General features: G+C 35.0%; 1 pseudogene; it reads right to left on the bottom strand.

Moving 5' to 3' along the window:
* Nucleotides 1–68846: 68846 nt before the first annotated feature.
* LOC124077884 (serine/threonine-protein phosphatase PP1-beta catalytic subunit-like) lies at nucleotides 68847–121476 on the bottom strand (annotated as a pseudogene).
* Nucleotides 121477–121896: the final 420 nt, after the last annotated feature.

Raw genomic sequence — 121896 nt, forward strand, 5'->3', positions numbered from 1 at the left:
GATGCCACATTCTTCTTACCAACACATTTGCAGGTAAGAAAGAAATATTAAAAAAAATTAGGCTAGGCTAAAACTGGCATCATGAATTTAAATAAAAAACAAATCTAAACTCCTCTGAGTGTATTACAAGTTTTAATTCAATGAAAAATTTGAAAATATTTAATTTTTAAATATGCAGAATATTCTTTTTTTGTTTCTGATACATGCCTTTTGCTTCCATTTAAAACTAATAGAACACTAAAGTATAATTTTACTTCTCAAACTATTTTATTTGATCTAAGTTTTTAGTTAGAGGAAGTTGATTTGCTATTTTCAATAAGATGTGCTATAAAAATGGCTGAAATAGACTTTTTATGTTTTGAGTTTTAAATTGCAGGTATCAGAAAGACATCATATTGTATTTTTCTTTGAAGGTTATATAATCTTAACATCTCTTTACTTATCATGAACATTAGGTTTAAAAGCATAGTCTATGAAAACAGCTCCCTGTAGGAATTGTAACTTCTATGTCTTCCATGTTTTTAGAACTTTCTTAAGGACACAGGAACATGATTTTAGGTATCTACTAAGAATAAAAAGATTTCTACATTCATAATTCAGGACTTCCCTCAAAATTTTGCCTACACTATTTATGTAATTATATTGCTTATTTTTTTTCTTTATCTGTGCCTAGGCATATACTTCTTATTTCTATAAGCACCAACATATTAATTGTCAACTGGTTGAGTTACAAAAATTTAAACATAAAGGATTCACTCCAACTGACCAAATATTTTAACTCAGTTTGTTAGTATAGATTCAGCTTTAGTTAAGAGAGAACTAGGGGAAGGTTACAGAGAATTTTATTAATAAATATGTGGGAAAACAATTTTTTTAATATTTATTTTTTAATTGTAGTTGGACACAGTACCTTTATTTTATTTATATTTTTATGTGGTACTGAGGATCAAACCCAAGGCCTTGCATGTGCTAGGCAAGCGCTCTACTGCTGAGCTATAACCCCAGCCCTGGGAGAACAATTCTTTAAGCAGGCTAATACTATAAGAAAAATAAAAAATATAAAAGGCAGAATTTAAACAGAATCTAAATAACTGAAATAATATTTTTTTATATTAAATGTATATTTACTGGAAAATATGGTTGAATGTGTAAAGAGGGTAATACATTATGGCCTAATTTATGTGACAAATGATAATAAAAGAAATCACCAATCATCATTAATAGTGAAATAAAGTTTTATTTTTTTCTTTGTTTATAGTATACAATGCAGCATAAGCATTAATAATACTTAGATGATCCTATATTTAATACTAAAGTGAAGGCCAGTAAGAATATATTTTGGCAAATCAGTTAATAATTTCTAATGGGTTAAAATAACTAAATGATCTAGTTTTTTTTTTTCATTTTCATTTTTAATGATGATGCTGTCTGTGATAAATTGTAAACATAATAGCTCCCTTCTCCCTTGCCACCCCATCACAGAATTGTATATTATTTATTCAAAATACAGAAAAGTATTATATATTCATTTTCATTACATAAATTGCTATCAGTGTTCAATTTTTAATAGACTTATGTTATATGCATATACTTATAAAAATGTGTTTCTTATCCAAAAAACCACTTGGAATTAAGATCTACATTGAAAGAATATGTATTTTTAAGCTGTTGAGGGATTTTTTGTTTAAATATGACACATTAATTTAAAGAAGACAAGAGTTAGCATCCTCTTATGTTATAACATTTTTGTTTTATTTTTCTCAAAAAGTAAAAGCAGCTTTAATTCTATTATTGGAAGAAAATGCACATATATGCATTGACCAAAGAATCATTGTCTATTTATTTTTATTTTAAATGTCTTTATTTTAATTAGGTATATATGACAGCAGAATGCATTCTGATTCATTGTACACAATTGCAGCACAACTTTTCATTTCTATGATTGTATACAATGTAGCATCACACCATATGTGTAGTCATACATGTACCTAGGGTAATAATGTCCATCACATTCTACCATCTTTCCTGCCCCCCTACACTCTCTCCTTTCCTCCCTCCCCCTTGCCCAATCAGAGTTCATCCATTTATTCCATGCCCACCCCACCCATTATGGATCAGTATCCACTTATCAGAGAAAACATTTGGTCTTTGGTTTTGGGGGACTGGCTTACTTCACTTAGCATGATATTCTCCAACGCAATCCATTTACCTGCGAATGTCATGATTTTATTCTCTTTTAATGCTGAGTAATATTCCATTGTGTATATATACCACATTTTCTTTATCCATTCATTTATTGAAGAGCATCTAGGTTGGTTCCACAGTTTAGCTATTGTGAATTGAGCTGCTATAAACATTTATATGGCTATGTCCCTGTAGTATGCTATTTTTAAGTCCTTTGGGTATAGACAATGGAGTGTGATAGTTGGGTCAAGTGGTAGTTCCATTCTAAGTTTTCAAAGGAATCTCCATTCTGCTTTTCATATTGGTTGCACAAATTTGCAGGCCACCAGAAATGTATGGGTGTGTCTATTCCTCCACATCCTTGCCAACACTTATTGTGTTTGTATTCTTAATAGCTGACTGGGGTGAGATAAAAATCTTAGAGTAGTTTTGATTTGAATTTCTTTGATTACTAGAGTTATTGAACATTTCCATGTATTTTTTGACTGATTATATATCTTCTTCTGAGAAGTGCCTGTTCAGCTCCTTAGCCCATTTATTGGGTTGGTTGTTTTTTTTGTTTGTTTGTTTGGTTTTTTTGTGTTTTTATATATCCTGGAGATTAGTGCTCTATCTGATGTGCATGTGTCAAAAATTTGCTCTCTCTTCACCTCATTGATTGTTTCTTTTGCTGAGAAGAAATTTTTAGTTTGAGTCCATCCCATTTATTAATTCTTGATTTTATTTCTTGTGCTTTAGGACTCTTGTAAAGGAAGTTGGGGCCTATTCCAACATGATGAAGATTTGGGCCTTTTTTACCTCATTAGGTGCAGAGTCTCTGGTCTAATTCCTGGGTCCTTGGTCCACTTTGAGTTAAGTTTGGTGTATGGTGAGAGATAGGAGATTAGTTTCATTTTGCTGCATATGGACTTATAGTTTTCCCATCACCATTTGTTAAAGAGGCTATCTTTTCTCCTATGTATGTTTTTGGTGCTGTTGTCTGGTATGAAATAACTGTATTTATGTCGGTTTGTTTCTGTCTATTTTGTACCATGCTGTTTTTGTTACTGTTGCTCATTAGTATAGATTAAGGTCTGGTATTGTGATACCTCCTGCTTCACTCTTCTTGCCAAGGATTGCTTTGGCTATTCTGGTTCTCTTATTTTTCAAAATGAATTTCATGATTGAATCTGTATAGTACTTTTATTAGTATGGCCATTTTGACAATATTAATTTTGCCTATCCAATAGCATGGGAGAGCTTTCTATCTTCTAAGGTCTTCAGTTTCTTCCTTTAGTGTTCTGTACTTTTCACTGTACAGGTCTTTCACCTCTTTTGTTGATTCCCAAGGTTTTTTTGTTTGTTTGTTTGTTTGTTTTTTGGGTTTTTTTTTTGAGGCAATTGTGAATGGGCTAGTTTTTCTAAATTCTCTTTAAGAGGACTCATCACTGATGTATAAAAATCCATTTGATTTATGAGTATTAATTTTATATCCTGCTACTTTGCTGAAGTTATTTATTGATTCTAGAAGTTTTCTGGTGGAGTTTTTTGGATCCTCTAAGTACAGAATCATGTTATCAGAAAATAATGATACTTTGAGTTCTTCTTTTCCTATTTGTATCCCTTTAATTTGTTTTGTCTAGTTGGTCTGGCTAGGGTTTCAAGGACTATGTTGAATAAAACTTGTGAAAGAGGGCATCCAAGTCTTGTTAAAGTTTGTAAAGGGAATGCTTATAAATTTTCTTCATTTCGAATGATGTTGGCCTTGGGTTTAGCATAGATAGCTTTTACAATGTTACTATTTCTAGTTTTTCTTGTGTTTTGAACATGAAAGGGTGCTATATTTTGTCAAATGCATTCTCTGCATCAATTGGTATATGATGCTTATCTTTAAGCCTATTGATATAATGAATTATATTTTATTTCCATATGTTAAACAACCTTCCATCCCTGGAGTGAACCCCCAATTGTTCATATTGCACTATTTTAAAAATATATTTTTGTATGCAATTTGCCAGAATTTTATTGAGAATTTTTGCATCAATATTCATCAGGGATATTGTCTAAAGTTCTATTTCCTTGTATGTTTCTCTGCCTGGTTTTAGTATCAGATTATAATTCTGGTAGTGTAGTTAAAGAAAATAGAGATTTCTCCTACTTCAGAAAATTCTCTTCATCTTGAGACCAAATGAGCAAGTGTGAAGGCAAAGAGGAAGGAAGCATTAAATGTGAGAGCTAGGTCATTTTAGACAGCAGAAAATTCTTTTCTACATCTCCTTTCTACCATGCCATATGAGTGATATGTTTTGAAGAGTCAAAGCCAAGGTGGTATCCAATAAAAGAGCACAGAAAAAGTTGTTTAAATTACTTTTAGGTCTTGACCTTATGAGAAATGAGCCAAGAGGTGATGTATTTAAGGTAATGAGTGAGGAAAAAACATCCTAGTTTTTCAGGTAAGATGATTTGTAGTCATCTGGATACATAATCCTAGTATGATATTTCAGCAGCTGCAGATGCTGTATAGTTCACTGTGGCCTTAATGAATAAATGCCTTAAGGTTGAAAAGTAATTGTTGCAGCAATGTATATCATCTAATATTCAAAAAGCCTTAGTATGTTAGTCAGCTTTTCTGTTACTGCAACAAAATTGCTGAAATCATCAACTTAGAAGGAAGAAAGTTTATTTTGGTTCATAATTTCAAAGATTTCTGTTCCTTGTTGCTTGGTTCCTTTACCTTTGGGCCTGTGGAAAGGTAGTAAATTATACAAAATTACATGGTGAAATGGTGGAATGGTAGCCCAGAGTTTAAGAGGGAACCAGAAAGGAGCAGGGCTCCTAATCTCCCCTTCAAGAACACACCCCCAATTACCTAACTTCCTTCTGCTAGGCCCTACCTCCTAAAAGTTCCACCACTTCCCCAAAAGTGCCACAGACTAGGGACCAAATCTTAAACATGGGCTTTTGGGGAAATAGTTTAGATGTAAACTATAGTACTCAGAATAGCTTCTCAGGGTTACCTATCTTCTCTTACCTTAAGTGATTATAGTTGTTGACAGTATCCTATTAATACTTGATTTAAATTATAGTTAAAGTAATAAGTAAGCAACACATAGCTCTCAAGAATAGTATAGTAAAGTGGAAATTATAGGCACATTTTATCCATTTTTATGTCCCTTCATTTAAATAAATATTTCATTTCTAATTGGAATTCAAGATGTAATATTATTTAGTAGAAATTTAGAAAGTTTATCTCTCTTCTTAGATTTTTGAGAATATAGTCACAAAGGAGATCCAGACTAACATTAATAGCTCTAAAAAGGTTGAAAGTATAATCATTCATTCAAAATAATTTCAAATTCCATGTCAAATAATCATTTTTTTTTGTTTTATTAGACATTTCTCCTTAGTATATATGGTTATGCAATTTAAATTTGCATTTATATGTATACAATTTTATATTACACTATACACTTGTACTTAATATATAGAGGCTATATTTGAAATAAATAATGTTTTCTGTGATTTTTTAGTGTATATATGCCATCTGATATACTTTATCTTTACTGAATAAAATTTTGTTATGATTCAATATGATAATATAGAATTTTGTGTTATACTATATTCATATAAATGCTGTAATTAACAGTTATTAAATTAACCTAATCAATAAATAGGCAAAGCTTGGAAAGCAGTCTCAAAATCTGTTCTATTCTTTGAATCATGTGTTTTTCTTACATACTGATTGAATTTACCAGATAATTTCTAAATCATCGCTTTAGAATATGTGTCTTGTAAGTCAACTTTCTTATTGTATCTTATAAATATTAAATGTAACAAAAACAGTTTCTTTGTGAGTTAATTGAAATTAGTTTTACCTTAAAATTCTCAACATTTTCTTCTGATTCTTAGAAACTTAAATTTTTCAATGATATTGTTTGTTTTTCTCAAGGATAACTTATTTTTAAGGACTCCAATATTATTTTTGATAAAAGAAGTCATCTGCAACTGTGAGTCAGCAATGATAAAAATAAATGACCAAATGAATATACAACAAAGAGAGAAATTCTGTGTCTGAGAATTCCAAATGACTGTGTAGGTACTCCTCCTTCAAGGAAGTGCAATGTGGTTTTCTACTCCTTGGGCATGGGCTTTCTTCCAAAAAAATGAAGGTGGGACAAAGAATAACTTAACAGGAGAGAAACTCAAAAAATGCTCTCTCAGGGGATCAAGGTTAAACTCAGGGGTGATGTTGATAGCACATATTCTTGACATGATATGATCAGGATGGCACCTGACCTCTGCAGTCTTCTTCCCTAAAATGTGTAAACATAATAAGAAAAAAAAATCCTCTGAGGAAAATTGTATAAAATTCCTGACCAGTAATCCTCAAAACTGTCAGTCATTAAAAAGAAGAAGTCTGAGAAACTGTCACAACCAAGAGGAGACTAGATTACCTAGAATACCTAGATTACAGAATACCTAGATTCGAAGGGGCCAAATATTTATTAAAGATATAATATAATCAAACTGCTATATACAGGTGATCTAATTTCTGTTAGAAATAGAAATTTTTCTAGAACAGGGGAAGAACATTAGATCAACACTAAGGAAATCTGATGTGGTATGATCTTTCATTCATTGAAAAGATCCATTCGTTAGTCAATTTCTTCTTTGGGGACATAAAATTTGTTCCTAGACTATTTATAATGGTTTTTAAGGCATTAAGTTTAGTTCACCCTTGTGCTAGAACAGAGAAATTGACAACTCTTCTCAGTTAAAAGAAAATCTGTAACAAATATTAGTGCATTTTTCTATTTATTAATTTCATATGTCAAGCAAAATCAATCAAAATTCCATTTATAACACTGAATAAGAAGCATCAACTATCTTAATATTTTCTTAATGGGAGAAAAATAGAGTACAATAATATCTAAATTGAAAAAAGTACACTTATAATCATATTCTGCATGAAACTTAGAATATCTTACTTGGGATTCTGTACATGACATCTGCCTCAGAATGTCTATATTTGAAGATATGTCAAAATTATGTTTTTATGAAATCAAATGCAGTTTTAGAAATTGTAACTGCCATGATTGGAGACTACTAGGTTATATTTCCCTATGGGCAAACTTAGTAAATATGTAAGTTAGGGTTCTAACTTTGCTGTTATTTTCAAGCTTTAATGAGAAATTTGATTAAACTTGTTCAAGATGATGAGATAAATGAAAATGTACACAGCTTCAACGGTGCATCACTGGTGGTATCTTCCTAAGTAGAATACCATCTTCTGGGAGAAGCTCATGGCTGAAGCATAATTATTTTTATTCTCTGTAGACTGTAGTGCATACATTAGCAGACATATTCTCTGGTGAATGGCAGCATAATAGAGGAAGAGGACTCTGGAGAACCATATGGAAGGTCTGTGTTCCCATAGCAACCTGAGCATACATTGAAAGGATCTGTTTCCATGACTATCTTCCTCTACAGTGTAATGGACTCAGTAAAAAGAGTATATCTTGGTTTTTAATTTTCATTCTCTCCACAGTTATTAAAGGTAAACATTCTAATCTTAACTGATGTTGCATTTAGATGGGTGGATTCCTATATAATATATAAATCAAATCTGCTACTTAATGTCACTATGGCAGTAGAATTTTTGCATTTTCTAATTCATATAAATGAGATAATCTGTTTTAACAGTTTGAACTTGATTAGACACTAAGTAAATATCTGATTTCCTCTAATCTAGATGAGATCATGGAGTTATTTCAATATGATTTTGAGCATTGTCTTTTATTTCCACTACTTTTTAAAAATTAATTATTTTGCTCTTATTATCACCATTAGAATTAAATCTTAATTTAAAAGAAATGCCCCTATTCAGGACAACTGACAGACTAGATGGCTGAGAAGTATTTTAAATGACTGATGACTCAGTCTTGGGCGTAGAAGAAATACAGGTTATATTTCTTTACATGGTTTCAGGAAATGTAAATGAGTTAAGAAAATGCTTTTATTTTCTAAGGTTTTACAAGTTTTAGGACCTTTCTTGATTTTTTTCATTTATTTCTATTTGTAACAAATATAAGTGAGAGAGTAAAAATATGAGTACAGTATTGAAGTTATGTAGATAACCGTCATGGTTTAAATTAATATGAGCAAAATATGAAAGTTTTGTTGTTGTTGTTGATGTTTTGGCATTAGGGATTGAACTCAGAGGGGCTTTTACCACTCCACAATATTCCCAGCCCTTTTTATTTTATTTTTAAAATTTTGACACTGGGTCTTGCTAACTTGCTTAAAGTCTTGTTAAATTGCTGAGGCTGTCTTTGAATTTATGATTCTCCTGCTTCAGCCTCTGGAATTTCTGGGATTACAGGTGTGCATAACTGTCCCTGGCAAAAGACAGAATTTTTAATGTTCAGAAAATAAACTTTGAAATTTTCCAATATTTTATGAAGTATTGCTGTGCTGCTTAACTTAAAACATTTATAATTTATTTCTGAAGAAGGGGAGATAGAAAAGATCAGTTGTCATTCCAGCCAACAAGTTTTTGAACTACTGCTCAGCCTTCTTCCCTTAACATTACTCTTTAAGTATTTACTGACTTCTGTTAGACTTTCTCTGATATTATTGCTGGGCTCTAATGTTTCCAGGGCACACCATTCTAAGGAGTAGAAATATCACATTCAAATGTTCCCACAGAGAGACATTAAAATGTATTTTTTTTTTAACATTCTGTTGCATTATAATGTCCAAAGAAGACAATGTCTGGATTAAATTATTCTATTGACTGACATTTTGATAGCACTGCTTTAGAGCACTTATTTCTCACTTGGGATACAGAAATAGAATTATCTTTACTAGGATAATTTAAAAAAAAATCTTTATTTTTTTCACTCTAACTGAATTTAGTATGTAATCATGAGTGAAAGTAACTTAACACAGTATTGTTAGCAGGAATTATGATTTTTGTCACTATTGTAAATCAGATTTTCCATATTATATTGCAGTTGATACAAATATCTCAAAATATTGTATGTGTTTTATATTTTACCAATACTTTAAAAGAGTATTCTTTAGATTATTATCCAGACTTATTACTCAATGCCTTACTAAGGAATATATATATATATATATATATATATATATATATATATATATATAGAGAGAGAGAGAGAGAGAGAGAGAGAGAGAGAGAGTCACAAATGGGTTTTAAAACATTTTATAATTATATTTTAATGTTTTTTTTTGTAATCTTATTTATCTTGCTTTATGCACTTAAAAACCTCATTCTGAAGAAACAGCTTTATCAGATTGTGCTTTGAATAGTGACCAGAAGACATATAGGGAGATCATGATTCTAATATTTCAATTCAAGGATTCAAGCTACACAATATCACTATTGTATGAAAATATTAGGGACAAAATCTTTAAAATGTACTCATTCACAGTCATTTTCATGTGTGAAGAAGAGAGAGACCCAGGAGGTATGTGTATCTTTTTAAAATTTATGGAAAATAACTGGGGGAACATAACATTAGAGAAATATCTCATATCACAAATTTGTATAATCATCAAAGCTGATAAGAAATATAAAGTAAAAAAATGGAACAATACAGATGCATCCATAAAGGTGAATTCCTATATTAATAAAGTATAGGTAACTACTTTTTAACTGTGATGCAAAATACAAATGCAAAAAATATAGTAAATCTTACTTTGCTTCTGGCATCTGGGGGTTGGTCAAGCAAAGTCAAAAGACAAAGACAAATTGAAAGAATTTATTTTCCTGGTAGATCAAAGTAAAAGGTATTATATTAATAATATAAATTTGAAAATTTGATGGAAATGGTAAAAATTGCAGCAGAAATATAAGCAAAAACTGTGACATATAAAAATTGCCATCTCATTTCTCTATTCTTCCAAAGCCCTCAAATTTTCTCTCTCCTGAATCTAAAGCTCAGAGCATCATCCAGGGTTGTACCAGATGTTACTTGTCAATCAGAAAAAAACAAGAGGCCACACCTTGATCTTGACTAATATAAACTACTTTCACACACATATTTTTCTGAATCATTTGAGAGAATGGTGTAATGTGATATTCCATTCCAGTCCTAAATAGTTTACTACATATTTTTCAGATCAGAAAATTGTCATATCAAGAATATAACATTTAAACAATATATTTATATTAATTATAATTTAGTAATTGTTCCAATTACATCTTTATTAGCAAAATCAGAAATGTATTCCATGATCACATGCTATATATTAAAATTTAAATAACAAACATTATAGTGTTAAAGGTATAGCCTGTGGTTTCCAACTCAGTATAAAAAAATCAGCTTAAATTGAGAGAGAAAACAAAAAAAAGTGGGATTAGCAGAAAGAAGAAAATGAGGTGACAGAAATATATTCAAAATATTATTAACCAGACTCTAAGTGAAAATTATAACAAACCTAACTTAGAGTATAGAGATTATGTGATTGGGTTTTTGGAGACTATCCAGTTTTTCATGAGACACACAAATGAAACATCAAGAAGTAGTTAGATAAAGGATGGAAAAGGAAATAATAGCCTCATGGTGACAAAAATGAGCTAACATAACTATATCAGCACTAGGCAAAATAAACTTTAAGACAAAAAGAGTTGATAGTGAGGATCCAAGATGGTGGGCCATAGGAGGCAGCATTCTGTGTCGCTCTGTGACCCAGGTCTCAACTAGTGGGGATATTGCTTCTCTGCAAGTGGTAGAGGACCCCTCACAGCTGCTCCCATGCAGGAATCTTGGCCACTATACCCACAAAGGACTGTGGGCCTCAGCAGCAGAGCAGGACTCCCAATTCCCCCACTACTCGCCTTTGCAGGACTGGCTGGTACTTGAGCAGGACCACCACCTGATCACCCACCTGTACAAAATTTCATGACACCACTCCCATGCAAGATATCTGGCTGCTACCCATAGGCAAGAACTCCAGCTACCGTTCCTGTGTGGGACCCTATCTACCAACATGGGACTCCCTCAGTAGCCTTCATCTTGGGACTCTACAGCTATTGCCAAAGTCCCCTACATGCACTAGCCTGACTGTACCTGGGGACATTGCACAGGCTCTGAAGACAGCTGACAGCACAATACTGAATGCCACAGCGCTCATCTCTGAAAATATAGTCCAATGCTATCGCCTGACTCCCCCCACCAGACTGGACACCCCATTGATGAAAGCAGCGGCCTTCATCTTGGGGCACCTTCATCACCATCTTTAATTGGGGTAACTCCCAGTTTGGAACACTGGGTCACCAGGTGACCATAGTTTCTAATTCCCCCAACTCCTCAGTTACCACTAACCTGGCACAGTGACTGCACAATACAAAACAGCTCTCCTCTACAGGTGTGCAACCCTCAGAGTCCAACACACAAGACCTCCAGAGAGTGTCGCGACCCCCTCGCCAGCAAGGAAGACACGACACAGGATTCTTCTTTCAGCGGTTTATTCAGGCCTTAACTCTAGGTTTCTCTCAAGCGCTCTCTTTCCTCATGCCCCCACACACAGCCTAATAAAGGTTACTCAAGTCCAATCCAAAGCTGCCATGTGGGGTTTTCTCATAGGGTATTGAGGGACAGCGCGCCAATACTTCCTAATAAGGAGTTGTTTACCAAGATCCACAACGGAGACTGGCGCCATCTACTAATGGCGGCAACAGTCTACAAACACGGCTCACCACAGTTCCCCCTTGTTTCTTAAAAATTAATGCAGGCGAAAGTAGAGGTCCTATCCCACTGTGCAAACATGGCTGCAATGTATGGCTCAGTCCTAAGGAGGCGCCTTCCCTAGATCTGACACCATATCAGCCGACGCCTTTTTTTGTGGGACGGGGCGTGGACGTCAAACCCGTATGCAATAGGACATGCTTCCCTTGAGGTCCGGAGACCGGATCACTCAAGTGCAGTGCCTTGCCTCGCATCCTGCATCGTGATGATGGTGAAAATGAAAGGGGATTTTACAAGTAGCCTGTCAGTGACTATGAGGTTGGAAGTGGCAACACCATCTCTCAGCCCCTGAGAAAACGAAGGGTCCAAAGCATAAAGTGCAGCGCCAGTATGGAAGCCCACCTGCGTGCAATGGCAACAAGGCCTGCAGAGTGCATGGGCCTTTCATAACTGGGAAAGCAGGAAGAGGAGGGCATGCCAATCCCAGTGCAATGTCAAAGATAACTTGGGGTGCAATGGCCAAAACCCAGGAAATTATTGCTTAAGTTGCGCAAGCCAAACTTGTGGAGAGATACCATTCTCTAGGGCTGCAAAAGCCTGGACAATCATAGCCTTTTCTTGGCTATGGCGAGCTCTTAGGCGACAGAAAAGCCACAGACAAAGGACAACCCCAAAACAACACATCGCTCCAAAAATTCCTACTCCCACCCATTCCTTAAAGAAAGAAAAAGCAGAAGACATCCAATTCGTAAATTGGCCCAATGTCACAGGGTCCACACGAGTGTTGTTCAACATGGCAATTTGTCTCAGTTGGGTCTGGATCAACTTCTCTGCTTCCATGGACCAGTTTCCGGCCAGGTACTGTCCAATAATTTGAGAGGTATTCCTGGAATCATTAAATCTGAGAGATGTTATACATAGATGTGCACGATGATCAACACAACCCAAATGTACTAGGTCTGACAATTCCTCAGTCTGAGCTTGGAGGAGATCCACCCTTTGATTAACGGCCAAAATTCCTGATAAAATATGTTGATTGATTTTACTTTGAGACTCTAAAATGTTGGAAGTTTGTTGGATGACCTGATTAACCGTGGCCGCAGTCTGCACTTGATTAGCCATGGCCACTCCAGCAGTGACCGCTGCAGCAGCAGACACTGCAACCGCTGTCACAATAGCTGCCGTGATTCCAAAATCCCTACGGCTCCTGAGCACCTCAATAATAGGGAAGGAGTCCGGATCCGCAGTAACTGGAATCGGGACGAAAGTCGGGACCTTCATAACAACTGCCGTGTTCCAAGATCCATTCCAACACTCAGATAAGACACATGTACAATTAGAACAGTCAATCATTTCCGATCCTGTAGTATTGGTATCATTGGTCAAAAGGAACAGAAACGGAGAATGAAGGCAGACTGCTGCAGAGGGCAGTGTAGCATTGGACACCTGAGAATTGTATGAAATGTTTTTAAGCCTCCTACCATTACCAGTGTCCTGTACAGAGCCAGACACATTAAACAGCCAACTCTGGACTCCTTTCAATTGAGCCAGAGCAGAGACATCGGCTGTGGCCCCCTCTAACATAAATGCTCTCCAATCCAGATACTTTCCTGGAGAAACACAGGTGCGCACCAGGCTCGCCCAATCAGACGGAGTCATACAAAAGCGAGAAAGGCCCTCCACCTGGGTAAGTGTAAATGCAGCATCCACACCATAGGTTCGGACTGATTCAGCCAATGTCTTGACAATTTTAAAGTCAAGGGGTTCATGATATCGCCCCCGATTGGCATCTTGAAACACAGGGAATGCTAGACCCATGTCCGAATGAACCTTTCTCCATGTTTGTGCATGAAATGTCCTATTGGATCCTGGGTTAGGATAGGGTGGAGGGTCAGGAGGAATCTCCAAAGCATCCTTCCCCTCTTCCTCATATCCCACATCTGTCTTTGGGTACTTATGTTCTGTATAGACAGCCTTACGGGGATCACCTCGCCCTTTAGTTTCACCTTTTCCCCTTTTCTCTCTAGCTTGCCGTGATAGCAATTCCAATACTTCCTCATTGTCTGGACTACTGTCTTCCTCAAAGGCTTTCAATTCAGTCAAATCTGGATAAAGTCTAGTCTTTGGCTGACTTGAACGTTTATCATCTCTATCACTTCCCCCACTCTTAATACTTTCAGCTCCCTCGGACCTCTCCTCATGCAATTGTTCAAGAACCTCCTGTCCTTTGGTTAGGGCATCCTGACATCTACTGTCAGATAAACAACCCCTTACTAACTTCCATAAGGGAATCACCCCACCTTCGAGGGTCCCTTGTTCGTGTGCAAAATCTAAATCCCTGCCTAGTTTTTCCCAGCTGGGGGTCGTGAGACTGCCCGAGTAAGCAAACCACGGGGCCGCTAGATCTATTTGTTTTAAGAACATCTGCAAAGTACTCTGTTTAACTTATAAACCTTTAGATCGTAGCAGTCCATCCAGGGCTAACAGAATAGGGCTAGAAGCAGAGGCGCCCATGGCGTTAATGCAGAAAGCGAAAGCAAAGAAATAAAGCGAAAGTCAAAAAAATCCCCGCTCTCTCTGCTTACAGAGGAGCGACCCGCTAATTTTTCCACGGATTCCCACTTACCTGGGAACTTACCAGTGCACCACCCTGACCGCTGAAAGTTCTGGATCCTGGGATTGAGAGGTATTCGGTTCCCCGTACGGGCCACCAACTGTCGCGACCCCCTCGCCAGCAAGGAAGACACGACACAGGATTCTTTTTCAGCGGTTTATTCAGGCCTTAACTCTAGGTTTCTCTCAAGCGCTCTCATTCCTCACGCCCCCACACACAGCCTAATAAAGGTTACTCAAGTCCAATCCAAAGCTGCCATGTGGGGTTTTCTCATAGGGTATTGAGGGACAGCGCGCCAATACTTCCTAATAAGGAGTTGTTTACCAAGATCCACAACGGAGACCGGTGCCATCTTCTAATGGCGGCAACAGTCTACAAACACGGCTCACCACAAGAGAGAAAGGTTCCTGATTAGGAAATAGAAAGGGAGAGGGTGATACAGTTTAGAGACTAATTTAGAGACCAGGAACCTGAGGTCTTTAAGTGAGATTAGGAGATTAAGACCAGGCACCCACGTCACAGGAGTGGGCCCCAGAGGAGATCTGTGAGGTGCAGTCTCCTATCAGGGACTGGTGGGTGCCTTACTTCATTTCCAGGTGGCCTGCAACCAAGACCAATCCTCCCACCCTGGTAATGTTCACCATCCTGAGGGCAGAGATACCAGCTAACAACAGACAACCCCACCTATTGGATGAGAAGGGAAGCAGAAAAGATACTGATCTGCCAAACAAAGCAATCCGTTTTCTTCCTTTGAGTTTTTTTTTCTTTATTCTCACTCTTTATTCTCCCGCTCTCACATCCCCAACATATGTGAAATCAAATACTTTTCATGAATTAGGATATTGAGATGTGGGATGTCTGAATACCAAGCTCTGAAAGCTCTGAAAGCTCTGAAAGAAAATGAATGCCAGCCATGTACCTTATATCCAGCAAAATTAAGCTTTAGGCTTGAGGACAAAATAAAAGTCTTCCATGATAAACAAAAGTTAAAAGAATTTATAACTAGAAAGCCGGAACTACAGAATATCCTCAGCAAAATATTCCATGAGGAGGAAATGAAAAACAACAATGAAAATCAGCAAAGGGAGGCATTACACTAAAGAAAAAACTAATAAAAGGAGAAACCAAGTCAATTAAATACCCAAAATAAACAAATATGACCAGGAGTGCAAATCATGTCTCAATAAATAAACCTGAATGTTAATGGCCTAAACTCACCAATTAAAAGACATAGACTGGCAGATTGGATTGAAAAAAAAAAGATCCAACAATATGCTGCCTTCAAGAGATTCATCTCATAGGAAAAGACATCCACAAACTGAAGGTGAAAGGTTGGGAAAAAACAAACCACTCACATGAACTGCAAAAACAAGCAGGGGTTTCCATCCTCATATCAAATAAAGTAGACTTCGAGGCAAAGTTAATTCAAAGTAATAAAGAAGGACATTTCATACTGCTTAAGGGAATCAACCATTCATCAACAAGACATAACAATAATAAATACATATGCTCCAAAAAATGGAGCATCTATGTTCATCAAACAAACTCTTCACAAGTTCAAGTGTCAAATAGACTACAACACAATAACTCTGGGTGACTTTAACACATCTCTTTTACCTCTGGATAGATCTTCCAAATATAAGCTGAACAAAAATACTATAGAGGTAAATAATACAATCAATAGTTTAGACTTAACAGACATATATAGAATATTTCATCCATCAATGAGTGAATACACTTTCTTCTCAGCAGCACATGGATCCTTCTCTAAAATAGACCATATGTTATGCCACAAAGCCACTCTTAGCAAATACAAAAAAAGAGATACTACTCTGTGTTCTATCATATCATAATTGTATGAAATTAGAAATCAATGATAAAATAAAAATAGAAGCTATTCCAACACTTGGAGACAAAATAATATGCTTGTGAATGAACAATGGGTTGCAAAAGGCATCAAAGAGGATATTAAAATATTTTTAGAGGTAAATGAGAACACTGATACAACATATCAAAATATCTGGGACCCTATGAAGGCAATACTAAGAGGAAAGTTCATTGCATGGAGTTCATTTCTTAAAAGAACACAAAATCAACAAATAAATGACTTAATATGACATCTTAAAGTCCTAGAAAAAGACGAACAAATCAACACCCAAAGCAGTAGAAGACAGGGAATAATTAAAATGAGAGCTGAAATCAATGAAATTGAAACAAAACAATTGAAAAAATTGACAATACAAAAAATTGGTTCTTTGACAAAAAGAAATAAAATTGATAAACACTTAGCCATGCTAACAAAGAGGAGAGAAAAATTCAAATTACTAACATCCATGATAAAAAAGGGAATAGCATGATGGGCATTACAAAATACAGAAGATAATCAGAAATTATTTTGAAAATTTGTACTCCAATAAAATAGAAAATATTGAAGGCTTCAACAAATTTCTAGAATCTTATGACAATCAATCAACACACATGAAAAAATGTTCAACATCTCTAGTAATTAGAGAAATGGAAATCAAAACTACTTTTAAGATTTCATCTTACTCCAGTCAGCTATTAAGAATATAAACAACAATAAATGTTGGTGAGGATGTGGGCAAAAAGGCACACTCATACATTGCTGGTGGGACTGCAAATTAGTGCAACTAAAATGGAATGCAGTATGGCGATTCCTTGGAAAACTTGGAATGGAACCTCAATTTGACCTAGCTATCTCACTCCTCGATTTATACCCAAAGGGCTTAAAAATTGCATACTACAGGGACACAGCCACATCAATGTTTATAGCAGCACAATTCACAAGAGCTAAATTGTGGAACCAAACTAGATGCCCTTCAGTAGATGAATGAATTAAAAAATGTGGTATATATACACAATGGAATATTACTCAGCATTAAAATAGAATAAAATCATGACATTTGCAGGTAAATGGATAGAGTTGGAGAATATAATTCTAAGTAAGCCAATCCCCCCCAAAACAAATGTCCAGTGTTTTCTCTGATATGAGGATACTGATCCATAATGGGGATTGAGAGGAGCATGAGAAGAATGGAGGAACTTTAGGGTGAAGGGGAAGAGTGGGGAAGGGAGGGTGAAGGGCTGAAGGAAAGACAGTGGAATGAGGTAGAGGGACATCATTACTCCAAATACATGTATGAAGACACAAATGGTGTGACTCTACTTTGTGTAGAGCCAGAGACATGAAAAATTGTGCTCAACATGTGTACTATGCATTGAAATGCATTCTGCTGTCATATATAACAAATTAGGATAAATAAATAATTTTTTAAAAAAATGTTTATATCACAAGGAGCAAATATTTGGAAACAACATAAACTCTATTTGCATATAACTTAACGCTCAGTACAGTTCAAATTACACAGGAAACTTTAGCTATACATGCTTTAATATGATTTTCTCTGTCAGGGAAAATGTTGATCTTTAATGTAGTAATTTGGTGTTGTATCTGTGATCCTGATCTTCATTTTGAATGGTGCAGTTTTGATATATAATCTATGAATTTCATAAGGCTCAATGTAATAAAAAGTAGCTCAAAGTAGACAGACCAGATAAAGTGGCCAGACAATTCCAATCTTCTGAAAAAAATGTATTGAAAAATTGACATACGCTAAAAGCACCATAGTGAGACATCTTGTCTGACAGATTATGGGGAAGATTATAGTATTACACGTAAAGGATAAAGACATTCTGAAAAATGACAAAGGAATGTTTGGCATGAACTGCTGTCATCTTTAATGATTTAATGAATCATAATGCTTGACCATGTGTTAAAGACTTGGTTGCCAACCTTTGATATTACTGGGAGGTGATGGAACCTTTAGGACTTGGGGCCTAGGCAATAGAAGTGACATTGCTGGGGACATTCCCTTGAAGTAGATATTGAGACTCCTGTGTCTCCTTTCTGATTTTTTCCTTGGCTGAGCAACTTTGCTCTACCACATACTAGCCACTATGACATACAGGTCCCCAAACAAAGGGGTCAACAGACCATGTATTGAAACCTGCAAAAGTGTGAAGTAAAATAAATCTTTCCTCCATAAAAGCTGTTTATCTCAGTTATTTTGTCATAGTTATTTCAAGCTAATACCAACCATTGTTTCATATACTTAAGTAGAAAAGTACCAAGTCTACTTGACCAGGTGATTTTTAGATGTCACCATGGAAAGGATTCTACCATATAATTGTGTGAGTTTAGAGCAATAAAACCTATTATAGAATGTTAAATGATACCTTCTTTCAGAGTTCCAATTAATAAGGAGTTCCTCTGCTGATCTCACTTGGCCTGCTTTATTTTAAATGCACAAGAAACTATTTTTAATATCTTAATTTTACACTAATGTCTTTCATATAACTGATTTGGAGGTTATTTTTGATAGTAGAAACACTTAAATGACTGCAGGTCACCATGTAAATAGAAATCTCTTTTACTTTTCAGCACTACAGTGATTTTTGGTATAATGTTGCTAATTTAGGTTATGTTCAGTCTACTAAGGCAGCAGCAGTTTAAGTTATGTACATAGTAGACTCAGTAAACCTACTTACCCGAGCTCTTTCACACATTTTATTTAAATGTGTGACTGCCAGTTAATCTAAAATGTTAGTCTGTGTTTTCTTATAAAAAAAATTATGGATGCATTTCTCAAGAAGAATGTTATGAGATATACAGGATGTGCTCTTGCTATAATGAGTAAAATTTTGATCTTTGGAGAGAGTGTCATATTCAAAAAGAAGCTAATACTAAATATGAATTTTAATTAACATACTTCTGTATGGCTACCATTTTTTAAGATAGGTCTGATAAACTAGTGTGACTGTGTGGAATATTTAACTTTATTATACTTTCTCTTTATCTGTCTGACCAAATATAATCTGTACAAAATAGTAGTTAATATATCAAAAGGAAGAAAATTTTAATTAGCCTATTTTCAAACTTGAGAGTAGTTGTAGTAAAGAATGAGTGGAGGATTTAGCTACTGATAATAAACTTATACTAAATTTATAGATTATATATATGAAATGAATTAATGGTCTTGATTATATCATAAATTAGAATTTATAAATTTCATAACTAAATTCAAATAATATCTGAAGTAAATTATTGTAGTGTTTTTTTGTCATTTTTGGGGAGTGAAGAAATCTTGAAATATGGAAGTATGAAATAAAAATTATAATTAATTATCTGGGTTTAAACTACCTTTTCATAGAGGTGATCAAATGGTCTAGGGTTGATTCACATATAACTCCATCTTTTGTTCTCCTGAAAAATGATAGAATAATTACAGATGATGCCAACCACTACAAAATTTCCTCACTGCTTTTAAGGCAGTCACAATTGTCCTCAGAAACTCATTCAAAAGAACAAAATTCCCTATTTTTTAATCAATCGTAAATAGATTATACATGAAATGGTTCTTATTTTACTGATAATTAAGGTAAGTAATAGCATTCATATAGTAAAGTTTAGTTATTTTATGATAGACCTTCAAAAGAAAACAAAAACAAAGGTATTGGTATAACCTCTTTACCTAAAATAAGATTGTCAGATACAAATGTATAAGAGGTTAATATGTCCCTTTCTTCCTCTCACTCTTCCTATTTATAAATTTAAGGGGGGAAAATGGATGACTTGTAAAAGAAGAAAGTGTCAAAAGGTTATAAAACACTGCAGAGAAAATGTTTTTAATGAGTCTTCAAATACCCTGAAATGAGTAAAATCAGAAATAATGTCACCATAATAAAACCAGATAATGAAACCAGTGTTCAAGACAGATTTTCTAGTATTATTTCTACTTATCTGTACAGCATAATTAGCAGTAGGCAAGTTAGGTTGTAAACTGTGAGAAAAACAACATATTTTCCAACTCTGGCTCCTAGCTCTGCTTCAGGCAGCTGGGAATGTTTTCCAGAAATAGAAGATGGCTGTAACAAACAGTAAAATATAGGTGTCGAGAGCCACGATGATCTCTTTATCACATCTGTCATCACTCTACATACTGACAGATTTATCAGAATGCCAGTGGGTCTGAAGGCAATGTGTCACAATCTGTGGATTTGCCTCGTCCTGAAGAACTCATGGCTTCATTAGAAAACAAGGGAGGAACTTAAATAAAGAAAATTTGAAAATGAATTTATGTTCCCCAATAGCAGGGATTAAAATTTTGAATGTTGTGATAGATGTGTGGTTCAATAACACTAACTTATTTCTTCCTTTACCTACCTATTGCCCTTAAAAACATGATTCCTTAGTTTCTTATAAACCAGGAACACAGATGCTTGGCTCTTTGTATTTAATTGTTTTGATGATGTTGAAGATCTCAAAATCCAATGATTAAACTCACTGAAGGTTTTATTTTTTATTTGTCTTTTCTTATTAAGTCAGTCAGGAAAGTAAACCACTTGTCTACGTTGCTGAAGCCTAAGGTCTTAATCTGTCACATTGATTAATTACATGACTGTAAGTCTAAATAAAAATGTGTCAAAAAGGGCACTGGTAGAATTCAAAAAAACTGGGTTCCAATTCAGCTATTAGAAACTATGCCACTGTAAAGAGAATCATTATATCCCACCTCAGGATTTTGTTGTAAGATCAAGCAAAATAAATCCTTTTGTGGAATAGAAAATTATATTCATTTATTTGTGAAATACTAGCGAATGAAATGTGTATTATTAAGGAAACAAAATATTCCCAATGAAATGTATTGTTCAGAGTCAGGGCATTGGGGCTCTGGGCCTGGTAATATGTGTTTAATAAATTATAGTTGGGGGCTGGGGTTGTGGCTCAGGGTAGAGCACTCGCCTAGCATGTGCAAGACGCTGGGTTCAATCCTCAGCACCACATAAAAAAATAAATAAAATTATAATTGTATGCTGTGGTGGTTCATATGGGGTTGATTTCAATAAGGCTGCTTTTTTGAAGATATGCTAGTATCGTATTTCTTGTTTCTGGAAGTTCTACTGGTCTAACCTTGTATTAGTCATTTATCTTCTTTAGAATACTAATTTACTGCATAGGAGTAAAGAGATGATGATTATTGATTGCCATTCCAGTCTTACAATGGTCCAGCTCGTTCACCCTGCTCATTCTTCATGTTGAGATCTGGTAGGATGGGCACAGAAAGCATCTTCAGACTCTTCCTGTTGAATGTGACTAAGTGGAGCTGAGGTGGCTTCCTTGTCCTGTTATATCTTCACATTTGTAACAAAGTGCTCTCTATCTTGGTCATCAGAATTCTAACTGATCCTTGTTATTTGCCTGAATCTTACAGAGATTGGAGAGTAAAATTAATAAACTGACATATAAAAAACTTTCTTTTTCTTGTTTTCCCTGTTTTCATGAAAGATCTGCTGCAGAAACACATTCTGATGTTGTCACAGACACAGACATCAGTGATTCAAAATTCAGAACCACAGAAATCTTCCTGAAGGTAAAATCAAGAAAGATTCTAAGAAACAGCTATTCTGCATCTGAAACGACCATGATTTCTGAACTACCACAACTCTACTTCCTGTAAATAGTATTGTTCATGCTTTCTGTACTGCCTTGTAATTATAACACATTAAAGGAATTCATCTTACATTTTTTCCTAAACTCTTTTATTTTCAAACTTTTATTTTATGTTCACACACACACACACACACACACACACACTCAAACACACATACACATATACATAATTTTCACACACAATTTGGAAGATTAGCAGGCTGGAGACAAGGTGCTGGAAAGTGTTGAAGCTCAAGCGTGAAGCAGTCTGTTGTCATAATTCTCTCTTCTTCAGGATTCTTTTAAAGGCCTTCAATTGATTAAATGAGTCCCAGTCACATTATGGAGGACAATCTGCTTTGCTCAAAGTCCACTGATTAAAATGTTACTCTCATCTAAAAAATACTGTTCCAGAAACAGAATAATTGAATAAATATCTGGGTACTGTGGCCTAGCCAACTGATACATAAAATTAGCTGCTATCCAACTCTTCCTTCATTCCTCTTTATTGCTCTTAACCTCCCTTGGCTAAGTTGGACTTGCCACATAATGAATAAGAGCTTTTAAATGTTTATATTCAGTTTTCATTTCTTATAATAGTTCCAACAGATATTCTCCTGAATATTCTCTCCCTCCAGGTGCCTTTCAGGACTTTTAGTTCCAACATGTTTAAAATTAAAAAAAAACTTAAGGAATTATCTTTCCTTCCTTATCTATTCTTTTCTTTTATTAATGACAATATTATTCAATCTATAAACCTTAAAGTCATGTACAAATTCTCTCCCTTCATCCTTTTTCTCTATTGAAGTTCAAATTCACTCAATATTTATTAAATACCTTGCATCTATCAGATAATGTCTTAGGCAATGTAAACAAAATAGTTAAGAGGCAGACAGTAAGCAAATAATCCCCTGAATAATTTCAATTGTGGTAAACACTATTAAGGAAAAGTACAGATGCTAGAAGATTTTAAGGGCATCCTGTATTATGAGGCAGAGGGAGCATGTGCAAAGACCCTAGGACGGAACGCGAAGTGGGAAAAATGCCTGAGTACTAACTCTGAGTCAGAAGATTTTATCCTCACAATGATCTCTGATATAGATGTTATGATGCAGTTAGCATTTTAGGGGTTCAACAAATGTCTGTTACATAAAGAAATCAATCCTCATTCTAACTGAGGAAACTGAGATTCAGCAAGAAAGCCTGAGGAACTTAAATTTACCAAAGGTAAAGTGGTAGAGTAAGGATTATGTCCTCCCCAGGGGATTCAAAAGAGAGCCACTGCATCTACTTATTCCAGTACTGGCCCATCAGTATGTGAGAAAAAACTTCCAAATCTTGGTAAATCCTGGTAAAGCAGCATAAAATTTGTCCTGATTTTGCTACACCAGTAATGTGGTTTTTGTCAGTATTTAGTTTGCATGATCTTGATCACTTTGGAATATATTCACACTAAATAACCCTAGAGATTGATTAAAAGATTCAGTTTCTCTTCTGCTCTTAATTAGTCTCAGCATTCATTTCTTACTTTCTTTACTAAAAGCAATAATGCCTTTTTTAACCTTCCAAAATATTTGCTTTAATATCACACAAATGAAGTGATTATGAATTTCAGATTTGGCCTGATTTCAAAATTAACTTACTATATCTTCCCCCTCACCTCACCCTGCTTGCAGGAAGAAGCAATTCTTCCAATTTAGAATACAGTATCTCATAAAGATAGCATAACATTTATGTGCACTCCATGAAAATTTCTTTTACTTTGCAATGAATAAGCTTCACCCTAGGAAGAATTGGAATTGTTACAAGAAGAGTCATCTTGAAATTTAGAAATCTGTCATAGATTTTCAGTTTAAATATTCACTATGCTCAAATTGGTACAAAGTTAGTAATTTTAAAACAGATTACATAGCATTCTCTAGACATAAACATTCACTGGCAGGAGACCAGAAGGGTCTCCTTCTCTGAAGTGTGGCTGCTCCCCTATTCTGCACTGCAGCTTCACATCCCATAAAGCTGTCTTTGCCCAGTGCCTCAGTGATGTATTCAGCAGGCACCTCTCAGTGAGTTCTATGCAGGGGAGCTCTTTTCACCTTTTTCTTAGTTGTTGGGACATCAGTCACTTATAATTTTCCTTTTGTTTTACACTGGGGCTCTTTTACCACATTCTTTGATGAGCCTTTTCCTTACTAGTCCTCCAGGTTCTGGAATGTCTTAGATAGAAGCCATACTGATCCCTCTTCTGGAGCATCATGCTTTACCTAGGTGATCACATCATTACCACTACTTTAAATATCATCCATGCACCAAAAGCTTTCTGTCATTCTAGTTAAGATTTTTCTTCAGAACTTCAAGATTGTTCACTTTAAATATGTTTATTATATTTAAAATATAATTTCTTAGCCAAAAGGCTAAGAAATGATTCAATAGCCTCATTGATATTTATTTCCACTTCAATTTCTCTTAAGACCCTAAACATGTCTAATACTGAACTCCTAATTATCTTACCTCCAAACTTCCTCCTTTGATTGTCTTCCCAGTTCAATATAAAGTGCCAATGTCTATCTAGAAGACTAAATGTCATCCTTGATTTAGTTCTTTCCCTTCTAACAAGTCCTATTAATCTTATTTTCAAAATATAATACATATTTTTACTTTGTTTCAGAGATGCCACTCTTTTAAAAACTATCATCCCCTATTGCCTGGGCTCTTTTAGGAGCCTTTCAGCAGGTCTTGTTTTAATTTTGCCTTTATTGTTTCTCAGTGTAGGATCATTTAGAAATGCAGGTCACACTTAATGCCTTCCTTAATCCTCTTCATTTCACATAGAATAGAATCAGATGTTTCTATGGCTTCCAAGGTCCTATGCCACCCTGTCCTGGCTACCTCTCGTGTCATCTCATTATTCTATCTTCTTTGCTCACTATATTTCAATCCTACTGTCTATGCTTTTTGTTTTGTTTTGTTTTTTGTTTGTTTGTTTTGGTCTCCTCTAACATGCTGAAGTCATTTCTGTCTCATTTCTACTCCTATATTGTATGATCTTTCCAGAACTTTGGAATATTGTTATCATGGCTTCTGCCTAAAAAGCTCTTTCTTCATCTTCTTTCTTATAGTAGCTTATTTGTTGTTATTATTTTTCCTTTAGAAGATTCACTGAAATTTTCTTCTCAGGAAGATGTATCCATATTCCCCTACTTAACTGTTTTTTTTCCACTCCCAGCCATATTCACATATTAGTCTGTTTCATTCCTTCTCATTACTTGTTCCAATTTGAAATTGTTTTGCTCTTCATTGCTTTTCCCTTATAGTTTGTCTGTAAAATCACTGATGTTAAAGTTCTTAAGTTTTTTATTTCCTTTGTACCAAAATTTGCTAAAATGAATTTAGGTACATAATAAATAAATAAAAGATACTTAGATATGTTTGCATTGAATAAATGAATTAATATTAACTCTAAAATAAATATAGAAAAATCAGATTGTAATGTTCACTATCAATGAAGAAAATAACTAAGTTTTTTTCTAAAGGCAATAAGATTTTAAGCATGGAAACAGAATTCAAAATCTGTATTTTTTTTCTTGGTACTAGGGATTGAACCCAGGGGGTTCTTAACCACTGAGCCACATCTCAGCCCTTTTAAAATTTTATTTAGAGCCAGGGTCTTGCTGAGTTGCTTAGGGCCTTTCTCAATTGCTAAGGCTGGCTTTGAACTCAGGATCCTCCTGCCTCAACTTCCTGAGCTGCTGGGATTACAGGCATGAGCCACCACACCTGGCACAAAATTTGTATTTTTTAATTAGACATTTTATCCTTAGGGGGAATATATCATACTAATGATCAGGTTCTCTTCTTTTGGTCAGAGTAAAATTCAGAGGGACCCTCAATAGCATTTTAATAAAAATGTATGGACAAAACGGAACCCATGATTAAATATAACTATCATTAACTTATTATTTACTATGGACTAGACCATTTAAAGAAATAATGGCCAAGAATTTGCCAAAATTAATGACAGGTAGCAAGTCACAAATCTAGAAAGCTCAGAAAGCATCAAGAAGAATAAATACCAAAAAAAATTGACAGGAATTCTTATCATATTCAAATTGCAGAAACAAAGATTTAGAGAAATTGTGAAAGAAGCCAAAAGTTGGGAGTTCCCAACCACAAAGAAACAAGCATAAGAATTAGAGGAGACTGGTAAGGATATTGCTCAGTGGTAGCACATATGCCTGGTAGGCATGAAACCCTGGGTTCAATCCCCAGCACTACCAAAAATATAATAATAATAAAAAGGAGACTTCTTTGAGAAACCCATCTATATCAGTTTCTTGTGGTTACTATGACAAAGTACCACACACATGGACAGCTGAAAATAACAAATATTTATTCTGTCACAGTTCTGGAGGCTAGTAGTTTGAAGTCAAAATATGAAAAGGACCATGATTCCTCAGAAAGCAATCCTTGGGGTTTTTTGGTTTGTAGCTGCATCGCTTCAATATCTTCCTCCAGTAATACATGACTTTATTCCTCTGCATCTACATGTCTTCATATTACTCTCTTTATAAGGACATGGCTCATTGGATTTAGGGATGACTCTAATCCAGTATAAACTTATCTTTTCTTGATATGTCTGCAAAGACCCTATTTCCAAATAAAGTCATATTCTCAGGTACAGGGAATTAGGGCTTGAGGGAGAAGAATCATCTTTTGGGGAGATGCAATTTAACTTAGAGCCAATTCACCTTGCAAGCCAGAAGAGAGTAAAGTGTAATAATTTAATTGTTGAAAAAAAGTCACCAACCTAGAATAATCAACTTATATATTCAAGAAATTACCCTTTAAAAGTGAAAAGAGAAATAGACCTTCTCAAACAAAAAACTGGAAAGAAAAATTTTCCTACATAAATTGCTTAAAGAAGTTCTTCAGGGAGAAGGAAGATAAAAAATGTCAGGAAACCAAATCTACATAAAGGAGGGAAAAGTTCTGGGTAAGGAACAAGTGAAGGAAATTGAGATATTTTCTTTTGTTTTTAAAATCTTAATTCATCTAACAGATATGTCACAGCCAAGAGGAGCCTAAGGAAACACGATAAGTGAATGTTATCCTGCAAGATTTTAAGAAGAAAAAGGATATTGGATTAAACTTGGAGAAGTGAATTAAAATATGGACTTAGTTAATAATAATGTTTCTATTGGTTCATTAACTATAACATATATACCATAACAATATATAATGTTAAAATTAGGGGAATTTGGGTATGGTATATGTAGCAACTCCTTGTATTAACTTCACAATTTTTCTGTAAGTCTAGGACTAATTTAAATAGTGTATCTTCAAAAGTGTATTTCAGTTTTTTATTAACATCATGAAATATTTGTAATATAAAAATCACTATGAATGTCAATTTCCAATTCTTCTCTCTGAAACTTTTTAACTATATATTCAGCTTTACATTGTGTTCTTCAGCTTTTAAATTTTTTCTTTTATTTTCTCCATCTCTTTGATTTCATGTCCCATTATACCATTTATTAATTCTATTTTCAGTTATTTTTTATTATGCTTTTTAAATTGAATGTTAATATCAATATTCACATTTTTTCCTAGGAATTCAATTTATCCTATTTCAAAATCTGCCAGACCTGTTAAAAAACCTCTTATGTTTTGAATCTCATCTTTAAGTGATTTAAATGATTTTCTCATTTCTTCAAGTACTTTTATGCCCATTTTACTTTGTTTCTGATAATTCTTAATACCTGAATTCTTTGAGATGTCATTGTGTCTTTGTTGTATTTTCCTCATGGTTCATCATCTCCTGCGTGTTTTGCAAATAAGAGGACCTAATTCATTGACCTAGCTCAAGATTATTTCTCAAGAAAGTATTTAATTGTGCTTCAGTCAACTGCTCTGGAGCACTCCCACTTTGAGATCCTTTGAATTAATTGCCACTAAAAATGAACCTATTGTTAAAATTCGAACAGAGTCTCCCCCATTTCCAGCCCCCACCTCAAAACCAAAGCCCAGGAGGAAACTGAAGTTTTTTTGCTGCTTAATTTTCCCTGTGGATGGACATATTTCAAATTTCATCAGTTGTTGAGATTATAGCTCATAGGGTTTCCTACATTACTCTGGCTCAAATCACTGTTTCTTGTTTACTTACAAAGTTATGGTACTATTATCTCCTTCCTTCTGTTGAACATATAAAACATTCTTCTTATCCCTAATTTTACAGTTCTAGCTTAGAATTTCCAAATTCCATTCCTATTCCTTTGTTGTTATTTGCTTAAATTTTAATATGCATGCTTAAAGATATCTAATATTGATTAATGTTTATTCACATTAAAATAGCATAAGCATATTAGAACAGTATATTTTTTAATCTTTTCCTCCAGTCTTCCATATATTTTTATATAACATTTTAATTACTATCATTTCTCTTAAACTTTTAATTGAAATATAGTAGAGAAAAAAATAACTTTTCAAATTACAGAAATTTTATGAATTTTTTCCAAATGAACGCAGCTATGTTGTCAATACGAAGATTGAAAATACAATATTGCCAGTACACTAGAAGCCCTCTGTATAGTTTCTTAGACATTTCTTCTCAAAAGCAATCACTATTTTTGCCATTGATTAATTTGACTAAATTTTTATTTTGAATTTTATATAAGCAAAACAAATCAAATAATATATCCTTCTTTGTGTTTGCCATCTTTGATTGCATTGGGAGGTTTATTATATCATTGTATGTGTCGGTGGAGTTTTTCTTTTAAAATAAATTATTCCAATGCTTGGATACCCACATTTATTTTTCCAACTTAATATTAAGAGTTATTCAGGTGGTTTCCAGCTTTTAGCTGATACTAATAATGCTACAGTGAAAAAATATTATATGTCTTTGTTTGCATATGTGTTAGAGGAGAATTAATAGAATATGGGGAAGCATATGTTCAATTTAGAAGACATTGCCAAACAGTTTTCCAAAAGTGATTATTCCAATTTGCACTCTTACATAAAGTGTTTGTGAATATCAATTGCTCCACATCTTTGCCAATGTTTGGTATTGTCAGTCTTTTCATTTTAGCCGTAGTTAGGGTTTGGATGTGGTGTCTCCCAAAAGCTCACGGGTGAGACAATGCAAGAAGGTTCATAGAAATGATTGGGTTATCAGAACCTTAACAAGGTGGCACATGCCAGTAATCCCAGCAGCTTGGGAGGCTGAGACAGGAGAATCAGGAGTTCAAGGCCAGCCTCAGCAATGGTGAGGTATTAAGCAACTCAGTGAGATCCCTTCTCTAAATAAAATGCAAAATAGGGCTGGGGATGTGGCTTAGTGGTTGAGTACCCTGAGTTCAGTACCCAGTACTCCACTCAAAATAATAATAATTATTATTATTATTGATTTGTGGAAGTTGCATTATATCACTTGATGGGATTAATTAGTGATAACTGAAGGCAGGCAGCATGTGGCTGGAAGAGGTGGGGCATTGGGGGCACAGCTTTGGGGTGTATATTTGTATCTGGCAAGTGGAGACCTCTCTCTGCTCTCTAATCGTCATGTGATCTGTTTCTCTCCGCCACACTCTTCCACCATGATATACTGCCTCACTTTGAGCCCCAAGGAATGGAGCCAATGGAGCTGGCCTTTTATGAACTAGGACCTCTGAAATTGTAAGCACCTAAATAAACCTTTCCTCATCTACAATTGCTCTAGTCAAGTCCTTTAGTCATAGCAGTGAAAAAGCTGACTAAAACACCAATTATGGTGCTTGTATTTCATTGTGCTCTTAACTTGCACATCCCTGATGATGAATAACAAGGAGTAACTTTTCAAATGCTTATTGGTCATTTCTTTATTCCATTTTTAAAGTTCCTTTTCAAGCATTTTGCCTCTTTTAAGCACTGATTTGCTTTTAATTGTTGATTTATGGGCCAGACAAGGAATCCCAGCAGCTTGGGAGGCTGAGACAGGAGAATCATGAATTCAAAGCCAGCCTCAGCAATGGTGAGGCATTAAGCAACTCAGTTAGATCCTCTCTTTAAATAAAATACAAAATATGGCTGGGGATGTGGCTCAGTAGTTGAGTGCCCCTGAGTTCAGCACCCAGTATCCCCCCAAATAATAATAATGATAATTATTATTATTGATTTGTGAAAGTTGGATTAAATACTCTAGATTCAAGACCTTTTTTCAGATAAATAAAATACAAATGTATTCTCCAAGTCAGGGGCTAGCCCTTTTAGTCTCTTAACAGTATTTTTTCATAATTAACATATTGATTTCATAACATCTAATATATAATTTTGTCCTGTTTAAAAAATCTCTGCCTTTGCCAAAATTTTGAAGATAGTCTTATGTTGTTATCTTGTGATGATGGAATTATTTCACCTTTCATATTTAAGTACAGAATCCACCTGGGTGTGATTTTTGTGAAGGATCAACACAACTAGCAAATTTATTTCTTTTCCTGTAAGCATCCAATTAACCTGGCACTACTCTTATTTTTTGAAAAAAATCATCCTATTGCTCACTGACCTGCACTGCTAGTTTTCATAAACTTTCTATATGAATGTAAGTATGTTTCTGGACTTTCTCTTCTGTTCTATTGGTCTTTTGCCTATTCTCGAACTATTACCATAGTGCCTTAATTATTATAGCTTTAAAACACATTTTGATATCTTGTTTATCCTCTAACTTTGTTCTATGTGTTATGTAAGATGGTTTTGACTATATCCACCCATCTGCATTTTTACTTAAATTTTAAAGTTATTTTTCCAGTTAAAAAATTCATGCTAGGATTTTGATTGGAATCTTATTAAATTTACTGATCAGTGTGAGAAAACTTTACATCTTTTCAGAATTGACTTTTATAGTTCATAAATATGACCTATCCATCAATTTAACTAGGCCTTTAGAAGCATGAGATTGGGGTAGTCGTCGTCACATTCCATAAAACATCAACAGAATAAAAAAATTGGATTAACCCCAAGTAACTTAAATAATTTAAAAATAATCTAAAAATTGATTAACAATGGTAGTTATTTCCAAGTTTTGTTCTGTGGAGATGTGAAGTAGATGGCAGTTATAGTATATGAAGAAACCAGTGTGGTTATGCTATATGTAATTTTTCTTTATCATTCTGGACCTTTCCACTTTAACACGTGAGAGGTGTTAAAGTCTTAAGCCATGGAAACAGTATAAAGTTTTTTATTTTGAAATCCAGACAAATAAAAAAGAAAAATACAGAGAAACTAAAATGAGAGAAAAATTTAGTACTTAACATTTTGGACTGCTTGGTAGGAAAGACTACCCTCTATTAATAAAAGCCTCAGAGCTTGGCTACTTGTGAAGACAAATAGTCTTGTTTTTCTTAAGTACATAGTTATTTAAACAAGTTGTTCTCAAACTATTCCAAGAAGAGCTCTTATGGACCTTCATTTAAAGAATTAATGAGACTCTCTTGCAATGAAGAACATTCATTTATATAAACATTTGTTAAAAATCTATAAAGTATGATTCTTAGGTAGAAATTCAATAGCTTCTCCTATAGTTTTGTCTACACTATTAATTTGATTAACAATCAAGTTTCATAGTACATATCCCAGGTTTAATTAGCATAATTTTTTAAATTACTGTAGTTCAAAATAATGAGTTTTACTGTATTAAAAAAGGAATACTTTTTAAGTAAAAATAATCTCCATCTACAAAAATTGATGATACATAGATCTCTAAAAATGTGTTTTGGCAGAATGTTTATTAATGTTATAAGCTGTCCTGCTTGGGATGAACTTGAGATTTATAAATGCCAGCTATGCATACTCAGGCAAATCTTTCCTTCCAAGTGTATAAATATATTAATTCATTCATTTCATTCAATAAATATTGATACATTTTGGGGTGTCAGGCACTATTCTAGGTATAGGTGATACAGGAAGGACATAACAAATTGCAATCTAATGGGAACAGACAACAATGAGCAAGATAAATAAGGAAAGATAGTATGTTGAATGTCAAAAGGGGCCAAGGAGACAAGGTGAGAAAGGGCAATAGCAAGTATGTTTAGGGGTTAAAATTTAGAAAAGTCACTAGGAAAGTACTCACTAACAGGGCAACATTTGCATAAAAATGTAAAGGAAGTGAGAATGAGATGTGTTAATTCTTAGGGAAGAACATTCTAGCAGAGGAAACAAGTGCCAGGATCTTGAGAGAGGAGCTTGCTGGGAATTTAGACACATAAGCAGAGGAGGTTGAATGAAGGAAGAAACAATGAGTAACAAGATGAGAGAGAAACTGAAACACATCCAATAGGACTCAGTAGACCTTGTAAAGACATGGATTTTGTTCTCACAAATAGTTTTGAGGAACTATTGACATAGTTTGGCTGTCATTTTTTTAGTTTTAGAGGAATAACTATTATTGCTATGCTTAGAATAGACCAAAGGGGAACAACGGGAGAATGGGCAAGAGGAAGGCAAGAAAGTTCTGGTTATATTTTGATGGTAGTAGGACTTTGCTGATTGATTGGATGTGGGATGCAAGAGCAAAAGAGCATATAAGAATGATTGTAGTATTTTTAAATGAACTTTTAATTTTAGGAACATTTTATAAATATAGAAAAAATTATAAATATGACAGACTTTCCATATTCTTCATACTCAGTTTCCTCTATTGCTTAACATGGTACTATTAACATGGTGCATGTTATAATTAATGAACCAATATATATGTATTACTATTCATTAACACCCATATTTCATTCAGATTTTCTTAGTTTTTGACTAGTGTGTATTTTATGTGCCAGGATCTTTTCCAGGATGCCACATTATATTTAGTTGTCATTTTGCCTTAAATTCCTCTTGGATGTGACTGTTTCTCAGACTTTCCTTATTTTTCATTGTCTTGGAAGTGTCAGAGTATTAATCCCTTAGAGAATGTCCATCAGTTGGGATTGATTTGATGTTTTTCTTCTGGTTAGACAGGTTATGTGTTTTAGGGGAAAAATCAGAGGCACAGTGTAATTGTCATTACATAGAATCAAAAGTATACAATGAACATTAATATCACAGTTGACATTAATCTTGAACACCTGGCTAAGGTAGTGTTTGCGAAGTTTCACCACTCTCAGGTTACTTTTCCTCCTTTCCCTATTGCACTTTTTGGAAGGAAAGCCACAACATGCAGCCTATACTTAAAAAGTGAGGGGTCATATTCTGTGTTCTTAAGAGCAAATTATCTACATAAATTTTCAGTTTTATGAGATATTTGTCTCACATTTATTTAATAATTTTTATATCAGAATTAACTTATGATACTCATTGTATATTTTGCATTTATACTTACTACTATCGTATTTGTTGCTCAAATTGGTCAGGTTTTAGCCATCGGGGATTGCTTTGTTTGGACTCTGTGAAATTCTTTCTTTTCCTCTTTCTTCCTTTTCCTCCTCCTCCTCCTTCTTCTGGCACTACAAAAGGTGCTTTAGGCTTATCTTCCAGATAAGAATATATAGAATCATTCATTTCACTAATGAGCTCTAGTTCCCTTTACTAGAGAATATATTAGAAGCCAAGATTTATATGTTAGTTGTGCTCATTGCTATTGGGGTGGCACTGGTTCTAGCCCCTGTCAGACCAAGGAAATGTGTGTGCATGTCTGAGGGTATGTGTGTATTTGCATATATGTATAACTATTTCTCTATATTACTATCTGTATCTATATTAAGTCAAATATAAGTTCATACTAATGTCTCTACCTTGAAATTACCACATATAACATGGATCATTCTAATTGTATATTTTTGCTTGTCAGTTATTTCCTGCTCGAATAATTGGAACCCTGTCACACACCATCCACTGTCCATTTACTTAATTGTTAAAATACATTAAACTTTATGAGTAGTTTGAGCATTAATCCATACTGCTGTGATATGAAACTTCATTAACAAAGTACAATGATGACTTATATAGATTACTTTTTGCCTGTAATCTTATAAATTCTCCTCATTTTTTAAGTTACTTAGGTCCATACCTTCTGTCCCCATCTTTTCTGTGAGAGTCTTTCAAACATTTTTAATATAGCTAAATTTTTTTTTTTCCAAATTCCGCATTCTATCCTGGGATGCTATGACCTCTTAAATGTTTTGGTTTTTAACTTTGTTTAAACTAGCTTACGTTATAGTGCTGAAAAGTTGTACAATTCTGACAAATACCTAGTGTTAAATATCCACTGCAGCAGTAGCCTACAAAATAGCTAAAAGCCTGTTTTTTATCTGTTCAACTCAATGTTTCCTTCCATATGCTGGTAACTAACCACTTGATATAAATTCATGACGTTGAACTGCAGAATACAAATCTCTAAAATAATTCTCTTATTTACTGAAATTTATATTTAGAAATAAATAAATATATATAGAGAGAGGAAGAGTATGATTATTGTCCTGGTATGTATTTTTGCTTAAAAATTACCCAAAATCCAGTAACTTAAAACAGCAATAAATTTTTATCATTTTATTTCTTTCCAACAAATCTTCAATTTGAGCAAGGTTTAATGAGGAAGGCTTTTATCCATTCTTCTATTATATGATTTCATTTCATCCTTTTGGTGACTAGTTCACGTGCATAGAGATGTTATTCAGTGAAGTTGTTAGAACATGTGTCCAATGTTATAAACATTAATTGAGTACTTATTATGTGCAAAGTATTCTGCTACGCAATGTGACGAATATATTCAAAAAAGAAGACGGAGACAAAGATGTATATCTTGCCCCCAGGGAATTTATAAATATAGGACATGTTAATTTTGATGGAGATTTAGATGCTACAAGAAAGATAAAAATAGCAGTACTTCCCTTTCAGGTTACAATTTAGTATATGTGAGTCAGAATTGATATGGTGGATCCATTGTCAGAAACTCATGCATCTTCTATGAGTTGTATTCTTATGCCTAGAAACAAAATGTTTCACAAAGCCCACCACATTCTGGGCCACTGATTGCTACAAAGAAGAAGGGAATGCATTACTGTCTCTCTGGTTATGACATGGAATTGCTCACATCCCTTATGCTTACATTCTCTTGTGAAGATCTTTGAGGATACTGTGAATGGGGTAGTTTTCCTCATTTCCTTCTCAGAGGATTTGTCACTGATATACAGAAATGCCTTTGATTTATGGGTATTGATTTTATATCCTGCTACTTTGCTGAATTCATTTACTAGTTCTAGAAGTTTTCTGGTGGAGTTTCTTGGGTCTTCTAGGTATAGAATCATATCATCAGCAAATAGTGCTAGTTTAAGTTCTTCTTTTCCTATACTTATTCCTTTAATTTCTTTCATCTGTCTAATTGCTCTGGCCAGTGTTTCAAGAACTATGTTGAAGATAGGGTACTAATCTCTAGGGTATATAAAGAACTCAAGAAGCTAAGCACTGAAAAAATCAAAAAACCCATTCAATAAATGGGCCAAGGACCTGAATAGACACTTCTCAGAAGAGGATATACAAATCAATCAACAAATATATAAAAAAATGCTCATCATTTCTAGCAATCAGAGAAATGCAAAACAAAACTACTCTAAGATTTCATCTTACTCTAGTCAGAATGGCAGCTATTATGCATACAAACAACAAAAAGTGTTGGTGGGGAAAAAGGTACACTCAAACATTGCTGGTGGGACTGAAAATTGGTGCAGCCTATTTGGAAAACAGTATGGAGATTCCTTGGAAATCTGGTCATGGAACCACCATTTGACCCAGCTATCCGTCTCCTCAGCTTATACACAAAGGACTTAGAAACAGCATACTACAGGGACACAGCCACATCAAGTTTATAGCAGCACAATTCACAATAGCTAAACTGTGGAGCCAACCTAGATGTCCTTCAGTGGATGAATGGATAAAAAAAATATATGTGGCATTTATACACAATGAAATATTACTCAGCATTAAAAAAGAACAAAATCAGGGCATTTGCAGGTAAATGGATGGCTTTGGAGAAGATAATGCTAAGTGAAGTCAGCCAATCCCCCCAAAACAAATGTCAAATCTTTTCTCTGCTATACAGGGGGTGACTCATAGTGGGGTAGGGAGGGAGAACGTGAGAGGATTAGACTAATTCTAGATAGGGAAGAGGGGTGGGAGGGAAAGGGAGGGGGAAGGGGATTAGCAAGGATGGTGGAATGTGATGGTTTATCATTATACAAAGTAAATGTATGAAGACTTGAATTGGGTGTCAACATACCTTGTACACAAACAGAGATATGAAAAATTGTGGTAAATGTGTGTATTAAGAATTGTAATGCAAAAAAAAGTACATGTAAGTTTTTATAATTTTCTTTCTTTACAACAAATCTTCAATTTGAGAAAGGTTTAATGAGGAAGGCTTTTATCCATAATGGCATAAATTGGTGTGAACATACTTTATATACAGAGATACAAAACACTGTGCTCTATGTGTAATAAGGATTGTAATGCATTTGTTGTCGTGTATTTAAAAAATAATAAAATAAAATGAGATTTGTTGATGAGCATTGCTAAATGCATGACATATAATACATTAGTAATAAACATTAAATTGATTGTTTTCATAAGGCTTTAGATTTAATTCTAAATTTACTAAGTGTGTTGATTTTCTTTTAAAGAGAGTGACTTATATGACCTTATTTGAAGAAGTTACTCCTTGTTCAGGAGGGTGGCAAAGAGAAACAAATTGACTGTTATGAGTTGAGTTAGTTGTAGTGTTCTCAAAGAAGTTCTTTGGTTGTAAATCAAAAGAAAGACAAGTAAAAAGATTAAAAGAAAAGGAAAAGATGAAAGGAATTATAAACCAAGGTAAAGCAGATGATCAGAAGATAGATAAACCCAAAGTTGCCTATAAATAAGAATTTCTGGATGCTACATTTATTTTTCTATTTTCCACTATAATTTTGGGAAAAAACAGAAACTTATGAATGGTAAGTTATCTAGATATTTCTATTTTCTTTAAAATAGTAATTTTGAAAATATCAGTAGATAATACTACAAAATAAGTCTTGGTGAAATATCATATTCTAGTATACAGGAACACTGAAAAAGAAAAAGAATTATATAATTTTATCCTCTTGTTTCCAATAGTAAAGCACAAGCTTGATTTAAATACTATAGCTTTAACAACAAATTACTTTTGTCGCATTATTTGTGCATTAGTCAGCTTTCGTTGTTGTGACCAAAATTCCTGACAAAAACTTAGAGGAGAAAAGTTTTATTTTGGCTCCTGGTATCAGAGGTTCAGTCCCTGTGCAGCTGACCCTAGGTCTGAGGTAAGCAGAACATTATAATGGTGTGGCAAAGGAAAGATTTTCACTTCATGGCACCCTGGAAGCAGACAGAATGAGAGAGTGGAAGAACTGTAGGGGAGGTTAACCCTTCAAGGGCGCACCCTCAGTACCCTACCTGCTTCAGCCATGCAGTGAAAGGTTCTCTCCAATCTTCCTCACACCAGTCTTTCTCATGACTTCTTGGGGGCACATGGAACAAAGCTTTTCAGTGAATTCAAATTATTCTTGTTTCTGGGGTAGTATAACTCACAAACTCCCCACATTTGTTCTTTAAACATTTATTCAAATTTTAGTTTATATACTTTCATTTGCTTGTTGATAGCCCCTCTTTCTCCTATGCCCTGACATAGATGTATGTGTATTCTGTTTAAATTTCCAGGATTGTCAGTCTGTGGAATTCAGTTTCCTTGGTTGCCTAGAGACCTCAGCTCTCTGACAGGCTTTAGACAAGTTATGATTTGCTAAATTATCTCTTTCTCTAATTATTAATATAAAACAGCATTCTCTTGTGGTTTTCTGTTTCCTAATTCTCAGTGGAACTTGATCAATTTGATATATTCTTATTTACATATTATCTTAGTGAAGTGCAAGTACATTTTTTATTAATTTTATCTAGAATTTTAGTTAATTTTAAGGAAAGATCTTCAGGGATTTTGATAGAAGAGTTTTATGTTTAAATATGATCACTAAGCCTGTGCTACTCTCAGATTTGGGGCCCTCCTGCCCCAGCCTCCCAAATAGCCAGAATTACACTATTGCACCTGGCAGGACACATTTTTTAAAAATCAAATTAATAAAATTAATTTTTAAAAACTTGCATGTGTTCCTTCAGAGAATATTCTTGGAAAAGAATTATCATTCTGTACCTATTATTTATTTATTTAATAAATTAAGATTTTCTTCTAGAAAATAATTTTTTTTTCTCTGAAAAAACTCTTAAAATAAATCTCATTTTATTTAATGACCATTGCTAGAGAAATTCACTTGCATTTTGATTAGGCTATTCAGTATTAGAATTGTCATTCATAAGTAGCACTTTAAGAGCATTTAGGTAAGAAAAAAAATTAACAATAGAAGCAGATTATTCTATTGAATCGTGGATTTTTCAGCCTGTTTTTTTTTCCCCAGGAAAAATATCATTTAGGATCTTTGCATTCAAATGCTGTGAAAATCTATTACACTTTCATCTTTGTGCTACGTAACTCAAAAATGCTGTGTGTGTAATTCCCTTTTTAGGGATAATTTTCTCTGGAAACAATGGAGAGATATGCTTCTATAATGGCACAAAATCATTTTTATATAGATGACCTGTTAATTGTGATAAAGACTTTGAAATTTAAATATACACTGCTTACTTTCATGACATTTACATTCACTACTCCTGCACAAGATAAAGGTTTTTTTTTTTTTTTCATACATTTACTGGAAACTTGCTATTCTCTCATTCTCTCAGAGGGCCCCTCCAGCTGTAAAATTCAATGAATCTCTATTATCAGTTCTTACAGGGGTTAGTAAATGGTGAATCTCTCTCTGACCCTATTCCAGGATATTTTTCGAACTGAAGTAACAGTGTGTGGCAGTTTCCCAGCATGGATTCAAGTATAGTGAAATATGATAAAGCTTCAGTGTCTTCTGTAGCATGCTTCCTGGGAGCGGGGGAACCATCTCTATTGTGGAATGTGAGGAACAATTTAAAATCATGCTGTTTGCAAGCTCTCTGATTTAGAATTCTAAGCTGAATTCATGTCTATAAATTGCCTTTAATATGTAAATTTCTTGAGGAAGCATTTGTAGAACATTCAATTTAGAGAGTGCATTTATATCCATTTCTTAGAATAAGATTGAGTTAGGTTGAGTTTCCTTCCATCCTACAGAAAAAAATTGGTATATAGAGATTTTTCTTCTATTTTATTATGGACATTAAGTAATAATGAGGCATGCATTCATTATTAATTTACTGAGTTTTTCATAGAGGGCTTTTTTGATGTAGGCTCACTCTTTTAAAAAATTATTTGTTATTTTTAATTAAACATGACAGTAGAATGTATTTGGACATATTATACATATATGGAGAACAACTTTCTAGGCTCACTGTTAAATACTGGTAAGTATAGATGAAACTTACACCTGATCATAAGGTGATTATAGTCTAATAGAAAACCAAAAGCTAAATAAACTATGATTATGATGTAATAATTGCTATAATGAGAGTATAGGCAAACAGCAGTGAGAGGATAGCAAAGGAGAATCTAAATGTGTTTGAGAGTATCAGGAAAAAGACATTACTGGAAAATATCACAGAATCACTGAATAATCTATTAGAGAAGGGGTAGATATTTGCTAGTTTGTGTTAACGGATGAAGACTGAATGGAGAATGAGATATCAACGTATGTGTTTAAAGTCTGAGGAAATAAGGAGATTTGAAACACAAAGGGGAAGTGCTAGTACTTCTGAAATCTGGGAGCAGAAGTTGAGTGCAGTGATAGGAGAAAAGACATTTGGAGACAAGGAGAGGCCCAATAATGGGGCCAACGAGTTTTAATTTTCAATTTTGTAAAGTAAGAAGTCATTGGAAAGTTTTAAGATAAATCAAAGGACTGGATTTACATTTCAGAAATATAACTTTAATTTCACTGTAGAAGACAGAACTAGAAAGGGAAAGATTAGTCTTTCTTTATTTCATAAATGCTGTTGAAGAATGAGTACTGGGAATGCAATAATAGAATAGCCACGATCCTACCTAGCAGAGCACAGTCTAGTGGTCAAGATGCATAGAAATCAAGCAAATTACACGTTCTGTAGAAACTGCACACTGAATAAAAGATGTTAGCTGGAATGGTCAGAGAAGAGCTCTCTAAGAACTTAATAAAAAATTCTTTGCCTGTGACAAAACTTAGAAGTGATTATAGCAATCAGGTTGTCATGGCACTTGAGAGATCTCAGTTAGTGCTTAATCAGGAATACTAACATTCCCAGCCCAAGAAGATTTATGAGATCTGACTTATTGTAATTGTACAAAGAAGTATTATTCAAGACTTGAGTTTGAAAAGACCATACCTCTAGAAGTGATCCAATTTGTATGGATCTTCAAATAGGAACAGAAATTGTTGAAGTCTATTTAAAAACTTTTAAGTCTGTTTAAGTTTGAATGATTACAAAGCTGCAGAAAGAGGTCTCACTGTAGAGGATATGTGAGGTTTCAAGTAACAGAATCACCATCTCTATGTGATCTGGCAATGATTACTATAAGCCATGGACTAATGTAATGTACAGAAGTGGGTCAGGGCATAGTGTTCTAAAAGAGCTCCCACAGAACAAATCTCTAGGGATCAGGGAAATCATTTAACACACATCTCTGGTAATTGATGGGGGATTTATACCTATGTGTATTTACATATTATAAAATTGTAAAATAGAGATTTTTATATGGTGGGTCCTATTCTTCTCAACTAAATTTTTCTTTTCTGAAATGATTGCAAAGGATCTTATCCTAATTTCCCTGGGTAAGTTAGATTCTTTAGCAAATAGGTATACAAACTAAACAATATCTCTTACACAATGAAATATGACCACAGCCAACTTCTGCATGATATTTTGGCAAATAGTCAATTCTTAAATTCAAGAGGTATTCATATCTTTGGGAAATATCTTGTGATAATGGTTAAGAGTATTTTCTCAGTTCTGAGGTGGCCAAATCTCCATTCCTGCCTGGGTCCAGGATTTGTTACCTTGAATTTAAGGCAGATTACATAGCCTTGCTAAGTCTCCATTTCTTCATATTTCAAAAAGAAAGAGAAATTCTATCTTTTTATAGGCTAATTATAAGAGTTCAATGAAATGATACACATGGAGTTCTTGGCACAATGTTTCAACTTCCAATTATTCAGCATTAAATATTGTAGGATCTGAAGAAACGTAATTTACTGGTTAAAATTAAAAGTGCAGTTGAAAAACGTGGGCTTATTTTGCTCTGAATAAAGCAAACAAATCCATTTACAATTATGTAAACTCATGAGGAAAAGAAGAAAATTAACCCCCAATATTTACCTAAATGAAGAAGTTTTAGTGATCTGGGATCTGGGTTTCACTGTGTGGCAAATGCATATCCAAAAATAGTATTCACATGGCATTTATTCCTATTTATTCTTTTTTTTTTTTTTGTACTGGGGATTAAACTCAGGGGTGCTTATATCCCCAGCTCTTTTTATTGTTTAGCTTTTATTTTGAGACAGGGACTCACTAAATTGATTAGGGCCTGGCTAAGTTGCTGAGGCTGGCTTTGAACTTGTGATCCTCCTGCCTTAGTCTCACAAGCCACTGAAATTACAGGCAGGGGCCACCACACCCAGCTTCATTCTTAACTAGTTTATCAGTCTATATGGTTGACATGTTGTAGTTTCTATTAACATTATAATTTGGGTGATCACAAGTATCTTAGTTGAAGTCCAAAATCTCTTAGCCTGTTTACACTTAAAGTGATTTTAAGAAATATTTCAAAACTCAGAGCTTACATTTATAAATTGAAATGCTAATAAAAGAGGATAAGCCATTTATCTTCCTTTGAGATGCTGTTTAGTAGGTGAGTTACTGTTTAGTGAGGTGTCCTCATTAAAATTACTGTCTCAATTCTGGAAAAGGAGTGTTGAAGAGAAAAAATAAAGTTGAATAAAAATTCTCCTGGGTTTTTCCAATAATTTCAAAGTGTTGTCAAAAATGAAAAATGACAACTACTTTTTTCCACTGCGAGGGATGGTGAAAATACATCTGAATATTCATAGGAACCCAAAGAAATATTGCCATATCTGAAAGTCCAGACTCTATAGGTGAAAATATTCTATCATGAAATTAGCATTGTTGTTTTTAAGTTACTTGTATGTCTTTTATGAATATTTTGGATACCCTGAGAGCAGTGACCACATCTTACTCATTTTGAAGTTTCCCTATGGCAAGGCAAGACTCAACAATGTTTGTTCAACCATCATCATGTTGATGACAAATTCCACTTGTACTAAATTTTACTCAAAATAGAATGTGTTCTAATTGGATTCCAATGTAAACTGTTCACCAAAATATCTCTATTTAGAATTTTACTAAGAAAGAGATGCTTCTGTCACTAGAAGAACTTAGTGGGAGAATGAAAGAATATTTTTAGTTTGTATCAACAGAGTTTCTAAATTGATATTTATTGACTTTGTACAGATATATTATCAGAAAGATTGAAAAAGAAAAATATATTTCAGAAATGTATAGTACAAAATAATAAAGAAACAACGCAACTTAATTTTTGAGAGTTATAAAATTATGAAAGTCAAATTTCTTTCACTGGAATCTAATTTTATTTTTTATTATACAGCTAATAAAATGGAATGGATATATATTTCCCTCCAGTACTGGGGATTGAACCTGGGGTGCTCAACCACTGAGCCACTATGTCAGTCAGTTTTTTCATTGCTGTGATTAAAAGACCCAACAAGAACAATTTTGAAGAGGAAAAGTTCATTTGAGGGCTGACAGTGTCAGAGGTGTCAGTCTATAGACAGCTGGCTCCATTCCTTGGGGCTCCAGGTGAGGCTGGTCATCAGAGCAGAAGAGTGTGACAGAGAGAAGCAGTTCACATGATAATAAGGAGAGAGAGAGAGAGAAAGATAGATAGATAGAGAGATAGATAGATAGATAGAGAGATAGAGAGATAGAGAGAATATGAATCACTTTACAGATACAAAATATTTATTACAAAGGCACATCCCAAATGACCCACCTTCTCTAGCCACACCCTACCAGCCTTCAATTACCACTCAGTTAACCGGTCAGGGGATTAATTCACTGATTAGTTAAAGGTTCACATAACTAAATCATTTCTCCTTTAAACCTTACTGCATTGTATCTCTCATAAGCTTTTGGGGGACCCCTCACATTTAAACCATATCAGCACCATTCCCAGCCCTGTTTTTTAATAGGTCTCACTAAATTTCTGAGGCTGGCCTCAGAATTATAATCAATCTTCTTGCCTCAGCTTTTTGAGTTACTGGTATTGCAAGCTGCACCACTATGCCTTGTTGAAGTGGGTATATTTTTAAAGCTTGATCTGTGTGTGTGTGTGTGTGTGTGTGTGTACATAGTCTATAGTTTGGTGGGAAGTGGTGTTGAGGTTTTTTGGTTAAAAAGTTGAGTGAGGTATACAGGAATAAAATTAACATTTATTGATTTATTATAATTTTGGATTGGTTATAATTTTGAGGCCAGCCTGGGCAATTTAGTGAGACCCTATTAAAAAACATTTTCACTGCATTTAGTTGTGTAAAATATACAACAGTGCACATAATATGATTATTTTGGCTCCTATTTCAAGCAGAAGAGTTAAACCCTTTTAATGTTTTATTCTTATACATTGTCAATAGCATCCACTTATTTTGCACTTCAAAAACATTTTAGGGACTGACATCTGTAAAGAAAAGATAAATACCATTTTTTTTTCTATATGCTGCCTTTGGTTTCAGTTTTCTATTCCCTAGGAGGCAACAGTTCATTAAGACATCATGACTCATGCACTCTTCAAAGTTTACTTTCCCATCATTTTCATCTTGGTGATGGGGTATAGAATTTTAACTGACTTTTGATTAAGTGGGTGTAGGTAAAACTCCAATGCTTTGCCATTTTGTTTTATTTGGAAGCTTCTAAGAGTTCAAAGTTTAATTATACATTCTCAGTGGTTTTATATCTATACAGTATAAGTCTTTAAAAGTGTTTCTATTCTCCTATTTTCCCTTTTTAAGGAAATATATAACTCCATATGCAACTTTCAGAGAAAATGATTGTGTGTCAAATGTGGAATTTAAGGAAATATTTGACAAATATTTCAATATTGTTTGATGTGTGAAAAATGTTAGTGTTGTGTACAAAGACAGTTACATTTTTCACCATTATCAGACTTGGTAGGGGTCATTTTTGTCTCATTCAACTCTAGTAGAAGTGGATTTAGCAACTAGGACCACTGTATAATTGTACATATTCCTGCCTTAAGAAGTTTTCCCTTTTAAGAAGACATCACTTTCCAGTTGTGTGAAGAAATAGATGTTCTGAATGCCATAATGATCCTATATTCAGATATCTACCTGGATATCTGGTTCATATTATCTTTGATGAGGCCTGTACTGAGTCTCAAATGAGAACAGGTGAGTACACTTGGCTGACATCACAACTCAGCACTTATGCTCATTATTTACTATAACTTTATACAGCCTGGTGTCCACATGAATTGTCCTCTCACAAATGTGAGCTCACATACACAGCACAGTTCTTCAAGCACAGACACAGAAAAGCACTGTTTCAAAATAATTACTTTAACCAAATAAAGCTAGAATTCTACAGTTTTTAAATGTGTCATTTTCTTCCAAAGGAACTTCTGGGAAAATTGCCCAAATCAGATATTTATCTCCTGAAACAAAACTTAAAATTAGCAAAGATCAATTTCTTGACACTCACACAATATTATGTACAAATGTTAAACACACCACATTATTGCTAAGGTACCTGAATTAGTTAACTTATTATGTAATCTTAAATGAAACACCTACATATAATTATATAAAAATGAAGGACATCATATCAACCCTACAGTGTCAGTATTGGTTGCCCTCTATGCAATCTTATGTGAAAAGAAGGACATTTTTTTCAAATTAAGAGTTCCTTTCCAATGTCCTATGTATAAAATTTTCCAAAGCTAAGAGAGAAATCTTATTAGATAATGAATAGAATTTCTTTCAGGAAAGGAGATATTTATGATAATTATTTCTTAACTTTATCAAAAGATGTCTTAATTTTTATCTGGGTTTAGATAAACAAAGAAATAAAATTAATAACCAGATAGTTTAATTCTTTCAATTATTAGGAATGTTCTGTATACATCTATATTTATACTTGTTTATCTATCAATCATTATCTTTATTAATCTTTGTGCCAGGCAATATTTCCTTATGCACTTAATAATAATTCCATAAAATCAATGTGAATAATTTCAGTAATTTTTAAGTACAAGTGTCATATATGATATGTAATCTTGTACTTCATAGATGACGGTATTCCAGAAATTAATCCTTTGGAAATTTAAATTTTGTGGATGAGTTCCAAGAAAAGATCAATTTCCACTAATTCTCCTTTATTAATATTATTAAAAAGTATTATACTTAAATGCCAGAATATATTCTTTTTTAGGTTACTACTGACTTCTTAGGGACAAAAAAAAAAAAAAATCTGACATGTTTAAATGTCCTAATTAAACTAGGATGTATTTCTTTGAATTTTGTAATTTAAAATATATTTCTCAAAATTTATTCTGTATATGAAGATTAATTAAGATGATTAAAGTAATAATTTTGTTATACTATCCTTCTGTTCAGAAAAGCTGCTTAATCTATAGAAAAACAAATATTCCTGATATTGAAAGAAATTTTTTACCACATGCCCCATTCTGTCTTTACTATTTTATGTTTGACCACTTTCCTACATAATTTTTTTTGATTAATAATATTTATTTGTAAACTTGGGAATGTTGTATCTTTTCATTCTTAGTTCATCAATCCTGATATAACAAGTGTAAAGACTGCATACAATTTCAGCACCACGGATAGTTCCACGCTAGCCCTGCTAATCCCAAGGGAAGCTCAGAGACACTACCTGGGCCTTTAAAGTGTTGAAGTCCCTGAAAAGCATGTGGGTTCATTCTATGATTTCCTTGAGTTCCCAATTGCTGAATTCTCTCTCTGAACTTTTGAATCCATTAAACCCTGAGAAAAATGTGGGTGTACATTTGGATTCAAGTCCCTTATCTTTTTATAAATGATATGGGCTCTCATTATTCTTTCATCAAAATTAGATGCTCAAAGTGAGGTGAGGATAGAGGTAAGCTAAACTACTACTTGACACTGTAACCATTTTTCACTTTCCTTTGCTCTATCTGTTTAACAACAATCAGTTGTAAATATCACCCTAACAGAGGAATCATGAGTTAATAAACCAAAAATGGAGAAGAGGAACTAGAAAGTTTCATGATTATTTCTTTCAGCTTTGGACAGCTTCTTAAGTAAGTTTTAGATCTTTCACAGTCCTCGGAAACTCTGTTCAGTCTCTTAAAGGTAGATATCTCAATCTAGAATGTATGTAGATCCTGAACAGACCCATTTGTTTTCTTTACCACTGTTCTAACCAATGATCATTTAAGAAAGGCTGTTCTCTTTGGTGTTTGTATGCTGACAGTCCCATATAGCACTTCCCTTCCTACACAGACAATGTCATAACCTTTGTCATTACTTTTACAGACCTTCATTAATGTGTGTGTTAGTCGCAACTGGCTCTGTTTTTCCTGTTCAAGATGATAAATTTAATTTTGCTCAACAGTATTCCCTGGCTTTCTAACCTGTGTTTCATCTAGTCTGAATGAACACATTCTTATCAATTCTGGTTGAGTAATTGTTTCCTTCTTACTGATTTATGTTTTCCCCCTTTCTCCCCTATTGTTTATTTTATCCACTTAATGGAACATAGATTCAACCTGGTATTTATTCATTTTTTGGTTTTCCTAAGTCATGCTCTTAATAAACATAAGTCAGCCAGTAGAAACAGGTTTTGACATTAAAATTTATCATACTCAACCTATTGCTAAACTTAATTAGATGAAATAAAACTTTTAAAAGTTCATACATTTTAAACTAGTTTTATATTAGTAATATCAAAGAGGTTAAAGAACTAGAAATTATATGATTTATCATTAAATCCCTGATATATTCACCAAATATAATGAAGCAAGTCTATTAACTACAAATTAACAACATAAAGCAAAATGAAAACTAGATATCACTAAGAAAAGCCCCATAGCTAGGTCCTTGTTGAAAATAAACTTTTTAGCCATTTTTGCTTTCTGAAAATTTTCATATCTGTTCTTACCTGCCTGAAATTGTTTAAATCAAGTTGATTTAATATTTTGGTCTTACAAAACAAAGTCTACCAACCCTGGAAGCTGACTCATCTGTAGAAGATTGATCTTTCTCACTCCCTCAGAGCACAAATAGACACTCTCCAGTTACTTTTTTTAAAAAAAATATTCTAATTAGTTATACAAGGCAGTAGAATGCATTTTAAAACATCATACATAAATAGAGTATAACTTCTCATTCTTCTAGTTATACCCTAGGGTTGGTAAAGGGTTGGCTAAGACAAATGACAGCTCAGAGTCAAATTTTTGTACCTTAAGAAATCTTTATATATATATATATATATTGGTCACAGGGAATTGCACTGTTAACATGTTTAAGTGGACCTACTGGCTTTTAGAGAGAAGTACAAGGAACTAGTTAATTTTTAGTGTAGGAGAAACAGCTGTATCTTCTTCCAGGCTCAACATAATCAGCTTCTTTTCCTAATAAAAAAATAGAAGAAAATAAAAAAAGTGAATTCCCCCCAGACCTTTTTCTTCTTGTACAAGGGATTCCTAGACCAAAAATAAAAATTTGCTTAAAAAAAGGTCTACATATAGGGTTTCAGTAGTAAAATGGAAAGGCAGCAGCTCTGTTCTCATCTTTCTCTATCCTCTATGACCTCTATTCTTTCATCTGGGGTCAATAGGAATCCTCAAAGTAGGACTTTTGATCATGTGAATCTAGCAGACAGAGAGACAATATGTAGAAAGTTTAGCTGTTCTCAGACTGATGTGAGATATCTGCCTTATGACATTGTGAAGTGATTAATGTGTGAAAAGGTCTCCATGGGAGGGTCAGAGGCTTCTGTTATTCCTCTAGATAATGGCTTTGTTTGTGCATAAATTGATGTTAGGAGGACTACGCAGCGTAGACATATTTTCAAATTCTACATGTTTTTATTTTCTCCAAGTTTTCTATGAAATACATTTGTTATACATTTACCCATTATCAGACAACTGAATTATGTTGTATCTTGACAGAGCATGACCTCCAAATATACTGCTCAAAGAAAACATTACAAGATAATGTCACTCACTTTTATTACCATTAACCAGTTTATGATTGCCACTAAAACAGCTATTGGATTTAAGTTTTTAGGATAGCCTTATATAGGGAAAATACTTACTGAAAAAACAACAGTAAGATATATCTTTGAAGATGAACTATTGGAAAATATTTTAGTACTTACTAGATAAGGTGACACATATTATTAAACTTAGAGTCAGCAAATATAATCTTAGTTCGCTACACAGTAGCTTATTTTCTTCTGAATGTCACATAAGTGACAAAATACTTAAGTTATTTTAAATCGTATGATGCTACAAAATGTAGGATACTGAAATTGTTGTTGATTATTATTAGTAATATATTTTTATTAAGATAAGGCTATTTAGAGTAAAACATAGGTAAGATTTAGGATAGTTTCATTATGGAAATCCATGGGATGCGGAAACAAATTAAAGGTCCAGGAAACAGAATGATCGCAGTCTCACGGGCTAAGCTGAACAGATTGTCTTTGGGGACAGTGAGATGAACAGACAGCTGGTATGAAAATTGTGTTGGAAGAAGTGGGAAAGCATATACAATATCTCTGATTAAAGAAATATTTTCTCTAAAGAGATGGTAAATATATGGCTAATATAAAAGATATACATTAAATTGTTCATCATCACAAATATTCAAAAATTTTAGAGTACTTTCTTCAAGCAAGACACATCCATTTTCATTTATTGCCTCATGTAGTACTCTTAACAACCCTAGAATATAAGACATAGTATTTTTCCAATTTTACCTATAGTTTTAAAATATTAGTTAAATTGCTCAAGTTCACAAAAAATGATAAAAGGTAGAACTAAAGTTTGAACTCAGGCATGTTTAGCTTGATGTATAGATTTTTAATTATATAAAACTGCACTTCCTCTCTCAAAGACTAAATAATAGTATATAGAAATAATGAACAATTAGCCCCTCAATACTAATACTAATATTATAAGGATAATATGCTTCTAGTACATGAACAAAAATATAGAATAATTTAATGAACACTTCCGCACCTAAGCTTCCGAAAACTTGTTCTTATATTATATTTGTGTTAGTTCATTAAGACTAAGGGAAATATTATAACTATAATTAATGTCTTCTGAGAATCCTTATATGAATCATTATTTATAATAGTTATTGACACTTTTTAAATGTTATATGAATAACATACTAAGCTTAAATATTTTTATATAGTTTACATGATTATATATATATATATGTGTGTGTGTGTGTGTGTGTGTGTGTGTGTGTGTGTCTATGTATATATGTAATTTATTCATTTGAGCTTTGTTGCATCTTCTATTTTATGAATAGTCCAGAATTTCTCCCATCACTCACTTCTCATGTATATGTAGGGTTGATTTCAGTTTTCCTATTTTACTTATAATTCTGCCACACATACAAGGAAAACTGATAGCAGCCATTTTTTTAATACTGCCAGCATGTGCAAGAGATTCATAGACATATATTCCAAGAGGAATCACTGAGACCTAGAATATGAGCATCTTCAGACTCGCTAGATGTTGCCAGATTCTTTCCCAAGTGAGTGGATATATTTATATGCTTTACAATTTCTATTTATCTTTATCATAACCAATACTTCCTAAGTTTAAACTTTTATTTTTTATCCAAATAATGGGCACCATCTTTCACTGCATAATTCTTACCATGAACTAATGTGCTTTCACAAGTATTTTGTGCATCCTAATTTACACCCATGATAATTTAATCATAATTTTTAAGTAATATCTACACATTTTTAAAAAGCTTCACATAATGGTTGTGCCCCAATTTTTGTCAAAATAAATTGGCATAAAGTCATTCTGATTGTGCAGGGAAATATGGTATATCATCCTATTTGAATTTTCCCAATGATTGATGTGAGCAAGAATCTCTTTATATACTTTTCTGGGAGACAATCCTCATCATTTTTATTATCTTGCAAGTGAGACAATGACTGTTCTGTGTTTGGGACTATCTTTTAAAGAATGCTTGTGAGGGTCAGTCTTAGAAAATAAAAATGCCATGTACTTTTGAAGCAAAAAGCAGCCCTGCTTACTACCAATTATAAATAATTTTTCCCCTAAACCCAGGGTTCCTCTCCTTTATGGCAATCCATTGTATGTTCAGTATCATCTGACACTCTGCACTGCTTTGTGGAAATTTGAGCTCAGGTGACAAGCACAGAACTGCAAAACACTCTGGCACTTGAATAATTTTCCAAACTGTCTTCCTGTTCCTTTCATTCAGTTCAATAGAAAGAATATGTAATACTAGGATCATAAATGGAAACCTTCATATAATTAATAATTTTTTGTTAACTCAGAATGCGTAAGCTCTTGAAAGGCAAGTAGAGCAATATCTCAATATAGCAGCCTTATATGGCTACTTCAGGAGGCTACCAGGAACTGGTATCTCATAGTGGCTTATTGCCAGCTGTATTCCATTGTTGCTCCTGATGTCCCAGGTGTCCTGGACATTTTGTAACTGTGTCAACTGTACAGACTAATGATAGTTCTTATGGTGTTTCACACGTTACTAAAAACTTTTTTCTATCCCATTAGCACCTGCAGATCAAGACACATTCATATGGCAAAGCTTTTAAAATATGTTTTCAATACTCCCTGGAGGCATCTGAATTCCGCTGCTGTTTGCAACTATTGAATAGTTGAGTGTTTGGCACAAGTGCCTATGCTTTCTGATATCACAAACATTGACTACACAGATCGCATTCTGTTGGTTAACAAGTCAGAAGTCTCAGCCTCTCAGTCCCTAAGCTATATATATATATATATATATATATATATATATGTATATATATGTATATGTATGTATTATAAGTGCATATATACATATATACTATTACATATGTACTATAAGTATACATGTACTACTATTATATATATATATATATATATATATATACTATGACATGTATATATTTGTATATATACATATATACATATAGTGTGTATATATACATACAAGTACATATAGTGTGTGTGTATATATATATATGTATGTATAGATATAGATATATAAAAATAGATAGATAGATAGATAGATACAGCAAGTAAGAGTGGCTGATGAATCCTGAGAAAATTCCAGAGTCTTCTTGCCAAATAGTTTCTGGGACTATATGAGCACAATCAAAATGTTGAATCCTCTAACAGTGAAGAAAAACTACCACCAAAAAGAAGTTCCTACATTTTTTGGACAATTTGGATTTTGAAGACTCATTGGATAGTGTACTTGGTACTTCATATTTGCTATTACACAAAACAGCATTGTTTTTAAGTGGGGGCATAAACCACAGATTGACCTGAGAATTATTCACATTTTCTATAATTAGAACTCCCACAATCCCAATGACTCCATTGAATTCCAAGTTTCTGTGATCAATGATATTACTGATTAAAATCTTAGGTAAAAGGAGGCAGACTTTCAACTAGAGGAACCTCTTGGGGTTTGAAACCGTTTCTCTCTAACATGGAGATCAGGTTCACCCTTTGTGTAAAGAAACTATTAGCTTTCTACAAGGCTCTTATTGAAACTGAATGCTTGCCCCCATGGAAGCCTTGTAATTCTCTTGCCTCTTGTTACCAATTTTGAGTAAGTCAATTCAAACCCAACAACTAACAATGTGGAAAGGGCCTAAGAAACATAGCTTGTCAATTGGAAATGGTGTAAGCATGAATATAGCTACCCTGCCAGGGGTGGTAGCCCATGCCTATATTCCTAGCTACTCCAGAGGATAAGGCAGTTCCAGGCCAGCACAAACAACTTAGCAGGTGCCTATGTTGTCCAAATAAACAATAAAATTCATAAAAGGGCTGGGAAGTAGCTCAGTAGCTCACTTGACTGGTATGTGTGAAGTCATGGATTTGATCCCCAGTACTTCAAGAAAAAAAAAAATGAACACAGCTGGAATGACAATGGGACCATCTTGGTTTTATGTGACTTACAAATAATCCTTTGGTAGAAATATTTTTCCCACTCAGCCACCTGAGGCAAATCCATCAATTCAAGGGGGTCCTTTATTGACAGAGGTTTTCCAAAAGTTCCTGAATCTGATTCATTTATACATCAGCCAAGCTGAAATTCAGTGTTGTTCCCTGGGCTGCTGAGGTTGATCCTCATCAGTCTTGGTGGATTTTAAAAGTAGATATAGTTGTTTCACCAAGTAGGCAGAACTCCGGTTAGTTCTCATAGCTCTGGCCAATCTTTCCCTTGATAAGCCTTGTTATATATTTACTGACTCAATAGTGTCTTCCAGTGGACTAGCTGTGGGGTCTGCCTTACTGTTTAGGCCTAGGACACCAAAACATTTACTATCCTTTTGCTTTAGATTATCTTTTCATGGATATCTACATAGTTAATGTACTTGAAAGATAGAGATAACATCTTTCTCTGGAGCAAAAAAATTCTCAAGTATAATAACAATAAGTGTCCCTCCATAGTCATGTGTAAGCAGGAATATAGCTGCCCTGACAGTCTATAATCCTAGCTACTTAGCATGTGTCAGCATGTTTTGCACCCCCTATACAAGATTCAGGTCCCCTAACTCAGATTTTTTCTTGAAACATAAGACATTACATGTATAGATATTATTTGACTATGTTCAGATGCTCTGTGGGAATTGGAGCTGGTGCAAGAAAATACTGGTGCTCTGGCTACTGCTATTTCTGTGAGCAATAAACTGTCCTTTTCCTTATGCAGGAGTTTCTGGCAGACAAACTAATTAGCTTAAGGATACAGTAATATTTCAGGTCCTTGACAATTCTTAACAATTATGTTTACTCATTTTAAAAAATAGGGTCAATTTTGGTAATTAATTTTTTAGAAAATAATAAAATTTACTTAGTTTCAATTTTTGCATAAAATTATCCACAGTACTAATCTCATACATTTACTCCCTAATATATGTATAATTATACCTTTTATGTTCTTAATATTTTATTTATTACTTTTCTGTTTTATTCATTAATTTTATCAGAGGTAAGTTGATTTTATTGGTTGTCTGTTTTTTTTCCACAAAACTGTTATTTGTTCTTGTGAATTTTTTTCTATTGTTTCTTTTCTATTGTATTACCACACTCATTAATTTTCTTACTGTACTTTATTTAAATGTGTTTTAGTAATATTTTAAGACCATTTTGTATTCTTATCTTCAGTGTTTCTTATTTTGTATAAATTGCATTTAAGGATATAATTTCATTACTGAAATTTTAGAAGCATTCTATAAATGTCAATAGATAGTACTTTCAATTTCTTTCACTTCTAAATACTTTGTATTCTTTTGTGATTATCTCTTAACTTGATAATTATTTAGGAATTTACTTTTAAGCTTCCAAACAACAATTAAACTCTTTCCTATTATTGACTTTTAGTTTAATTGTATTATATTTAAAAACCAAAGTATATACTAATAGTGTTTTGAGATTTACTGAATTTTTTAATATGTTAATTCAAGGTCATCTTATGCAAACATTCCAAGGTTCTTAGAAAGCATATGGGTCTTGTATTTGTTGGGTGTTTTATTTTACATTTATTTATTTATTTGATCACGCATTGATTTGTTGTGGAAACTTACCATAAGCTTATTAACTTTACATGCTTAAGTTATATTTTGAAAGAATCAGGTTAAAAAAATGCATCATAATTTTGGACTTGTAAATCTCACCTTGTAATGCTAACATTTTTGTCACCTTTTAAAGATGCATTGTTTAATATGTATAAGTTTATTTTCTTTCCTGATGGATTGTTCCTATTATTATCATTATCATTATTATTATATATTACTATATCATCTGTCCTTATTTGTATTAATTCTACCTGCCTTAAATTCAATTTCTGGGATGTTGTCTTCTACAGTGGCTTTCTTTTGTTAGTATAGATTTATCTAGTCATTTATATTTAACCCTCTTACTTTGTGTTTCTACTTACTATGCTTATTTTGTCACTTGCCTCCTCTTTCTTGCTCAAAATTGAATTGATAACATCATTCCTTCTTTTACTCCTATAATTAAAAAAAAATATATATATATAATATATATATATTATATATATAATATAAATATATACAGTAAAGCAGACCCCACAGCTAGTATATAATATATATAAATATATATTATATATTATATATAGTATATATATATTAAATATATATATATTATATATAATATATAATATATATATATATATTATATATATGCACCCATTGATTATTTTTAAGTTTTAAGATACATACTTATGTGATTTTAAAAAAATTAGTACTATATAGTATTTTTAGACTCCTCAGATCTTAGAAAGGATCCTGAAATACTTTACAAAATAAATAACTTATCCCTTTTTTGCTACTTAAAATCTTTGTTTTGTCGATTCTTGTAAAATCACAAAACATTATTTTTAACAACAAATAATTTGTTTATTATATCATGTTTTTCATCTGGGTTTATTTTTCTTTTGTTGAAATTCACTCTTTGAAAGTTCTTTTAGTTGAAGCCTGTGAATGGTATATTGTTTGAGGTTTTATATCTAAATATATTGTTAATTTTTCCTACATTTGGATGATAGTTTTCATGTATAAAATTTTAGGTTGATTTATTTTTATTTCCCCTTAGTATTTTGAATGATCATCCCATTGCAATATTGGTCTGGGTGAAAGTTAAGCCACTAATAGTACAACCCATCAAATACATGGTTTGCAGACCACCAGAGCTCATCAGGAGCCAGAGCCCAAACCAGCATTCAGAAGCAGGGTTTTGGCTTCTAGTTCATTCATTTGTTCTTTTCTTTCTCGTTCTTTCTCTCTCTTTTTCTTTCTTTCCTTCCCTCCCTCCCTTTCTCCCTCCCTTCTTTCTTTCTCTCTTTCTCCCTTGTCTCTCTCTCTCCCTCTCTCTCACTCGCTCCTTTCTTTCTTTATTTAGCTTTTAATCAACATGTGGTAACTGTACCTATTTTATGGGGGGGGGGGCACCTTGCTCCTTTACTTGTATTAAAGGAATTCCATTAAAGGTTGTGGCTTTAACGGTGTTGGTTCATACCAATTAGAGGAGTGGAGCTGCAGGAAAGCCTTGCTTGTTTTTAATTCAGAAACACCCCAGCATAGAGGTCTTGTCTCATTTTCTGTTTTATGACTTGACCACAGAGATGTTTATCTTTTAGTTGATCTCAGGTATGTCTTTTAATTTACTTCTATTCTAGTTTACCCATCATTGCTATGAAATTATTGTAGAAGGGAATATCCAAGCAAAAACTTACAATATCTTTATCAGAAGCTACTACATCTATGTCTTAAATGTGGTTAAAATAATTGTAATCAATTTTGAAGATACAGAAAAATAAATTACAAAAGAGGAATCTGTTAAGTGTCATGATTATTAACTAGAATTAAAGTCCATAAACATGCTGGGCACCTAAAATATAGAAAATATTTGGTGATTTCTATATTCTCTTATAGCTCCTTCCCCACCCACCATTTCTTCTTTTCTTTCCTCCAATAGCTAGTCAAGGCACAGGGTGAAGGAAAGAAGACAGGGCTAATTAGTGATATATTAACCACAAGATTCTGAGCATCAGGGTTCTTGGTCCAGGGCACTGTCTTTCTGAGTCCCCTGCCTATATTTGTATGTCCCCTGTCACTGTACAACAATCTTGATGGGAGGAATAACTTTGGAAATGATTTTGTAAGAAGTCTCCAAAGCTACAAGGAATATGGCTCACTGAGAGATAAATTGGTATAATGGGGGTAACGACTTGGATGAATGGATACGTGCACAGATCTAAGGATAAATTGATAGTTTATAAGATTGAGGTGCCAAAACAATGACCTGATAAGTTCGTATTGAAGAACTTACATAAGCCCTTTCTTTGACTTGTGGACTCAGTTCTCATGTTCAGGATCCAGTGGACTTGCCGTCCTTCCTTGCCTTCCTTGCTGTATTCCCTGAGGAATTAGAAACTATTTTTGTCCTCTCAGTGTTCACTGTAGTCCGCTTTTCACCCTGGGACACCCTCTTTCTATAAGCTATGCAGTAGTTCCTATGATTTAAAGCAAACATCTCAAATACAAAACAAAGGACATGTATTTTGGTTTCTAAGGGCCCTTGTTTCTAATTATTCTAGGGAAACAGATGGGATAAGAAAAATAATAAACATGAGGAAATTACTCAAAAGTCTTTCAGTATAACCCTTGCTGTTTAGTTCTTTATTCACTTCTGTTTCTAAATCCTGGCAAAATAGTTTTAAATAGTGGAAAGAGGCTAGGTATTTGACTCAAATAGACCTGAGCTCAAATCCTGACTCCTCCACTTATCATTTCTGTGAACTTTCCCAAAGTCCTCAGTTTTCTCATCAGTTAAACGGGGATAAACATCTATTTCATCAGGTGTTTGTGACAATTAAATAAAATAATCTAGGTATATAATAACCATTGTTTTTATTAATTACCTGTGATATTAATCCCCTTCATTTTTTGTCAATCTCATGTGATTTCATCTCTGCAAATGTTAGAGGAATATTTCTTCCTAAAAGTCCATTCATAACTGAATAGTGAATCAGAGTCAAACTGTAGGTTTTACATTTTTCTCTAAAGAACTCTAAACTAGGCTATTCCTATTTTTATATGATATTTATAAGGACCTACTATAAAGACCAAGACATTTCTTTGTTGACAAAAATGTTCCAGAAGACTGAGAGTGTGGATACCAATGTCTCACAGTTTCTGCTCCTCAAACACTTGTTATATATTACAGTGACCTTTTCTTCCAGTGTCAGGACTGCACTTCTTAAATGCAACATTCTCTTGAATGTCCTTCTTTACTGTCCTATATATGAAAAGAAGCCTTTGAAAGCATAGGTAGCAGGATCCTAAACTTTTATTCACTGTACTTTAGCTGTACTTTATCTCCAACAGAATTTCGAAAGCTAATAATTGAAGAATTGATGAAGGACTATTGAATGTGACCTTGATGGCTAGATCTCAACCCTTTATTATAAGTTTGTAAGGAATGACTGGAAGCAAAGCAGTGAAGACTTGAGCATCTCTCATCACACAGTTTTCGAACTTCTGTCTAAACCAGGTCCAGGTGAGCTGGGCTTACTAGCTGTGGGTTATTATGTATAATGTATGCTTCAACTGGAATAGTCTTGCCTGCTTTACTGATCTTGAAATTTAGTGGAAAGGTTTTATAAGCTCATTTTGTCATTTCAAAAACTTTGTTGCATAAGTTACTTAACTGCTTCACTGAGATGATTTGATCCTCACCCCCCCACACACACAACTTTTAAAATTTATGCTTAGCATATGTGTATTCATACACAACTTTAGAATTTTGAGGCGATTGGTTTCTTTTATACTTCTCCAGGAATGTGACAAGTAATGTGCTGGCAAATATTTAATTTCTGGTGCTTGGAGTGAGAGAAATTCAGATTTGTAGGATTTACCAATTTCCGTGGAATAAATACCTCCAGATTGGTTGAAAGCAACCAATTTGCAAATGTTCTTAAGATTTAACAATTGGTTAAATTTTCATACCACTGAAAGTAATTTTGTATACTTCCATGAATAATATACATCTATGAAGATTGCTTATTTGGTAATGATATTTTAATAACAATATGCTTATATATAAAAATAAATTTGAAGTATTGTAATATCTTTTTTTTAACACTTTGAATAGAGTATTGTATTACCAAGAGGGAAAATATTAGCTAATACTGAGAATCAGTCACAGAAAGAATGTTCTTCTAAATAAAACGTTTAAACACTGAAGGAGGGCACATCACCCCAGGTGGGTCCCTAGGCCCAATCTCTGAAGGAAGCCATATTTGCTTATGCACCACACTGTCAAAAGTCTGATGCTGAATTTGCGTACTGAAAGTGTCTTGCTCCCAAGTAAATTTGATTATGAGTTTTAACAATAATGAATGTCAATTTTGTTTTTTTCCCCACTAGATTGCTTCTACTAAACTTGCCTTTATTTATTTTTTATTATTAGTTGTTCAAAACATTACATAATTCTTGACATATAATATTTCATACATTTGATTCAAGTGGGTTTTGAACTCCTATTTTTACCCCGTATACAGATTGCAGAATCACATAGGTTATACATCCACGTTTTTACATATTGCCATACTAGTATCTGTTGTGTTCTGTTGCCTTTCCTATCCTCTGCTATACCCCTCCCCTCCCCTCCCATCTTCTCTCTCTACTCCATCTACTGTAATTAATTTCTCTCCCTTGTTTTTTTTTCCCTTTCCCCTCACTTCCTCTTATATGTAATTTTGTATAACAATGAGGGTCTCCTTCCATTTACATGCAATTTACCTTCTCTCTCCCTTTCCCTCCCACCTCTCATCCCTGTTTAATGTTAATCTTCTTCTCATGCTCTTCCTCCCTGCTGTGTTCTTAGTTGCTCTCCTTATATCAAAGAAGACGTTTGGCATTTGTTTTTAGGAATTGGCTAGCTTCACTTAGCATAATCTGCTCTAATGCCATCCATTTCCCTGAAAATGCCAAGATTTTGTCATTTTTTAGTGCAGAGTAATACTCCATTGTGTATATATGCCACATTTTTTTTATCCATTCATCTATTGAAGGGCATCTAGGTTGGTTCCACAGTCTAGCTATTGTGAATTGTGCTGCTATGAACATCGATGTAGCAGTATCCCTATAGTTCGCTCTTTTAAGGTCTTTAGAGAATAGTCTGAGAAGGAGAATAGCTGGGTCAAATGGTGGTTCCATCCATTCCCAGCTTTCCAAGGAATCTCCATACTGCTTTCCAAATTGGCCACACCAATTTGCAGCTCCACCAGCAATGTACAAGTGTACCCTTTTCCCCACATCCTCGCCAGCACTTGTTGTTGTTTGACTTCATAATGGCTGCCAATCTTACTGGAGTGAGATGGTATCTTAGGGTGGTTTTGATTTGCATTTCTCTGACTGCTAGAGATGATGAGCATTTTTTCATGTACTTGTTGATTGATTTTATGTCCTCCTCTGAGAAGTGGCTGTTCAGGTCCTTGGCCCATTTGATGATTGGGGGGTTATTTGTTTTCTTATTGTTTAATTTTTTGAGTTCTTTGTATACTCTGGATATTAGGGCTCTATCTGAAGTGCTGATCACAACCAGTTACAGATTTCTTTGTAATATTTTTTAATGTTACTGAAACACAAATCACATATTATATCTCAAGCTATAATTATCTCATTAGTTTTTCATTCAATAATGACAAAGGGAATATGTTTGCTTTCTATGCCCCTTACAAGGGGCTATTTTATTTTGAAAATTTTGGTATAAAGATAACTTTTTTAAACACTTAAAGATATTTCATCTTTAAAAGTAATTTGTTTCCTAGTATAGTTTGGATCGAGAATGTCCCTCAAAGCTCAATATCTTAAAAGCTTGGTCTCCAGCTTGGTGCTAATTGAGAGGTGGTGGAAACTTTTAACAGATGAGGCTAATGGGAGGTCATTAGATCATTGGGTTTTGCCCTTAGAGGGGATGGAGAGACCCTTTCCTCCTCCTCTGTCACTTCTGGGCATGAGGTGAATGAGTCTGCTCCAACATGCACTATTGTCATATTGTGCTGCCACAAGCCCAAAGCAATGGGACCAACCAATCATGAACTGAAAACTCTAAAATCGTGAGTTAAAATAAACTTTTGTCTACAACTTGATAATATCAGATGCTTGCTAGAGTAGTGCAAATCTAACATTCGCTTCCTTCTAACTCTGTGGTTCAAGAGAAGAAAAGAGGCTTCATTCTTTCAGTTGGAGAGCTAACAAGATTTGGAATGCCAATACTTCTTAGACTAATATAGCAGTTGATAGCCTGGCTCAATGATTACCTAAGAATGTCAGTTCTCATTTGTTTTCCTGGTGCTGGGGATTAAACTCAGGATCTAATGCTTGCTAGGTAAGTGCTTTCCAACTGAGCCATAACCTTTACCCTGGATTTTTGGATCTTGAAGAAATGAATCAGTCCATAGTTTTCAGGCATATTTGTGGTTGGTTTGTATCTCTAAAACTGTGAATCCGGATTCAAAGAACAATAGTAGGATTTGATTCCTTTGGTTAGTGAGTTAGTGCAGATGCAGCTCTGTTGTCATCCTTCAGTGCTTGCCTAAGCCTTGGTCCAATCCCAAACAAGCAGAGGCTATTTTCTTTTATTTCTTAAGTCAAAGAAGAAAGGCTTTAGTGGTAAGAGCCCGATCTGTACTTGAATATTGAAGAAAAAATTGATTGTCCTTCATGTCCCTGTTACAATGGCTGCCTGATCATTGCTGCTATTGTACTTCTTCATTGTAGCTATCATCAACATCACCATCATCACCATCATCATCTACCAGCCCACGAACACTTGAACATTGCGAAATAATTGTTGATTCTCTTCGTGAGCTCTTCTAATTTCAGAAATTTCCTAATTATTCTATGCTAGTATGGTTTAGATATTGAGTGTCTCCCAAAAGCTCATGTGTGAGACAATGCAAGAACATTCAGAAGTGAAAAGATTGGGTTATGAGAGTCTTAATTCAACCATTGAATTAATCTCCTGTGGGTTGAACTGAGTGTTAACTGAAGTAAGATAGGGTGTGGCTAGAGGAGGTGAGTCATTGGCATGACTTTGGGGTATATATTATGTATCTGGCAAGTGAAGTCTCTCTCTCTGCTTCATAATCATCATGTGAGCCACTTCTCTCTGCCACCTCTTCCACCATGATGTTCTTTTGTCTCACCTCAAGACCCAAGGTATGGAGCTATTCTTCTATGTACCGAGACCTCTGAAACTGTGAGCCCCTAAGTAAACTTTTCCTCCTCTACAATTGTTCTGGTCAGTTATTTTAATTACATCAGCCAAAAAGCTGACTAAATCACTAGCTTTCGAGCCTCTAGGCTCTTGTACATTTCATCTCTTCTTTCTGATAACTATGATTCCTTTTCCCTTTTCCACCAAATTTTATTATCTTTTATTTCGTAGATTAGGCATCTTAAAATAATTCCAAGGATAGCCTAACTCTGTATTTACAAGTAGTAGCCCTACTGTGCATTCCCATTTGTTCATACAGCAGCCAATGTTGTCATTGACTGTCTCCTGACTAGCCTTACTTATGTTTCAGCTGTGTCAGTGTTAGTTTTATTGTTCATCCGATATCTTACATGATGCGTAGCACATAGTAAGATATTAAAAACCTCATTGTGTGAATTAATAGAAGACTAGATAAATTATCTTGGACATTCCCTGAAAGGTGTTATAGTTTTGATCCCCCAATGAAAGTTTATTTCCTTATAATTCCCATTTTCCCTTAAGGTGTTATGCCAAATGGGATCTTATGGTTAAAGATTCTGAATAATTGGACTGTAGTTAATTGAGAGCTTAAGGATCTTTGCTAATTTTTCAGAAAAGCTTATTCCAAGTCATTTAACTCAATAATTTTCCAGTTGAAACTTGGTGGTGACTTTTCAACACTGATTTGTGTAGGAAGGAATAATTTTATATTTCGAGGTCAGAGGGAAGCAGCTATAGGTCTTACCATTTCTCTTTGACATGTCAATATGTAGTTTAAAGAAGCTCAGACACTACTTGATAGCATTTTCTGAGGTAATGTTACCTAAAAAGTATTTCTTTACAATTTAAAATGCTTGGTAATATAGTCTTGCATTTTCAGTGGCCAAATTGCTTTTGAAAATGGCCAAAATAAATCATAAGATGATCCAACAAATATGGAATTCACTGGTTTAAACAGTCATAAGTTTTCCAAAGTGGAAGATTTTAAAATATAATTCAGTGTCTTCACTGTGTTGTCTGGTTTAAATTTCTACATAGGATGGTATTTTTTGGCTATGTTGCCAAATCTCCTTTGAAACTATTATAGAAATAGATACACACAAGAGCAAGTATATAACAGTTGATCTTGGTAGGAAATTGCAACTCCAGCAAAAGCAGCATGAGTCTGAATGGTTTAATGAGTCTTACAAGAATAAGTATCTGCGTATATAGGTGTTTTTTTTTTTTTAAAGACATGATTAAACTTCTGTTTAGTATCTAAGGCAACTAGCATTATTTGCACATTTTCTACTGTTATTTCTACTAAGTATGCTTTTATGTTTTCTTGTCATGAAAGAAAAGACATAACTTTAGGTTATATTCTAGATATAATCATTCATGTAAATGAACTGGGGTACTGACAAATTCTTTCCTCCTTCAGACTATAGATTTTAATTGAGATCTGTTTGGATATACAGAGATCTTTAACTGAAGCAATTTGATGGGGCTGTGGAAAATTTTAAAAAAAGGATGACTGGAAAATAAAACACAGAACAATGACTTCTATGGGTTGCAACAAAGGAAGATGGCAGGGAAAACTTTAAATTCCCAATGAACTGATTTATTTTTAAATAAAGCATGATTTTCCATTTCTTTTTTCAAATTTCAACTGAAGCAAGCATGTAAAATTATTTTTATCACCTGTATTTTATTACAGAAATAATTCTGCACTGGGAAAATTATCCTTAGGTGGCTAATATATTCTTCCATACCAGATTGTGTTTTATAAGGTTTAGTTATAATGCTGATGACTTTTATCCCCATGAATTTAATGTCTTTACTTAGAATAGAATTATAGTACTTTATTTATGTGTGTTCTTCATGATGATCTGAACTTTAAAAGCACACAAAAAATAGTATTAAAATTGAATAATGCTAGTATTGTTAATGAAATAATAACCTTTAGGGTTAAATTTGGTTGCTTTTTCAATGTGATAAAAATTAACTATTTTTCTTTCTTTGTATTGGTAAAAGAAAATTAAGACTTTATCTCCCTAGGATTTTTTGCAATGTTAAGTCAATATCTCAAATGTTCTATCCTTAGTTTTCAGTGAGCCCTCTTGTCTTGCTGGTTAGTTGGTTATTTTGTGAAGTTACTATTCTATTACAGTGACTAAAGCAATATAAAAATAAGGTAAGTGTAACAATTTTGGTTCTCAGCGGGAATGGTTGAAAAAAAAGTGCTTTGCCCTTATTCTCCCTTCCCAAGCTCCTGGCAGACAATGATAATCAATTATGGAGTATTTTCCAACTGGGCTTGAATATAGAGACATTTCAGTTGGCACTTGAGTCAAAACATGTTTGTTGGTTTGATGTGAACCACAAATTGCATTTCCAATCCTAGTTGACTTTCTTGCTTGGGAGGAAAGTAGAATGGGCTTAATATAAATGTATTATCTCTACTAAAAAATCAGTTCTGAGTGTATGCTCTACTGATACACAATCAGAATTGCAGCTGTGTATACAAAGGACACAGTGTTATTTATGACCCAGGCTGAGGAGCTTAGCTCATGCCAGCCTACACAGATGTACCAGCCTAACTTACAGAGGATTCTGGGCCAACATCACCCTTAACTCTGGAAAAACAGTAGCAGAGTGCCAAGGAGCAGGAATTCCTCCGTTTATCACATGATTGATGTTTTTGGCAAGTTATTGCAACAGAGGAATATAGAACCTTTATGGTGACTAAAGCCAGGGCCTGTCATTTTCTGCTACCTTCAGAAAAATTCAGCTTTATACTTGTGCCAAAGCCCTTTATTAATTAGCAATATCCTACACTAATGGTTATTACTGTAGTTTGCATGCTTAATGCTCATATGTTAAAGGCTTGGTTCCCCAGGGTGGTGCTATTAGGAAGTCATGGAATGTTTAGAAGGTGCAGCCTAGTCGCAGGTCCTTACCTCATTTGAAATGTGCCCTTAAAGGCGATTATGAGACCATGATTCCTTCCTTTCCCTCTTACTTCCTTCCTGGATATAAGGTGAGTAGTTTTGCTCTGCTACATGCTCGCATCATTTGCTTGTTTGAAACCCCAACCACAGGCCTCAAAGCAATGTGTCAACCTGACACGGATAAGAACCTCTAAAACCATGTGCCAAAATAAAACTTTTTCTCTTTTTAATTAATTAACCAGGTTGTTTTGTTACAGCCATAGAAAGCTGAGTAACTCAATAACTGTGTCTTTAGGCTAATGTTAATTAGCATAATACCACACTCAACAGACATTTTTTTTAACTACTTTTAGTTTCAGAGATGAAAGCTAAGAACCAATAGCTCTCTGTGACATAGGTACTTTGTGGTCCTGATTTAATTTCTTACTGGTGAAGACTGCTATTTTACAGGTTCTGACCAGATGTTGGTACATTCTGGATACTTAATGATAAAACATAGGCTTGAAAGAACAAATGTTATTGCTGTACTCATATTCTGTTGCCTATTACTCTTTTGCTTCCTTTTTCATAAAGCTTTTGCACATTCTCTTAGAGCAACTATCCAGGACAATCGAATTATCTATAATCGTTAGTTTTTCCCTGATTCACTGCTTGTAATTGACATCACTACATTTACTCAAATTAAATTTGAGGAAAAAAAATGTAGTGATTGAAAATAGCCTGTTAAGTGAACCAGCTAGAACGAACAGTGATTAGTAATGAAGAAAGATAATGATATGCATTGTGATAATTATTGGAATGCTTTCCTATCAAATGATCCTTTTAATTTCTTTCTTTTTAAAATATTTGGCAAATTCCTTCTGTAAGTATTTTTAGAATTGAATGCTTATTTTAAAATGGGTTGAGTCAGACTGGTTGTGACATTCATTTTTATTGATCCAGACAATGAAAAGAGGCAAAATGGATTAAGAAAGTGTATTTCTAAGGGAAATAGCCCCCTAAATCACCCCAATTGGAGTTTCTACTTCCTTTGTGAAGCTCTCTGATCACTATCTAAATGTCACCTCTTAGGTTTGGCATTGGTCCACAGCAAACTTTTCCTCAATTGATCCATGTCACCTTTGAATGAAATTTTAATAACAGCATAAAGCCAATACAATACATTTCCTCCCATAAAATAAACTTCTTATTTTCATTGTCATTTAATGCAAATGAGATTTAAACCTTTGCTAAGAGCTATCTGTGATGACAACATACAGTATTCTTCTCAAATCACTTATGAAAAAGTAACCTCTGTTTGTATATTAATCCATTTCTCTACTTCCAAGCTTGACTTGATCTGACAGTTGTGCTACTAATGTAGACAACATAGTCAAAGTATTTTCACTGCTTGAATCTAGTTTTTCTCACAATATTTTGGTAAGAATTATCAACTATGGGATCATATGGTTATTTTGGGCTCTGTGTTTGGCAGCACAATCTATGTCTCAAAGACCAGGACAACCTACTAGTAAAATGAAAAATAATTGAATTTTAAAAACTGGTCCTTATGTCCCGAAGCTTGGTTTTCTCTCTGTTATTCTTCTATTTACTAAATGCTCAACTTTGGATTAGGTTCTTTGGTCCTCGGTTTAGTTTAGTAATACTCCTTTAAGAAGGCAGTTATGGGAATTGTTGACATAATATAAGTAAAGATGCTTTATAAATAACCAAGAATTATTTTTAGCAGCATTGTTGACTCTCTTGTATTTTACATACATATGCATTTCGGAGCTAAATTAAGAAAATTCCAAGTAACCCATTTACAGTTCTGCTCAGGGTTGTAATCAGTGGTTTCAATGGTGAGATACTTTTTTTTTTTATTTTTTTTTTATTGTTGGTTGTTCAAAACATTACATAGTTCTTGATATATCATCTTTCACACTTTGCTTCAAGTGAGTTATGAACTCCCATTTTTAGCCCATATACAGATTGCAGAATCACATCAATTACACATCCATTGATTTACATATTGCCATACTAGTGTCTGTTGTGTTCTGCTGCCTTTCCTATCCTCTACTATCCCCCCTCCCCTCCCCTCCCCACCCTTCTTCTCTCTCTACCCCCCCTATTGACCTTCATTTCAATGGTGAGATACTGATCAAAAGTTTTGATTATTTCTCCTTTTTCAAGAAATCGATTCCAACATCAGTTCTCTGTGTATTCTAAATGTCCTAATTTTCTCTACATTTGCTTTTAGAGGGACAAAAAGTACGGTCTTCTATAGGGGAAATATTTGCAAAAGAGTACAATGGCTAAGCCTATCCTGAACTTATACCCCTAAGTTCTATTGCTTCATCAGGATAATATAGTTCAATTGAGATGCTCTTTATTGAACTTGTATCTTAGAAGAAAATAATAATAGAATTTCAATCAAGGAAAGGTCTTTAAAGATTCACTATTCCTTTTGTTATGTGGAACATGAGTTCTAGTTAGGATTACCAGCTTGATTATGAAATTCCAGTATTACTCATTTTGAGAAACATTTTCTTCTCTTCAAATAGTATTTTTATTGCTTTTACTAATAGCAACAAATGTTTTTCTCTTTGTTTACTTGCATCAATATCCTAACATTTCTCAATGCTGCCCTATATCCCTGCATATTCAAGATTTTTAATCACTTCTCTTTTTTATTGACTAAACTTATAACATTTCAGGTATAAATTCTATCTTGTGGTTATGTTCTTTTCAAGCTGTCCAGGTTCAAAGGGCATTAATATACATATTAAAACACTATTGTCTAAGCATTTCAGAGCCTATGCATTATTTTATCATATTTAAAATGAACATGAGCATCTTTGAAGGGCTAGCAATCTTTAAAATTGGAAGAGAAAAATGGTGTAGGTTGGACTTTTGTTTGTATAACTGATACAGATGGTCAGAGTATTTATTCAATTAAGCCAGGTAAAATTAATTTTTCTATCACTACATCTTTAGTTATTGTATAATGAATATTGACTCTAAATTAGTTTCCTAGAAACCTTATGGAAAGAATTAGTTGGTTTTTGTTATATTTTATTTTATTAAAATTTTTTGGGGGTACTAGCATTGGAACTTAGGGGAGCTTTACCACTGAGCCACATCCCCAACCCTCTTAATTTTTATTTTATTTTTTTCAATTAGAAAATTTTTACTAAATGAGAAAACTATGATGTGCTTTAAAACACAATGGAATTAGGAGAAAAAGACATATGCATTTAAAGAACTTTTGCACTGTGCTGAAAATCAAATATTTCTTGCAGTAATAAAATGTGCCAATCCATAAAATGTAAGTTAACAGAATTCTCAATTTAACATTTTCAAAGACAATATTAAGGTAAAGAATTTTATGATAGCACATATAGAAAGGTGTTATAAATATGATGTCCGTTCCTGTGAATCTTACAAATTTGGCAATGCTCAAAAAAAGATTTTGGAACACATTAATGAATCACAAACCTGTGTCCTGTAAGTTCTCCTTCTAACATCTTTATGTTGACTTTTCTATTCCTTGCTATTTGTTAATTCTAAATCTAGAAGAAGAAGAAGAAGAAGAAGAAGAAGAAGAAGAAGAAGAAGAAGAAGAAGGAGAAGGAGAAGGAGAAGGAGAAGGAGAAGGAGAAGAAGAAGAAGAAAAGAAGAAGAAGAAAATAAATACTGTAATAAATTCTTGATCATGTACAGAGTGAACTACCATAGTTTACTATATATCTATACAATATCATATGATCTTTGATTATGAAAAACTAGAATTAAAATCTTACTGACACAGCCTTAAAATAGTATACATAGTATATATATTAGATAGTGAATCATCCAATACCTGTAGTTGAAAATACATCCCAAGTTCTCTGCATATTAGATTTTATAAGCATCCATTTAAATACATCCTTTGTACAGAGGGAGGAAAAGAGCATCAGCTTTCCAAGGCTTGTCAAAAAATGATTCTCATGTTCTGTGGATTTAAAAACAAAACAAACAACAAAACCCACAAAAACAAAACTGATGCGGGTGAGGATGTTATTAGGAAGTAGACATGTTAAAAAGTGTTTTGTGCAAATTAAAATCTAAAGCCAAGGTTTTAATCACATTACCAACTACTTATCTTAAAATTAAATGAAATGCTACTACACAATAGAGCATCAAAAAGCCCAAATCCAAATCAATGGCAATTTCTGTAAAAAGCAAAAATATTTACTATCAGCTGTATGTTTTCCCAAACTATTTGATTAAAAATTAGTGGATTGGATAGTTTGCATATTTTTAAAATCTTTCAATCTCTAAAGTTCCTTTTACTATAATGAGGCATAGTTTTCTTAGTAAGGGCAAATAGGTAGTCAAGTACAGGAAAATAATAGTTGATGAATGTCTTTAAAGGTCTTTCCATGTATCACTTTCAAAAATATTTCAGAAAAAAATTAAAATAGTTGCCATCATTTTAGGAAAAACAAACAAACAAAACAAGCCCCCAATAATAAACGACCAAGCAACAATAAAACCACATTGATGGATCATCATGCTTTCATCTGATTTAACTATCACATCTAGTTTAACTGGAATGCTTTTCAACTTTAAAAATTGTGATACATGAAGATGTAAATTTAATGGGTAATTTTGAATTTGGTTTTAACTTCTTTTTCTGAATATTATAAGAGAGTAAGTATACTTATTAAAATACAGCATAGCACATCTTTGTATTAGGAAAAAAATTAAGATCCTTTACCCATCTCCTTAAGTTAAAGGTGTGACATCGTAAAGTGTGTCAAATGGCTGGATGGTTTTACAGTGCACACTTATATATTAGGAAGTATCTCCTTAACAAATCTGATGGTTTCTTTATAGAATTTCTTTCTTCACTTTTTTTTTTCAGTGGATTAGCTATTTGAGGTGGAGTGACAGGACATCCAGAATTCAGTCCACCATACTGATACTTAGCTTTCATTTCAGATGGTTTCAATATCTGAAATGAACACATCAAAGATTCATCCACATTCATCATTCTACCAGTATTATCAAACTTGCCACAGTAATGCGGGGCTGAAAATAGGGTAACCAATTGTCGTTTTGCAAAAAAAATTCATATCCATCTTTCACCAACTGATGGGCTCGACAAATCAAGTCCAAATCATGATGTTTCAGAAATTTACTGAATTTGTCAGCTCCAAAAGCAAAGGAAACACTATGATCGGTTTTCTCCCCAGCCTTGCACATCCTTATCTGGGTCAGATCACAGAAAATCACAGAGCAAACCTATATCAGGGACATCTGTGGGTCTCATTATTCTCCAAATCTGCTCCATAGATTGCAAGTCTGGTGATAGTCCTCCATACAACAGAAGATCTTCTCATCCACAATGGCAGCTATAGGCAGAGAATTAAAGCAATCAGTGAAGGTCTTCCACAACTTAATATTAAATTTCATTTGCATTCATCATAGAATCCATAAATGCATTTGATGATAGCACTTCCATGATTTTCTCTTGATAGAGAAGTTCTCTGGATATTTGATTTTATAAGCCAATAGCAAACAAATGGTTTCCAAAGACTGCTTTCCTCTGTCCACATAATTTCCCAATAAAACAGATTGGCTTCTGGTGGGAAACTTCCATATTCAAATAATCTCAGTAAATCTGTATACTGTCCATGAATATCTCCACAAATTTTCAGTGGTACTTCTAATTCCAAAAGAATAGGCTGGCTGAGCAAGATTTCATGAGATTGATACATAAGCCCTGAACTTCTGCTTCAGTCATCTGCACAATCTTTCCTGGACAACATTCTTATGCTAAGGAAAAGATCTTTATAAAATCCACTCCCAGAACAGCAATCGGAGATAACCAAGGGCCATGCACAAATAGAAGAGCAAAGAAATACACATTCCAGGGACACACTATGCCCAGCAGCAGGCACCCTTGCCCCTTCTTTGGAAGGGTCACTGGAGGCCAGCATGACAGCCAGGAGAGTACCAAGGCCCTTTCTGAAGGCTCTATTTTTTTTTTTTTCTGAAACAGGATCACTACATTGCTGAGGCAAGACTCGAATTTGGGATCCACCTGCCTCAGCCTCCCAAGTTGCTGGAATTACACAGGCCCGGCTATTATTTTATTTTTAAAATGTTTTAAATGTGATTGTGGCTGCTCTAACAAATTGTTATCTGTTTAGAGCTTAAAGGAACAACTGTGTTGTTATAAAGGATTGGAGTTTGGAAATCTAAAATAGGTTGACAGGGCTTCATTCTTTCTGTGGCTTGACAGGTAATCTGCATCTTCGCCTTTTCCAGCTTCTGGATCCTTCTCATTCCTAGGCTCATAGACTTGCATCATTCCCACCACTGATTCTGTCATTTCATCTTCTTCTCTGACTGATGCTCCTCTTACTGGTGATTAATTTGGAATAATCTAGGATTATCTCCTCAGCTCAAGGTCCTTTACTTAATTACATCTGCAAAGTCCTCTTGCCAGGCAAGGAAAGCTGTTTACCTATTCTTGAAATTATGATGTGAGCATCTTTGGAAACCATTATTCTGTCTAGTGCATGGTAATACAAATCATTTATAAAAGATAAAAATGCTAAATTTAAGAGCAAAATACTTTTTTCAAAACATTTATCCTTGATACAGGATGTTCAAGCTTTTTTCAAATTATCATCCTTGATAGAAGATGTCCAAAACAGTAGTGAAGATGTGAACCTGTTTTTACTTGTGGGAACCAGTTTAGGCAAAGACAATTTTATTTAAACTTATCTTGATGAGTTAGACTAGTGAAGAAAAACAGGACCGTGGCTTATTTCAGGTCTTGATTATCCTAAGGGGATGATTTGTCACTTTGAATAATTACTAGAAGCAAAGGACATCTAGTTTCCAGAAGAAAAAAATGTATGTGAATGGAGTTTTGTAAAATATAGTTAATTTCTCTTTCTGAAGGCCTGTGAATATGAACCATCCTACTCATGTGAGTAGGATTCTTGCTGAATCCTGACTGACCACTAAAGGAAACACTTAGCTCAGATAATTATGTGAACAAGAAAAAAATATTATTTCCCTGAAAATATTCCATGTAACATTTTAAAAATGATTCAACTATATCTTGTGATTGGTATTTTTGAAAACTGGCTGTTTCTCTACCACTGTGGCAACTCATTGCAGCATTTATGACATTCTGCAGAACATGATTGATGAATTTTACTTTTTTTCTTTGTCTAGAGGAAAATAGTCCAAAGTTTTAAATGACTTTTTCATATAAACAATAGAGTGATTATACTATTGTTATTTTTCAGTTCTGAAATAATATCTGAAAGGATGAGTGAAAATAATTCAATTATTGGGGAACCAAATCTGGGCATTAGATCACATCTCTATGATATGAATGCCGTAAGAAAGTCTTGCATTCTAAAAGTTAAGTGTGAATCTGTCATATATTCACTATAATTTTTAAAAAGAGTAAGGGGAAAAGGAGATAAGACAAATGAATTAATCTTTTGGGGATAAATTTTTGTAGAATGATAGGATAAATAGGTTCAGTGTAGTGAAAACAACCTATGATTGATATTAGGGCATAGGGTCCACCTTGCTGAGCTCAGGGTGGAGATTATCAGAGGGGGTATGTTCTGCCCTGGTTCCATGCAATGACACCTCACTCTGGATCTATATGCAGTGGTGTATAATCTTCCCAACACATGCCATGTAGTCAATAAACATTTCTACAATAAAAGAAGAAAGATATATAAAATTAAGGGATGAAAAGCCTTATATCCTTCTCAGCCTTACTTTGTAATTAATTTTTCTTATATATAAGTGAATTAAGCTGAGGCTTGAGAATGACATGTTTAAAGTATCTAAAGAGAAACCAATAAAATTAAATAACTTAAGACCAATTGTTTCTTATTTTTTAGATATTTGTGTGAAAGAAAAGCAATGCTGAAAACCACAGGAGAAAGGATGGAATAAATTTAGTATAATTTTACTTTTATTTATTTATTTATTTACTTATTTATTTTTGTCTTTTGGTACTGGGGATTGAACCCAGAGATACTTTGTTACTGAGTTACATATCCAGCCCCTTTTTATTTATTTATTTTTTATTTTGAGAAAGGATCTCACTAAGTTGCTTAGGGCCTTGCTAAGTTGCCCTGTCTGACCTCAAACTTGCAATCCTCCTGTGTCCTTGGTTGCTGGGATTACAGGCATGTGCCACCACACCCATCTTACTTTTTTTAAAAAAAAATAATATGATTAGTATTTAAACTATTATCCTAGTTAAGGTCAATCAGAATTGATATATACAAATTAATTATGTCTGGTTGTTATCCCAATATTGGGTACACAGGTGTTAGTTCAAATTTGAAGCAGATGAGACAGCAGTGCTACACTAGCAGTTATCCACATGATCACCAAGAGACCCTGGCCCCTTAAATCCAAATTAAATGTGCCTGAATCCCAAGGTAACTGTTTACCTTTATTCTAGACATCTCTAGCTGTAGAATCTCTTTCCTTCTGAAGTCACCTATTTCTGGATTACTTGAAAATCTTACATATATACTTTCCTATTTCTGCTCTATGATATGCTCCCCCACATTTCTGTTCTTCCTTTGAATTACCTGTGTACGTTCTCAGATTCTCATTAGATCAAGTTTTCACATGTAGAGAACTAATCCTTGATGTTTTTGAAAAATGGAAAAGGTTTCAAACCACAAGGTAAAAACTTGTACTTGAGTACTGGACATTTGCATTATTAAAAAAAAAAAAGTCATTTATTGCCACTTAGTCTCTAGCCTGGTTAACTCTTATCAGAGCAACTCAGAGCCCTCTAACTCCAGTTTCCAAGCTCAGTTTTAATTTCTGTTTTATATCCAGAGATTTGGTGAAATAATGTGTTCAACAACAGCCTTGAATTTCACATGCTCTCTTCCCCACTCATTTCTGTAAAGAGAAAGGAGCACAGAGAGGTTCCCCACCCCCGTTGATATGCATTTGTTTTCCTTCTACAAAAGGTAGCTATCACTATAGGTAGTTTATTCGATTATGTAACATCTTTTCCTTAAAATGGTATTAGTTGAAGTTATGGTAGTGCTTTCAATGTTAGATTATAACTGTGAAGTTAAGAGAAAAAAACTGGGAAATTCAATCAATTGGTACAGATCTGGTGACACATGGCAGTCCTTTCTGTGTTTCTTAAATAGTTGGAGTAGAGATGAAATCCTGCTCAGAACCTTTGAAAAATTAAATGATAGAACATATGTGCAAAACTAATGGATGTGCAAGTTAAGCGTGGTTTAGCTGTGAACAGTCAAGAAAACTTGAATGTTCATGTTCTTTAGATCATATGTAAGAGGAATCCCCTTGCACAGAGAGTTCAGCTGCTTTCTGATTAATAAGGAAATACCACAAAATGATCATCATTCTCCTCAGGAGCAGATTGCTTTGGGCTCTACAATTACCAACGCAGCAATGATCTGGGAATTTTCTTTGGGTATACGAAAAAATTTACCATTTAAAGTTGAGTATTTTGGAATTTCACAAGTACCTTTCTAGAAAGAGGTAAATATGGTATGAATACATAATGAACCAAGTTTTTAATTTTCTTTTCACAAATTCCTGAAGAAAGTGAGGTAAATTACTTCTCCAGTGTACTCATACATTATGTGATACACTAGGTCTCAAAGGAGTTAATGCAACTTTCACTGTAACATAAATTCAAATTCAAGTAGTTGTTTATGAAATGGAAAGTTCTTCTTGAGCTGATCTCTGTGTGGTCCAGAGACTACTCTTATCTATTTCAAAAAGTGTTGTAATTTGACTCAATTTAAGTAGCCTGTTTGAAATTAGGCAGAAAAGATTGTTTATTTGAATATTCATATTTAATGCATTATTTTGGTGTCATTTGAGAATAACTCAAGCCAGAAAATTAACCCATAGTCAAAACCAGTGAAGACAGAATAATATGGTGGTCCCAGGTAGTAGTCTCAAATCCTTCTTCTGTTTCGCACTAGTTGTGTGATTTCCATGACATTAAGCCATCTTCTCACTTTTTCATCTGTGGAATGGAGAGAGGTGGTGGCTGTGAAGAATAAATTAATTAACAAATAAAATTCTTGGCAAATACAAGTTTTGAAAAGATTTTTTATAAATGTTTATGTAGTATTCCATCTAAGAACTTCTATATGAAACAAACATATATGTAAAATAGGCATGGAAAATATGCTAATTTTAACCCATTTAGATTTCAAAATGCTCATTTTCTCTTAAAAATGAAGAACAGAGTATTAGTATTGAATTTTAGACAAAGTGTAGATAAAGCAAATTTTGACATTTTGGTTATATTTCTAGTTGGAATACCAGGTAAAATACTTATGCATTTTAGCAAGCATAATACTGTAACACTGAATATAGAAAATACTTGTGTTAATTAGCCAGTGCTGAATAAATTTAGAGTGTAGAGTTGAGGTTAGGTTTTTTTTCCCTGATATTTGTACTGTGTAATAAAATATTGCTCATCAACTCTATTTTTACTGAGAAAATATTAATTTAAGAACTAGAGGAATGAAAGTTTTTCCTATTTTATTGGTGCATTATAATTATACATAATAATAAGATTTGTTGTTGTTATATATTCATACCTACATACAACACAATAATATAATTTGGTTCATATTGTTCCCCAGATTTCCCCTTTCCCTCCTCTCCTTCATTTCCCTGGTCTCTTTCCTCTCTTCTATTGGTGTCTCTTCCAACTTCATGAGATCCACCCCACCTCTCTTTTCCTTTTTCCTCTTTAGCTTCCTTATTTGAAAGAAAAACACATGACCCTCACTTTCTGATTTGAACAAGGAAAGGCAATAAGTAATGAGGAAATTGGTTTTGCAATGTTAAGAAAAGTGAGGGTTTTTTTTCTGTTTATTTTAGAACTTGATTCATTAACAGAAAAATAAAAACCCTATTTTAAGAGACAGTGGTAAAACTTTATAAGAATCCTGAACTGTTTAAAGAAAAATGACTTGAAGATTTTCAGGATGGTTATTTATCTTAGAAAATTGACTTCATGGTAACCATTGTAAAATGCTAAGCATATTAATATTTTCACTGTTTAAGATGGAATAAAATATAGAATGCAATAAAAAGAATTTTGTTAACAAAGGTAAAAATGAAAGAGTTAAATCCGTTAAACACTGTAGGTATTCTTAAATTACTGATGAATAAGTCTAGAGAATGAGAAACTGACCCTGTAAACTTATTTATATTTTTATATCTTCTTTGTCTGATGGCTTTAGCTTCTCTCACTTATATTCTCTCTTGACGTCATCTCCTAAATTCTTGTTGCCAACACCTGCTCTTCTTAAATCCTGTTTCTACTGATCTGATGGAATGGTCTGAGATCTCGAGGACTGTGGTGGAGCTACAGATGTTAAGGAGTTAATGTCCTCTGAGCTCTTGGTAGGCCAGAGCAAGCAAGACTATTCTCAGGACATGTTCAGTTGACATGGTCAGACTTGCCATGAGTTCCTTTTGAGACTGTGGACCTGCCTCATGTCTTTCCCTTGTGGTGGAGTTATTTTGGGGAATGTTCCTGTTATGCTTAGCTGCTAGTACAGATCCAGAATAAAGATTAAGGGAAAAAAAAACGTAAAAGTAGCATTGTTTTAAAAAAACATATTTTAGTATTTTGTATGCCTAACCTCAAGGTTGCATTCCATGGTTGGGAACCCACTGTAAACTTTAAAATGCTGTGCTTGCCCATAATAAATGTCCTTAGCTGCACCAAGCTTTTGATCCCCTGTGTCCCCTCTTTCATCTTGCTCAGCTCTTCAGTCCCTGTCAACACTGATCCTCTTTTTTTTTCCCCAAATTTAAAACTGCTTGAGAGTCTTTGCCTGTGGTGAGCCGCTTCTGCTGTTTCTGCAGACTATGGTCGCCATTACAAGATGACGCTGGCTCCGCTGTGGTCTGTGACAAACAACTCCTTATCTGGGAAAGTTGGCACATGATTTTTCACCACCCTGTGAGAAAGCTCCACGCGGCAGCTTTGCATTGGGGCTTGGGATGCTTTATTAAGGCTGGGAGGGGCATCAGAGAGAAAGAAGAAGAAATATCAAGGGCCTGAATAAACTGCTGAAAGAAGATTCCTGAGTTGCGTCTTCCTTGCGGGCAAGGGGTCGCGACAAGTGGTGCCGAGACCCGGGAACCAGAACTTTCAGCAGTCAGGGGTGGTGCACCGGTTAGTCCCAGGTAAGTGGGATCCGCGACCAAAGCGGGGTTAGTCCCAATAAGTGGGATCCGCGATCAAAGCGGGGTTAGTCCCTAGTAAGTGGGATCCGCGACCAAAGCGGGGCAGCTCCTCTGTAATGAAAGAGAGAGCCTTACATTTTATTGCAGCTGCACTGTGTACTTTCGCTTTCTGTTTTTTGTGCTTCCTTTGTTGTTGTGTCATGGGTGCCGCATCTTCAAGTCCGCTTCTCCTGGCCCTAGATGGCCTGTTACGTTCCAAGGGACTGGAAGTGAAACATAGTACTTTACAGAGATTTTTACAGAAGATAGATATCGCTGCACCGTGGTTTGCATTTTCGGGCAGCCTTACTGTGCCTAGTTGGGATAAATTAGGCAAAGATCTTGACTTTGCTTCTGAGCAGGGCATATTAGAGGGTGGGGTGATACCCCTTTGGAAAATGGTCCGTGGTTGCCTTACAGATGGTAAATGCCAGGAAGCCGTGAGAGAGGGTCAAGCTATTCTTGAGCAATTGCATGAGGAAAAATCTGAAGGATCATGTAGTGAAGTGGCAGAGAGTATTAAAAGTAACAGTAGTGAGAAGGCAAAAGAGCCTGAAGATAAAAATAGGAGAAGGCTCTACCCAGACTTGACCGAATTAAAAACGCCTGAGAACACAAGCGACTCAGAGAGTTCTGAGGACCTTGATATATTGTTACAACAACTACATAAGATAAAAATGAAAAAGAAGAAAAAGGAGACACAGGGCACGCAGGCGTACTGTAAGAAGGGGAAGGGAGTTAACATCGGTCAACAAAACTCTGAGGAGGAGGAGGTAGAATATCTAGAAGAAGATATGGTGCCAATTGCCCCACCTCCGTATGTGGGGGGGAGCCAAGGTTCCGGGAGATCTTTTCATGCACAAGTTTGGAGGACAGTTAATACAGATATGGGACTTGCATACCCTGTATTTCAGGACAATAACAGGGGAAGATATCATGAGCCTTTAGACTTTAAGATAATTAAAACCTTGGCAGAATCTGTCCGCACTTATGGCATAGATGCCGCTTTCACTCTCACTCAGGTGGAGGGACTTACTAGATTTTGCATGACTCCCTCAGATTGGGCTAGTCTAGTCCGCGCTTGTGTTTCCCCAGGGAAATATTAGGAGTCCAAAGTTGGCTGTTTAATGTTTCTGGCAGTACCCAAGACTCGGAGCGAGGTAGGAGGCTTAATTAAAATTTCTGCAAATAATTCACAATTATCTAATGCTACATTACCCTCCGCAGCAGTCCGTCTCCAATCTCCGTTCCTGTTTCTTTTGGCTAATGTTACATCACAGGGGATGCTTAATTGTTCTAATATTACCTGTTATTTGTCTGAGTGTTGGAATGGCTCCTGGACTACGGCAATGGTTATGAAATTCCAACTTTTGTCCCGATCCCGGTTACTGCAGATCCAGAGTCATTTCCTATTGTTGAACTGATTAGAGCCCATAGAGATTTTGGAATTACGGCAGCTATAGTGACAGCTGTGGTGGTGTCTGCTGCTGCAGCAGTTACAGCTGGAGTAGCCATGGCCAGCCAGGTACAAACTGCTGCCACTATTAATCAGGTTATTCAACAAACATCCACCATACTTGAGTCTCAAAGTAAAATTAATCAACACACTTTATCTGGGATTCTAGCTGCTAATCAAAGGATAGATCTGCTTCAAGCTCAAGTTGAGGAATTGTCTGACCTAGTACATTTGGGTTGTATTGATCAACGTGCACATTTATGTATAACCTCTGTCAGATTTTATGATTCCAGAAATGCCTCCCGCATCATTGGAGAGTATCTATCCGGAACCTGGTCCATGGAAGCAGAAAACTTGATCCAGTCTCAACTAACTCAGATTGCTGTCTTGAACAGTACCCGTGTCGATCCCGTGACTTTGGGTCAATTCACCAATTGTATATCTTCTGCTTTTTCCTTCTTCAAAGAGTGGGTGGGAGTAGGCATTTTTGGTGCAATGTGTTGCTTCGGTGTTGTACTTTGTTTGTGGCTTCTCTGTCGCCTTAAAACTCGCCATGCACAAGAAAAGGCTATGATCATACAAGCTCTTGCAGCTTTAGAAAATGGCAACTCGCCTCAAGTCTGGCTTGCGCATCTTAAGCAGTAAACCTTTGTCATGGTCGTTACACCCCAAGTTATTATAACATTGCACTGGGATCGACATGACTTTCCTTGTTATTCTCTTAGTGTTGGAAAGCCCTTGCACTCTGCCGGTCTTACTGCCATTGCACGCAGATGGGTTTCCACACTAGTGCTTTTCTATCGCCTTGAAGTTCGTGCCTTTCTTTCAGGGTGCTGTCAACTTGTTTGTCATTATAAACAGCCACAGTTCAGCCTCAGCTATCCCCCTTCGTCCACCATCATCACGATACAGGATGCAAGGCAAGGCACTGCACTTGAGTGATCCTTGACGTGGACCTCAAGGAGAGCATGTCCTATTGCATGCGGGTTAGACGCGTTCACGCCCCGCCCCACGAAAAAAGGCGTCGGCTGATATGGCTTCAGATCTGGGGAAGGCGCCTCCTTAGGACTGAGTCATACTATGCAGCCACTTCTGCACAGTGGGATAGGACCTCTACTCTCGCCTGTATTGTTTTAAGAAAACAGAAAAGGGGGAACTGTGGTGAGCCGCTTCTGCTGTTTCTGCAGACTATGGTCGCCATTACAAGATGACGCTGGCTCCGCTGTGGTCTGTGACAAACAACTCCTTATCTGGGAAAGTTGGCACATGATTTTTCACCACCCTGTGAGAAAGCTCCACGCGGCAGCTTTGCATTGGGGCTTGGGATGCTTTATTAAGGCTGGGAGGGGCATCAGAGAGAAAGAAGAAGAAATATCAAGGGCCTGAATAAACTGCTGAAAGAAGATTCCTGAGTTGCGTCTTCCTTGCGGGCAAGGGGTCGCGACATTTGCCAATCCTCAGAAATATATTTTTGATTTTGTCAATATCTGCAGCATAAAGTAACTACATTGTCAAGCTTCGTGGTGGACAATCTATACCTTTGCTCCTCATCAGAGTATGATTTACTGCCACTTATCACTGTCCTGTCACTACCTTTACCAGTCACCAGAGATTGATCTCTGTCAAATTACACGATTTCTTATAATCTGAAATCTACCAATCCTCTTTGTAGCATAGGACAAGTTTTCGCATAGTTTTCCTGCTGAGACTCTAGAAATCCTACCTTACCTTTCTCAAAAATTTCAATGTATGTTATTGCCCTTATTATCCCTAAAATATTGTTGACCCCAGGGATATTCCTGCATGCCTTAGAGAAAACATAGACTTAATTTAACCTAAACTAAATTTGTATCATTTCCATTGCCCCATTTGTATCTCTTTCACTTTTCCTTATCCCATTGTGACTGCATAATCTACACCCATCTTAAGCTGGAAACCTCTGAGTCATCATTGCATGCCTACCTCTTGGTCATGAAACTTTGGGACCACTCTCTCCTCACTCTTACAAAGAGACTTCAGTGGCTCAGTGGCATGTGTGAGGCACTGGGTTTGATGGATCCTCAGCACACATAAAAATAAATAAATAAAGATATTGTGTCCATCTACAACTAAAAAAAATAAAAAAAAAATATTAAAAAGAGAGAAAGAGAGAGAGACAGAGAGACAGAGAGAGACTGAGACTTCCACAATCTGCTCCCTGGCTCAGCATGGACACAATTTAGAAATTTTCTTATGATTCTTCTACAGAATTTTTCAACCCTGTGGTTGCTTCTCTGATTTCATCCACTTTTAATTCTTTCCTTATTTGCTTTCTAAATATCCTTTGGAGTCCATTTTCAAATTATCTTGCTTCTTTTGGCATCAATACTGAGGAGAAGTAAATGACAGGATTCGTTTGTCTTTTGCTGGGGACTTCTAGGTCCATCATCTACCAGGATCAAACTAAAGATTTTTATCTTCCAATCCCTTGAGAATGTAGTGGGACAATGATGATGTAAAGTTGCATCTGACTTCCTCAGAGACACTGCCTTTTTAAAGGCAAAATTCACTTCTTCACATTGAACAAAAATGGGAATAATGAAATACTTTCCATCTTTGTAAATGATAATTTATATTTTAATCCATGAAGTTACTAAATGCATGTTGTTTTGATTCTTTAGAATGGAGATGATCAAGTCACTTGTTTAGACACAAGATATTCTGTGCTGGAGGAGAAGTCAGTCAGTGTGTTAACATTGCATGCTAATAGTAGTGTGACCTGTCATGCTTTTCTTGAGAATGAGAAGAAATTTTAGGCCTGAAAATTTTATTTTCCTTAGCACTCCACTTTGGGTAATTATTTATTCATGCTATATGGTTAGAAAATAGCATGATTAAGTCGTTTGCAAAGACTGGGGGGAAAAAGCCAAAGTGTTGTGAATAGAAAAGAATTGCAAATGCTCTTTTAAAACCATATATTATAGATTAGAATAGTTGCTGCTAAACATACACAAAACCCCTTCTTTTAGGTTAATTTAGACCATGTTTATCTCTTTCCTCCAAATCTCATCCTCATTATCTAATATGCAAGAGAGAAAGAAGGGTAGCCAAGTTAAGATTCACTGTGATGCAGTCAAGAATAAGAATGAATACTACAGGAATAGTAGTGGGATGCAATGGAAAGGAAAAATATTTGGAAGGACAATCAATAGGACAGTAAAAGAAGACAAGAATAAATGGGAATAGGCAGTAATGAGTCACACAGCTGGGGAGACTGCCCTTCACTAACTATGATGACAAAGTCAGCCCTCAAAGATGGTACTCAGGTTTCTGATTTGAGTAAGTAGGTAGATGGTCATTCTATTCACTGACTTAGGAAGAATAGAAAGATATGTGGTTTCTGGTGGGGGGGAATAAAGACTTCAGTTTGGGACATGTTAACTTTGAAATATCTGTGAAATAGTGGAGGTTCATAACCAATTGGTGGTAAGATATGTGAGTCAGGACTTCATGGAACATTATGTTTTTTTGCAGGGGGGCTACTGGGGATTACAGTCAGGGGCACTCAACTACATCCCCAGCACTATTTTGTATTTTATTTAGAGACAGGGTCTCACTGAATTGCTTAGTACCTCACCCTTGCTGAGGCTGACTTTGAACTTGTGATCCTCCAATCTCAGCTTCCCAAGCCACTGGAATTATAGGCATGCACCACTGCACCTGGCTGGAATTTTTCTTGACAGTAGCTTTGAATTTGTCAATATCAGCATGAGATAATAATTAAAGATTCAGAAATAGATGAGCATTTACCAGGAGAATACGCAGAGTAAGAAAAGTGAAGGGCCAGCTCAGTTCATTTAAGGGAAAGAAAGGAAGAAAAAAAGAAGACATTGTTACTGAGGTAGGAAGAAACTCCATGCAGAATGATGCCACAAAATAAAGAGGAAAGGAGCAGAGATTTTTAGCATATATATAAGGGAATACGTAGTGAACTGGGTCAACTGCTGCCAAGACACATAAAGGAAAAAAGTAAAACCTAATCATAGCATTAGGCAAGAAGAAAATTTTTTAGGTTTTTCAAAGAGAATTTAATGTATGGAATTTGTAAAATGGGTGTAGTGGAACTAAAAAGAAAAAAGATTGGAAAGGTAACTCTATGGCAACAGAGGTAGTAAATATAGGTAGTGGATACCATACCTGGGTTGGGGAACATAGAGACCAGAACTTGGAAGCCTGGAAGAGAGGCCCTGCAGAGCTGGGACTTGGATCTTGTTGAGTGGGGGGCTGCAGAGTGCACCTGTGATTGCTGCTGATACCTATGAGGGAGTCCAGTAAGAATGACTCTGGAAGATAAAGTATTTACCTTTTAAAGCGCTTTTATTTTGGGTTCTAGTGGTTGGTATTTTTCAGGCAATCAAATTTTGTCTCCCAAGTAAATGACTATATTCTCAAATTCTCACCTATGCAGACCATCTTGAATAGATGACAGTCAAGGCCTGGTTGTTTGTATTTGGTATCCCTTTTTCTGCCCCACATATTAGAAGACAAAGCAGTTTGGAGAATGGATGCAATCTAAACTTGCAAGATGTTCAACAGTTGCAACCCAATTACCCAGGTCTTAGTATGCTCAAGAATGGGAGGAGCCTGCCAGTTAGGAGACATTAAATATATTCACTTTCTTATCCCTTCTGTTGGCTTTCACTGGCTCCTCATTTATCAAGTTACTTCTTTGAGCTGATCTCCAAAGCCCTCTAGTAATTAATACATCCTTGGGTTTTCCTGTCTTTTCCACTATGAATCACCAAAGAAGTCAGGCTGTACCAAGTAGGTCACAGTCAAGCCCACCTCCTTGAAGGTAGTTTTCCCTATGTATGCTAGAAATTTTGAGTATGTAGCCCTGTGTATCTTTTCTTTTGAACAATCAAGGAATGATATATGCAGTGAAAATGGGGACCCAGGTTGAGCTCAAGTGTGGAAATGCTTAAGTATATTCTCTACTGCCTTTGTTGTTTCTTCCCCCTATCTATCAACTTTACTGAGTGTAAAGAAGAATCTCCTTTGTGCATATTTAGTTCTTCACAAGGAGTAAAGCTGAGGCCACAATGCTTGATCTCCACCATAAATTAGACAAGCTACTACAACCTTCACAAGGAAATCACATGGAAAAGAATATAGACTGTGTACACATCCATTTGCATTTTTATCCGTGTCAAATTTCTAAAAGCATAAAATCTGTGACTTTTTCTGAATGAGTACATTTTAAATTGGGTTATTGGTATTTCTTATGCCTCTCTTTCCTTTCCCACATTTCTCTTTGTAGTCAGATCTTCCTAAACTACCTGTTTTCTCCTTAGTACAGAGTTATTTATTAATGGACTTGGTGATGGCTTAGTTTCTTATGGAAACTGCTGATGGTAGGAGATAGAGTTTGATGGGTCAGGAAGAGAATGGAAGGTGAGGGTGTGGAGATACACTTTGGAACATTTGGTGTATGAAGTGGAAAGCAGGGAGTGACAATAAGTGAAGGAAATACAAAATCAGGAAATACTGTTTTAAAAAGCATGGGACTTGAGCATAATTAATTATTGATGGGAAAGAATATGCTGACATGGAAGGATCAAAGACAATTCAGTTCCTGGGGAGGAAAGGAATGAAAACTTTTCCAGAGAACTGGTAGAAAGATTAACCTTCAATAAGAGAAGGAGAAACTTCTTCCACTGTAATAGGAAGAACAAAGAAAACCAGAAATAGATACAAGTTACTTTTCCAGGTTAGTGGCAGAATAATGGAAGAATCTCAAACTGGTGCTTCTCTGTAAAGATTGAAGCAGAGTCATCTATTGAGAGAAAGGTGAGGATAGAGTCAGGCATTAGCACACTGAGAGTTAGAATAACAGCAAAAATTTATTACATTACATGTTTCAGGATATTTTCTGTGCAACCCTGTATGAACTAGTTCAGTTAATCCTCCAAACAATCCTATTGCTTAATTGCTATTGGTATACCCATTTTAGAAATGAGGATGGAGGGTGGATCTGAACCAGCTTTTGAGAAGAAAGGGAAAAGAAGTTGACATTGATCTTGTTGAGGTTAGAGACCATGAAATTACAATGGCACTAAGTTAATAAATCTCACATCTTAATGGCAGCATGCAAATAAACTTCTAAAGCAAGCATCATGAATATGACTTGAAAACAGCTCTTAATATATTGTGCTAAAATTAAAAATATATTGTGCTTTTATGTCTATTTCCTCACAAGAAGGAAGACTATGGGCCTTGACCATCATGGTATTCTCACACCCGAAGGCTCATAGTAAACAATTTCAAAGATTATAATGAATCAGTTCAAACTAGTTTCCATCCTCTCTTGCTTTACAGATTCAACTAATGCTTTCTTTTATTTGTTAAATTTTCCAAATTTCTCCAATGACTCCACATATGATCTTTTAAAAAATATTTTTATTAGTATATAGTTATACATAATAGCTGAGTTCCACATGTGATCTTGTTCTGATTTTGTTCTGGGCCTTTTCATGTTTTTTCTAGTGCTGTGATGCATGAGTTTGATTGTGTTTATAACTTTATCATGCAGTATCCATAAATGAATGTATACTTCAATTATAGCTGAGAAGAAAGGGTCTAATGTGAAAGTTGCAGATTTGATAGCACTTTTGTTGCAAATTAAGAAAAAATGACTACAGTCATTGGAGATAATCATTACAGTTCAATATTACTCTCAGACATAAAGATTTTTGGTAATTTCTTCCACTGGAATGATAGGGTTGTGAGCTCCTGAAGGGATTAATTTGGCACTCACTGCAAATGTTTAGCCTCTATCTGGCTCCTTCTAAAGTTCAGTAAGCCTCTCTACTTATTCTCCATCCACTGTTAGTTGATATTTGCTTATAGAAAGAAAACAACTCTGACATTAGCATAACCTAAACAGAAAGAATCAGACCTACCGACAAGTTGACTTTAGCCCAAGGAAACCCATGTCAGACTTGTCTTCTAAACTTCAAGATGATATTTTTTTTTTTGTTTTGGCTACCTGGTTTGTAGCAATTTACTATAATAACAGTAGATAGTAGTAAACTACATGTTGAAGTTATCAACAAAGACAGAATTAAGTAAAAGATACTAAAATTTCTGGTTGAGATGATAATTCTACACTGCCCAGAATGTCTACTAGGAAAATGTCAACAGCTACTTTACCTTAAACCTACATAGATACATTATTCCCTGATTGAGTTATTGACTTAACTTCTTATAGCAAATTATTAGCACATAAATCACCAATGTGTTTGTGTACTCTTAGTAGTAAAAATGCAGGGTCAGAGAAAGTGACAGTTGACCTGATTACAAATCTCAAGCCAACATACAGTGATATAGATGAATTCAGCTATCCCATAGAATATTGAAACATGTTTAGTTCTTCCTTTATGATAGTATGATATAATATTTATCACTAATTTGTAATTTATGTCTTACCACAAATTGTAATAAGAATTTTACATAACCCATCTTGTATATCAATATATTAGATGTAATCTCCATTTTACATGCTAGCTTTAAGTAAACTGGCTCCTGTTCAGTGTTAGGAATATCTGACCCTGAAGTCCATTTCTGCCCCTATGAAAGCTTTAGGAAGCTAGTGTGGAAGCACTGCCTCATCCCTTAGTCTTTAAAGTAAGTGGGTCGGCTACAGTACTGTTTTTTGCATATCTATGCTTCTGTGTAAAAATCACTCAAACTTGATTTTTGCTGTTTTGCTTTGCAGAACATGACCTATTCTAGGATAAAGTGCCCTTCTTAAAGTTTATGCCTTGGACATTGAATTAAAAGGGAAGATGTGGAACTAAATGGTACTCTGTGTCCCAGATTCTATCAAAGGAGACTACCTTCAAGAATTTAAAATCTGGCAGCAGCAAAATTTGTTTTAGGCCTTACTATGGCATATGAGAATTTATCGACAGGGAAAATACTTAAAAATTAACTTATGAAGCAACTTTTTGACTTGATTATATTCAAGTCAAAGTGTGGCAACATAGTTCATAATTTTATACATCTGATATCATGGTGCAGATGTTAACTAATAGATCATTGACAAAGCACTCAATCTTTGACCAATTTGAAATTGCGTACAAAGAATGGGCTTTCTGGTAGGTCAAACTGTGCTGAATATTTTAGTTTTTACTAAAAATTTTAAAATTGTGGGACTGAAGTGACTAAAGATTTAAACTCTTGATTTGCATTTGATATTAGTTTTATAGTAAAAAGGACAAGTTCACACAAGACAGACAAAAAAAATCCATATCATGACCAATAATTTAAGGTATTAAACTTTTTTTTTAAGTGCTAGTCAAAATATTTATACTTGAGAAAATCAGAATTTGGAAGTTTCCCTAATATTATTAATTTTGATGAAACCTAGTACCTAAAACACTCAGAAAGTGAGAGGAATACCAAATTATTCTCCACAGAAAAAGTCAATTGTCCCTCTAATTTCTAGATAGTTATTACTGACTATCACACTTTTAATTTCCTCAGCTTATGTCACATTTTTATTGTGGCTGATAGTGTCTCTTTCCAATGCTTATTTGTGGTGGACAGTGATCCATATGGATTTTGGTCAATTAATTTTGATTGTTAATTGAACCAGGGCATAAGGGAATATGAGAAAGAAAAGAGACATCAGTTCTTGGTAAATTGATAAGGTAAATGAGAAAAAAATGTGAAAAAAAAGTTATTAAGCTTGGAAGAACACTAAAAATAAAAAAAGGGGGCTGGGGATGTAGCTTGGTGATCAAGTGCCCCTGGGTTCCACTCTCAGTACCAAAAAAACAAAACCAAAAACATAAAATGATTCCTGCTGTGGATCAGATTTATCCTTTATCCACTGTTGGGGCTTGAACTTACCACAGAGCTACATCCCAGACCTTTTCTTTTTTTTTTTTTAATTTTAAGACAAGTTCTTGTTAAGTTGCCCAGGCTGGTCTTGAACTTTCAATCTTCCTGCCTCAGCCTCCCTGGTCACTGGGATTATAAGCATTTGCCAGCACACTTGGCTCTGCTTCTGTTTTAATATAGATACAAATGACTATGCTATGATTAAAAAAAGGAGCTTCCTTATTTTGTATTAATCTCAAAGATTAGAAATATTTATAGAAGTCCAATTTTATGAGACTGACTCATGCATTAGATTTTGCGGTAGACAGAATTCTAAGATAATCCAGAAGATTGTAATATATATTATCTATCTATCTATCTATCTATCTATCTATCTATCATCTGTCTATATCTTTCTGTCTCTATCTATCTATCTATATCTTTTCCCAGTTATTTAGTTATACATGAATCTAGGTGTTGCTGTGTAAACATTTTGCAGATGTAATTACTGCCCTAAATAGTAAGATGCCCTTAAGATAGAGAGATCTTGATTGGTGGATATAATCACATGAGCCTTAAGAGGATGGACCTCTTTTTGGAATTAAATTGAATATATGAGAGAGAATTGGTACATGTGAGATTCTTTATTGCTGCTTTTGAGGATGGAGGCATCTATGTAGCAAGAAATAGTAGATGGTTTCTAGGAGCTTCAAGTAACTGCTAGGCTACAGCCTACAAGAATATGGGGTATGGCACAGTGGCACACACCTGTAATCCCAGTGGCTCAAGAAGCTGAGACAGGAGGATCATGAGTTCAAAAGTCAGCCTCAGCAAGGGAAAGGCTCTAAACAACTCAATGAGACCCTGTCTCTAAATAAAATACAAAATAGGGCTAGGGATGTGGCTCAGTGGTCAAGTGCCCCTGAGTTCAATCCCCAGTCCCCCCCTCAAAAAAAAAGAATATGGGGACTTCAGCCCCATATCTGTAAGAAACTGGATTTTTCCAATAACATGAATGAGCTTAAATATGTACTCTTCTTCAGAGCTTCTAGAGAAATCATTCTTGTTGACACCTTGATTACGAGTCCCTGAACTGCAAACCTAGACAAGCTGCTCCTGGATTTCTGATCCATAGAACAGGGAATAATAAATGGTATTGTTTTATGCTGACAGGTTTGTAAGAATTTGTTATACAGCAATAGAAAACTAATATGGATTTAAAGGACATAGAAATATCTCAATCTTTGGTGCTTATTGTTATGATTTTTGAAAGCTTATATTATAGGAAATCCTGCTGACTTTTTTCTATTCAGAATGCATCTCTTATTTTCAATTCATGTGATCACTACTGACTACTTAGGAATTTGTTAAATGAATTATTCATAGCATTTAATATATTTGTTAAATCTCTGTATTTCTAGGCCCTAGAATCCTAATCACTTTAGTCCTTTGGCATATGGCAGTGCATTCATCTCCTTGATTATTTTCACTGGTCTTTTAAAAATATTTTTCCTGAAGAGCCGTGATTAGACCTGAATAGGAATGAATGTTGCAGACAAATCAGGATTTTGTACAGAAGACTTTCAGGGCAGTTTTTGGAATTAGAGAAAGCAGAAAAGAAGGTTTAGGGGGTTACTCATAGTGTCAGTGGCATTTATTTTACATTTATTATTGTACTTCTGATAGGAAATGGTCTATATAAGCAGGCTCTCTTCTGTAGAAATTGAGTGAGTGTTCCAAATCCAAAGCCTAATATAGATGGCAGATTTGTAAAGACATTGTGGAAACCTTGAGAAGACACTTCCTTATGCCATCTCTCAAGAAAAAAATAATAAATAAATAAGTCTTGTCAGCATTAGGAGCCTCCCATTTGTTCAGTTTGCAAGGTTGGCACTGGAGCCTGGATTCTTCTCCTCCACAGGTTTTCTTTCTTTACAGTTCTATCTTGGGCCTATGTATAGAAGTGCTTCCTGTTAAGGGGATGCCTCTGAGGATGGAGCTATGGAGCTGAATGCCGCCTACTTTAGTTTGAAAACAAAACAAACAATAACTAAATAAATCCTGAAAAATCATTAATGGTGTAGTTCATCTCACCAGGGTTGAAGAGCAATGTCTGGCATATGGTAGACATTCAATGAGAGTTTTATGAGTGCCCAGATAAGGTTCCCCCATGATTTCTCACCCAAGTTAGATAATTTTCTGCAATAGTCACAGGGCTAAGGATATAGCCATGCTCTTGGGTACTATTTATTTCAGTAAAAGGATACAAAGCAGTGACTGCAAAGGGAAAAGGTGCATGTGATGAAATATGGAAGAGACCAAACACAGAGTTTTAGTCTTTTTCCACTAGAGTCATATAGGATGTGCTTAATTACCCCAACATTGAATTGCAACAACACATGAAAATATCATCTACCAAGGAAGCTTATTAGAAACTCAGATCCAGGGTTTGCTGCTCATGTAGGAAGGCTTTGCCTAGCATCCCAACTGCCAGAAGGAAAGCAGGTGTTTAGCATAAACCACACTGTTTGCACAATCAGATTAGCAAGTCACTCTTACCAGTTAGGGTGGTAAGAACCCTACCAAATATAAGTTCCCAGATGCCCAATGGGAAATAAATCTACAAACAGACTTCTGAGAATGATGGTCTCAGCCTGTTAACAATAACTCTTCTCTGCATGGTACCAAAGTAGAAAGTTAGAATGAAAGACCTATCCAATGTCTACTTGGCCAATACTCTTAGGAACAGAGCATGTTGATTGGCAACTAGAACAGAATTTGAATTTTTTTTTGTTTGTTTTAGCCACCTGCAGCCAATTAAAGGATCATTAAATCTGTTTCAAAGCAAAATATGATGTGTGGAAGATTAAAAAGAAAGATATTCCTTAAAGATTTAAATGGGCTTATGGCTTCCAAAGACCCTTTCTTTCTTCCATTCATTCAACAACTTTATATAGAGAAGCTATTATGCATCAGACATGTTCTGGGTACAAAATAATAGCTTAAGCAAGAGAAAAAATTTCTCTGCCCTTTAAGGCTTACATTATAGTGAGAGAAGACAGAAAAATGCAAAAAAATTACTAAGAATAAATAATACAACCAGGAAAAAGTATTAGGAATATAGAGATAATGGTGACCTTGAAAGAAGTGGCTTTGGTAGGTATTTGTAAGTTTTTTTAGTTATTAGGATCGGAGACACATTCTAGCCACTTAAGTAAAACCACAAAAAACAGGACCAGCTCCAGTGACTGACTTTTACAATGGGCTCAGAAAATTCCATCTTCCTTGGAATAGCTTTGTATTGTACAGCTCACTTATTTCAGAATTTAATGGAAGTTGTCTTTTAGTTTCTTAGTGCCTCGTGTATTCTAGTTTTTCAGTTTCAGATTCTAAGAGGAAAGCCTGATTTTTCACATAACTTTTTATTCCAGGACACAGAGCATATCCTGGTAAGTCGCCACCATGGCTTCCTTTGGATTAGGTTTCCAGGGCTGTGAGTATCTCAGTGGCAAAGTGTTTGCCTACTAGTTTCTATCCCCATTTGGTCACCGGTGGTTTCTAGGAGGGATGCAGGTTGGCATCACATGATAGAAATTATGAATAAGAGACAGAAAATGTGTATAACAGATATTGAGAGGCTTACAAACAATCTAAAGGCATTTTTTAACTTCATAATTCTGTTAATATTTCATTTGCTTGAGCCAAGCAGTTGAATGAATTAACTTTTTAGCTTTTACCCTGCCATCAAAATGACTTTGGAATTGTAGGGTTCAAATAATTTGTTGACAAACTCCATTTGACCCTGTCCATCTAACACTAAATTGAATCTGGATACCACACTTTTGTATCATATGTATTTCCCCAGATGTAGTTGTAGCAGCTATGAAAGATGATATTGAAGATGATGTCTTTTGTAGAGTGATCAAGAGTAGGACTGTTAACTGCCATTCAGCCCACCTTAAGGCAGGATAGCATGAATTCCTCTCTATAATTATGTACACAATTATGTATGTACTTTTAGAGTGTTTCTTTAGTCTTGTTTGTGTTATAACAAATTGAACATATTACTTTTGGGTAAAGATTTTAGAGTACTAATCTTCTAAATTCAAGAACTACATTAAAAGAAAAAAATACAGCTTTTACTGGGAATGAAATCAGATGGCTATTTCCTTATTTCTGTATGAAACACAAAGATAAGCATGGACAATTGGCTGAGATCACTTTTAAACAAATGTGTAATTCAATGATTGGAACCAACTTAAAGACTTTATATCTACTATTAAATCATAATAAAGTCTTCAATGTTTTAAGAAGCTGTTTAGAATGAGTTCTTTTATTAGTTACATTTATAAATGTTAGCTTTGTTTATCTAGACCACTTCTCATGCCTTCATTATTGGATTCTAACTTATTATATTGTAAGTCTTTCTCTAAATTGTAACCTTTAATTATCACTGAAGCATTGATTTCTTGAAGCCTTTAGGCTACAATTGACCTTTACATTTAAAAGACACTTCTTTACCTACTAAGCAGAAAGTGATAGAGAAGAATATTAAACCACAAGAGAGAAACTTTACTTTGAAGTTTCTATATTAAATTCACATCTAGAAAGTACAAAACTAGTTATGACTCTGCATCTTATATATTATTCTTGTTTTATACAATTGACTATTATTTATGTAGCCTATTTAGTTTCAAACAAAGGGGAGATTTTAAATATGGATATTGTCCAATACTGATGATTTGTTTCCTGAAGCCAAAAAATTCATTATTTTTAAGGAGAAGATTCAATTATCTAAGGCAACAACACTGGATACTTAGTTAATATAGGTCTGTCAGATAGATGATTAGCCAGGAACCACTTCTGGGCAGGACAGTGAAAGGCAGTGACACACAGGAAGGACACTAGACATAGACATCAAAGAGAGTCCTTATGTCACAGGACTGGAAATCATAGGTAGCCTTATCAAAACAAGTAAGAATCTGGGAAATGTGAAGTGGGTGCCAAACTCCCCCAGTCACAGTTAATTCTAATCCCTCAGGGGAACTATTGTTTCAAGATGATGTCACATCTACCCTGTGACAGGGTCATCACCATTCTCACAAAGAGAATTTGCTGAAGATTAACAAAAGGATCCCAACTCCATAAAAGATGCCAACTGACTGTGTAAGAGCCCTACTGTTCTCAAAAAGGGACCATTCAGTGCCTGTTTTCTCACAAATTCCCATCTATACTCTGTGTGACTGGCCTGAATTTTTTTCTGCAGAGAGGGCAACAAGTGGTGGCTGTGGATTCTCATGGTTGCTTGTAAAATTACTATGCTGTCTAAACAAAGGAATAACAGTAAATTATTATCTAGTAAATTAGAAAATATGCCATCTTGGTGAATCACCCAAATGGTCAAATGAGTGACCACTTCCAATTTTGCATTATTCAACAGACTAATTGCTAGACTTGAGGAATGCATTATCCTTTGAACAATTATGAGAGGCACAGGGAAGAAACTTTTTTTTTTTTTTTTGGCATTGAGAATTAAACCCAGGGGTGCTCAACCACTGAGCCACACCCCTAGCCCTTTTTAACATTTTATTTAGAGACACGGACTGTCTCACTGAATTGCTAAGTGCCTCACTAAATTGCTGAGCTAGCTTTGAATTCACAATCCTCCTGCTTCAGCCTCCCAAGCAATTACAGGTTGCGCCACTGGACCCAGCAGAAGGAACCTTTTAAGATTGTAGAAACCAAGGATTTGGGCTGGTAAAGGACTTTGAGGAATATCTGCTCAATCTCCTCTTTTCATAAGGTAATGAAATAAGTCCCAGAGAAGCTCTGTGGCTTCCCTATCTCATATGTAAAACTGCAAAGAAAGACCCAAGACCTGATCACTCTCTAGATCCACTATTTTCTACAGAAGGAGGCTATTGAAGAAGCTTAATGAAGAACTTTAGGATGAATTTGTAAAAACCCTGTTTTCTACCATAGAGAGTAATCATTTGCTCCCCTACCAATATTTGCAGACATGGTATAATGAAAATAATGATTGCATTCATGTAAATAAAATAAAGTCTAAATTTAAAACATGTAGGATAAAGTGAAAACAGAACATTATATAAATAGAGATCATGGAATTAATTTATTTTAAGTATAATGATGGTATTGTGTCATTGAAAAGCATCCTTATAGAGATACATTGGGATATTCACAGATAAAATAAACAAATAAATATAAATTGATTCATAAAACATTTAAGAGAAAATTTTGCAGGAGAGAAGCATCATGCTTGACAGAGAATTTGGCAGTTGAGAGCTGCACACCTGTTGTGTCACCAAAGCCTCAAGGGACGCCACTACCTTGGTGGTATCAGCATGGGGCTGGGATCCACTTCTCAGTTTTCCATGTTCAGAAGGTTATTTTTATATATAAGGCTCTGGGGAACTAATTGAAACTATCCGAGCTTTCCACTTTATTAATTCATAGTGGGAAACTTCATTTCCAATGGTAAAAATAATTATATCTTCTACTCAAGGCTACTCCATTTCAATATAAAATTACCTGGGAAACAGAATTGGAAATCAGAAAGTTCTCTAATGAGCATGATGCTAAAGCTAAAGGAGTTGACTAGATTATGTTATGAGATGTTTCATTCTTAAGCAGAACTGCCTGGAGAATTGCTTTTACTCCAGTCTATACCATTCCTTCCTAAAACAGTTTCTTATGTTAAAGGTGCCTTCCCCTCAACAGCCTCTCAAATACATTGAAATGATTATTCTCCAAGTCCCCACTGTTGGTTATCAAGAATGGCATTCCCTTATGCTAAACAGGTTTAATGCAAAAATTTCAAGGTTACATCATACTGGTTTTCTGTAATTTAATCCTTGGCCATGTAAATTGGATTTGGTACATGCCTTATTCTTATCATCAACAGCTTTTCAAAACTATCTTTCTTATACAGGGCTCTCTAAAATCTGACAATGCAGAAGAACAGAGGCCTGCTAAATCTAACCAGAGCCAACTTTGTGCAGTCTGTGAGTTAAGAATACTTTTTACACCTTTAAATAGTTGAAAAACAATGAAAAGAAGAATAGTTCATGACATAAAAATTATGTAGAGTTCAAATTTCAATATCCATAAAGTTTTATTGGAGCATATTTAACACAGTCATTTTTGCCAGAGTTGAGCTGTTGAGATAGAGACTATGTGGTCTGCAAAGTTTAAGCATTTGGCCCTTCATAGAAAAAGTTTGCTGATTTTGTAGTAGATAATTAATATCCATTTAATAAATTAAAACTGCTTTGGGAGTGGGTTTTTTTTTGGCAAAAAATAGCTTACCTAATATAGATATGACTAACAGTTTCTAATTATAAAAGATAGATATTATTCACAGTATCTGAAGGATTGTATATTTGTATTACTCATTAGTTTATTTAGTTAGCCAATATTCATTATATGCTTATTACTTGCAATTATGGCTTATTGTTCCAACAAGAGAGATTAGTATGAGCAAATTCAGGTATAAATTTTAAGAGTCAATGTGATAAAGCAAAATGTTGCCTTTAGTAAGTCATTGATTGGGACTATGTAAAGCAGCACTGGGGAGGAGGGACCGTATGTTCCACTTGCTTGTTTTGAGTTCTAGTTGGTTGACTATCTACAGTTTTCCAATTCATGAATTAGTATACATGACCTGCTGTGTCAAGAGTGCCTGATCCTTGATTGTTCTTTGGTTAGATTAGTGGCAGAGTTAAAGGGAATTGAAAGCAGAGGGATAGGTATGACATTCTGGCAAGTCACAATCACAAGAGTCAGGCCCAGGGGCTGGGGTTGTGGCTCAGTGGTAGAGCACTTGCCTAGCATGTGTGAGGCACTGGGTTTGATCCTCAGTACCACATAAAAATAAATAAAGAAAATAAAGGTATTGTGTTCATCTAAAACATATATATATATATATATATATATATATATATATATATAGAGAGAGAGAGAGAGAGAGAGAGAGAGAGACCCATAAATGTTCTGTTAGGGCTCCCCAAAATCATTGAATTAACATATTTAGTGCTCTTAAATGAATCTGAAATAGTTTTTCATTGCTTTATGTTTGTAAAAGAAACTTGATTTTAACATCTATTCTCTTTGCTTTATCTAGAAAACCATATACATGTAAAGTATGCTTTTCAACAAAAAAATTCTAATCCTGCATTGTTTTTCCCTAATTCTTCGAACTCCAAGTCAACGCAACTATGTTTAGACTTAGAGTCTTTGAAATCACTTATGTGTTCCAAACTGAGTGTTGAAAGGACAGTTTCATATCTGTGGATCACTCCTTAATCCCAGTCAATTCAGAAAACCAGCTGGCAGTTTGGTGGTGTTATTATTTTACCCCGACCAGGTCATATCTTTCTTTTTCTTAAACCATTTCCGTGATTTCCAATTACATTTGCAATAAAATCAAAACTACTTACCTTGGCCTACAAGGGATGGCAGTGTTTCCTGTCTGCCCAGTAGTCTCATTTGCTCTCCTCCCTCCTATATCACTATCAGCCTGATCACCTTTAAACATGGAAAGCATTTACCAGCCCTAGGGCTTTCATGCTCACTTCTCCCTCTGTTTGAAGTACTCCAACAGACCCTTTTCATTATTTAGACCAGAGCTTAAATGCCAGTTTCTCATGTGTGCCCTTCCTTCATCCTACCTAAAGGGAGATGGCAGATTTTCTCTTTCCCCATTGTTAAAGAACAATTGTGCTGGTTGAATAGGCAAGAAAGCCTTATTCAAGACTAGTCCAACAGGGGAGAATATTGTACTTAAGGCCACAGAAACAAAAAGCTGGGGAGTTTCAGCACAGAAATGAGATTGTAGAAAAGTACTGGGGGTCATTGGAGGGGAGGTTGTCATCTGTGCTTGCGAGTTGGCAAAATCAGGTTCCTATCTTCCCACTGAGACCCATGATAGAGGCCTTATTATTCTTGATGGCTACCTTTCAAAGGAATGGCCCAAGTCCTTGAGAAAGACCCTCCTAGATAGTAAAACAGGCAGGAGACTGGAGGAAAATTTACATGTTAAAGGGATAGGAAAGATACTTATAACAACAAGTTTTCTAAAGTAAATAAGAAAATGAGGATGGTAGAGTTAAAGTCAGGAAGAAAGGAGTCTAAAGTTTAGTCAGACTGAGGCAAAAGCTGTGGCTAAATTGATCTCCCTTATGCTGTATTATAGCACTCCCGTCATTTCCTTCATAATACTTATTTAAAATAATTATTCTGTAATTCGTTCGTTGCATTTATTTTTTCTGCATTAGAAGATATGAGGCATGGGAACAGGCACCTAATTTGCTATTATTCTTCCTCCCTGTGACAGTGCCTAGAACATAATATGTGCTCAAAACAATATTAACTGAATGAATTAGTGAATCAACATAGGTGCAGAGGTAAGTGGAGTCTTGGGGAGGCATTCTGAGCATGCTGATAATGTTAACAACTGGGCCAATGACTCGGTTTCTTAGCCTATAAGTTCCTGCAGACACACATGGTATAAAAACATTAAAGTTGTGAACTGTAGACTACTAATTGGAAGCTTTCTTAAATGAAAGGCAATGAATAAGAATTAAACCATATTCAGTAGGAAGAATAAAACATCATATTTAATTAGTTCATATCGTTCCTTTGTGTACTGCTCCATATTCTTCCATGGCAGATTTGCTGTTGAAGCAAGAACTTGTATTTTTTTTCTTTTTTACTTTTCTTCTTTTTTTTTTTTTTGTATTTGTGGTAAACATGTGCCCATTCCAAGACTCAGATAATATTAACATAATCAAATAAAGTGGAGAAAGTTTCACTCCAAAGAGATATAATGTCAGAGGTAAGACCCCTGAAAAACTTGGGCACATTCCAGATTCATGAAATCACCAAGGAACCAATGTGACTTTCATAATTAAACTAACTAAATTACAACATCCAAGTTGTAATATATTCATTTTATGCAAATGTATCAGTCAGGAGCAAAATGCTACAGTACTGGAAAAATCATGTTTTTCATGAAAAACAAGGATGACTCATTAGGCATGCATCCCACAAAGAAGTCTGTTTTATATCCAGAGAGCCAAGAAAATATAGATCAAACCCCATTTCTTAAAAATTTATTTTATTAGAAACACTGGTTCTGAATGACTGGCTCTTGAAATCTGAGATAATCAATCAGAAAATGGTGCCATTCTTTGCTTAAGGTTAATTGTACTCTCAATTACCTTTAAAAGACCATGATTTTATGGCAATGAGGTAAAGTTAATGTTCAAAAATTTAGATCACTTACAGTGGAGCCTTTAACTAGAAATATAATGCCAGTAAAGAATAAGATGTTCTTTTAAATTAAATAACTCTTATGCAGCACACTTCGCTTCCTTAAACAAATAGCACAAACTTTAAGATCTCAAAATAATTATTTTTTTTTTAATGGACAGCTTAGAGTCATGTAATTATTTCAGGATATAAAAAGTGGTTTATTTCAAATGGAAAATGTACAGAATTTTCTGAGGTATATTCAATCATGTTTTTGACCTATAAAGATTTTTTTCCCTAAATATTCAAACACTTACCAATTTTATGGCTATTCTGGATTTTTATTTATTTTTATTGCTAATGGATCTCTCACCATCTTTCTTGGGGAACCATTTGGATGTAAATTTTTTGTTTATGTTCTTATGAGAATAAAAAAATCCACTATCATCAAAACATATAAAAATATGAAGGATGGGGATACTGACATGGGATATAGAGCTTTGAAGGACATCCTTAAGACATGGTCTGAAGGAGTTGAGCTGAATGGCTGGAATATTGGGAAGTCGGGCAGCAGCATTGTAGAAATCAAAGTAGGCCACTGGCATAGATAAAGTAGGGAAATGGTGGTTGCACAAACAGGGTACCCAGGTAGACACCTGTTCAGAGGCACTGACAATGAAGTCAAGATTCTTTTCTTCCTTCAACAAATGGACACTAAGCACTCTGAAAGGCACCAAGTTCTTTTCATATATTCTGTCCCTGGATAATTTCCATAGATTAAATTAGGTCTTATGCTAGTGACCCCAAATGTCTTACTCAGCCTGGATCTTCTTTGTTCCAGCTTAATATGGATAACTCTTTACTGTTGGACATCTCACACACTTTTCAAAGGATTCTGATGAAACTCTTGACTTCTTTCAAGTCTGCTCCTCTCCAAGCTGCATCCACCCTTCCTCCCACCACCACATCTTTCCATCTCTGAATTCTGAAAAGTTTATTAAGCCTGAGAGTTTCCCTAGATTTCTTATTCTCTTTGTCAACGTTTACATTCATGCCTCAGAGCATTCAGCAAAGTTAATGGCTAAAAATATCTTGGATCTGCCTTCTTCTTTCCATCCCTGCTGTCTTCATTTTGATCCAAGTGTTCAACATCTCTTACTGGGATATTTAAACAACTTCCTAAATATGTCCCATACAGAAATTTATTTCCTACATCAAAGTGTCCTCAAAATATAAATTAGATAATGTTATTTTCTTGCTTACAACAGTGTAATAGTACTTTGAGAAATATCTAAACTCCTCACTAGGGTTTCCTGGACTGTCTACCTTTGTCTCAACACGTGCATGCTTTGGTCTCCTCACTCACTGCATTCACACTCACTGGCCTTTAATTACACCAATACACCAAATTGTCCCTGATTCAGAGCCTCTGCACATAATCTTTCTTCTCCCAAGATACCCCTGCATCAACACTTTTTACATAGTTCTTTCTCTTTCTTCAAATTTCAGCTTAATTATCCTCAGAGAGATTTATCTTCATTTTCCTACGCTAAAGAATGTCCCCCTTTGCTCTTCTCAATTTCTGTCTCTTTTTCTTAAATGATAGAAATCATTATAATTCAAAACAATTCAATGTTTTCTTTCTTTCCTTCATTTATTCTTCTTTTTTAATTGTTGTTGTTGAATTCTTTGTAGAATGCAATCTACACAAGATCAGAGATCTTGTTGGTCTTGTTTATCATTCTATCTTCAGTACCTAGCATTGGGTCTGGCAGATAGCAGATGATCCATACATATTCTATGAGTAAATGACTAAATCACTCTTAGAGACATAGAGTCAGCTGTGGGACATGTCCCTGTCCTTAAACTCTTATTGCTGGGTTAGATAGAACCTCCCACCTGCAGGGAAGGCCTACCCATTCTTCACTGATGTATGGAGGTTTACACAAAGGTCTGAGGATACTAAAGTCACCCAAACTCTGCAGATTGTGGGAGCATATGAAAAAGTGTTCAGAAACTAGGAATGTTTCACCAACTCACTGATGTTTTAACAGGGAAGAAAATGCTGTGTGACTAAGATTCAGAGCCTGAATGATTCCCTGTCTTGCCCATCTACATACCTTCCCTTGCCCTGGAAATGTGTACATTTAGGGAGTGGGACCTGTAGTGTTGGACACCCAGGTAAGCTGCTAGAGATCTGATCTCTCTTCCATAATTCTTTTCTAATCCTCTGTGTCCTTAGAAAACTTTCTAATGAGTAGTTAACAGTTATTTCTAATTTAACTTATTTCCTTCTGAAAACTTCAAATTTGGTTATCCTTCCTGTCTCAGAAAGAACATTTTTTTCAAATGTTTTTTAGGTCAAGGAATTATGAACTTATATATTTTCTTCTAGATTGAAGTCAGACATAAAACTCAATCTCTTTTCTTTACACTTTCTCTTTCCCTCTCCCTCTGGTAATATATTTTATAAACATTAGCATTTGGTGTGAGGACTTGTGTAGAATCTTTCTCACTAGTCCAATTGCCTGCACACTTTCCCCAAACAGTGTGAAAATACCCCAGAGATCTTCCTCCCACTTTAAATATATTGGCATGTCTTTCTAAACCTTTCAATTTCATTTGGCATTAAGTTCAAGTACCTGCTTTTTCAAAAATTATCCTTGAGATTTATTCACAGTTTTTGGTTCTTGCTACTCTGCTTCTCATTTTCTCCATTTTGGTCAGGACAAATTAACAAGTCTTCTGTATCAGCTTGAGAAGAAAACATGATGACAAGCTGACTATATTGTGGCTGAGTACCCTGGAGGGATCAATTCAGGTCTAGAACTTTCAGGTCAGAAATTGCAGTCAGGGACCCAGGGGACCTATTTTTCCCCCCCACAATTTTTATTGATGTATTATAGTCGTACATAATGTTGGGACTCATTGTTACATATTTGCATGTGCACACAATGCCCAAGGGGCCTTTTAAGACAAAAGGATCATGACAAAATTCTTAGACTTTGAGAAATTATTTCAAAATCCAGAAAACAGTCAAATGGGTTTTAATTCCTTAAGTTTTCAAGACCTAGGATGGTATGATATTTTTGTAGTGGAAGTCAGATCTCATAAACTCAGATATGCAAGAAGTTCCCCATTATTTAATTTAAAAGCATAGTTATAAGTCTCCATTCAACTAAAGGGGGAAAAAGACATCATCAACTACTTTGTCTCCATGTTCCTATGTTTTTCAGTGTTTCTGTGATTTAAAGGTGAGGAGTCACTGAGTAGACCTTCTTGATCACTGCTTAGTCTGGGCCTAAAGACTTCACAGCATTTCTTAGTCTGAGGACTCACTTTTCCTACCATGTGGCCACTCAAGTTTGGGCTTCCTCTGACCTTCATCTCCAGGACAATTGTCCTCTCTTTGGTGGCTTAATGTGTTTTCAAAAGAAAAGACAAGCCATTGAAGGCTTCAGGCTTTTATTTTCTTCTCATGAACCAATTTATGGAAAGAAATAATTACGAAGTTTTCTTTTGTGTTTGAGGTGTGAGAGAACCCAGAGAGATAAAAATAAGTATCTTAACACTTTAGTGTTGGTGTGACTAGAATAGACCTAGCTCATGGAAATATAATTGGCCCATTCTTGAAATTGTGATGAAGTGAATGGTTCTTGCTTTGATGTTTATCTACTCATCATTTGAGAAAATATTTGTGGAGTGGCTACAATGGACTGGAAAATGTTGAACTTTCTTTTAAGATAAAGGATATATCAGTGAACTGAACAGAGTAATATGTTCTCCCTTAGCTTTTCACCAAGGAACCTACAATAAATACCTGGTATGGTATGATAGAATGTGATAAATGCTGTGGAACAAAGAGTAGGATAAGGAGTAGGGGTGATGGTCTTATTTTCACTATTTAAAGCATTGCTTTCAAGTTTGCTGATTATAATGTTATGGTTTAGATCTGAGGTGTCTGCCAGAAGTTCATGTGTGAGACAATGCAAGAAAAGTCCAAAGTGATGATGAGAGTTGCAATCCATTCAGTGAATTAATTCCCTCATGGGGATTAACTGGGTGATAATTAATGGGCAGTTAGAGTGTGACTAGAGGAGGTGGATCACTGGAGGTGTGCCTTTGGGGTCTATATTTTGTCTGTGGTAAGAAGAACTCTTTTTCTGATCCTGCTGCCATGCCCTGATCTGCTTTCTTCCACCAAGCCCTTCCATCATGATGTTCTGCTTCACCTGTGCACAGAGCAAGGGAGTTGGACTTTCTATGGACTGAGACCACTGTAGCCCTAAGCCCCAAATAAACTTCCTCCTCTAATTGTTCTTGTCACGTCTTTTGGTCACAGCAATGAAAAAGCTGAATAAAACACAATAGAAATTGCCTCTTTCTCCTTCTCCAGATCAGCTTTAGCATGCTTTGGGCCCTCAAAAGTCCCATGGGAAGAATTTAGGGCTTGTATGAAAAGATAGAGCTTCTGTGGAATTATAAATTAATTGATTCAGGGAGACCTGAGCTGAATTGTTTTTCAGAATGTTTACAAGAGAAAAAAATATCCAAATAGAAACCTGAGGAACCAAAGGGAGATTTTGCAAGGGAGACACTATTATATTTGGTGCTTAGTCTTCAGAGTTTAAAAAGAAGTCATATTCTTTTATGCATCATGTCACTTTTTTCTGCCCAACTGTTTTTATTAGATTATTTAATTAGAAGTTTTACTCTAGATACAGCAAAAATTTTCTCTGAAAAATTTTTCAGAAGAGGAGAAGGGTGATGTTCTGAGATTGAACAAAGGAACAAGTGTTGTTTCTTTCAGTATAGATTAAATGACCAAAATAAGCTTCTAGGGGAAGCTTGTGATCAAGGGGTCAACTTAATAATATTTGGTGGGATGGAGGACTAAGCATAGTGGCTATTCAGAATAATTGGGAGGGCTAATTTATGTAATGAGAGTTCACCTCCTTTCATCATGGGTCCTGAAGAGAGCATTGAATATCTGGTACATGCTCACATTAGGAAACTGGACATCAAATCCAGGACAGTCCTTCTTATTACATAAAGTGTGATGTAAATACCTACTTTCAAAAAACAAGGTTTTTATGAAACAATATTTGAATGCCATATGTCATTAGCACATTCCCTACGTGATATAATATATATTTAACCGTATTTTCCAGCTCTTGCTTCAATCTTTAATTCCATGTTTCTTAAAGTAAGAGAGTTTGTTTTCTATTTGTTTTTCCTACTTTACCCTGATCTTTCATAAAACATTATATTTGATGGTTGGCTTTTTTCTATTTATCTTCACATATCAATGGATCAATATCTGACTATTTAAAATAAGTGATGCTAGTTGCTTTAACAAATCAACTCTAAATTTGAAATTTTTACATAATAAATGTTTATTTTCCACAAGCTTAACAGTTACATTGGTATTTATAGAAGGCAGGAAATTTCCTCCATGTGGTATTCAGGGACCTAATCTCCTTCCAACATGTGGCTTTGACATTCCCTGGGGGCTCTTAGGTCAAAAGAAGATGTTGGAGATTAACATTTGGTGAGAACTAATCACATGCTTTGTGAATGGGAAGTCTAGGAAATGTAGTTTCTGAGTGAGTCAATAACTTATAGCACTGAATCTTCCACATGGAAGGGAAATATAAAATTTTGTGGGGACTAGTCATCTATACTGTGTTGTCTAATTCCCTTACTCCAATCTAACTTTATCATAGCAAGTTTTCCATTAAGTTTCTTTCATATCAGCAATCCATTATTTATCATCAGTCACCTAACAACTTGATATTATGTTTTTTTTATCTTTCATATCATTTATTTACAGAAATTATGAGTACTTTACTTGCATTCACATTTAAATGTATGGCAAGGAATTGCAGGCAGTTTGGTAGGTTTTACTTTGGTAGAGGTAGAGATGAAATGTTCACTTCTAATGAATTATGTATTGTGTACATCAGGCCAATTTTAGCTCATTTTCTCTGGGTAAAATAGGCCAAGTGGGTAAGACCACACATTGCTGGGATGTTCTCTTCTCCAAAAATATCCCTGCTGTTTCTTTGTGCTGTCTACCAGTTATATGGGCACTTACTCTAAAATATGAATCTGTGCCCATGGGTATATTATCTTTTTATATGGTTTACCAGAAAGTGACTGAATTACTTGAAGTATATCACATGTTCATTTGGGTAAAATGTGTATTATCATTTATTTATTTTTATGAGTTATATCTTTATTAGATTGAAATTCTATATAAATTTAAATATGAAATGTAAGAACATATATAAAATGAACGACATTTGCAGTCATTATCTTCAGATGTGATTAGACAAAAGGAAAGACAAATATTTCACAAATGATAACATCATATTTTTATCTGGTTTCAGACTTCTCATCTTGTTAAATGAAAAAAAAAGGAGTAATTCACAGTCTGTTTTCCATTCTTAGAGAATACGTTTGCCCCATATTTTTTTTCCTTTAAATATCATCAGTACAGCTGAATATCCATACATCAATGTGTTCTTTCAAAGTTGCTAGTCATTTGCTAAATTCCTAAAATATTTTATTTCTAAATTCTATGGATGCCTACATAGTACCAAATCATTTAGAAAGCTGTAAAGTACAATGCAAAAAGTGAACAGTCCCTTCCATTCTCTGTCAAAATTAAATAAGAAAGACATCAGGCTCATCTTGATTTGACATTCATCAAGACGTTTGTGTGTCCTCCTAAAAAGCATTGCTACTTCATGGTCCCCAAGCATGGCTAAACACATGGCATTTATGGTTAAGATCACCTTTCTAATGGCATTTTAGATTTCCCAGAGTTAATATAGAAGATCATGCAGCACTTCCACTTTTTCTGAATTGGTGATCCAGTCCTGGATGACAAACAGACGTGTGCTCTGAGGGTGTGTTTTTATATTTCTTGATGTCAGCACTTAAGCAGTCCTGGCTGTATCTCCTCCAATGCTAGTGCAGTGAGTTTGATGAGCTTGGATCTAGTGGGATGACTACTGTCAGGGAAGCAGTTCGGCTGTGTGAAATTACATAAAATAAAACCTGTTTTGGCAATAGTAAGGAATGCAATTGCTCAACAGTGAGCTTGCCTAAGCCTGAACAGACGGAAGGAAAATAGAGCAGACTGCTTCACAGATGATGATGAGCAACAGTTAGACCCAAAGACGGGTAGCTTGATCCGAAGAGAATTAAAGAAGCCATTTGCATCAGATGCTGGAACGGATAAGCCACACTTGCAATCAGTGAATGTCATTGGAAGCTGCTTTAAATAATGTGATGCAACACATATATTTTATGTGTTTGCAAAGCCAGATGGGATAAGGAATAAGAATTTTAGAGGGAGAAAATTGGGAAGAAGCACATTTATAGATGTCACTTTGAACTGATGCATTATGGAGAAGTAAGCTAATAGGCTTAGGGAAGAAAGAAATCATAATGATTTCCTTAGGACTTCATAGTTTATGTGCATCTTATTGCCGTTAGCAAAGCAGAACACACTTCCCAACCTTGCCATCTCATGCTTACTGAGAGACTTGAAGTGTGTGTGTGTGTGTGTGTGTATTTGTGTGTCTATCTCTGGATATAGATATTGTTACAGATATACAACAGAACTGAACTCACACATGCTAGGTAAGCACTCTAACCCTGAGCTATATCCCCTGACCTTTTTAAGTTTTATTTTGAGACAGGATTTCAGTAAAGTGCACAGACTGTATTGGAATTTGTGATTTGACTGTCTCAGCCTCCCAAGTATCTAGTATTACAGGTGTGCGTCACCACAACCTTGCATCACTCTTTATATTTTATTTACTTTTATATTTAACTTACAGAATTCCAAGTTGTTTTAAAAAATAAACATCCTATTAGAAATAATTTTGGCCTTATGCAAGAATTGTAAACATAGGACAGTGTTTCTATGTATCCTTCACCTAGTTTCTCATAATGTGAACTTTTTACATAACCTTGATATATTTATCAAAACAATGATGGTCACTATTAACCAAACTTTTGCTTTCATTAAGATTTACATATTCCTTCCACTAATATTCTTTATCCGGACATCCAGACCACATTGCATTTTGTCACCATTCTGTGATCTGTGATCATTCCTTGCTCCTTCCTTATCTTCCATGACCTTGATAGTTTTGAAGAGCAGTGGTTAAGTATTTCGTGGGCTGTACATCAGTTTGCATTTCCATAGCATTTTTTCATGGATGGACTGATGTTAAGAAGTTGGTAAAGAATACCAAGAGGTGATCTGTCCTGAACACCACATCATACAGAGGGCATATGCTGTCAGAATGCTTTATTACTTGGTTAAGGCGATGCCTGCCAGGTCTCTCTACCATACAGTAATATTACCTATTTTAAAATCTGTGTATCTTTTATCTAGGACTTGCATATATAAAGAGTAGTTACTATTATTAAGCTACTTTGAATTTTAGTAATGTTATATGAATAAGAAGAGATCAATTTTAATGATGTTGACAAAAGCACATTATATGGAGAAAATATCCTTTGACCTCTGAACAAAGAAATAATATAACATGAAGATAATCCCTAGATTAGCATTTTAAAAAACATTTCATAGAAAATATCTTTTTGGCATATCAAACGTTGCCTGTGTATACCAATATTAGGAAATGGAAAATGAATCCTTTCTCTATTACTCTCTTCACTTAACTTTGGCTCTTTTAAAGCAAATTGGCCATTTCATCAGCTCATTTGGGCACAGGTAAATGAGCTGTTTAAACAGCTGATACCATTTGTCTTTTAATCTATTACTTACATTGGTGTGGACAGATACTCATTTATACTCTCTTGGGACTTTAAAGAAAAAGGCAAGGATATTGTACATGTGCAGAGATCACGTTCCTCAGATTGACAAGATGAAAACAGAAGAGAAATGTAAAATTGTAACCATCTCTGGGATTCTAATGTCATAGAATGTTACCCTGTGCAGTGTTGTAAACATTTAAATGATTCTATCATCATGAATGTTGGATTCTAAAATAATCTATAATCCTAACATAAATGAGATATTGGCAAAGAATAGGTGCATTACAACAATGCATAGGTTCACGTCATTCATAGAGTCAAAGGTTTAAGCGGTTCTGTAATGATGGTGAGGTTGGGTGAAGGCATTTGAAAATTGGTTTGGGGCACCTTCCAGCTTCCACTTCCTTTCATTTATCTGAGCCTATGATGGTAAAGGTAATCAAGACTTTGGCTGTGGGCTCATTTCAAGGGGATTTGTTGACATATGATCAAAAGACTTCAGAATGAAACAAAAAAATCTTCAGATAATATACCAAAAGAAACATATATTTGTGAGAAAAGTGAAAATGAATTAAGTTAAAGAGTTAAAAAACATCTGATTACTTTTTCATTTACCCAAAAATATCAATCAGGTAGTGTTAAGCTCCGCCAACCAGTACCTGACAGTTAAGGGTCCATTTTAACAAGGCAGCACCCTAGATGCTCCTTGTTCTCCAAGGAAGTTGTTCCCTCCGTCAGAAGTACAGAAGCAAAGAGAAAGACAAGGAAGGCCTATCATTCAAGGCCTAGACAGAGTGTGAGTAAAATGCCATCTTGTATTTCAGCAGTCATTTTAAAGCATTAAAAATATTCTGTACAAAACAATATTTCATTATTTATGCTTTTATCTTCTATTACATTTGGATCAGAGAGGATTCTAATATGAAAATTACAAAAATAATTATTAATTATATATCACCATTTATATATAATATATATTACAAAATAATGATCATATGTGTGTATATATATATATATGTATGTACGTATATGTATATGTATATGTATACGTACATACATATATATAGTGATGGAAGGAAGGAAGGAAGGTTGATTAAATTTCCTTTCAATTTTCCTTCTCTCCTTCCAAGAACTAGAAATGTGAGGACTTAGATGAAAGACTTGCCTCCAGCTTCCATTCTACCTTCTCTGTGCCCTCCTTTAAAGTCCCCTGGAGAGGATCTCTGGGGACAAAGGGCTCAGGACTTTGCTAATTGCAGAAGATGATAAGCAGTGACCCAACTGCTGGTGAGAACAGCATCTACCCTGCATTCCAGTCTAACACATTGTGCATTTAAGAGAGAAAAGAGTACATTTGAGAATAATAATTTTAAAAAGAGCTATTTTACCAAAATAATAGCAATATAGAGAAAACACTGGCAATAAACCTCACTTTGTAGATTGTGCCTCAAAGGTTTGCTGAAGATGGGAGAAGGAGTAGCATTTAAGGAGAGATGACAGATGTCTGAATAGGAGGCCATGCTTATCTGCATGGGAATTGAGAGATGATGAAGCAGACCAAGGAGCCCAGGCAAGAATCCTGGTTCCTTTAGTTCTGGCATCAGGTTTCTTAGCAGCAGATATTGCTCCAGGGATCAAGGCCTAGGAAGGAGAGGATGAAAATAGCCCCTGTCTGTCAGCTGCTGAGAACAAAGGTGAGACATGACCTCCAAGATTATGTAGGAAGGATTTGAGAGGCTTGGAAATTTTATCAAGCAAATAAGAGGAGAACTAAAGAAATGGTATTTTTACCAATGTTATTGTGACCCTATTTTATTGCCCATAACCTGAACAAATGTAGGATGTACGAAGTTATGTGTAGTCTTGAAAAATGTATTATATTGTGAACAATACAGATTCTATTTTATCTATTTGGAGTCAAAGACTGGACTTCAATTCACAAAGATGCATGAAACAATAACTAAATCTGGGCTTTAAGCCTTGAGAGAAAAGCACAACATAATAATACAGGGACCTGGGAGTTTTAAAATTATAGATATAAATTTATATGACCCAGATTTTCTTGTTGCCTCCAAATTGGAATTATATTTTTGTTTGGTATATTGTTTCTAATAATTATGTATGGAAGGCAGGAAGTCAGACCAAATCAACTGTTTGACTCAATTAGTTTTGGAACATCTCAAATATGTTTTATCAGATTTGACAGTTAAGTCAAATTATGCAAACCACATTTTAGTCCAAAAGGCCCCAGAATGTATGATTTTATCATCCTAGAAGTAAATGCCCCAGTTTGAATATATTCAATACTGGAAGAGTAGTCAGGGAAACATGTACAGAGACTAGTGTGGGAGAAAAAAAATTCTAAAACTTTAAAATGTCCACTGGTTCTTTGGTATACCTGGAAGACTGAAACCTGGAGCAGTAGGCTGTCATTTTTAGCAGAATTTGCATAATCTAGCATGAGGTTTTGGGTTAAATAGAGAACGGTGAGCTAAGCGCTGTTATAATAAATGGAGGAGATCTAAGAGGTGAAAGAGTCTTCCAGAAGGTAGGAAATTGATCAATATCTAGTTGAATATAGTACAATGAAAAACGAAAATGCTAAATTAAATAAAACAAAAGATCCTACTGTTCCAAACCTGTAATGCTGGACATGATCACCTTCATTCAGTATATGGGTTGGAAACAGAGAAAGCCCCTAAATTCTATACTTGGACCTTCACAGAGTAGAAAGATGAGAACAACTATAAGATTAAAGTCTTTCAATCCATAGAAAATTGAAGAAATTCAGAGCCAGAAGTAACTATGAAGATTTAGTCCCCAGAAAATTTTTCAGAAACACTGGGAAGACATGAAATTTTTCTTTTTATTTAAACCTGGAATGACAGGACGGATACTGCTGCCACTTTGGTCTTTCAAGAGCTCATTATTGGCAGTCCTGGAGCCAGCAAGTGAGAGAGTAGCTGTTTGGTCCTATAGCTAATCATTTAACTGCATGTAGGTGATAACAAGAATTTAGTCCAGGATCACAGCTTAAATTATTTCCTGAGTACCCATCACTCAGAATATTCTCTTAAAAATATTTAAGTCCCAGAAAAGCAAAGGAGCAATAACAGCATACCTGCAATGACTGAATTCACACGACATTTAATTGTCCTTTCAAAGAGCAATGAGTTACCTTGATCATGAAGACAAATGAGATCAACCACACTACCATGTATCATTTATATTTCAAGCTTTTTTCTTTCTTTAGAGCAAGCCATGTGGACCTATTAAAACTGGAATTTAAGCAAAACTGCAGGAAAATAATTATCTTAAGGTAAATTGCTTAAGAAGGAAATTTCAGTTCGATATGGAGGTGAGGTGGGTTATGAGTAGAGCCATAGCAAGATTTTTGCACCATACCAATGAATCGTGCAGCCGCCACCTCTATTATATATCGATATTACAAATTCTAGCAAAGTTAAGAATAAAATTAAGTGTTCATATGCACCAATCTGAAGAAAGAGGTCTTTAAAATATCTTTCAGACTGTGAGTTGAATTAAACTTCCATTTATTTTAGTCTAATGATAGCAGGTTTGCTTGGTGATATCACCATTCTTTGAAATCCATTTATTCTTAATAGAACAGGAACTGCATTCTTCATCTTTAGGAAGCATTCCCAACAATAAGTAATGCTCATCTGTGAGTTGGAATGCATCAGAGTCCCAGGTAAAGGCCAGGCTCACTGACATGCTGGGAGAATGGAGAAGGATGTATGGTTTACACTCATGCAGTGTTTTGAAGAAACAAAGTATACCGTCAAGTTGTTATTATAGTTATCTTCATTTATTTGTTAAGTGCCAAGGATTACAGTTGAGAAAGCAAGGAGAGGTAAATCAAAACAATGTCTGTCTCATAAATTCAGGAAAATAAAAAAGCTCTTATACATCTTTGAGGCAGATTATACACTTCTTGTTCACCAGCTGAGTATTACATGGAGTTCTATTTTTATATAAATAAATATATCTGTAATTCTATTTGCATATAGAGCTCCCCCCCACTGAAATCACTGATTGCCTCTATCAGTTCAATATAAAATACAGTGGATTTTTTTTCTCTTCAGTGAGGATGCATCCTATAAAAACTCCCAGAATCACAAAAATATTATTTATATACTCCTGGCTTGTCTGGAAATCATATTTTCATCAAGGTACACACACTTTCTATGAAAAGTGTTTCTTAGAATGTTGTTAAGACTTTCTTTCTCACTTATATTTGCCCTGGCTAGAACATTCACTGAAACAGGGACACAAATTCTATCTGAATTTATTTAAACAGACATTGTGCCTAGCACTATTGTAGATATTAACTCATCTAAACCTTCATAGAGATATGCTAGTATTACCTTTATTTCACAGATGAGAAAACTGAGACTCAAACTCCTGTAAATATACCAAGGAGACTGGCTCCAAAGTTCATATGCTCCAATCATAGACAAGGTTCTTCTGTATGGACCATAAACAGAGTTTCGTATCAAACATATTCCATTTTTTTTATTTCAAAATTTTGCTTTCCCATAAAAAAGCTACCTATTTCTTTGATTTCTTGACTTTCTTTTTTACTTCTATTAATAAAGCTAACTTTTAGTTGTTCAAGGACTTGTTGCAGTTTGTCATTAGCATTGTTGTGCATGTGTAGCAAACAGCCATACTGCTACTTCCTGGCCCCTGCTCAGGTGCCCACAAAGACTGTCTGGTAACCCAGTCTTTCAACTTGTGGAGTTCAAAGTGTGCCTTTTTAAAATGACAGGTCACGTGTGTGATGGACTTTGGAACTCTACAGCAGTAACAACCATGAAGGCTAAAGCAATAAGTGCCAAATATTTTATCATAGGAGGTGGTTGGGGCTAGCAAAGTGCTACCTTTTCTTATATGTACCACTGACCCCCATTTGTGCACAGGGACTGTATTCCTCTGTGTAATTCCATTGTGGAAATTATTTCAAATAGGTTGTTTTATCCTTGAAAAATGTTGCTCTGAAGCCCTCTTCCAGTTAAGATGTATATGTAGATGTAAGGTACATGTTTCCAGTAGGACATATTTATCTGCTTCCTCTACACTTCTCTCATCTTTTTTTTCCTCCCTTTTCACCTCACAGTGCTTTGTTTAATTGTGAGAACAGAATTTATATTTACATGTTAATTAAGGCTAAGTATTGACATTATTTTAATCTGTTAAATTTTCCCAATTGAACATTAAATTGTTTTTGCAGCTAGAATTTCCCATTAAAAATTTAGGAAGCAAAATTTTAAAAACTATACAATGATTATATTAGCACTGTAGATTCATGAGATACACAAAGCAAAACTTAAAAAACTTTGTAGGGGAAGCAAACTCTGGTATGTGGGTGATCAATGATGGGTGGCATTTTTATTCTTCACTTACTTTTATTTTCAGTTTTTCCCCTCCTCATCAAGGTATTTACAGTAGAATGCATACTTTGCTGACACTGTTTTCTAGAAAGGGTTGTATTAGTGCCATTGTAACATGTTTAGCTCTCCCACCCTGAACGCTGCTTATCTAATGCTTTTGCCAATAGCTGGAATGGTTTCCTTTACATGAATATTACTGTTTTATTCTTTCTAAGGTACTGAACTAAAGGAATATTATAAATTGTCCTCCAGCAAATTGGTAATAGTCTAGTTTATGAATAACAGGATTCTATTAAACATACAGCCTTGGAAACTTATTCAGGTGACTTTAGCTTGACCCAGATTTGCACCTTACTGGACCCAGAAATCTGGCTGACTCTGATGCTGTTGCTCCTCTGAACACACTTTACAAAACACCTTTTGACAGTGTTCAGTGCTGTTACCCTTACAATATAATTTCCTAAAGAAGTTTTAAAACATGATATGTGAATTGACATGTAAATCAAGTGCCATGGGAGTGAGAGGAATAGGTCACCTTACTACAACATTATCTTTTGCCAACCACCAAGAAATGACTGCAAAATAGAATGTTCACCTTCTCCTGACTTTTTTTTTTTGGTACCAGGTATTGAACTCAGGGGAACTCAACCACTGAGCTACATCCACAGCCCTATTTTGCATTTTAGTTAGAGATGGGGTCTCACTGAGTTGCTTTGTACCTGCTTTTGCTGAGGCTGGCTTTGAACTCATGATCCTCCTGCCCCAGCCTCCTGAACCACTAGTATTATAAGAGTTCCCCACCACATCTGGATCTCCTGAATTCTTAACAAAAAGGGGCAGGTTAGAGTACACACAAGTTAATTATTGCTGTTAATATTCTCTCCTTCAAATATTTTATGTTGGTTCTTATATTTTGAGAATTCATCAAGATATAGTTGAAAATTTTGGTTACAATGTGTTTCTGAAAAACATAGAAAATCTTGCCTACAGTTCACTGCCCCAAATCAAAATATCTTTGGCCTCCCCAAATTACAGAGGAGTACATCCAACAGTAACTCCTGGGAATCTAAGATAAATATAACACAAACCTCCAAATGAAGGCTTAATAAGAATTTTGAATTAAATTGAATCACCTGTGGATAGCACTCATAATTTATGGTGGTTAGTGTGACAGCAATGTACCACATTAAAAAATGGAAAATGTAGAGGAAGGACTAGAAAAAGATTGTCTCTGGCTTGTTCAGCAACTTGATCAGGAGTCCTTTCACACTGATTTAAATTTTTCTTATTCTTCCCCTATTAGATTCTATTTTCCTAGAGTCTTTCAGGGGCTAGAGGTCAGAAACAATGAAAAATATTTGTTTTAAAAATGCGCAATTACATAAATGCAATTTTGACTTGATCAGACTCAGTATTATAATATATTTACAAAACAATTTCATTATTTACTAATTTCTTTAAGAAAACCCTTGCCTAACATCTAGAAACATTTGTGTCAAAAAAAATAAATTAAACCATTTCAAAATTTAAGGAAAAACAAAAAAAAATTATTAAAACCAAATGAAAAACCAGTACCTGTCAGGATTATAGGCACATGTCTTTCTAAACTAATAGGGATTCTTGGAAGAAATTAACTAGTGCTCTGTTGATGGCTGCCCTGCATGCCAGGTCTTTGTAGAGTCAAAATGTTTAGCTATGTATCTGTCTTATGTAGTTGCTCGACCTTACATAATGAATTGGATATTTTAAAAAATAATATATTCTGCAGGTCATGAATGTAACTAGGAATTTGTGGGTGGATCAAAGCAAATCTATCATTGCTTTGGAAAAACAACTCAAATGTAAGTTCTGCTGATGGTCAGTCACAACATCATCCTTGCATATGAGGATGATACAGTGTCACAAGCCCTCCCTTGCAGTCCTTGGGTATAAGTCATCCATCTTTTGTTACTAACCAGCTCTATGACCTTGGGCAAATAACTCCCCTGTGTGTGAACCAAGAGAACCTGGAGGTTGTCATATGAAAGGAATTTCATAAATTCTGTAAAAATGCTTTCATTGCTTTATGAAAAAAAGCCCTTTTATAATGGTCTCCATATATAGATAATTGCTAGAAATTCTGAACTAGGAAAAGATATGAAAATCATGAGGAAAGTAGCAAGGAAACTGTTCAGCTCAGTAAAATAGTAATTATAGAAATTTTGTAGAAAATTTCTTTTAAAGTTTATGACATTTCTACTGGGCCACAAAAATCTTTAATCTAAGTTAAAGAAATAATACATACTGGGGGATGGTTTTGGCCAAATTATATTGTTATATATTTACCTATAGAAGTATGTAACAACAAATCCCATCACTATACATAGTTAAAATGTACCAATAGAAAATATGAGAAAAGTTTATAAAAGGTAAGAGAAAAACAAGAAATAATATATACCTACATAGTGCCCACTGTGTACTTGACACTCTTCTAGGTACTTCACAAAAACTAGGTCTCCACTCTGGAGAAGGTTAATTAGTTTTCTGTTTTGCTTAGCACCTAGCACTTGGGAAGATGAACTGCTAGAATGTGATTTCAGGGTTAACAAGGCTAGCACATAAAATGTTAGTTCCTGCTCATTCCTGCTGGTGTTTCATAATCCACAGCAGAATTTCAGTTTTCTATTTTAAGACTTTAATCTCTGGAAAAATTTAAATCCTGTCAGGATTTATTATGCACAATAACTATGTTTCTGAGAGAAGTCTCTACAGTAAAAAGAAAGTGAGAAGTCTTCCTTGATGTCCAATATAGAAGAAGAGGCCAATGATCAGCATGGGGTTCTCAAAGAACTGACCTCTTGAAATGAAAAAAGAGACAAATTGCCTACTTTACCATATTTCCTAAGGCCCCCAGCCCACATGCTATAGTCAGAATAACCTCCTAACTTACATTTTCCAGTTTTGTCCTATTTCAAGTTTTTCCTGATAATTAAAGAAGAGGAAAATAATAGGGATGGCAGAAGGTAAACCAAAGCTATTAATTAACCATAAAGAGAGTATTGTCCTATAATGGGAATAATGTTAAAAATAATTCATTTAATACCTATATATAGAATATATACAAGTGGGAAAGATGAGCAATAAACAAATGCAAAAATTTGTCACATATCAATAATATGGAGATGAGTGCGAGGGAGAAAAATAAAGGATAAGAGAGGAGGTTGAGGAGAATTGGGGTATGGTATAGTTTCTGGTGGTATTATTTTATATGGAGTGACCAGAGAAAGTTCTATAATAAATTGATATTGGATCAAAGGCCCAAAATAAATGAGAGATGTTGACATGCAAATGTGAGAGAAAAGTTTATCAGGCAGAGAGAATTGTATGTTCTGAAGCAAGTGCATGTTTGGTGAGTCCAAGGAAAGAAAAAGAGCCAGTGAGAACAGAATTAAGATGGTGGCTACGTAATACTCCATTGTGTATAAATGCCACATTTTTTTTATCCATTCATCTATTGAAGGGCATCATGGAATTTGCAGGGAAATGGATGGCATTAGAGCAGATTATGCTAAGTGAAGCTAGCCAATCCTTAAAAAACAAATGCCAAATGTCTTCTTTGATTTAAGGAGAGCAACTAAGAACTGAGCTGGGAGGAAGAGCATGAGGAAAAGATTAACATTAAACAGAGGAGAGTGGTGGGAGGGAAAGGGAGAGAGAAGGGAAATTGCATGGAAATAGAAGGAAACCCTCAATGTTATACGAAATCACATATAAGAGGTTGTGAGGGGAAAGGGGGGGGACAAGGGAGAGAACTGAACAACAACAGATTAGGTAGAGATGGAAGATGGGAGGGGAGGGGAGGGGGGATAGTAGGGGATAGGAAAGGCAGCAGAATACAACAGTCACTAATATGGCATTATGTAAAAATGTGAATGTTTAACTGATGTGATTCTGCAATTTGTATTTGGGGTAAAAATGGGAGTTCATAACTCACTTGAATCAAATGTATGAAAGATGATATGTCATGAGCTTTGTAATGTTTTGAACAACCAGTAAAAAAAAAGATGGTGGCTAGAAGAAATGAGATTCATAAGGCAACAAGGTCCTGAGTGACAACATTATAACAACTTTGGATTTTACTTTGAAAGTGAGGAGAAGCTTGGAGTGTATTGAAAATCAGTCTGACTGCATTATTGGGACTAGACTGGCAGATGGGTGCAGGGTAAATAGGCAGGACCCAATGATGGTTTAGACCAAAGCAGGCAATGGAGGTGATGAGAAGTGGTAAAAGTCTTAATGAATTCCTTATCAATTCACTAGTCATTAAAACAAATATCTATAAGCAGGTACATGAATCAAAACGAGTGTTCTATGCTGAAGAAATAACAAACAGGACAATGCCTGCACTTGCTATCAATAAACACTTTGTTAATGGAAGCAAATGTGAAAATACACACTTTTCATTTCTTACATGAAGACTGAGTTGATTACAAAGGGGGAGACTTTTGCTTAGGGAATGGGAAACATTGGCAAAGATTACTTAGAAGGAAAGATGTTGAAATGGGTCATGAAGGAGGAGTGCAAGTTAGGCAGGAGGTAAGGGAAAGCACAGAGGGCATCCCAATCAAAGGGAGTGGCTTAGGGGAAGGCAGAGTGACAGGGACGCATGGTATAGTCAGGGGCTGGGAATAGTCCATTCTTTACATCAAGTCAAGCCAGGAGTACTGAAAGATAAAGCTGGAAAAATGTGGAGTGAGAAGATGATTTGAATACTTGTATATTATGACAAGAGGTTTGCACATTTTTGGGGGCAAAATTACAGGAATTCACTGAATGATTTAGAATGCAAGGAAGTAGAATTAGTTTTACATTCTAGAAATATCAAGAATTCACTGATAGCAACTTTTCCATTCATCTTTATTACATATTAATATTTTGTTAACAGCAATATATAGTAAAAATATTATCCTGCTTCCTTTTCAAACATGATAACAAGTAACCATTTGTTGATCACTTACTGTATCAAGCACTGGGAAGAGTATTAATCACATTAATTCATCCATATACACTAATGCTGGTGATGTAATAACTATTGTTATGGCTGGCTTTTAAAAAGAGGGAATCTTCTTAGTGAATTTCAGCAGTTCACCTGAACTCACACAGAGATGGAGAGAGGTGGAGTGGACTGGTTTGGGCTGAGCTGGGCTGGGCTGGGCTGGGCTGGACATCCACCTCAGCATTACACACTGGACTCTTATCCACTCCTGATAGTGCTTTGATTTTTTTGAAAGGGCAACACAGGTGACTAGGAATAGGCCTCTTCTAAAAACTGATTACATTAAATCAAATCTCTTTACAACAGACTGACCTAAATTATAATTTAATTATGTATATTGCAAAGAATAAAAGGAAATAAATAATGTTCCAGATGTTAGGAATGAATTCATTTAGTGTTTAGAATTAATTTACATATAAATTTGTGGATTGGCACAGTTTTCATTAGAGCTTTCTGGCATAAATTTTGATTTGCAAAGACAGGAATCCAAATCCTCATTGGTTATATCCAAGAAAACTTGCAAAGTTTTCTCAAATTATATTTTTCTACTCATTTACAAACTGATATATTGCTTTTCTCTAGAATTTGGTTGTAGTCAGAGATATTCATTCATGGTGCTCAATACAAATGAACTATCCTGTGTAAAGAAATTCAGGGAGCAAAGTCCTAGGGTTGGAGGGAAAGAACTAAAGGGATTGTCAGAAGTTTAAGTCTTGTTGTTACGAATTTATTAGAGGCTGATATATAATTATGATACATTAAATTTGTTAATAGTAATCCTTCAAATATATTCTTTATTGGAAAAAAGAAAAAAAATCCATACTCAAAATTCCTCATAGAATTAGTAAGTCCTTTAGAAAATGTCTAGAAATGTAAAATTAAAAATGAAGTACAAATATCTCAATGTAATAGTTTCTAAAACACAAATTAGTTGAATGCAATGAATGATTTCGTGCTGAAAGATAAAATTTCCAATCTACTAGCAAAAAAATTCTATAAACAGATCTCTCAAATAAATTCCCTGTGTGTTAAAAAATGTAAGAAGACTATTTAGATTGCTTTGAAAAGTTTGTTGAAGAGAACTATTGAAAATACTTTGTGAAAGTAGTCATGACTGGATAAAATGGTGTAAAATTTTTAATTTGGTTATCTCATACTAGGCAAAAGTGCCAAAAATATTCATTGGAGAAAAGATAGCCTGTTAAACAAATGGTGCTGGGAAAACTGGAAATTCATATGTAACAAAAAGAAATTAAACCTTTTTCTCTTACTTTGCACAAAACTCAACTCAAAGTAGATCAAATACTTAGGCACTAGAACTGAGACCCTATGCATAATAGAAGAAAAACTAGTCCAAAAGTTCCACCATGTTGGCTTAGGAACTGACTTCTTTCACAAGAGTCCTAAAGTGCAAGAAGTAAAATCAAGAATCAATAAATGGGATGGATTCAAACTAAAAAGTTCTTCTCAGCAAAAGAAACGATCAATAATATGAAGAGAGAGCCTATAGAATGGGAGAAAATCTTTACCACATGCTTCTCAGATACAGCATTAATCTCCAGGATATATGAAGAATTCAAAAAACTTAACACCAAAAGAAACCCCAATAGCCCAATCAATAAATGGATAAGAGAACTGAACAGATACTTCACAGAAGAAGAAATACAATCAATCAACAAATATATGAAAAGATCTCTAGCAATTAGAGAGATGCAAATCAAAACTTCTCTAAGATTTTATCTCACTCTGGTTAGAATAGCAGTTATCAAGAACACAAACAACAATGTTGGCGAGGATATGGGGGAAAAGGTACACTCATACACTGCTTGTAAGTCTACAAATTGGTGCAACCATTATGTAAAGCAGTGTAGAGATTCCTCAGAAAACTTGGAATGGGATCACCATTTGACTGACTCAGCTATCCCACTCCTCAGTTTATACCCAAAGGACTTAAAATCAGCACACTACAGAGATGCAGCCACATCAATGTTTATAACAGCTCAATACACAATAGCCAAATTACGGAACCAACCTAGTTGCCCTTCAACAGATGAATGGATAAAGAAAATGTGATATATATACACAATGGAATATTACTTGAACTTCAAAAAGAATGAAATTATGACATTTGTAGGTGAATGCATGGAGCTGGAGGATATTATGCTAAGTGAAATAAGCCAATCCCCCCAAAACCAAAGGCCAAATGTTTTCTCTGATATGCAGATGCTAATACACAATAAGGGGGGAGGGTAGAGAAAAATAGAGGTACTTTTTATTAGGCAGAGGGAAGTGAAGGGAGGGGAGGGATTTGGGGGTAAGAAGGATAGTGAAATGAATGGGAAATTATTACCCTATGTACATATATGATTACATGACGGGTGTGATTCTACATCATGTACAACCAGAAGAATGAGAAGTTATACTCCATTTATGTATGATGTGTCAAAATACATTCTACTGCCATGTATAATTAATTAGAGCAAATAAAAAAGTTTAATTTGGTTTAGTTTTTTTTATATTTTACTAAGATAGAGAAAAGGAACATAGCCAATTTTGAAATGGTATTTAGACCTCAATATCAAGTTATCATTTACAATACTATGTCTAAGTTAAGATGCACTCTTGGTAAAATTGGTAAGTCTTAACAATACAGCAATACACCAATCTCTTAATGTTTACTAGCGTTTTGCTGTGACCAAAATACCTGAAAAGACAAACTGAGAGGAGGGAATGTTTTGGGCTCATGGTTCCAGAGATTTAGTCCCTGATCAGCCAAGTCTATTGCTCTGGGCTAAAGATGACACAGTGCTTTGTGGTAGAAGGACCTGGAAGAGGAGCACCACTCCATTCTTGGAAGCCAGGAAGTTGAGAGAAGCAGAGGGAGGGGCCACAGGGAAGATGATTCCTCCCATAGCAGGACTTACCTGCCTACACTTACCACCCAGTTAGTTCATTCAAACCAGGTTGGAGTGATGAGGTTACAGCTCTCATAATCTAATCATTTCTCCTCTGAATATATTTTGCATTAATGCAAGAGCTTTTGGCAAAACACTTTATACACAAACCCTAACAACTAATATATGTTGTCTTATCACTGAGATTAGGATCCTGAGAAAGGCCCCTAAAAGGGAGGTGCTTCTCAACTTAGGCCAGGATGTTCCTTGATGTGGTTGCAAAAAGGAATTTTAGAATGGGTCAACATGAGGCACAGGTTAAATTTATTGAGAGGAAGAAGCACACACTCTGAGAGCCAGGCTAGAGTGCAGGTGTTGAATAGGAACGTACTAGCTCCCTCTTAGTAAAGCCTGTGAATACACATAAAATCAACAACAGAGACATGATCTCAGAGGACATTTGAAGTTCCCATTTTTATTGGCAACTGGGCATGTTGACTATTACCAGGAGGAGGAGTAGGGGCCTGATAATTTACTGACATGTTGGCATTATTGGGACAGGGGTCATTTTCTTTCCCTTTGTGAAAACAGTACCACGTTGGCATGCATGTGTGTGTGTGTGTGTGTGTGTGTGTGTGTGTAAGGTCTACCAATTAATACTGCTGCTTGTGATCAAGGTATGTAAAAGTGACTTTTAAAGCTGAACTTTTAATCCATGTTTAAGTGGTCATTAAATTATGGCTACTCTCGTTTTGCCCTGTGTCTTCTTTCTACCTATCCATATGACTTCTATCCTACCTCAGTCCCATCTTGAATATAACATGTTTTGAAATCAGATCACTTTTAAAACTCTCATTCCATTGTCTTTCATTTTTCTTACACTAGTTGGTTTGGTCCTTTCAAAGCTTCTGCTGGTTCAGCAAATCTGTCCATGGATCAAAGTCTTGAGTCCTCTGGAAAAGGAAACTTTTCACCTGGCACCATGCCTTGTGTTGTTCAGACATCAGCAGGTGGTTTGCTATGTCACTCCTCATTGCTCTGAGGTTAAAACTGCTTTTGTGGAGGTGGTGGGGCCAGGGTCTCCTGTAATTGTTCTCTTCTCTGTTGTTATGGAGATGGAGCTCAAACTGTTTCTTCCCTGCTTACTTTATCATGCTTCACATCCAGCAGCAGAGTAAACAACCAATTAGGTGACCTACTTAGGTCGCCAGCATGAATTCACAGACTTCTATTATTTAAGGCATGTGATTACTTGAATCTCCCCCTGTGGCCTAGCTCTCTTTTCCATTATCTTTACATTTTCGGTGTATTGTTTTTAAGTGGATTTGTTTTGTCTAAATGCTTTGTCCAATATCTTCTCTTAAGGCAGAAGTAGTAGATGGGGGACCAAGGCTGAGAAAGTGAATTTTAGATTTATCACTATTGACAATCCCAAAATCCATACTAATTCAAGGACACGAAATAGTGCAGCATTCCAAAGCACTTTCCCTGGTGCTTTCAGGGACACTGAGCAACACTTCTCACAAATATGAGCAGTTGGAGAAACGACTTTGACAGGGGGCAGGAAGAATGTTTGGTGTCCCATTCAACTTGTTTTACCTTGTTTCCTATTAGGATGAGAAGGAAGAAAGCATAAGAGGTTGAGTTCAGGTGTGATTTGTGTGTGTGTGTGTGTGTGTGTGCACGTGCGTGCGCGGGCACAGGGGTGGTGGGTGAGAGGGAGGAGGAGGTATTCTGTGGACCATATGACACATTATACAGAAGGCATGTAGGAGTCTGGAGACCTGAGTTCAAATATGGAGTCCTTGGAAGATACTAGGGGTCCTCTGTCCAGAATCCCATTACTGGGTTAGTGTACCACCCTTCAATGTGAGTCAGCCAAAAGTTGTTTTAGCTGCCTCTAGAGCTGCCTCACATAGGAAGTTATGCCTCTCCCCCATTAACAAGCGGGGGACATCCAATATTCTATGTGTACAAAGTGCGCCAACCCTTTTTCTTAAGCTGTGGTCACCTCTGCAGTGTTCCAAGACGACCATGGATTTGATCATGATTACACTTGTCCCAGAGCATCCTCCTGGGCTTTTTCATTCTCCCTGCATCCCTCGTTGAGATAGAAGTGTTTACTGAGGGCACTCCCTCAGGAAATTCCGTGCATCAGAATCCCTGTCTCAGCCTCTGCTTCTGGGAAGGCTGGTCTACGATCGCTTTAATACCACTTACCTTGGCAGCACATAAACCAGGTGCTCATTCTTTACTGGCACCAGTGTCCTCCTTAGTGAAATGGTGACAGAGTGATTAGTAACATACTCTGTTTCCTTGCCACTCCTCAGTTCTGTTTGGGAGGCAGTCAAGACCATTAGCTTACCAAGTCCTTTCTGATTTACATGTTCTATGGATTCTTTAATGCTGGACATCTTCGGTATTTGAAGTAGTGTTGTGGTGAGATTGCAATAAATTACCAAGTCAATCTTAAAGCAGGAGCAGGCGATAGAATCATTTTTATTCACCAGGAGGCTGGGCACCCGCTGGCCCAACAAGGAGGCAGTCTGCAATTCTATATTCCTCAACCCTCTACAAGGGATAGAGTACACCTTTATAGTAATAAACCACATTAATTTCTAAGTGGCTGTTGCTATGATTCAAAACCATAAACAAACATCATGAGATCTAAAATCATAAGCAGAAGGGGAAGTAGGTCAAAATGACCCTAGTTGAGTACAAGTTAAAGTATGGTTACTAACATCTAGACAATCATTTTTCTGACAGAGTCTCAGGGTAAAATGGAGTTTATTTGGTCATTACCCATATAGCCCATTATCAACCCATAAGAGTAG

The sequence above is a fragment of the Marmota monax genome, unplaced genomic scaffold (assembly GCF_021218885.2).
Source record: "Marmota monax isolate L192 unplaced genomic scaffold, Marmota_monax_Labrador192_F-V1.1 WCK01_AAM20220418_F8-fsc00027, whole genome shotgun sequence".
Classification (NCBI taxonomy): Eukaryota; Metazoa; Chordata; class Mammalia; order Rodentia; family Sciuridae; genus Marmota; species Marmota monax.